General features: G+C 32.8%; 1 protein-coding gene and 1 pseudogene across 3 annotated transcripts; both read right to left on the bottom strand.

The window, feature by feature from the left end:
- Positions 1 to 44898: 44898 nt before the first annotated feature.
- Positions 44899 to 97188, bottom strand: LOC143076040 (uncharacterized). 3 transcript variants are annotated; one of them, XM_076251660.1, is made up of 15 exons: positions 97059 to 97188; positions 95204 to 95304; positions 94590 to 94775; positions 91954 to 92016; positions 87410 to 87601; positions 84652 to 84852; positions 78954 to 79013; positions 75704 to 75751; positions 72234 to 72302; positions 61171 to 61218; positions 59094 to 59162; positions 58483 to 58551; positions 56887 to 56970; positions 55368 to 55421; positions 44899 to 46671 (listed from the first exon to the last, which is right to left on the bottom strand). In XM_076251660.1, exons 2-15 carry the CDS (start codon positions 95295 to 95297, stop codon positions 45365 to 45367), a joined length of 2544 nt encoding a protein of 847 aa, XP_076107775.1. In that variant the 5' UTR covers positions 95298 to 95304; positions 97059 to 97188; the 3' UTR covers positions 44899 to 45364. The 3 variants fall into 3 exon arrangements, with proteins under 3 accessions (XP_076107775.1, XP_076107777.1, XP_076107776.1); XM_076251662.1 differs by lacking the exon at positions 59094 to 59162; XM_076251661.1 differs by lacking the exon at positions 78954 to 79013.
- A 38171-nt stretch (positions 97189 to 135359) lies between these two features.
- Positions 135360 to 136584, bottom strand: LOC143074074 (uncharacterized; annotated as a pseudogene).
- Between the last annotated feature and the right edge of the window lie 7595 nt (positions 136585 to 144179).

Raw genomic sequence — 144179 nt, 5'->3', positions numbered from 1 at the left:
ACAACATCGCCACGTGTGGGAACAACATTTGCCGTAGGGAACTGTACAGAAAGACTGCTGCCACCACCCATAATGGACCAAAATGAGAAATTGAGTATGTTGTTGTCAGCTTCCGGTGCACTTTCCCACCTGGGCATTTTCAGGAATAAAAGGGTCTGGGACAAGCTTTCAATCCCACTAGGTGTGGGAAAAAACTTTGCCGTAGGAAACTGTACAGAAAGACTGAAAAACGAGCCCATACCCATAACTGTATAGGTACCTCAGACTTTGGATGGCCAGTGCAGTCTTCAGGTGCACTTTCCCACCCAGGGATTGATACGAGTTGAAGATATGGATGAAAGCTATCAACCTAACCACCTGCGGTCAAGAACTTTGCCGTAGGGGGGGGGGTGGCAGTAAAGCCACTGCTGCCACTGCTGCCACCAACCGTAATGGACAAAAATGAGAAATTAGCTTTCAATCTAACCACCTGCGGTCAACAACTTTGCCGAAGGGGGATGGGAGTAAAGGGACTGCTGCCACCACCCATGATGGACCAAAATGAGAAATTGAGTATGTTGTTGTCAGCTTCCGGTGCACTTTCCCACCTGGGCATTTTCAGGAATAAAAGGGTCTGGGACAAAGTTCTTGACCGCAGGTGGTTAGATTGATAGCTTTCAAAGCTTGTCCCAGACCCTTTTATTCATGAAAATGTCCGGGTGGGAAAGTGCACCGGGAGCTGACAACCCAATACCCAATTTCTCATTTTTGTCCATTACGGTTGGTGGCAGCAGTGGCTTTACTGCCACCCCCCCCCCCTACGGCAAAGTTCTTGACCGCAGGTGGTTAGGTTGATAGCTTTCATCCATATCTTCAACTCGTATCAATTCCAGGGTGGGAAAGTGCACCTGAAGACTTCACTGTCTATCCAAAGTCTGAGGTACCTATACAGTAATGGGTATGGGCTCATGTTTTCACTCTTTCTGTACAGTTCCCTACGGCAAAGTTTTTACCCACACCTATAGCTAGTGGGATTGAAAGCTTGTCCCAGACCCTTTTATTCAGCAAAATGTCCGGGTGGGAAAGTGCACCGAAAGCTGACAACCCAATACCCAATTTCTCATTTTGGTCCATTACGGTTGGTATATATACGATTTAATCTGCACGTCTCTGGTGACCCTAATTAACCCGAACAAAGTAGGAGATTGGGTTAAAGGGTCATCCAGAGCGTGCAGATTAAATCGTATATACCGATTTGATTGGCCAATAACTGTTTTAACACTTGACGCCATCAATTTACGTGAAAATTTTGGAAATTTGTGGATAATAATCCGCAATCAGCGGCTCCTATGAAAGTTTCTTGTAGGGTAAAGAAAGGGGTAAATACGCTTTTATGAAGTTAAAGATTGGTAAGTGTTAATTTTAAATTTTTTTTTTTTATATTTAGGCTTCTTCCATAATTGAAATATTATTCAGAGGATTGCAATTCATTGGAATATTTGTTTTATCGTTTTTCTTTAATTTTTCTCAATTTTTATGATAAATAAGTGACGATATTGTGTAGACACCTTTCTATTTCAAAACTATAATATATGTTGCCCCTCTAGATGTCCTTAATTTGTTTTTGTCGTTTGATTGTTGTCTTATTGACGTATAGTTTACATCTCCTACAGTTTAAGTTCCGTTTGGTGTACTTTTTAAATGTGAAAGAAAATGAAAACTGAAAGAGTTATTGAGTACAAATTGCTTGCCTTTCTTTCCTTCAATAATATGCTCAGAGGAAGCCGAACCGAGGAGAGATTAACCTAAATTCAAAATATAAATTAAACTGAAGAAAAAAATGTTTCTCTTTTCAATCTCTAACTCCCCCTCCCCCCTTCAATTTTTTTTCTACTGTATTAATTTTTGGAGACATAAGTCTGATTGATCTACTGCTTATCCCCCTAAAATATTAAGTAAACTGAATAAAAAAAATGTTTCTCTTTTCAATCTTTAATTCCCCTTCCTCTCCAAATTTTGTTTTCTACAGTATTAAGTTTTGAAGACATGTCTCATCTAAGCAAAGTCTGATTGATCTGCTGCTTATCCCGCCTTACATATGATCCTCATCAAATGCAATCGTAGTCACTAAAAAGCCGTGTATACTTTATCTAATTAGTAGTAATAAAATCCATTGAGTATAAAACTAATCCACATCAGATTTAATTCATTTGTATATTCTAAAATACATTCCTTTTTGACAGAAGTTACAAAAAAATAATTTTTATCCGGTTTGACTGTGAAACACTGATTTAATAATTATATTGATGTTATCAAATATTTTATTTTATTCCCCACCCTTTGGCTTAAAATCATATAATGTTTTAGCATAAAATCGTCAAAAATTGTTTTTAGTCTCGCTACACTCGGTGATATCTTTTTAATTTTATGGAATTGCACACCTTCCAAAATCCAGGGTCCGCCCCTAAAGGTAAGAGTACTTTTGAACTGTGCAGTATATCTAAGGTAGTTAATGCACACCTTTACTGTGCATTATCCAGATTATAACACAGTAAGAACAAAAGATTTTACCCATGTCATGTGTTAATAATATAATATGTTTGCTCGAATGTCCGTTTAGAACGTAAAAATATAATTATTAGAAAACAACTTAGACATCGAAGATACTACCCCGATAGAAAGTATAGGATATGGGATATCTTTCAAAGACACAAAATCAGCATGTGTAAAGAAAAACAAAAATGCAAACGAATAAGATTTTTTTTTGCATCATCTCAAAGTCTCAGTGAGGCCTTGAACACAGAGCAAAAAAATGAAAAAAGGAGCATATACCTATTTTATCTTTTTACATATTTCCGGGATAAGGGTACCGATATATTAAATGCAATTGTAATAGAAATTTTTCAAAAGTACAACCTATATGAATATATACATACACGCATGTTTTTTTAAGAGAGGTGAAAACATCCGAAAGCATCGCAGTTACTGCACGCTTGTCGCTGTATCACAAGTTTTCCATGCATAACATAGTCCGGGATAAGAGTACCGAAATATGATTTTTCAGACTGATAAGAAAAAAAATAGCAGTGTTAATGTGCAGTTCAAAGCGCATTTACTTTATTTATAAGATGCTAGCAGTTATAAGTATACCAGAAACTTTGCACTTCGCGCATTTCAAAAGTCATCATTTTAGGGGGACAATCTTGAAAAGAAGCCATCTGATTATTAAGGTGGAAATGGTAAATATGAAGAAATTGTTATTCTGAGCAGTGGTATGATTGCCAATTGAGACAGCCATCTTCTAAAAGTCATAAGTGGTTGTATTTGCAGATTGCCTATTAATTTCCATCTATCATAAAGTTATGAACGCTTACATTTGTTGGCCGAAAATTTATTTCCCCTTTTGACCACAACTGTTTCCTGTACTTTGTATTTGTTTTGGCCAGGCCAGGGTTTTATTTTTCTAAATCTTTTTGCACCCCCCCCCCCCTTTCCCAAAAAATCAAATGATTGTCTCATTACAGATGAAAATGACAAAAACAAATTACCTTAGACTTTTAAGATACTAGTCTATTGAAGAAATACAATTACTTTAGATTTGACTGTTCATTTATATCTATTTATTTTAAGTTGATTAAATATTAGAAATGCCCTTCTGTGTTGACAATTAGTCAATACATGCAATACTAAAACATGATTACATTTTATGGATAAGAGTAAACGCGTTTCAGTTTAAGAGTAATAAGTTGCAGTTGTGTCCCTTTCCATGAAATTAAATATTTTAATGTATTCTCCCTTTGCAAATAAAATTATTTCAATATTAGTGCATTATTCAAAATAATCGAAATACTATTTACCGATAAATACTTATTAAGTAACTGTAATTTAATTAAAAAGAAATTCATAAAAAAATTTGCCTTGTAGAAAAAATATCACAGAATATGTTTGTTCCCTGGTTAAGGGTAATTGGATAAAGATAAATTTCTGGGTTAAGGGTATGACAAACGTAAGCCTACGATCTATGAATTAGTAGATGTGTATAATTGACAATGAAAAAATGTCTGTTAAAAAACAAAACAGATTAAGATTTGGCACTACAAAAACTGTAACACAAGGTTACCAGACTCAAGCTAGCGACCAATCCTAGCGACCAATCAAGCTAGCGACCAATTCTAGCGACCACTAAAGAACACAATGAGATTCAACTTGTCAAAGAATCATAATGTGGTATATGAGAAAACCACAAAACTACATAATGAAACAACGTTCTGTTAAAAATAAAATATGGCTACCAATACGGTTTATATTGTTTTTTACCTTTAAATAACTAGAGATATCCATCATATCAAGTCAGAAGGTACACTACAACATCAATGCCGTCTGTAGCCTAATGTACTGACTAGTTTGCTTGCTAAATGTCTGCATTAATATAAATCAGTAAAGGGAGAACGTCCCAGAAAATCGTAAAAAGTCAAAATATCGTAATACAATAGAAAAACAAAGGAGATAGGGTATCTTTAATCAGCAAATGCACAGCGCAAAATACACAAAAAGCAAAGGAACAATCTTTTTAGCGACGATTTTTATTGCCCTACATAAACACATACTTCATGTTATTATATATGTATTCATAGAATGGAAAGTGCGCTCCTCTACGTATTTTACTCTATAGAGAAGGGCATATACTATATTTCGAGGCCTTCTTTACGTTTTCTCAGTTTTCCAAACTCTTAACCGAGATGGTAAACAAAAATCAAGGATTGCAAATAAACTATTAAAACGGATAGTACATCCCCCAATCACATAATAGTTATATACACGTAATTTACGGATACGAAATGAGAATAAAAAGTAAACGAATTAAATTAGAAAAAAAACCAACAGTGTTTGTCTATGATGATTTGCTCGCATAATTATTTTCCATATTCAGAGAACCGTAAATAATTTTAAAAAGAAAATATTTTAATAAACATGTGTACCTAGTTTCAACTTGATCTGACTGCAATGTCGTCTTTAAATCTAATACAGTATAAATGGATGGATACACGGAAAAACGAACGAACGAACAAACCTACAGATCAGATACGGTCTTTACTGTTGTAGGCGTAGCAAAGAATAACTATTTAATGTGAGTTGACTTAAAACTCGTTCCTGTGTAAATTGTATAAGCTTTCAAATAAACGAAATAAGAAATATCTTATGTTCGAAAGAATTACTATATACTGGCTTTCTATACATCCTCAAATGGTCCGAGTACACAGTTCTCGTCCTTTGATTTTTCGTTGTCCACGAATATAGTCCTTAGTGTGGACAGTGTTTTAGTTGCCATTTTTTTTATACTCCTTCCAAATGTATTTCTTCCAGTTTTATGCCTCAAATAGCAAGTTAGGGGATAAAATCACACTGTAAAAAAAAATTGGGTCATGAATTTTACAGTAAGTAGTGATTTGGTCCGGTTTAATTAGAAAAGGTTAAACAATAGCACATCGGAAGCTTTCAAAAGATTTAAGGACACCCTTAACATAAAATTGTCAATTTGGAGTTAGAGCCATTTTTTCTTTAATATTTGGATGTTAGTGAGAAAGTGTAGGTGGGATTCAACTCCAAGAAGGTTTTAACCCCCAAAAAATCATTTCATCTCTGATTTATTACCTTATATTTGAGCCATGTCCGGTGGCGTACTTTACCGTATGGAGCTTGCGAGGCTTGCCGAAAGAATGTACGTTGGACACGAAAAAAAACAACATCGCCACGTGTGGGAACAACATTTGCCGTAGGGAACTGTACAGAAAGACTGCTGCCACCACCCATAATGGACCAAAATGAGAAATTGAGTATGTTGTTGTCAGCTTCCGGTGCACTTTCCCACCTGGGCATTTTCAGGAATAAAAGGGTCTGGGACAAGCTTTCAATCCCACTAGGTGTGGGAAAAAACTTTGCCGTAGGAAACTGTACAGAAAGACTGAAAAACGAGCCCATATCCATAACTGTATAGGTACCTCAGACTTTGGATGGCCAGTGCAGTCTTCAGGTGCACTTTCCCACCCAGGGATTGATACGAGTTGAAGATATGTATAATAGCTTTCAATCTAACCACCTGCGGTCAACAACTTTGCCGAAGGGGGATGGGAGTAAAGGGACTGCTGCCATCACCCATGATGGACCAAAATGAGAAATTGAGTATGTTGTTGTCAGCTTCCGGTGCACTTTCCCACCTGGGCATTTTCAGGAATAAAAGGGTCTGGGACAAAGTTCTTGACCGCAGGTGGTTAGATTGATAGCTTTCAAAGCTTGTCCCAGACCCTTTTATTCATGAAAATGTCCGGGTGGGAAAGTGCACCGGGAGCTGACAACCCAATACCCAATTTCTCATTTTTGTCCATTACGGTTGGTGGCAGCAGTGGCTTTACTGCCCCCCCCCCCTACGGCAAAGTTCTTGACCGCAGGTGGTTAGGTTGATAGCTTTCATCCATATCTTCAACTCGTATCAATTCCAGGGTGGGAAAGTGCACCTGAAGACTTCACTGTCTATCCAAAGTCTGAGGTACCTATACAGTAATGGGTATGGGCTCATGTTTTCACTCTTTCTGTACAGTTCCCTACGGCAAAGTTTTTACCCACACCTATAGCTAGTGGGATTGAAAGCTTGTCCCAGACCCTTTTATTCAGCAAAATGTCCGGGTGGGAAAGTGCACCGAAAGCTGACAACCCAATACCCAATTTCTCATTTTGGTCCATTACGGTTGGATCTGCACGTCTCTGGTGACCCTAATTAACCCGAACGAAGTAGGAGTTTGGGTTAAAGGGTCATCCAGAGCGTGCAGATTAAATCGTATATACCGATTTGATTGGCCAATAACTGTTTTAACACTTGACGCCATCAATTTACGTGAAAATTTTGGAAATTTGTGGATAATAATCCGCAATCAGCGGCTCCTATGAAAGTTTCTTGTAGGGTAAAGAAAGGGGTAAATACGCTTTTATGAAGTTAAAGATTGGAAAGTGTTAATTTTAAATTTTTTTTTTTTATATTTAGGCTTCTTCCATAATTGAAATATTATTCAGAGGATTGCAATTCATTGGAATATTTGTTTTATCGTTTCTCTTTAATTTTTCTCAATTTTTATGATAAATAAGTGACGATATTGTGTAGACACCTTTCTATTTCAAAACTATAATATATGTTGCCCTCTAGATGTCCTTAATTTGTTTTTGTCGTTTGATTGTTGTCTTATTGGCGTATAGTTTACATCTCCTACAGTTTTAGTTCCGTTTGGTGTACTTTCTAAATGTGAAAGAAAATGAAAACTGAAAGAGTTATTGAGTATAAATTGCTTGCCTTTCTTTCCTTCAATAATATGCTCAGAGGAAGCCGAACCGAGGAGAGATTAACCTAAATTCAAAATATAAATTAAACTGAAGAAAAAAATGTTTCTCTTTTCAATCTCTAACTCCCCCTCCCCCCTTCAATTTTTTTTCTACTGTATTAATTTTTGGAGACATAAGTCTGATTGATCTACTGCTTATCCCCCTAAAATATTAAGTAAACTGAATAAAAAAAATCTTTCTCTTTTCAATCTTTAATTCCCCCCTCCTCTCCAAATTTTGTTTTCTACAGTATTAATATTTGAAGACATGTCTCATCTAAGCAAAGTCTGATTGATCTGCTGCTTATCCCGCCTTACATATGATCCTCATCAAATGCAATCGTAGTCACTAAAAAGCCGTGTATACTTTATCTAATTAGTAGTAATAAAATCCATTGAGTATAAAACTAATCCACATCAGATTTAATTTATTTGTATATTCTAAAATACATTGATTTCCTTTTTGACAGAAGTTACAAAAAAATAATTTTTATCCGGTTAGACTGTGAAACACTGATTTAATAATTATATTGATGTTATCAAATATTTTATTTTATTCCCCACCCTTTGCCTTAAAAACATATCATGTTTTAGCATAAAATCGTCAAAAATTGTTTTTAGTCTCGCTACACTCGGTGATATCTTTTTAATTTTATGGAATTGCACACCTTCCAAAATCCAGGGTCCGCCCCTAAAGGTAAGAGTACTTTTGAACTGTGCAGTATATCTAAGGTAGTTACCTTTACTGTGCATTATCCAGATTATAACACAGTAAGAACAAAGGATTTTACCCATGTCATGTGTTAATAATATATTATGTTTGCTCGAATGTCCGTTTAGAACGTAAAAATATTCAAATATGTATGATGTGAGCACCTTGAAAAGAATATGATTATTAGAAAACAACTTAGACATCGAAGATACTACCCTGATAGAAAGTATAGGATATGGGATATCTTTCAAAGACACAAAATCAGCATGTGTAAAGAAAAACAAAAATGCAAAGAAATAAGATTTTTTTTTGCATCATCTCAAAGTCTCAGTGAGGCCTTGAACACAGAGCAAAAAAAATGAAAAAAGGAGCATATACCTCTTTTATCTTTTTACATATTTCCGGGATAAGGGTACCGATATATTAAATGCAATTGTAATCGAAATTTTTCAAAAGTACAACCTATATGAATATATACATACAAGAATGTTTTTTTAAGAGAGGTGAAAACATCCGAAAGCATCGCAGTTACTGCACGCTTGTCGCTGTATCACAAGTTTTCCATGCATAACATAGTCCGGGATAAGAGTACCGAAATATGATTTTTCAGACTGATAAGGAAAAAAAAATAGCAGTGTTAATGTGCAGTTCAAAGCGCATTTACTTTATTTATAAGATGCTAGCAGTTATAAGTATACCAGAAACTTTGCACTTCGCGCATTTCAAAAGTCATCATTTTAGGGGGACAATCTTGAAAGGAGTCATTCAAAGAAGCCATCTGATTATTAAGGTGGAAATGGTAAATAAGAAGAAATTGCTATTCTGAGCAGTGGTATGATTGCCAATTGAGACAGCCATCTTCTAAAAGTCATAAGTGGTTGTATTTGCAGATTGCCTATTCATTTCCATCTATCATAAAGTTATGAACGCTTACATTTGTTGGCCGAAAATTTATTTCCCCTTTTGACCACAACTGTTTCCTGTACTTTGTATTTGTTTTGGCCAGGCCAGGGTTTTATTTTTCTAAATCTTTTTGCACCCCCCCCCTTTTCCCAAAAAATCAAATGATTGTCTCATTACAGATGAAAATGACAAAAACAAATTACCTTCGACTTTTAAGATACTAATCTATTGAAGAAATGCAATTACTTTGGATTTGAGTGTTCATTTATATCTATTTATTTTAAGTTGATTAAATATTAGAAATGCCCTTCTGTGTTGACAATTAGTCAATACATGCAATACTAAAACATGATTAGATTTTATGGATAAGAGTAAACGCGTTTCAGTTTAAGAGTAATAAGTTGCAGTTGTGTCCCTTTCCATGAAATTAAATATTTTAATGTATTCTCCCTTTGCAAATAAAATTATTTCAATATTAGTGCATTATTCAAAATAATCGAAATACTATTTACCGATAAATACTTATTAAGTAACTGTAATTTAATTAAAAAGAAATTCATAAAAAATTTGCCTTGTAGAAAAAATATCACAGAATATGTTTGTTCTCTGGTTAGGGGTAATTGGATAAAGGTAAATTTCTGGGTTAAGAGTATGACAAACGTAAGCCTACGATCTATGAATGAGTAGATGTGTATAATTGACAATGAAAAAATGTCTGTGAAAAACAATACAGATTACGATATGGCACTACAAAAACTAACACAAGGTTTCAGAGAAATAAAATGAAATTAGTTTTGATTCCTGAAAACTTAAATGTATAATCTATTCATATTTCGAGTTTCATTAACCATTCATACAATAATATAACTATATAAGAAATGAGGAATGAGACAAAGAGACAACCCGACCAAAGAGCAAAAGACAACTGAAGGACACAAATGGGTCTTCACCACACTAGAAAATCACATGCAACATGCAAAATTAAACAAAAATATCTCATGACAAGCAATAAAAATAGGTCACAGTGATCCTATTTTTCCTTAAACATTACTATTATTTAAGCTCTATCGTTTACCAAAGTTTAATGGGTATGTCAGTATTACGGCTGCAACAAAATTAACCTTAATGTAAAACTTTACTAAGTCTCACAAGGTTGAAATGAAATGTATGTCAAATTGATAATCCTATGTCCTTTAGTTGCCTATTATACTAACTGATATCTATTTGCTTACAAAGGTTTTTAACATGCCTTTATTTACTGTACATTAACGCAAAACTTCCCCGAAATCAAGACAGACGTAAAAGTGTTACATTCGTCTCGTGCATGATTGCCGTTCAACCCTGTCAAAAATATTAATTTAACTCAAATGACGCATATAATTTATGTTAACGTTTCAGTTCTATAAGACTTTTCCTCAATTTTATTGTAGAGTACTTTGCATGTGAGCAGTATACAATATTTTTGTCCACTTCAGTGTTTTACATAACTATGATTATGATTGAATAGTGTTGTTTGATGTACGTCCAGTGGCAAATATTTTACACATGTTAAGGATGAAAGTATGATAATAACATTTGTACGAAATGATATTGGAAAGGTGTTGCTATAAAAGACGTGAAAATACAGTCAGTATTTTGTTCCTTTACTTATTCTAATATACGTGTACTGTCTTACATTTTCTGAACCATATTTTTTCTATGTAGGTCACTTGGTCAGATGTCGAGATATTTGCCTGATCATTGCAGCTGAAAATTGTAATCCAGTGTTAATTGAACAAAGAAGATGGAGGACAGGCTGTCAGTTTTGACTTATTTTTACCTTCCTAAAAATTTGTAAACAACATCAAAACAGTTAAGATATATTTTATATGTTTAAAAATATAAGCAAGGCATTGAGTCATGGCGTAAATCATAAAAGGCAAATACAGTAGTTGTAAATATAAGATACTCTACTACTTACTTCACATGATTCTTTTTTTCTGAACTTATTCTCTTTTATGATGTTCGCTCTCTTGTTTTTATGCCCCATTTATGGGCATTTTGTTTTCTGGTCTGTGCGTCCGTCCGTTTGTCCGCATGTCCCGCTTCAGGTAAACGTTTTTGGTCGAGGTAGTGTTTGATGAAGTTGAAGTCCAATCTGCTTAAAACTTAGTACACATGTTCCGTATGATATGATATTTTTCATTTTAATGCCAAATTAAAGTTTTTACCCCATATTCACGGTCCACTGAACATAGAAAATGAAAGTGCAGATGGAGCATCCGTGTACTTGGGACACATTCTTGTTTTTATCTATTTTGTCAGATAGTCGGAATCCTCTTTTTTTTTTACCCTGGTAGTGCCAATACAAATTTTACCGCAACTTTTCTTTTAAAATTTTATTACTGTACAAATAGTTTGAAAAGCTATATTTTTGTTTTATTTTGTTGTTTTTTTTTGTTTGTTTTTAGCTTTTTAAGTTCCCTTTTACTTAAAAACTATCAATTTAAAACCGTATTTTTTTTTAATAGTTTGTTATTTTTAAACAGAAGAGCGAACATCCTTAATGTTAGAATCAAGCATGTGAAGTCTGGTCTTATTATATTTTTTTGTAACTAATTAAACATCTATATTTCTTTTTTTGTATTTATTGTGTGATTTGGTTGTACTAAACATAAGGCTGAATAGTAATGAAACATTTGTCTTTGTATTCAAATTCAGATTCTCAAGAAATGATATTATATCGTACAAAATAATAATGTGCTGGTAACATGTTCATTGTATACAATTGGATGAGCCGAAAAGAAGGTACTGGACTAGTACATTTTGTATTTACATCTTCAATGTTATTGATAAAATTAAATATCAGAAATTATGTTATAATCATTTTCTTTGTAGTAAAATCATTGAGTTACTGTTTCTAACCAAATGAAAGATGTTTATGTCCCCGCAACTAAAAGTTGGAGGGCATATTGTTTTACCCCTGTCCGTCAGTCTGTCTGTCCGTCCATCCGTCCGTTTGTCCCCTAATGGGTATATAGTTATTCCGCATAACTCCTCTTACATTTTGAATCCTAGAAAGATTTTACTTTGCAGTCTGTCTGTATATATATATTAAAGGTGTGCATGTGGTCATGGTTTTGATTTTTATTAATATTTGCTCTGTTGGGAGATAGTTGAACTTTGTCGTTTATGGAGCATACACGGTTAAATGTTATGGTTCCGGATAACTCCTCCTACAGTTTAAATGCTGGTAGTTTTTACACTGCTGGCTTTTTATACATACATTGAAGATGTGCAAGTGGTCAGGGTTTTAATTTTTATTAAAATTTCAGCGGGGGCATCAACTGTGTCTCCAAGACACAATACTGACATCTCAAAGAAATTCCTACATTGACTTTGTTATAATACAGCTGTTTCAGAGTGGAGTGCGGGGCATCTCTTTATACTGACACGGAGATAGTTATGTTGTTTTTATGTTTTTATATCGGTCTATATTTTGCACTTTACTGACTTTGCTTTCCCGTTTGCTGTGAGTATCAGTGATCAGTTTTTCAACAAACAAAAATCATTCGACTTAAATTGATCATAGGTATACTGAATTGTTCATGACTTTATTACAATCAACTTTAGTCGTAAGTGTTTTGTGTAATATTTATCACAGGATCATGATCAGGACAAAGAGTTTTAGAGTCTTTATTGTCCATCGGCATCCATTTGCTGAACTATTTGACTTTTGAACATCGAAATATTCTTTATGTTGTAAATATATAATAAATGTATATATAATTGTACAAACATTTGAAATTGCGTCACCTAGTATTATTATTTTAGGATCTGAAGCAGTTTTGTAAACAAATTCCCCATGTGACTTTAACTGTATGCAGAAAAAAATATTATTAAACCAAACTGAAGTGTTGATTTATTTGACTATACTTATATATTTCCTATCAAGCCAACTCTATATAGAAAACAAGGCAATACCTACATACAGTTTAAGAACATAAGTTCAAATACTGTGTCACAAAATCTGAGAATAGAATATATATAGAAATGGCAATTCTAGAAGTACTTTTCTCTTTTGTCGAATAGTATTATGCTCAACACTACACATGCATGGAAGCTTGTTGGTTTGATATCCGACTGGGTCAAACAAAATACTTTAAAATTGGTATTTGATGCTTTTCTGCTTAAACACATCGCATTTAAGAACCACGTCTGTTGTTGTGATCGGATAGTCTAACATGTCTTCTTAAAGCATATATAGTGAACTAGCGCGTTAAAAGTAAAGTTATAGTGTTAGTCTAGTACAAAGCAGGGTTGATAACTTCATTACTTTTCCGTCATGTATGTAATATGTGTCACTGGACATGAAACACCAATCCGTTCATACATTATTTAATGACCTGACTTTCTTAGGATGGCCATACAAATTAAAAAAGATAGGTCCAACTTTAATGATTGAACTGTGATTTTTAAACAATGAAGAATGGTATCAACTGATTATTCAAATATATAAAAGTATCAATTGAAAACGCGGGATACATCCATATCGAAATGTGCACAGCCTCAAAAGTTTGTATTTCAATTTGAAGATCCACAGAAAAAATGGTATGGTTGATGTTTAATGTCCAATTGGTGTCTTTAGCCTATCTTTTGTATTTTTTCCTAAAACTTCTGCGGATTTTTTTTTTTTTTTTATCAAAGTCTGAAAAAAGGGAAAGAAAAAAATTCCACATATACATCAATCATCATGATCATAGCAGATGCATATTGAAATATATGTGTGTCTGTGAAGTGTTGACAACTGTATTTACGGTGGATACGATTGTACATTTTAACTGTTTTGATCTGAGCGTCACTGATGAGTCTTATGTAGACGAAACTCGCGTCTTGCGTATTAAATTATAATCCTGGTACCTTTGATAACTATTTACACCACTGGGTCTATGCCACTGCTGGTGGACGTTTCGTCCCCGAGGGTATCACCAGCCCAGTAGTCAGAACTTCGGTGTTGACATGAATATCAATTATATAGTCATTTCTATAAATTTTCTGTTTACAGCACTTTAAATTTTTCGAAAAACTAAGGATTTTCTTACGCCCAGGAGTAGATTACCTTAGCCGTATTTGGCACAACTTTTAGGAATTTTTGGGTCCTCAATGCTCTTCAACTTTGTATTTGTTTGGCATTTTAACTGTTTTGATCTGAGCGTCACTGATGAGTCTTATGTAGACGAAACTCGCGTCTGGCGTATTAAATTATAATCCTGGTACCTTTGATAACTATATACACCACTGGGTCTATGCCACTGCTGGTGGACGTTTCGTCCCCGAGGGTATCACCAGCCCAGTAGTCAGCACTTCGGTGTTGACATGAATATCAATTATATGGTCATTTCTATAAATTTTTTGTTTACAGCACTTTAAATTTTTCGAAAAACTAAGGATTTTCTTACGCCCAGGAGTAGATTACCTTAGCCGTATTTGGCACAACTTTTAGGAATTTTTGGGTCCTCAATGCTCTTCAACTTTGTATTTGTTTGGCATTTTAACTGTTTTGATCTGAGCGTCACTGATGAGTCTTATGTAGACGAAACTCGCGTCTGGCGCATTAAATTATAATCCTGGTACCTTTGATAACTATTGTCCTGCAACAGAACGTTCTGTTCTGGTGATTCGGTCCTGACTGGTGCTGGTGGGTCCTGATTCTGTTCTGGTGGGTTTGTTTACATTGTAAATAGAACGTCAACAAACAACCGTTATGTTGCTTAATTTTTCTCTGATTCGTCATAAGAACCATGTACAGAATATTACAACGAGTCGTGCAAGTTCGCCAAACTAAATTGTCCTGACGACGTGCTGGTGATTAAAAAAACGGGCCTGGTTCTGTGCCTTTACATTTTTATTAAAAAGTGGCAAATATTCACGATCAATGATGCAAAAAATTTGTGTAACTGATAGAAAATATACTTAAGACTTTGCGTACGTTATTGGTGATAATACGACGTTTTGCGTTCTAGTTCGTCTTTATAGCAATTTTTCTAAATTTTGGAATTGATAACTATATAAATGTATATATCAACATGTACGTAATTAAAAGTAGAAATGCAATATGCCTTAAAATCATTACTTTTTCATCTTGTTAACTCAAATGATCCATAAAAACTCTGATTTTTCGCGTGTAGACAAGTAACACCGTACCATTAGACCAGCGTTGATTTGAAGCTATTCGTGTCATTGTTTAAACTTATTGAAAAAAATGTATTCCTAGAACACGCCTGGTAAGCCATCTAATCTCAACCAAATGTTGAGACGGAAAAAAGTATTCTGGCACTTCCTGTTGAGCTTTTCTGGTTCAAAATATTCAAAATAAACACAGGGTAGGTCGACTTTTCGTCAATTTACTGAAAATCAATGCGTTTTTTGTAAAATCGGAGAATGTCATGCCATAGATATTGGAATTACAGTTTGTCTCGTGTATAACACAAATGAATATGATTTAAAATGACATCGTAATGACTTTTCTCCAGCAGGTAAATGTGGCCAGCGCAGTCAGCTATTGATAAAATGACAGTGATATCATTGATAAACTAGCATATATATCAGTAAATTAGTATTTTTCTAAAACATTATAAACATAAAGTTACAGTTTGTTCTTTTTCTTTACTAATATAATTTCATTAAGCTAAATATGTTATAAAGTATGTCATGTTGAGATTTTCTGGTATCGGTTGAGATATTCTGGAACAATGTTGAAATCTTCTGGTGAATGAAATTTTCAACCATAAAAAAAAAGATGTGATATGACTGCCAATGGGACAGCTGTCCACACGAGACCAATATGACACAGACATTAACAACTATAGGTCACCGTACGGCCTTCAACAATGAGCAAAGCCCATACCGCATAGTCAGCAATAAAAGGCCCCGATATGACAATGTAAAACAATTTAAACGAGAAAACTAAAGGCCTATTTATATAAAATATAAAAAAAAAATAACGAAAAACAAATATGATTCAATATGTAACACATAAACAAACGACAACCACTGAATTACAGGCTCCTGACTTGGGACAGGCACATACATAAATAATGTGGATGGGTTAAACATGTTAGCGGGATCCCAACCCTCCCCCTTACCTGGGACAGTGGTATATATAACAGTATAACATAAGAACGAACTATAAAAATCAGTTGAAAAAGGTTTAACTTTTGTTAATCCTTTCGGCGTTCGTTCGAGCTATCTGGTAAGGTTTGACCACAGTTTTTAACAGATATTGCATGCTTAGCATAGACACACACAATTTTTTTTTTAGAATTTAAGTTGACCAGGCCAGAGTTCAAACTAACTATCTACCACAATTTAGCTACGTCGAATCCAGTTTTAAAATTTTTAGAAAGAAAACTGAATTAATATTCAGAAATGGATAATCATTAAATTCATTCATTTCATCAACAGTTATTCTCATTTAAAATAGATAATTGCAAATGAGCTGTACATACAATGAAGATTACCTCTAACTGTCATAATCTGAAGGAGAACTGTTCTAGCGCACAAATGTGGAACTATCTCCTGACACTTTTAAGACAGTTCTAGCTAGAACCGTTCTAACCAAGAACTGATTTGGTCATTGGTAAGTTCTACCTAGAACTGATTTACACAGTTCAACCTGGAACTGATCCTGACAGTTCCATGGCTAAAAAAAATCTACGACTAGAAAAGAACTGCGACCTGATTTCGCCACGAACGCATCACGATTGTTTTGAAAATGTTTAAAGTTGGCTACTCTCAACACTAAGTTGGACGTCACTTATAATACTTATGCTGGGGCGGATCCAGGATTTAAAAAAAGGGGGGGGGGGGTCTAAGCTTTAAAAATCAGCGAGCGGAGCGAGGCTAAACAATTTTGGGACCTTTTTGGGGCTTAAAAACACAAATAAGTCTAATATGCTGTTTTTAAACGGTTCCTTGCGTGGGGCATGTGTATTTTGTAGCTGATGTAACGGTGTAAGGGTTGGACATTTTCGATGCTGTTCTCCCTATCAATTGTCTATCCTAAAAATAAAAGTATGGATTCAAAGCTTTGTAATGTTAAATTTGATGTGGGTCTTGTCAGTAAAATATAGACATGGAAAATTCTCGACGGTTTATTGTTAAGTTAAGTTAAGTTATCTTAACCTCACAGATTTCTTGTAAACGAAATATACGCCGGGCTATTCGATTTAATTCACAATACGACCGACACGAGCTATAAAAGACAAACAAGCAATCTATATCCAAATGTTTGGTTGATACTATGTTTCACCCAACAAAGTTAAGGGAAGTGGGGGTTCCAAATCAACCAAAGGCTGCGAGTGAGTTTGAAACGACAACGAATTTATGAATGATGGTCGACAAATGGAGCCTGACATAAAGGCCACACCATGCAGCAGGTAGGTTGAAGTTGGGTCTTGAAATTTGTTTATCTGCTAAGCAAAACAAACATTCCGGTCAGACCTGCAAACTCCGGCCAAAAACAATACGCCCGTTTTTATTCATCGTGTTCATTTAAGACAGAAAACATGAATCAGGTTAACCGTAAAGAAAGGTAAACTCGAATAGTACAGCGCAACCAGAAAGTGTCAACATTGTGACAGAAAGACTCAACCAATACCTTTATATCTCAACCATTTTTTATTTTTTTATTTTTCTGCTCAGAGTAGGCTTGACAAACAAATATTTGTGCAATTTACAGACGTGGTTATCGTAAAGCCTAAAAAAACACAAATAATTGACATATTTTCTTGCTAAATTATTAATATCATAGCAGTTCTATCGGATTTAAAGAATGTAAACATTATAATCCGTAGGAGAAAAGTGATTGTGACTTCAATTTAAAATATTTTAAACCAAGAAGAGACATATTAGTTACAATTATGATTTATCTATGGCATGACATTCTCCGATTTTATAAAAAAAAGTCATTGATTTTCAGAAAATCGACGAAAATTCGACCTACCCTGTGTTTATTTTCAATATTTTGAACCAGAAAAGCTCAACAGGAAGTGCCAGAATACCTTTTTCTGTTTCAACCATTTGGTTGAGATTAGATGGTTTACCAGGCGTGTAGAAAGAGGAGTCTGGTGTGTTAAAAATGCATGTTTTATTTATGACGTCATCGTTAACTGGACGCGTCTGATAGTCTAGTCAAAATAGCATTTGACCTCAAAAAAATTGCAACAGAATATTTTTTGTTCGCCATCCTTTAGGGACATGCTCTAAAATAAACATACCAAAAGTCTACCAAAATCAACCCATGGGAAAGTTGTCATTTTTATGATATAAGATCGCGCATTTTTTCACGGATTTTACGTTACAGATGGGATGCCGTACACAGACGATTTATCAAAGGGAGACAATATAAGTTTATTCCCGCTATGCATTCAAATATAAAAACAAACCGATGATGTTATAATTATGAATTTGGTAATTATCTATGAATAAAAACTCAAATATATCTATAATTTGTCTATCCTCTGAAGATATATTAACAAAAAGATCTCTATTAGTTGTTTCTGAAAAAGATTTATTTTTTTTCCGTCTGCTATGGGTGGAAAATACGAGAATAAATTCTTATTTCGTTGTTCCAAGATCTTTGTTACATTATATATACATAACACTTGAAAAAAAACAACATTTTTAGACTGTTACACACAATTAAAAATTATAAAAACGTTTTGTAAAAATAAGGAAAAACTACGTCAGATCTTTTTTCTTCTATGGAACGCCTGTTTAACAAAAGAATATCAATATTGAACGTTATTTATTACAATGTGCATATTTCAAGGGATAACAAGAGGTACACTATATTGTATTCGAATAGTTGAGATGTAAAGAAACTTTTCATCAAATAAAGTCTTGTGTCTATGGAACACCGTTTTTACCATAATTGTTACATTTTTTTTATTTAATTCAAAATATACGAGGAACTTTCAATCTTATGAAAACCAGTATACATAATATGTTAAATAAATATTACAGATATATTTCGGTAAAATATCTAAAAACAGTTTTATACTAGCAATCAAACATAAATACCCTAAAATTTGTATGCAATAAATAAAAATAATACGCTAATATTCCTGTAATAATTATTTATTTATTTTCATTTCAGGAAACTTGCTTAAAAGAGGAGAAGTGTGTGATTTGTCAAAACTCAATTTCAAACGAAGACACTGTAGTAGTACTTGGTGAAAAGGGCAGCCAGAGTGTCAATAAAGCAAGTAAAAGCCGTCAAGGCAATGTAGTCACCAGCGCAGGACAGAAGTTACATCAAAATTGTAGAAAATCATATACAAATCCCAAATACATTGCTTTAGCCAATAAAGACATTAATCATGAAACCACTAATGTACCAATACTGCGGTCGAAAGTTGAATTTGACTTTAAAAAGCATTGTTTGTTCTGCGGACAGCTTGCAGATGCGGTCATAGGGAGGAAGAGAAAAAGTGACGTATATCCTGTACGCACATCAGAGTTTCAATGCAAGATTGAAGATATATGTAGACAACGTGAAGATGAATGGGCACTTGAGATTCGTGGAAGATTAGCATTTGTTCAGGATCTCCACGCTGCAGATGCTTTGTACCACCAGACATGCAGTGTAAATTTCCGGACGTTGAAGCAGGTCTACTTCATTAGCATTTTCGCCATCAGCAAAAAAGGCAAAAACACAAGCAGGAAGAAAATCTTCTCTATCAGAGAGTTTTTTGTTTGCGGCAAAATACCTTCAGCAAAATGAAGATGAACAAATAACAGTTGCAGATCTTGTGAAAAAAATGTCAGAACACTGTGGAATTGATGATGCGTATGGTGTACAACATATGAAGAATAAACTACAAGAACATTTTGGAGATAATAATATCTGAAATAAACGGAAAGACAAATGTTGTTACTTTTCGAAACACAGTTCGGTCAATTTTACAGGAGTTTTATGAACAAACAAACACAAATCGTAGTATTGATGAAGAAAAAAAGTCCATTATCCAGGCAGCTGCTAAGATACTTAAATCTGAAATCCTTTCATCAGAAACATCCAACAAGGCACTTTATCCTTCACCTGGTGAACTATCTGCACAAAACAACATGAAGTATGTACCCGAATCCTTACAGACTCTTCTTCAAACTATATTCAGTGGAAAGGATACACGTTTAAAAATCATGTCAATAGGTCAATCTATAGTCCAAGCCGCAGCACCAAGAATGTTTATGTTACCTCTACAACTAGCACTAGGAGTACAGTTACATCATAACTTTTCGTCTAGATTTCTGATTGATACTTTGACTTGTCTATGATTTTGTTCTTCATATACTGAAATTCAAAAATTTGAATGTTGTGCAGCTGCAGAAAAGGGAAATGACATTCCTAATTTTGTTGATGAGAGCTTTTTGCAGTATGTAGCAGACAATGTAGACCACAACTTAGGAACTCTAGATGGAAATAATACTTTCCATGGAATGAGAATTATGACAGCAGTTACCCCAGGGTCTGTCTGTACAAAACCTATTCCGAGAATAGACGTGACGTCAGAGCAAATAGCACTGCTGGTCAAAATCAACATTTCTTACTACAAACCATTAGAATCAAATCAAATGGCATCATGCATTTATAGTAATCTGAGAAAATCAGAAAAATGAACTATAAAGATGTGGACTGTTCATATATGGTCAATTTGTTGTGGAAAGTATCATGGCTTTTGCGTTCTCCTATGCCAGGTTGGTCTGGATATATGCAAATAGTTCAGGAAGGAACAAATCCTGGTAAATCATCATTCGTATTTCTACCTATGAACGACTTAAATCCTAGTGATTTATCTTGCATTTACTCTACTTTAAAATTCATTTGCAAAGAAGCTCACAGATACCAAAAACCACCTGCTGTCACGTTTGATCAGCCTCTGTACTAGAAAGCTTTGTGTATAGTCACAAATGAAAAAACCGAGAGTGACCTTAAACAGATCGTCCTTCGTCTAGGAGGATTTCACACTGAAATGAGCTTCCTTGGAAGTATTGGTCGTCTTATGGGTGGTTCTGGTCTGCATGAAGTATTAGAAACTGTATATGCATCAAATGCGGTAAATCATATGCTAAGTGGCAAAGCAGTATCTAGAGCTGTTCGTGGGTTTATGATGGTGGAAAACGCTCTTCATATACTTCTCATGAAGGAATCATTCAGGGTCAGTTTACCTAGTGCACACGAAACTGATACAGAGGCTGATTCCAGTGAATGCGACGAAATTGTTGAAAAAGCATGCGAGCTATACGACCGATTTGTTGCTGGCGAAGAAACTTCTGAATCTGTCGAACAAAGTTCAATTCTTTCTGAGATAAGTACTAAACTGGAAGCAACAAAAGAGAAATTGTGTAAATCAAGAACATCATTTTGTGGTTGAACTTTTGCCTGCATGACAAACATTCGTAGCAAATTTCTAATAGCTGAACCAACAGGCAACTGGGATCTTCACTTAAGTAGCATACAAGAAATGTTACCGTTCTTTGTAGTAGCTGGTACAATCTATATGCCAAATCGGCCTACGTTTATTTGTCAATGATGCAAAGACTTGAAATTGAACACCCAGAAGTCTATAGACATTTTAAAGCAGGGCACCATGTACTTAGGAGGACAGACCGTTTTTGGAGTGCTTTCTACAAATCTGACAATAGAACAAATATTGATGAGAAGTGTCAAATCTTCTGGAGGTCTAACCAGGGGCAAAGGAATGGGTGAATCACAACGAGCCCAATGGTTACTATCTATGCCAGCTTGTGCAGACTACAACAGTGCCATGCAAGATCTCACTGGTGTTGGATATTGTACTAGTGATCAGCACAAAGAAGCTACTCGTGCAAGGAAAGAACGAGACAGGGTGGACACTCTTGCGATTCTTGAGTACCTTACTGAAAGAAATCCTTTTACTAATGATGTTTCACTTCGAAATATTGAAACAGGTGTCGAGGCAGAGCCTTATGTTAACGTTGATAAAGCGGAAAGTACTGGAAATAAAACGTTAGAACTGATGAAAGGCCAAAAATTTTTAAATTATAGCTTTAAGAAGTCAAACCAATCAATAACATTGGCAGCAAAATCCAAGTCAAAGTCAGATTCATACTTTCTAAATACTGATATAGATCCACAATTGATGTTCCAACGCCTGACCACAGCAGCAAATGGTCTCTTTGAAAACACATCTGAGGTACTAAAAAGTATTCCAGTATGAATTGTCTAGCGTTCCTTCTTCTATATTTGATTGCAACCGACTACCTCGAGAGGCATGCAAGTCAAAATTAGCTGATGCGATATGGTCAGTGTGGAAGTGGTTGCATACATGAAATAGATGGTGAAGGTTTGCAGTATGTCCTTGATGGTGGATCACTATTACAACGACTTCCTTTGACACATGGGGATTCATTTGGAGACATTACGCAAATGTATGTTGATCATGTAATCAGAAAATACAAAGACCCTGTAATTGTTTTTGACAGTTATCCAGAACTTCCTTCAATTAAAGATATAACACATTTGCGTAGAACAAAAGGCATCATTTCTCTGAACATCAATTTCACCTCTTCTATGCCTTGCAAAACTAAAAAGGAACTGTTCATGTCAAACAGTCATAACAAATCAACAAAAAAATAAAAATATGGAATATACAACAGACTAGAGGATTTCTTGGGGAGGATGTCTGTTTTTTATTGCCCTTTTTACATTCTTTAACAGGTTGTGACTCGACATCTAGGCTTTTTGGAATAGGCAAAGGACTTGCATTAAAAAAACTAAACCAAGAATATCTGAAAACGCAAGGCAAATTTTTCATGGATAACAAATCAATTAAAGCTGATATTATCAAAGCGGGAGAAGAAGCACTCACGTGTTTATATGGAGGACTTCCTCTTGAAGGACTTAACATTCTTCGCTGGAGGAAATTTACATCCAGAGTAATAACAGGAAACACATCAGTTCAGGTAAAAAGTTTACCACCAACATCCAATTCAGGGAAATTTCAGTCTAAGAGTTTATCATCAGTGCCAAAAATGGATGTCAGAAGAAGTAGACATGGATCCTACAGACTATGGTTGGGAAATCAAACGTGGAAAACTGTGTCCAATTTTGATGGACCTTCCTCCTGCACCAGATAAACTTCTCAACATTATAAGATGTAACTGCAAACAAAATTGTGACACCAAACGATGTGTCTGCAGAAAAAATGGTCTTCAGTGTTCATTAGGATGCGGTGAATGTCTTGGTTTGAATTGTTCTAATTATGTTCCCATTGCTGAATCTAACTTTACTGATGAATAGATATTTGTTGTTTACAAAAAAACGATGGAATAATCTAAAAAGAAATGTTTCCTTGTATTTTGACATATACTTTTTACTTAACAAACCTTTTTGTGAATTATACTTTTTACCCTCATTATGGTCAATAAATCTTTGATTTTCGCTTAAAATCGCTTCTAGGTTAATATGGTAAGAATAAAAGCATTGTACTGTTTCAAAAAAAAAAAAGAAATGTAAATTGCTTTTCTCTAAATTTTTAATTGATTTCTATAAAACTATGAATTTTATCAGAATTTTCCAGTTTTCGACGATTTTTGGCAAATTTTGTCTTTTTTCACCCAAAATCAGTAATTTTCATAATTGTTTTATAGTGAATTTTGTTTTATCTGATTATTATTAGATTAATATTTGCATTTTTCTATTTTGGAGTGATTTAAAAACAGTTAAAACTTGAACAGTGTGTTTTTCCAGTTTTTTACGATTTTTGAATGATTTTGGTATATTTTACCCAAAATCATCATTTGTCCAATAAAAAATTGCTGAATAGTTTTGAAATGATGATAGTAAAGGTTTTTGTCTTTTTTTGAAACATTAAATGAACTTCTATCACCATTTTTGTATTTTTCCTGTCTGTTTTTATAATCAATTCGTGCTTTGTGAATCTCAAATTCCAACAGAAATCTGATGTTTTCACCTAAAATTTCATGTTGGTAAAAAAAAACACCCATTTTTTTTAATAATTTAATAAACACTGTACCTACTGTTATAAAACTTTTGGTTTGCAATGATTATCTCACAGAATAAATGTTTTACCAGCTTTTCCCAGTTTTTCGTTATTTTTGACAAATTTTGTCATTTTTCACCCTAAATATCCATGTTCTCACTCAGATATCTTGGTAGACTTTTAGTATGTTATAAAGAAAGCCTGTTAGAATTGAAAAATACAAAAAATAATTCTGTTGCAATTTTTTTGAGGTAGGCCACATTTTTCATCTATTCTCACTAGACTATGACCAGGACGAAAATTTCACTTTGTTTTGTGGCCAAGCCGAGGATAGTAAAATAATGTGGATATGGAGAAGTTAAGAGTGATATTAAAAAGAAATTCAAATATGTTATTTTCGATATTATTCCGGCGTTTGCAGTCTATTCTACAATCTGAATTTTAATTAAACACGACAAGATATTTTTAAGTGTACGAAAAAAAATATGTGGAAGTTTCAAGGGAAAATATTCAAAAGAAAATAAACGCGAACTTTTTGTTTGTGTCTAGCCAAATGTCACAAACGCCGTTTTATATTTTTGTTACAAGTATGATAAGTCATATAATACAGTTTTGGAGGGGTGGAACTTCTAATTTGTAATAGCACAAAAAATACTATACAACAGGAAAATTTACATTTCAGGGATTTATTTGAACCCGTTTTTGACTACATGTCGAAGTATTTTAAAACGACACAGTCAGCCACTACTTTTGTCTAGTCATAATTTCCCATCATGCTTTTTTACTCGTTTTAACGGTACGTTCTGTATAACTTGACATGCAGTGCCTAACGTCGCAAATATCTCATGCAAAACCATAACTTTTTTTAATAATATTTTTTTTGGATACAATTATTACCATTGGAAGTTGTTAAGGCAAGTTATTTGTGAAAATTTTAAATATTCGTTTAGAGAAATTTTTGGCAGGTAGACATATTATTAAACCGGAACAAATTGTTTTCTGTAATGGCAAGCGTACCAGTGATCATCATTTAGTTTTGAAAACTCTTATAGAAAAGTACACTCAACAAGGTAATAAAAAAATCTTTACATGCTTTGTTGACCTACGAAGAGCCTTTGATACTGTTAGTCATGATAGACTTAATTTTTTATAAACTGAGAAATATTGGAGTCAGTGATTTATTTTATAACACTCTAAAAGATATGTCTAATAATATTGAACTTTGTGTAAAGGTAGACAAATATTCTATGACTGAAAACTTTACATCTAACATAGGAGTCAAACAAGGGGATAATTTGAGTCCCACTTTATTTAAAATATTTATAAATGATATTCTTGACTCTTTCGATGAGACCTGTAAACTTGCTATTTTAAATTTCTTACAGCTTAATTGCTTATTGTATGCAGATGACTTAGTATTGATGTCAGAAACAGCTGATGGTCTACAGAGGTGTATTGATAAACTATATAATTACTGTGATAAATGGGGGCTCAAAATAAATATAAAGAAAACTAAATCAGTAGTATTGAATAAAAACAGAAAAACTAGATGAACAAATATTTAATGTTAATAATATACCTATTGAAAGGGCTAGGGTCTATAAATATTTAGGAATTTATGTAAGTGCAAGTGGAAGCTTTACAGAGGCTAAAGAAGATTTATATTAAAGGGGATTGAAAGCTTTATCTAAATATAAAAACAAGTTTTAACTTATATAAACCTAAAATTAACACACTTTCACATATATTTGATCATACTGTGAAACCTGTGTTGTTATATGGGAGTGAAATATGGGGATCTTAAGTAATAGATAAACTAAATAAAAATGAACATAATCTATTTAAACTATGCAAGGACATGAAACAATACAAGAAAGTATTCATGTCAAATTCTGTACATTTTCTATGGGTTTAGGTAAAAAAATCAACAAATATAGCTGTACTGGGTGAAATAGGAAGATATCCCTTATTTCTTGAAGTAATTATGCCCCACCTACGATAGTAGAGGGGCATTATGTTTTCTGGTCTGTGCCTCCGTTCGTTCGTTCGTCCGTCTGTGTGTCCATCTGTGCGTCCGTCTGTGCGTCCGTTCGCTTCAGGTTAAAGTTTTTGGTCAAGGTAGTTTTTGAAGAAGTTGAAGTCCAATCAACTTGAAACTTAGTACACATGTTCCCCATGATATGATCTTTCTAATTTTAATGCCAAATTACAGTTTTGACCCCAATTTCATGGTCCACTGAACATAGAAAATGATAGTGCGAAGTTCAGGTTAAAGTTTTTGGTCAAGGTAGTTTTTGATGAAGTTAAATTAAATTAAATCAACTTGAAACTTAGTACACATGTTCCCTACGATATGATTTTTCTAATTTTAATTCCAAATTAAAGTTTTGACCCCAATTTTCACGGTCCACTGAACATAGAAAATGATAGTGCGAGTGGGGCATCAGTGTACTATGGACACATTCTTGTTTTAAATATGTTTAGATATTATAAATATATATTAAAGTCTGATGCTATCCTTCTCTCTGAAGCCCTGAATGTCTCTAGATCACTAAATAGTTTGGTATAGTTGTATTGCTATTCTTATGAAATATCTTGATATAGATCCAAGAAATGAGAAATATGAGGTAAAAAGCACAAAAAAATAAGTAATATCAAATGTACATGTAGTTACACTTTAGAATTTGCATTTTAGAATGTAAATATTCAAGTTTTGATAAGAAAATTTTAGTCAAAATAATCAAATGGATCAACTAGTATTATCACAACAATAAGATGATAAAAGAAAACCCCAATATTTTCTTTTGCATGTAATGAGATAAAAAAATGCTTATTTTGAATATACATTGTAAATGCATGTAAGTGATGGGTGTTTCAGAAAAAAACATATTAGTGTCATGATGAAAGGTAGAAATATCTGTATATATATTTTTTGAGGTGATTTATTATGTTAAAGTTAGTTTTACAGAATACTTGTAAGATTCAGTTAATTTTTAGTTATACAGAACACTTGTAATATTCATTTTAACAATGAAAAGAGTTATTTCCCTTAGACTGTTGTATTTTTAGCAGTCATGGATAATAGTAAAAAAAAATAATGTATTTTGGAACTATGATTATTGTTTAATCTATCATGTTTATAGAAACATTAACCAAACTGTGTAATTATAATAGAAGGTTTTCAGGCTAACAAAAAGGTTTATTATACAATTGACAATAGCAAATATTAAAAAATGAACAGAATTCATAAAAAATTGTCAATTTCCTCATGGAATGTACATGGCCTTGGGGATAAAATGAAAGACCCAATGTTTCTGGATTTTTTAAATAAAGATATAAATATACTGTTAGAAACCTGGAAGGGGTGGGGGGTCAGAAGATTTTAAAATTGAAGGCTATAACATTATCTCTAAAGTACGCAAGAAAACAAAAAAAGCCAAAAGACATAGTGGAGGCATTATAGTCATGATTAAAAAACAATTTTACAAGGGGATTACTTATCTAAAAGATGCTACGTCATCCCAGAATAGATTATGGTTAAAGCTTGACAAGTATTTCTTTGGACTTAAACAAGATTTATATCTTTGTGCTGTTTATATTCCCCCTTTTTCATCAGCACATTATGATAGTGACTTGGAAAATCTTGAAAATGAAATTGGTTCATTTTCTATTGAAGGACAAATTATTTTAATAGGGGATTTTAATTCTAGGACTGCAATGAAAGCAGATTACATAGAAAATGACTCAGATGAAATAAATAATTTTGATGGTATTGACCTTCTTCCAGAGAGCTATATAACTGATATTGATATCAGAAGAGTAAACCAAGATAGCACTTTGAATACATTGGGGAATAAATTACTTGAATTATGTTCGTCCTCAAGGCTTCGTATACTTAATGGTCGTTTTTTGGGAGATTCCCTGGGATATTTTACTTATATGTGTAATACTGGGTTCAGTACAGTTGATTATGCTATTGCAAGTGAGAGTCTCCTGTCTGAGGTAAAATACTTTAAAACAAATGACTTTACATATTTATCAGATCATGTTCAAATAAACTTATATATGAATTGTTCTATTATATCAGATACATGTATGAAGAAATGTTTAGATGAGAAGAGATGGCATTTGATAAAATCATACAAATGGACAGAATTGTCATCTTCAAAATTAATTGATGTTCTATCAACAGAAAATGTTAAAAAGGAAATTTTAGATTTAGAGATGGAACATTTTGATAGCAATAAACTAGGTGTTGATGGTGCAACTGAAAAACTAACCAAAATTTTACAAACTATTGCAGAAAATACATGTAAAGTCATATCTAAACCAACAAAAAAGAAAAAGAAAAAAATTAAACAAGTATGGTCAGATAATGTAGTATATGAAACAAAAAGACAAATAAACTATTTAGGAAATAAAATCAAGAATAACTTAAATGACAAAAGTTTAAAATCTAAATATTTTGAATTATGTAAAAAACTAAAAAAAATTATTAAACAGAAAAAATATGAATATCACCAAAAACTTTATAAATCACTTTCAGATAATTTAAAAAATAATCCAAAAGAATACTGGAATGTTCTAAAGGCAATAAAAAAGAAACCAAATATTGAAGAAGATATTCCTGAAATTTTAATGAAAATAAAATCATAAAACATTTTCAGGATCAGGGTACACCAGCCTCATATGATAAATCCTTTGTAAATAAACTGGAACGTGAACTAAACATTATAGAAGATAATATTGAATTGAATATGGAAACTGATGCACCAATTACATTTGCTGAAGTAAAACTGGTCATTTCAAACCTTAAAGTAAACAAATCAGCAGGTCCAGATAGAATTGTGAATGAAATACTCAAACACTCACAACCTGTGATAATTAATTCTATTGTAAAAGTTTTTAATTTGATTTTAAAGACAGGTAATTATCCAGATTCTTGGAAATTATCTTTCATGATCCCTTTACATAAAAAAGGTGACAAGTTAGACCCTAATAATTATAGAGGCATTTCTCTTATAAGTAATCTACCAAAAACTTTTAATGCCATATTAAATAATAGGCTAATCAAGATTGTTGACAAACAATTAAGTGATTGTCAGTTTGGTTTCAGAGAAAATCACAGAACAGCTGATAGCATCTTTTTATTAAAGTCCTTGATTAATAAATATTTACATAAAGAGAAAAAAAAGATTTATGCCTGCTTCATAGATCTGAAAAAAGGCTTTTGATTCAGTATGGAGAACTGCTTTACTTTATAAATTATGTAAAATGGGAGTTGGCAAGTCTTTTTATAGAGTTATAAAACAACAATACTTAAATACTAAATCATCTTTAAAATATAAAGATTATGTATCAGAATATTTTAATATTGCTAGAGGGGTTAAACAGGGAGACACACTAAGTCCCACTTTATTTAATGTCTTTATAAATGATATTGTAAAAAATTTTTAGGGAAATGATTCAAGTCCCCTTAAGCTTATAAATAGTAAGGTAGGATGCCTTCTTTTTGCGGATGATCTTTTAATCCTGTCAGAATCAAAAGAGGGTCTACAAAACAGTTTAAATAACGTTAAATTATATTGTAACAAATGGCAACTCTCTTTGAATACAAACAAAACTAAATCCATGATTTTTAGTCAGTCAAAACATAAAAGTGAAACATCACATATTTACTATGAGAATAAAGCCATAGAGAGTGTAACAGAATATTCATTTTTGGGAATGTTGATAAAATGTAATGGAAATTTATCACAAAGTACTTTAGAGCTGACAAAAAAAGCAAAAAAAGTATTTTTTGCAATAAAATCATATACTAAATCATTGAATAATCTACCTATAAAAGTAGCAAATAATCTTTTTGATTTTTTAGTAAAACCAATTATGACCTATAATTCAGAAGTAACATATTTGGATACATATATTTCTTTTCATCGAGCCAAAAGCAGAGCCTTAACTTCAGGAAAAGAAATTAATCAACTTGATTTTATAGACAAAACCCCCATAGAAAATATGCATCTTAAATTTTGTAAATCTACTCTAGGGATAAGAAAAAATGCATCCAATTTAGGAGCAAGAGTTGAATTAGGAAGATTGCCTATAGAATGTTTTATTAAAACACAAACCCTGTTATATTTAGCTAGACTATATAATAATAATATTAATCCATTGTTAAAGGAAGCTTTTTCTCTAGCACAGTCTCTAGATTTGACAGGAACTTACTCATGGTATACATATGCTAAAAATATTGTTAAAGAGACTAACGTTGACCTTAATATTCTCTCTACTTGTAAGGACATAAAAGATGTAAATAAAATAAAAAACGATATAAAGTTAAAAATGAAAAATAGATATGAAGATTTAATTCAAAATAAATTTCAAAACATCGATGATAAAAGTAAATTTTTTCTCTATAAAAAACTTAAAAAAGATTACAAACTAGAATATTATCTAAATACATCTAATTTTCAGATAAGGAGATTAATCACTAAATTTAGAATAAGTGATCACTCCCTCTTGATTGAAAAGGGGAGATACATTGTATTTTAAAATCCCAAGAGAGGAACGTCTTTGCCATACATGTAAAATACTAGAGGATGAGAAACATTTTTTACTATATTGTGAGTATAATAAAACTCTAAGAAATGACTTTTTTCATCACATATGTACAGAAAATAATAACTTTAATAATTTAAATGAAGAAGAAAAAATTCATTATCTACTAAATCCATCATCGCCTTTACAAACAAATAAGTTAGGATCCTTCTTGAAAAAGTCATTAGAACTGAGGGCAGGGGACTCTTAACAACTTGTTGATATTTTGTATGTTTAATATGTATGTATATATGTTTATTGTGTTTATTGTATTAATATATGTTGGTCACAAACTGTAAAGTTTATATGACAATAAAATATTTGATTTGATTTGATTTGTTAAAAATTCAAAGATGGATTTAAAATCACTAATATATCGGAAATTAAAACAGAAATGTCCCAGGTTAGGGGAAGGGTTGGGATCCTGCTAACATGTTTAACCCCGCCCCATTATTTATGTATGTGCCTGTCCAAAGTCAGGAACTTTGTAATTCAGTGGTTGTCGTTTGTTAATGTGTTACTTATTTGTTTTTCGTTCATTTTTTTTAATATAAATAAGGCCGTTAGTTTTCTCGTTTGAATTGTTTTACATTGTCTTATCGGGGCCTTTTATAGCTGACTATGCGGTATGGGCTTTGCTCATTGTTGAAGGCCGTATGGTGACGTATAGTTGTTAATGTCTGTATCATTTTGGTCTCTTGTGGACAGTTGTCTCATTGGCAATTATACCACATCTTCTTTTTTATATTGTATTTGGAAATCTGAACTTTACACTGATAGACAAAATAAACAGCATGGAAATAAACTAAGAACTTACAGATTATTTAAAGAAAATATTTATATGGAAAAATACTTATTAATTTTAAAAGAGGATGAAAGGCGACTGCTCACTAAGTTCAGAGTCAGTGCACATAAATTAGAAATTGAAAGAGGCAGATATGTGGGGGCTTCGAGTGGAGGATAGAATATGTAAAAGAGGGACGAAAGATACCATAGGGACAGTCAAACTCATATAAATCTAAAACAAACTGACAACGCCATGGCTAAAATGAAAAAGACAAACAAACAACAGCACACATGACACAACATAAAAAACTAAAGAATAAACAACACGAACCCCACCAAAAAACTAGGGGTGATCATTATGTAACACTGAAGTTGAGGATGAAATTTATTTTCTTCTTCAGTGTCCTGTTTTAGAAAATAAAAGATCTGAATATATAAATTACTTAAATAAGGTTAACAAAAACTTTAAAAGCCTCCGAAATAAATCAAAACTAATATAGTTAATGTCATCTGAGGATAATGTTATAATTAAAAAAGTAAGTTTATTATTGTGTACTTTATTCAAAGAGAGAAAATCAATTCTAGATACAGTTTAGTCACCGGTAGTTTGTCCATTTTTTATTATATTGTAAAACTATATATATATTATTTCTGCAGAAATCAGTTTGTTGAAAAATACTTCACTTTGTTTAATTGTTAAATAATCAATGTAATCAATATGTAATCACTTGTATGAAATTGAACTTAACTGTACTGCTCAAATTATTGGGCGTCAGAATTGACAATAACAAACTTTGTTTTGTAATGTATTGTATATATATATGCGCCTGTCCCAAGTCAGGAGCCTGTAATTCAGTGGTTGTCGTTTGTTGATGTGTTGTATATTTGTTTTTCGGTCATTTTTTTGTACATAAATTAGGCCGTTAGTTTTCTCGTTTGAATTGTTTTATATTTGTCATTTAATGGCCTTTTATAGCGGACTATGCGCATGATTGTTGAAGGCCATACGTTGACCTATAGTTGTCAATTTCTGTGTCATTTTGTCTCTTATGGAGAGTTGTCTCATTGCAATTTGTAATCATACCACATCGTCTTTTTCATATTCATAAAGTGGGATCGATTTATGCATGCATCAGTATCCACGAAAAATTGAGATGCCGTTCTGTTCCGCCATGGTGTCTTCCCGATTGTCCCACTTTTTGAAATTACAGGTAAAAAGGTAATGAAATTTTGTGGGACAATCGGGAATATGTTTGTGGGACAATTGGGAAGTTTAAATGTGGGACAATTGGGAACTGTTTTTATAATGATTAATTTGTTTTTATAGCGTGGTGCAGTTAATCAAAGGTTACTAATCAATGTAACTTATAAAATATGAACAAAATAAGAACAAATAATATTTACATATTTTATTTTGCTCATAGTAGGTACAATGGAAGTATAATATAATATAATATGAAGATACATATTTTTTTTAATTATTTTTTATTGGCTTTGAACTCGCAGTCAGTACTGCGAGTACTCTCAGATCTGTACTTAGTGTCTTTGTTGTGGTGTTGTCCCAAGCCAGGAGCCTGTAAGTCAGTGGTTGTCGTTTGTAGCCGTGTAACATATTTGTTTTTCGTTCATTATTTTGTACATGAATTATGCCATTAGTTTTCTCGTTTAACATTAGTCTTTTTGGGGCCTTTTGTAGCTATGTGGTATGGGAGATGCTCGTTGTTGAAGGCCGTATGGTGACCTATAGTTGTTAATTTCTGTGTCATTTGCTTTCTTTGGGAGAGTTGTCTCATTGACAATCATACCACATCTTCTTATTTCTTATGGAAGTCTGGCTCTTCTTTATAAATGGTGAAGAGTCCTGTTAACTGCAAAAACAATGGGAAAATTGGAAAAATAATCTTTAATAGTGATTCTTGGAAAGGCTGATCTGGAAAAATTCTAGACAGCAGCAAATTTAGAGAAAATAGATATGGGTACAAGAAATGATTTTACCAGAAGCATGTGCATCCCATATAAAAAAAAATCTTTCAAATTTCTCAAATATGTATTTTTTCAATCAATTATAACAAAGAAGTTGAAATAATAAGATTAGTGTTCTAAAAAAAGAGAAAATTCCAAAATTGACAAATTGACAGAATGGTCAATTTGACACAAAAAAGCAATAAAATTTTATAAAACTTTCTTTATATTAACACCTACTTCTAGTCTTTTTTTTTTTTTTTAAGTTAGATCTATTCAGATTGGTCCACTCTATCTTTATTGAAAGTATGAAAAAAAATGAAGTTTAATTGTGAAACTGTGATTTTTTTCATGATAATAGCCCCAAAATGGATAACATTTGATGAAAACTGAGAAAATCATCAGAATTGGGTACTTTCAAATGGCTGTAGCAAAAATAAGTGGACCACCATATGATTTTCGTCACCAATTATTTTTCTAGAGTCATATATAAACCCAAAAATCAGGTTCAGAAAAAAAGTTTAATTCAAGACCTTAAAAGATCTATTTGATAAATCAGAAATATTATATTTTTTTAATCAAAAGTGTATCAATCTAATGATTTAAAAAACATTTTTTTATACTTTTATAAAATTAATATTAAATGTGCAATAATTAATTCTTGTTTATTTAGCAAAACAAACAACAAGTTACCTTGTTTATCTAAGAACATTTTACTACATAAAATAATGTGGGACTATCAGAACTTTTCATGTGGGACAATCAGAACTCTAAAATTTTAAAAAGTGGGACAATCGGGAATAAACCTTTGCCATATTGGAAAATACATGTATACGAAAACCAATCATAGTGACTAAAGTTATTTTCCCTGTTTCTAGTACCATATTCGTGGACATGGAATTATGAAATTTCGTTCCAGTTTTACATGTGGTCTTTTAATTATAAATTAACTGCTAACTAAACTGTGAATTTTTCGAATTGATAAGGTTTTTCAACCCAAAGGAATAGATTATCTTAGCTATATTTAACAAAACTTTTAGAAATTCTTCATCGCTCTTCAACTTCGTACTTGGCCTTTTTTTAAACTTTTTTTTTATTCAATAGTAACTTATGAGTCTTTTTTTTTATAGACGAAACGTCCGTCTGGAGAACACAGTTTGAATGCTGGTATCTACAATGAGTTTATTTAATATCAAGTTGATAATATTTGAAATATTTTTTCACCTTAAAGTTGGTAACGCATCTCTTTTTTGTCAATTGAGTATATTTCTACTTTAAAAAATGTGTAATGGCTCTCCTACAAACATAAACAATAAAAAAAAAAGATAATGTCTCGTACCAGTCAAAGTTTAACACCTGTAAAAAACATTTTTTACTAAAAAAAAATAAAAATCAAATTGCTGTGTACATCCTGAACATACGAACATAATAGAGACGCTTACATTCCATATGCAGCGTTCTGGGAGATTGACAGGTAATAGGCAAGATAGACTCTTAACAATTTGTTACTGAGAGCCGTGGTGTAGTGGTTAGATCATCGGACTACTAACACAAAGGTCCTGGTTCGTTCCCTGCTCCGGGGATAAAATTTCAGGGCCTAAATTTTCGACTCTCCCTTGAAACCATTTGCGAGTATGGTCTTGAGGAAGTGATGATAGTCCGTCGGAAGGAGACGATAAATGGCTGACCCGTGTAAGGAGAGAGCCATATCTCTTGCACGTAAAAGACACTCTTGTTCATTTAAAAAAGAGCAGGCGTATGCCGCTACAAGGAAACACTCGCACCCGCAAAGTGGTCAGGGATTATTATAAGTTGCAATAACTTGTTTCCCAATCCGCTAATAAATAGATATATTTAAACTAACAATTTGTAAGAAAGGCCTGTCAGGCATTCCTCTCTTTAATTATCTTTTTTGAATGACAAATAAAATCTCATCCCAGCAATTTCATTACATTTTTGCAACTGAAGGTTCAGCAGAAAATAAACAAAACCATAAAGTTCTGTCTGCCAGCATTTGAACCTACGGAAATCATTTATTTTTTAGCCAAAACAAATATTCCAACATTAATTATTTTGACTTCACACACTACAAGGCGTTTACAGACGCAATTTCTTGTTAATTATCCAGACAAAACAAGAGGCTCTCAAGAGCCTGAATCGCTCACCTTAATTTTTTTGGTTAAATCTCTCATCAATGATTATTTTGGCTTTTCAATTTATTTAAATGTTCTTTGAATCGTCCTATTTTCTTCAAAAGCAAAAAAAAAAAATCATTTTCTCCTATGTTCTATTTTAGCCAGAGGAGCTATGTTTCTGACATACAAGGAAATGAAATATAAAATTTATACTAGATACTCTGAAACTCATTTAGCCTAAGTTTGGCTGAAATTGATACAGCAGTTTCAAAGGAGAAGATTTTTTAAAGTAAGTCAACATGATGAACAAATTGTGAAAAAATTCTTTAAAGGGCAATAACTCCTTAAGGGGTCAATTGACAATTTTGGTCAAATTGACTTATTTGTAGATCTTACTTTGCTTAACATTTTTGCTATTAACAGTTTATCTGTATCTATAATAATATTCAAGATAATAACCAAAAACTGCAAAATTTCTTTAAAATCATCAATTCAGGGGCATTATACCTGAAAAACCAGTTACCCAATTCGGCTGAAAATTTCAGGACAGGTAGACCTTGACCTAATAAATACTTTAACTTCTTGTCTTATTTGCTCTAAATGCTGGAGTTTTTGAGATATAAGCCAAAAACTGCATTTTACCCTGTGTTCTATTTTTAGCCATGACGGCTATGTTTTTTGACGAAATAAAAAATAAAGCACAAACTTTATTTTATACACCCTACTGATCATTCAGTTGAAGTTTGGTTGAATTTGGTTTAGTAGTTTTAGAGGAGAAGATTTTTTAAAGTTAGCAAATATGATGAACAAATTGTGAAAAATTGTCATTAAAGGACAATAACCCCTTAAGGGGTCAATTGACAATTTTGGTCATATTAACTTATTTGTAGATCTTACTTTGCTGATCATTTTTGCTGGTTACAGTTTATCTTTATCTATAATAATATTCAAGATAATGACCAAAAACTGCAAAATTTCCTTAAAATTACCAATTAAGTGGCAGCAACCCAACAATGGTTTGTTTGATTCATCTGAAAATTTCAGGGCTGATAGATCTTGACCTAATGAACATTTTTACCCCATGTCAGATTTGCTCTAAATGCTTTCGTTTTTGAGATATAAGCCAAAAACTGCATTTGACCCCTATGTTCTATTTTAAGTAACGGCGGCCATGTTTTTTGACGGATCAAAAATCAAAGCACACACTTTGTGCAGGATAATCTAAGGAACAATCATGCTAAGTTTCATCCAAATCCATTCAGTAGTTTCAGAGGAGAAGATTTTTTAAAGTCAGCAAATGTGATGAACAAATTGTGAAAAATTGTCATTAAAGGACAATAACCCCTTAAGGGGTCAATTGACAATTTTGGTCATATTAACTTATTTGTAGATCTTACTTTGCTGATCATTTTTGCTGTTTACAGTTTATCTTTATCTATAATAATATTCAAGATAATGACCAAAAACTGCAAAATTTCCTTAAAATTACCAATTAAGTGGCAGCAACCCAACAATGGTTTGTTTGATTCATCTGAAAATTTCAGGGCTGATAGATCTTGAACTAATGAACATTTTTACCCCATGTCAGATTTGCTCTAAATGCTTTCGTTTTTGAGATATAAGCCAAAAACTGCATTTGACCCTTATGTTCTATTTTAAGTAACGGCGGCCATGTTTTTTGACGGATCAAAAATCGAAGCACACACTTTGTGCAGGATAATCTAAGAAACAATCATGCTAAGTTTCATTCAAATCCATTCAGTAGTTTCAGAGGAGAAGATGTTTGAAAAATTGTTAACGACGACAGACGACGACGTCGACGACGACGGACGCCAAGTGATGAGAAAAGCTCACATGGCCTTTTAGGCCAGGTGAGCTAAAAATTGCTTTGAAATAAAAAGTTTCGTCACTCATTCTTAATGTAAAAAAAACAACCAAATTTTGTTCATGATTGATGTGGTTCTCGATGTAACAATTTCAGATAAAACACGTTGATTAATTCAATCATGTGGTCAGACAGGTAGTGCTTTATCAAAATATTTCATGTGAGTATTTATAAATTGATAACCCTTAATGTAAGGCAGGATATATCGAAAGCTAGTTATACAAAATGTGTATTGGCAGAAATTTTGCTCAGTACGCTTCTCAAATAAGAGGACACAGAAGGTTACCATTGTTAACCATTCGCTTGAGGTGGTTGGGTTTTTGTTTTTGCCAAGGCAAAATATATCGAAGCTAGTTATACCAAATGTGTATGGGGAGAAATTTTGCCCAATCCACTCTCCAAAATAAGAGGACACAGTAGTTTACCATTATAATCCATTCGTTTGATGTGTTTGAGCTATTGATTTTGCCATTTGATTAGGGATTGTCCATTTTCAATTTTCCTTGGAGTTCGGCATTTTTTTATTCTACTTTTTACCGATGTTTTCTCATATATCCACTAAGAAGATACAAACCAATTAAACACATACTTATAAAGGAATTGCAAGTGTATCAAAAGAGGCAGTTGGTGCATCGATAGGATAAGAATCTACTGGCATGCATGCATCAACCTCCATAAAAATCCATAATGAATGCGTCAAATTTTAAGTTTGGAATAAGAAACAAGTTTTTAAGTTACAGGCCAGACGCATATTCTTGTATCTAAATAAATAAGCATGAAAGCATGTCGCTATTGAGTTGAAACATACACATATCGTAACGATCAATCCATTCTTAATTGAGAGTGTAAAACGTTAAAAAAGCCGATCAGTTGGTTTACTCTTTCTCTGTTGGAGTATTGTTTGTGTCAGAAGCACATCTCAGATTCTCAGTTAATGAAGTTTGTATAACGTGAATGAATGTTACACTTAATAAATTTGGTGAGTAGGAAGTGCTGGAAGCAAGTTAACTCGTACCACGGAAAACTCGTACCACGTTAACTCGTACCAAAAAAGTTAACTCGTACCAACGTAAACTCGTACCACTGGGAAGTCGTACCATTCATGTTTTTTTTTTTGTGAACTTCATAAAAATAAAGTTGCATTACTTGAACTTATACTGGATTTTAAGGAAAGCTTAGACAAAAATACGAATGTTTTTATAAGCTTTACCAAATTTTCCTCCGAAACACTCACACAAAGTAAACAACCAGTGTTCAATAAATAGCTGAACACCATGTGATATGTGACAAAAAGAGACCGCAACCAGTATATGGTCAACTTTGCATAAGGGAGATGGAACCAATTTGGTTTTTAGATTATTTATAAATTCATCATTGGAGAATTCAATAAAGTCTGCTGTTAATCATGTGCAAGACGTCGAAGCACTGATACTGATGTTATGCACGAGTGTAACGTATAAAGAAAGATATATGTTACTACTTAGCAATGAGGAGTTTGCAATTGGAAACCAAATATTATCGTGTGTGTAATTGATTGTTGTTTTGACTCTAACATATATGCCAATGTCAATAACATAAATATGCGATAGAGACCTTTTAGTTACGATTGTCTCCCTACTCTAAAGTTCACTGGGTTATAGTTACTGAAAAGGGGTGTTGAGTTATATATTTTGCCAGATTTTCTTTTGTTTTTGAGAAGGTACTGTAAAAATTCTGCGTTATATGAATACTCAAACAAGTCTGTGTTATCAAGTCGACCAACAGAGGTGCACAGTTACTTTGAATGTCCGATTTTTGTTTAAATATCTATTCTACAAACATATTGTCGATAGACAAAAGATCAGTATTTTTTTGATTCTTTGCGTTTTAGACTTATAATAGTTATAAAAAAGTCCAGCATTTTGAAATATGTTAATATGTTCCTATTATTCATATGACTCTTGACGTGGCTTGGTAATTATGCATCCAGTGTTTGGGGTTTTGGCTTACGGAGTATCAGATGCAGTTGGCCTAGCAATACGAATCGGACACTAATTGTTTTTTTACAGAGACATATCTGGTTTTATTAGGTATTTATAGTGTTCAATAAAAGCTTTCATGCTTATTTACGGAAGCGTATTAGGGACATAGAAAAAATAAAATTGGCAGTGAACTTTTTTTTCAAAGTCGAAATTTTGACTTTTCAAATCTCGAAATTTTGACTTTAACTTGAAATTTTGACTTTTCAAATCCCGAAATTTTGACATAAACTTGAAATTTTGACTTTCAAAAATCTTGAAATTTCGACTTTTTGAAAAGTCGAAATATTGACTTTTTTGAAATTCGAAATTTTGACTTATTAAAAGTCGATATTTTTACTTTAAACTCGAAATTTCGACTTTTTTAAACTCAAAATTTCGACTTTTATAAAACTCAAAATTTCGACTTATTTTAAACTCGAAATTTCAACTTATTTTAAATTCAAAATTTCGACTTTTTGTAAACTCAAAATTTCGACTTTTTTAAAACTCGAAATTTTGACTTATTTTAAACTCGAAATTTCACCTTTTTTTAAATTCAAAATTTCGACTTTTTGTAAACTCAAAATTTCGACTTTTTTAAAACTCGAAATTTTGACTTATTTTAAACTCGAAATTTCAACTTATTTTAAACTCGAAATTTCAACTTATTTTAAACTCAAAATTTCGATTTTTTTTACAATCGAAATTTCGACTTTGACCTCTTTTAAAACTTTGATGTTAGTATTCAAACACAGTTATTACAATTTTAGAAGGAGTAGACATGGACGCAAATTATTAGAGCGTCATCAACACATTTTGGCAATTTATATTTTGAAATAGGTTTTGTTCCATGTTTTAGTTCCCACGACTCTGTCATAGAATCGTCATATCTGAGAACATATAGCATCGCAGTTTCAAAGGCCTGTTTGGTTTCCCAATAGCAAGTCACTGACTTTGTCTTGTTTAAACAATGGTAAATCAAGTAGCCAAAAATGCCATGCATATTCAGAACGACAAATGAGCAGCTCGGTTTTCTAGTTTTGGAATTTTGAAATACATAAATGGTTCTTTTTTCTGGAATATTGATTAAACTCTACAAGTTGACATTCTTATGACACAACTATTAACCCTTGTCTTTATATATCAGACTGTTGAATAAAAATAAGTCGTAACATGGGTGTATCGGAATAACGGGGTTGTCTTGATACACATATCTGAAGTCCAGACTTGAAATATGTATTTGAACGTGAAACATATTTTATTTCTATCTAAAATAACCTCTTTAAAATGGTTTAGTTTATTAAAATGTGCTTATTAAGTTGATGATGTATATGGCTCTCCCTCCGCTTGCTGATATAAATGACTGTGAATGTGGTAATCGCAAACGTATAAATACTTAGGAAATTTCGAAATTTTGAGTTTAAAACAAGTCGAAATTTTGAGTTTAAAACAAGTCGAAATTTTGAGTTTAAAACAAGTCGAAATTTTGAGTTTAAAACAAGTCGAAATTTTGAGTTAAAAAGAAGTCGAAATTTCAAGTTTAGAAAAAAACGATATTTCCAGTTTTAAAAAAGGTCGAAATTTTGAGTTTAAGTCGAAATTTCGACTTTTTATTAAGGCAAAATTTCGAATTCTAAAAAAGTCAAAATTTCGACTCTTTGAAAAGTCGAAATTTCAAGATTTTAGAAAGTCAAAATTTCAAGATAAGAAAAGTTAAAATTTCGAGTTAAAGTCGAAATTTTAAGATTTGAAATGTCAAAATTTCGACTTTGAAAAAAAAGTTCACTACTACTTTTATTTTTTCTATGTCCCTAATACGCTTCCGTACTTATTTATTTACTTAGTAAATTTAACTTAATTTGTACTTTATCGGTAAAGTGTGTATGATTTTAAAAACCTATCCAAAAAATGAAGACGTCTTTGTCAGATCATTTAACAAATCATATTTGTTTGGGTGTTCACCCGATCTTGTCAATGTAACGGAACTATAAAATGCAGACATACAAGTTGGAAGTTTAGCGAACTATACAACCAGGTATAACCCATCTTTTCCAATGCCTGTACCAAGCCAGGAATTCGATAGTTGTTTCCTTTCTCTCCGTTGGTAAAACTGTTTTACCGATTATAATTTGTTAAGTTTTGTGGATATTTTAAAATTAATTTAAAAAAAAGTTCGGTATTTCTGTTATTTTTTTTCTCTTAAACCTGTGCATTTATTAAAGGACGGATATCCAATTGGAAGTAGAAGTGTCCATATTAAGTTCTTTAATAGAAAAAGTTTTGTTATGCTACGAGTATGCTATGCTGTACGATTTTCATTTACTACTGTTACCTTTCAATATCCAGATGCTCCGCAGGTCGCAGCATTATACGACCGCATAGATCGAACCATAAACAGTTGGGGAAAGTATGGACATACCATTCAAGGTTGATACAGCTCAGAATTTGCATTGTGATTAGATAGTTGACACAGCATAGGTTTCTGTCACAGAATGAATGTAATCTAATGAGCTTAAATTTTGTTTTGCTTTTGAGCAATACACTTTGCTGTGGAATATTAATCCCCTAAAAAAATATTTGAAGACACTGCTAGTAGTCTGTTGTTATTTATGTATTATTGTCATTTTGTTTATTTTCTTTGGTTACATCTTCTGACATCAGACTCGGATTTCTCTTGAACTGAATTTTAATGTGCGTATTGTTATGCGTTTACTTTACTACATTGGTTAGAGGTATAGGGGGAGGGTTGAGATCTCACAAACATGTTTAACCCCACCGCATTTTTTGCGCCTGTCCCAAGTCAGGAGCCTCTGGCCTTTGTTAGTCTTGCATTATTTTAATTTTAGTTTCTTGTGTACAATTTGGAAATTAGTACGGCGTTCATTATCACTGGACTAGTTTATATTTGTTTAGGGGCCAGCTGAAGGACGCCTCCGGGTGCGGGAATTTCTCGCTACATTGAAGACCTGTTGGTGACCCTCTGCTGTTGTTTTTTATTTGGTCGGGTTGTTGTCTCTTTGACACATTCCCCATTTCCATTCTCAATTTTATTTTCTTTTTAATTTCTATAATCTGAAATGGGAAAAATTGTACCCCCCCTAAATTCTTATCCCCCAATTTTTTTTCACCTCCCCTTTCCCTTATTTCAAAAATAATCTCAAACTCAATTCAAATTTCTATTGGAGTTTGCAACAATAACTTCTCATTTAAATATATTATAAAATATTAAAATATAAATGAGATACAATCGTGGTTAAAAATTAATAAAATTGAGAATGGAAATGGGGAATGTGTCAAAGAGACAACAACCCGCCCGAATAAAAAACAACAGCAGAGGGTCACCAACAGGTCTTCAATGTAGCGAGAAATTCCCGCACCCGGAGGCGTCCTTCAGCTGGCCCCTAAACAAATATATAATAGTCCAGTGATAATGAACGCCATACTAATTTCCAAATTGTACACAAGAAACTAAAATTAAAATAATACAAGACTAACAAAGGCCAGAGGCTCCTGACTTGGGACAGGCGCAAAAATGCGGCGGGGTTAAACATGTTTGTGAGATCTCAACCCTCCCCCTATACCTCTAACCAATGTAGTAAAGTAAACGCATAACAATACGCACAATAAAATTCAGTTCAAGAGAAATCCGAGTCTGATGTCAGAAGATGTAACCAAAGAAAATAAACAAAATGACAATAATACATAAATAACAACAGACTACTAGCAGTTAACTGACATGCCAGCTCCAGACTTCAACTAAACTGACTGAAAGATTATGATTTCATCATATGAACATCAGGCACAATCCTTCCCGTTAGGGGTTTAGTATCATACCATCATAACATATATGAGAAGAACATAACCCGTGTCATGCCAACAACTGTTTTTAGAATAAATGTGTTTAGTTCCGATGCAAAGACCTTATCAATGACTCAATATTAACGCCAAAATATGCAATCTTTAATGACTTGACAACAGTATCGTAATTATATCCCTTCTTAATAAGTCTATTCAAAGGTTTTGTAAGTTTCTGAGGTGAATACTGACACCTTTGTGCTTTATAAAGAATATTACCATAAGAATTGGATGTGAAATACCTGAACGTATTAAAAGTCTGCATGTTGAGCTATATTTACGAATAATGTCTTTATACCGATGATAAAATTTAGTAAATGTTTTGACTAGTTTGTGATATCGAAAACCCTGGTGTAATAATTTTTCAGTAATACATAAATTTCTCTCGTTAAAATCTAAAACATTGTTACATACACGAGCGAATCGTACAAGTTGAGATAGAACGTCACCATCTAAAAACGGATAATTAACGATAGGAAATGAAAAATCATCCCTTTTATCATAAATTTTAGTATTCAGCTTTCCATTAGTGATATAGATATCAAGATCGAGAAAAGGGCAGTGGTCATTGTTAGTATTAGCTTTATTTAAAGTAAGTTCAACAGGATAAATTTCATTAATATACATACTGAAGTCGTCATTATTGAGAGCCAAAATATCATCCAAATATCTAAAAGTATTATTAAATTTGTTTATCAGATGTTGTTTCGATGGGTCTTTGCTTATTTTTGTCATAAATTGTAACTCATAACAATACAAAAACAGGTCCGCAATAAGTGGTGCACAGTTAGTCCCCATTGGAATTCCGATAATCTGACGATATACGGAATCCCCAAAGCGAACAAAAATGTTATCTAGTAAAAATTCAAGGGCATATATAGTATCAAAGCATGTCCAATTAACATAGTTTTTTTGTTTATTGCTACTAAAAAATGACCTAAAAGAGTTTGAACATATATATTCACATTCTGATTTTTTGAATGCCCATTTAATTAGGTGTGTGAATTTTTTCTTAATGAGAATGTGAGGCAATGTGGTATACAGGGTAGAAAAATCAAAACTTTGAACAGATTCAAAATGTTTATTAGTAGTAACTTCTAAAAATAAATTTACAGCAATCATCTGAATTCAATCATAATTTCTTAAAACATAATTTTCCAAGCAGTGTTAGGGAGATAATCAAACATATGATATAAAACAGTATTCTTTAAATGAATTGGATTACCTCCCTTACATTGGTTTTTAATTGTCTCAATTGTCCTTTAACCAGAAAAAAACCCTTTTTTGCACCTAATTGCTATAAGATTTAAGCCATAACCCTCCATGATCACCCCTTTGTAGTCTGGAAACTTGTAGTATAACTTCAGAGATTTTTATTTACTTAAACACAAGTTATTGACTCGAAACTACACAAATGTCTATATGGGCCTCTTTTTGGCCTCTATTTCCTAAACTTTTTTGAACATAACCCCCAAAATCAATCCCAACCTTTCTTTTGTGGTATTGAACCTTCTTGTTAAATTTCATAGAGATCCATTCACTTAAACTAAAGTTATTGTCCGGCCACCAAATGTGCTTTCGGACGACGCAGTCGATGACGATTTGACAAAATCGTGGATATAGTGGCTTAGTCTTTAAATATAGACAGACACGCATAACTTTTTAGTTGCATTGTGTTTACCAGTGATTGTTATCAATAATTATCTTCAATTCGGATAAACCATCGCATTTTAATTTTACCAACGCAATTTGGAGTCTTTTTTTTTATTCAACTTTCGTCACACTTAGATATATGACGCCGGTTAGTTTTCTTTTAGTAGAAATAGTCTGAAAAAGTGTCATACATACATACATGTAGGTGATAAGTTACAAAGAAAGAATTAAATGGCAATTGATAACAATGAAAAAAGATATGCATAGACACATCAATTAGTTCACTGTGTCATCAATATCGTTTGAGAAATAACACCAAATGTGAATAATTGTACACTGAAACTTTAAACGTTTCGTTAGGACAGCATGTATTTTTCGTTCTTATTTCCTTTTTATATATATACATGAAGACTAATGTACAATGAGACGTCTTGTTCTGATTACATTTCTTTGTTTTTATTTCGGTAGCCAAATTTCTTAATTTCTACATTTAGTTTTGTTAAGCTACATAACACGACACAATTTTCCTTTTTTTGTCAGTTGTTTTTCCATCTCCTTCGACTTTTTTCTCATTTGTTCTAGATACATGCGATGATCAGAAAAGACTTTATCCATTTGAGAATGTAGCTCGTTTTCTTCTCTCTGTAATTCTTTTTGGATGGTCATATTTTGACTGTTTCCTTCCTCGTTCATTTTCTTCGCAATTTCTTGAAGTTTTTCATCGATTGATTTCATTTCCTCAACTGCTGAATTCATTTGATCGTAAAAGTCAGTGGTTTTCAATGCGAACATTCGCTGATTCTGTTTCGTTTTAGTTTCTTTTACTATCTCTATAAAACCTTCCTTAACTTTTTCATAATCATCTTCTGCTTCTTCCTTCTCTCTTTCTATCTCATTTAACAGGATATTTGCTTTGTAAATTTCGTTATAAAGGTCTTCAATTTCTTCCGAATCCGGTGTAAGAGTATTTCTTTCATCTCCATCTTTTTTAAAAGACAATTTGGAATTTTTCATTCTTTTCTTTTGTTCCTCAAGCTTGTGTTTACGTTCTGCTTGCATGTTAAATTCTTCTTGTTTTTGTTTCTTTATTTCTCTATTTATGTCAACTTGTTTTCCGTACACTTGTTCAATTTGCTCAATTTCTTTTAAATTTTCGATTTCTATCTGTTTTCGTGATTCATGCACACTTATTTTAGCGTCTTTAAACATATTGTTTGAAAAGCACATGCTCTGATTTTGGTTGACGACATCGTCGATCAAATTTAGTAATTTATTAACCATTTCCTCTTTTTTCCCCGCTGTAGCTGAATTGTTTAGAGCGAAATAACGCCCGTGACATTTCTCTATGTACCCTGTCAATGGCGAGCCCGATTCTTTTATATAATCTTCAATAGTATCATTTTGATTTTCTAATTCATCCACTCTAGTAAATAGAATAATCGAAAAAGCTGCCATTTCTTTTCCAAATATATCAAATAACTGGTCAAGGGATTCGATTTCTTCTGCAGTAAATCTACCAATCTGGAGCACAAGTAAAAATACATGTGGTCCTGGAAAAGTCATATGAACACAATTAAGGATATTTTCTTCAATTTCTGTAGGTGATAATTTGGTATCGAATAATCCGGGAGTATCAACTACAATGATTTTGCGATCATCAATTTCGATTTCACCACGTTGGCACTCTTTAGTAACAGACAAGCCTGCCACTTTCGATTTGAAAAAATTCTTTCCAAGTATAGCATTACCAGTTGCACTCTTACCCGATCCTGTTTTTCCAACCATTACAATTCTTAGCTGATTGAAGATGTCTAAAATTTACAAACATATGTTAATAAAAAGGAACTTAATGTCTTGATAATACGACCATAGAGTGCAAAATGACCTCATCAAGAAACCATTTATTTACGAAGCATTAAAAAGAGAATCCTGAAATTAATGTTATAGCAAAACATAGTCAAATGGAAACCAGATATCATTTTATTATACAAAAGACGTGCAAGCAGTTATATGCTGCTTGCGACAGTGGATATGTCTAACGTACATATCATAATAGCACACAACTGCATGTTAGTGATCAATGATTATATTATGCAAATACGAAAACTGCAGGTGATAATTTCAAAAATTTAACATTTAACTTTTCTTCATTATAACTTTATTTACTGTTTAAAACTGTAAAGAAACTGAAAATATTCTTTTTCTAATTGTCGATCTAGTAAGTACCTTTAGAGTTACTACGAACATTCTATGAAATGTATAAATCACACATGTACCTCTCTAGTCCGAGATTACTCTGACGTGCAACGGCTGTTTTTCCAGACAAGCTGTGGCCCTGTGACGTCAGAGCTAGTCCCATATCAAAAAGTTGATATTTGTCCGTCTTAAAAGATGCGCCACTTCGTCGCTTCTTGTGCCGAAAAACGGCCGCGGAATAATATAAATCGGGTGTCAATTTGTTCATTTTTAATTTTTCTCTTCATTGATGTAAGTTTCATCTTCCTGCCACCCTTTAATTTTTCATATTTAGACAGTTTTTACAGTGACCTATCGATTTAGACATATTTACTTTTATTTTCAAATGGACGTCAACTTACGAGAGAATTCGCGACCTGGAGATGCAAATATGCAAATATTTATGTTTTTTTTCACCTCCTATATATAGGAGATCGATATTAACCATTAAGTAGCCAACCACGATTTTTCACCTCCTTTATAGGAGATTGGTATTAAACATTTTATAGCCAACCATGATAATAATCGGAAGCTCTCAGACATTTACATTACTTGCATCGTAAATGAACGAGGTGTTAGATTATATATTCATATTTACCAAGGGTCATTTGCATAAATCAGCTCCCATAATCCATTGTGCCTTACTTTTTTTTCTCGTTGATCGAATGACAATCTTTCAAAAATAAAAGTTAAAATGCCAGAATCGATGGGTGACTGTGAAAACTCTCTAAATATGAGAGAATAAAGGGTGACAGGTAAATAAAACTTATATAAATGAAGAGATAAAATGAAAAATGAACAAATTGATATCATATTTATATAATTCCAATGCCGTTAATTGGCACCAGAAGCGACGAAGCGGCGCATCTATTTTCGACGGGCAAATATCCACTTTGTGATATGGGATGAGCTCTGACGTCCCATTGTCCCAGCGTGCCTGGCAAAACAGCCGTTGGACGTCAGACTAATCTCGGCTTGTACTACTCTTCATATATTGTTAGTATTGAAAAGACGAAAAAAAACTTTCTTAAAGAGTCCTTTCTGGACTTACAAAAAAGCGTATTTAAAAGGTTATCAAAATTTAGCATAGAAAATAACGCAAAACTTCTTTATCATACAAACTAATAGTAAACAAAACAAAGGTACCAGGATTATAATTTAATACGCCAGACGAGCGTTTCGTCTTCATAAGACATATCAGTGACACTCAGATAAACACAGTTGTTCAGTCAAACAAGTACAAAGTTGAAGAGCATTTAGGACCCAAAATTCCAAAAAGTTGTGCCAAACACGACTAAAGTAATGTACTCCTGGGATATGAAAATCTTTAGTTATTCGAAACAAATCAAAAGTTTTGTAACAGGAAATTTATAAAAATACCATATAATTGATATTCATGTCAACACTGAAGTGCTAACGACTGGGCTGGTGATACCCTTTTTAATTTTATTTTTCAAAACATGCATCTTTGAAAATGTGACTCAGTCTATCTTATTTTAGCCAATATTATCTTTTTGATTTATTTGTTTGTACATAAAACTGAACTCTTCATATATCAACATGATGATATTCCAGTGTAATAGCTTCAGTAATGACATCCATGTCCAAAGTCTTTTTGGAATAAACGATCTTGTCAATGATATATCTTATGTGGATAGTAATGATTTCTATATATTTATCAAAAAATGCATTTTCAGATATAGATCTAGAATTAGAAATTTGTGAGTTCCAAAGAACAAATTAGTATATTTGTCTTCTAGGTGATTTTAATAGTAGAACATCGAGTTTACAAGATTTTAATGTTATAGTAGACACATATGATTTTAGCACATAATTTAATTGATATTAATTGTGTTGTCAAATCGTACACTTTTGCCTAACCGGTTACTCGTATAATCGTTCGACCGATTAACCGGTTAACCGGTAGTCTAAGTTAATGTGTGAAGGCCAATAGTACCCTACACATCGATAAAAGAAGATGTGGTATGAGTGTCAATGTGACACCATTCCATCCTAGTCATATATTTACGTTTTTATAATACGATGAATTGAAGTTTGGCCTTTGGTTTTATAAGGCTTGTCTGTGAAGATTCCTGAGGAAGTTTGACTTTTAATAATCAAATACACAGTATCAACAATGGCGTTTGTACTAACTTCAAATTAAAAAATAAAAAAAACCGTCTTGATCTCGTAGAATTAAATATGTCTGAAACCGATGATTTTTCTTTTTTGTCTTGTTGTCTCCTAAAATAATGTAAGGTGTTTCAATTAAAATCGATTAATCCTGATATTCGTACCATCAAGTATTATACATTGATTACATTCACGTTGGTTTGCTTTTTACAGTTTTTGAGTTAGCATTTAGTTTAAAAGTATGACAAATATATGCACGACGGAGATTGCACATTCAGATGTAGGTCTACACAATATAAGATAAAAAATGAAATAATGAAGTAAATCGTAAAATGTACGTCGGAGGACATTTGAGCGCATTGATAGGACATTTTAACGAAAAAAATAGGTAGCTTGAGCGCCAAAGTAGAAATCCATTTGAGCGCCCATTTTAGAAAAAATTAAAAAAGTCAAAGCCCATTTAAGCGAAATATTTTTAACCCTTTTTAGTAAATAAATAATATATAATAAATTAAAAAATGTTTAATAGACTCAATACAGCACAATATAAAACAATATAAAACATGTCCATTAAAATACAGCACTAATAGACTCAAGACAGCACAACATAAAACGATATAAAACTTTTCAATTAAAATACAGCACTAAAAGTCCAAAAGGTCAAATCAAATGTTAAAAGTCTGTTCTAGCCTGGAATTTAATACCTAGAGAACGTACGTAAAGGGGCTCTAGATATACCCCCTGTATAATACTGTTCATAGAATTGCATTATGAACTGCTCTTTATCTTGTCTCGATTGTGGTGCACATTCCTCTATACTTCGTATATTTATATATGTTGTTTGTTTTTTTCTTTGTTCGTTTCAACAACTTCCACGATGAAATTATCAACAACTTAAACATTAAGTATTAGATAAAATACAAAGGTAACAAAGAAACAGGCCGGTAACAAGCGTTGCCGGATAGTTTGTCTGCACGAGTAGTCAGGTCAAGTGCAGAAAAACTATTCGGCTGGTTGTAACCGGCCTGTTTTTTTTTGTTACTTTTGTTTTTTTATCTGACTTGTACGACGTTTCAAGAAAGTAATAATACTTTTAGCAAGACTAAACATTTGAGACACTTAGATAGCCATAAAGCAGTAAATGTTAGTTATAGTATAAAAACATTTTTTTTTCATTTCCCTTCCACCGAGATTTTTTCAAGAAAAAAATTTCAAGAAAAAAAAATCAGGAATCTAATAATTTGATAAAAAAAGGAACCGTTTCAAGTAAAAGATAAATGTTGTACGCATTTAAGACTTTTTAAAATGCAACTTCGTAAAAAAGTAATACATTTGTATATTAAAGAAATATTTTAGTGGTAATTTAAGATAACGTTTGATTTTTTGATGAACGTAACGGAAAGCGGTGAGGGGGAAAAGGGGGGGGGGGTGGCTAATTCATTTTAAGATAAACAGGCTTTGATCTTTATTTTTGATGAAAAAATGCAGGATGTGCCATTCCATCCCCCCCCCCCCCCCCCCCCCCCCCCGCGCATTCCCCTTAAAAAAAATCGTAAAAATCGCGCGTTTGTTGCCAAATACATGAATTTAATATTCAGTGGTGGGGGTCGCGGGGGTTGGAACAACCCTTTTTTGGACGATCAATGCATTTAAATTGGGACATAAAGTTGGACACCCACCACCCCCCCCCCCCCCCCCCCCCGACCTGTTTTGTCCTGGATTTGGACCTGGATCCGCCACTGATATAAATTCGATATAAACAATAAAAATGTATCAAAAGAATGAATTTCCTACTTCATTAGTGAATGAAATGTTTATAAAAAAATGGATTTTGTCTTAATATTATATATATTCAGGCATATACTTTGATTTTTTTTTTTAATTCATGCTCGTCTCTAGATCTGCAACTTTTGATCGCAGCTTACCGCCCAAAATTGATGACATAAGTTGAATGCTTTTCTTCTAGATTTGCTGCTTATTTGGACGTGTATTACATGAACACTTTTTGTTTATAGGATAAATCATGCATTGGTGAGTTGATAGGGATTTTATCTTTTGATATTAGATTTGCTTTTTATTTACTTATGTCCTGTCTTATTTTTATTAAATTATACACGTCAGTATCATCATTTCTTGACTATCAGCATTGTCCAAAATACTATTCATGTCCATATATTGAAGAAAACATGTATTGACCGAATATTTTGCTTCATAAAGGGGGCGATATGTTCTTTTTTTTAGTATATTAACTATTTACTTTTCAACGCCATCACCTAAATGTTTTTGTTTAAATTACTGAGCACTATTAACGGTATTCGGAAAATCAGGAATCATGCAAAACATTAATTTGTCATTTGCTTGACCATAATAAATTTTTTCTCATAAAATTTGGGATCAAAATATCGATTTTTATTAGGAGAAAACCATACCCCTTTTGAAGTTAAATGTCTAATCCCTTAGTGTACTAATATGAATAGTATTAAACTGGAAATATTTGGAAAAAGATATTGATGCGAATGTAAATATTTTGTTCAATAAAAAGACAGGAAATAAGTCGGTGAACCAAAAAGTTCAAATCTAATTGAAAGTTAATGTGCCCATGAACTCACTGATCATGCACGAGTGATTCTATTCATAAAAAGTGTCCGTGTAACAACTAAAAAGAGTCCGTGTAACACCCGTTTATGTACTGTTTTTCTATAGCTCTGCGGGGGGCAAAGTCGTACAAACCAATATAAATTACTGTTCATGGAATATATAGTAAGGTGAGCATTATTCAACCAGGTACATTTTCGCTAAAATGGACTAACGAAAATTCAGGTGAGCAGATTAGTCCGGCGTTTAAATGGGATCTAATGTCGGCGCTCAAATGTCTCCTAGTACTTTTCTTTTTTCGCTCAAATGGTCTGCGCCCAAAATTTAATCGTATTACTGATTAAAAATTACTGTTAAAAAACATGAAACTAATTATGTTTCCTTAAGATCTTGCCGCGAGCTGAGAGACAAGTTCTAATTAATTTTATATTTTTTGATTAACAATATCAATCAATGTACTGGACAATTGATCTGTCAAATTAATTACCACGACGACAATTTACAAAGAAAACACAACAATTTAATGATTTCAATACAAGTTTATATCAAATCTATTAAGATTTAAAAAAAAGTCCGGTTAACCGGTTAGCGTTTTTGGTATTCGGTCGTTCGGACGATTAATCGTTGACAAAACTAGATATTAATGAATTTAGTAAATAAATGTAAATATCTTAGACAAATTGGGTATCCAAAGGAAACGACACAGTACTGATTTAAGTGTTAACGTTTCTCGTTTTTTTATATAGATTAGACCGTTGGTTTTCCCGTTTGAATGGTTTTACACTAGGAATTTATGGGGCCCTTTATAGCTTGTTGTTCGGTGTGAGCCAAGGCTCCGTGTTAAAGGCCGTACATTGACCTATAATGGTTTATTTTTTTTTAAATTGTTATTTGGATGGAGAGTTGTCTCATTGGCACACACACCACATCTTCCTATATCTATGGTGGAATTTTTATATAATTTTGTAAGAATAACAACATGTATATTAAGAATTGTCGGATGGAAAATGATGAAAAGATTAAACTACGAGCAAGAATACAAGTGTCGTTAATTATGCAATAAGTATTGCAGATGTATTGTATTTAGTAGAAACTATTGATGTGGTACCTTTTAGCAATTTATATTCTGATATTCATTGTCCACTTGAATAAGTACTCAATATTAGTAATTCTAATCAATCAAATAAAATTGAGAATGAAAATGGGGAATGTGTCAAATAAACTCATCATAGATACCAGGACTAAATTTAGTTTATACGCAAGACGCACATTTCGTCTTCAAAAGACTCATCAGTGACGCTCGAATCCAAAAAAGTTAAAAAGGCCAAATAAAGTACCTATTTGAAGAGCATTGAGGACCAACATTCCTAAAAGTTTTGCCAAATACAGCTAAGGTAAGAGACAACAACCCGACCATAGAAAAAACAACCAACAGGTCTTCAATGTAGCGAGAATTCCCGCACACGGAGGCGTCCTTCAGCTGGCCCCTAAATAAATATATACTAGTTCAGTGATAAAGAACGCCGTACTAATTTCCAAATTGTACACAAGAAACTAGAATTAAAATAAAACAAGACTAACAAAGGCCAAAGGCTCCTGACTTGGGACAGGCCACAAATGCGGCGGGGTTAAACATGTTTATGAGATCTCAACCCTCCCCTATCCCGCTAGCCAATGTAGAAAAGTAAACGCATAACAATACGCACAGTAAAATTCAGTTCAAGAGAAGTCCGAGTCTGATGTCAGAAGATGTAACCAAAAAATATAAACAAAATGACAATAATACATAAATATTAACAGACTACTAGCAGTTAACTGACATGCCAGATCCAGACTTCAATTAAACTGATTGAAAGATTATGATTTAATCATATGAATATCAGGCACAATCCTTCCCGTTTTGGGTTTAGTAGCAAACTATCATAACATATATGAGAAGAACACAACCCGTGTCAAATGTATATATAAATGTAGAATCTGGTGAAAATAGTACATATATTTGAAAATGGAATGAATATAAAGACATTATTGACAAAGAAAGTCTATCGAAATTGTTATCTTGTATTATGACAAAAACTAAAAATGTTTAAAATGTTGACAAAAATACTTTTAAAATGAAATCGTAAATGAAATGAGATATGTTTTACTCAATTTGATAAAAATAATTTGAGGAGCTTGTACAGAAAACTTATGGGTATTATTTAACGAATAACGGGAAATGTCATCATCGTGATTGGTTTAACACAGAATGTTGCCGGGTAAGGAGGGCGTTTAGAAACTCAAAAAGGTTATATAAACGACATGGTTCACGCATATTTAAGGAACTTATGAGACGTATTGAGAAAATCCATATGAAAAACCCATTGATAAAAGTATTAGATCTTTAATGTTGATTAAGTTATTAAGATTACAGCACAATGTTGACTGCTGTACCCCTTTTTTGACATTTTTACCTATTATGTGTGTATGTTTTTTTACGCATTTTTGTCATTCAAATGGGATCAGATGCGCCTGTCATACAAGTGAGAAGTTTAGTTAGCTATAAAACCAGGTTCAATCCACCATTTTCGACATAAGAAAATGCCTGTACCAAGTTAGGAATATGACAGTAGTGATCTATTCGTTTGATATGTTTGAGCTTTTGATTTTGGCGTTTCGAATTTTAGTCGGAGTTAAGTACTATTGTGATTTTACTTTTTACGTTCAAAAATGAAAAAGATGCGATAAAAAAACAAAAATATTTTGAAAAACTATCAATCGAGGTAGACGAAGAAAAATACAATTCATTTATACATTATGCAGACATAGATACGGTAGTCACCACTTGCCGATTGAGTCTGGACGGTGGCAAGGTTTACCGAAAGAAGAAAGAATCTGCCGTCTCCGTGACTCAAACGACATTGGTGACGAGTACTATTACATTATGCATTGTGGAACATTTAAGTCGGAAATAAAGAATGTTTTACCGATATACTGTTGGTCAAACCCTAATATCTTTAAATTTGATCAACTTTTTAACTCATCAAATATTGTTATATTAGAAAAACTATGTTAATTTATCAAAGTTAAACATGTGAAAGTCAGTCCTTCACGTTGATTTCATTGTATTAATTGTTCACACATGCATGCAATAATTGTACCTTATCGTTATATATATGTATGTTCGCTATAACTATGTTATTGTAGTTTTATGAGAGATAAAATATTCGTCTTCGTATTTGTATTAAAATCCTATGCTTAAGAATACGATATGTCAGTCAAAAGTTATGAAGGTCACTGCAATAAATAAATACAAGTGTTTTCAGATAACCCCTTTTTCTCGGGCTGTAGTAATACATATACATTTTTCTTGAAACAGTATTTTGACCACGGTTCAAGCAATACACTTTCTTTACAAATTTGGCTATACATTTGTCAGTACATGTCAAATTTTTAAGAATTTAAAAAGAGATTTCAGAAAATAGTCGAGGAACTTATGTTGTATTAATTGATATTTGTATTTGTCATTGTACTTTATTGTATTTAATTTAATTCATACTCTCACCTATGTCTTCATAAATAGGTTCTTCAGAAATATCTTTTGATACATTGGCATAGTCTGAAATAATAAAATACTTTAAACAAATGTGTAGAAATGAACTTAGTACACCAAGGGATGACGTTGATAATTTCATGCAAAATCAGATTAAAAGTCGCAATGGAAGGTTATGTTTTGTAAAAGATATTGTTTTGATTGTAGATATTAATATTTTTTTCTCTGTAAAAAATATAATATCATAAATATCGAACTCCAGTGAAAAATTAAGTCGGAAAGTTCCCTTTCAAGTTGCAAAATTAAAAACTCATTCACTTCAAACGAATGGAAAACAATTTTCATATTCCTAATTTGGTACATTTCCTCATTCCTTATGTAGGGAATGTTTCATTTAACATGGTTTTATAGCTAACTAAACATATCACTTGTAAACCAGGTTCAAACCACCATTTTTTCTTACAAATATCCTGTACCAAGTCGGAAATATGGCAGTTGTTATCTAATAGTTCGTTTCTATGTATGTTTCATTGTCGTTTGTTTTTGTTGAGCTTCAGTGTTCTGTTGTTTAGTTGTTTCCTTTAATAATTTATATCTTTACTACCATTGCCTTTATGTAGATACCCTTATGATGATTTTGGACAAGTTGGTTAAATTTGTCTCGGTACTTTCAGAAGAAAATATTTGTGTAAAAGATTACAAATATTTACAAAAATGTACTCCTTTCTGTGTACAGTTTATCTCTATCTATTAAAATAGATCATAACCAAAAACTGAAAAAAAACCTTTAAAATTACCAATACAGGGGCAGCAACTCAATAGTCAGCACTTCGGTGTTGGCATGAATATCAATCATATATAGTCATTTTATTTTCCTGTTACAAAACTTTGAATTTTTCGAAAAAAATAGGACTTTCTTATCACATGAACATGAAGAATAGATAACCTAAACCGTATTTGGCACAACTTTTTTAAATTTTGGTCCTTAATGCTCGTCAATTTTGTACTTGTTTGGCTTCATAATTATTTTGATGTGAGCGTCACTGATGAGTCTTATGTAGACGAAACGCGCGTCTGGTGTATTTAATTATAATGCTGGTACCTTTGATATCTATTGTCTGAAAATTTCAGTGCAGATAGATCTTAACCTGATGACCAGTTTTACTTGGTAAAGCTTTGCTCTAAATACTTTAGTTTTTAGAGATATAAGACAAAAAATATGTCATCGGACTCATGTTTTACTCTACATACCCTATGATGATTGTTTTTTACGTTTGGTTAAATTTGATACGACGGACGACGGCGCAAAGTGATGAGAATAGCTCAGTTGGGTTTAATTCATTTTTATGTTTTGAAGTTAAGTTTTCATTCAACTAAAGGGGCCAGTTGTAGCCCGCTTCCGGGTGCATTTTTCTCTCTCGCTGTGTTGAACATGTTGAAGACCCATTAGTGGCCTTGTGTTGTTTTTTGCACTTTGATTGGGTAGTTTTGACACATCCTCGATTTCCATTCTCAATTTTAAAACTTGTACCTTCATAAGTCTTGGTATTTAAATTCGTGTAAGCGTAATCGTAATCCGTTTGTTTACCAGACTGCTTATCATAAAATGCCGGTGCTGAAAAAAATATATAGAAAATAGGAGATTTGAAAGGTTTAAGGTTGATAGGACGCTAGGTAATAAAAGTATAACAACACAATTCGATACAAGAAGTGTAGAAACGTATATAGTTATGCAATGCTGCTACTTGATACAAACATGGTTGCTCGACAAGTTAAAGATGTTATTAAAACATGTAAAACGACATTACAAAGAGAGATATTTTCAAAAGAGAGTGTTAATTTGTCTAGCAACAGGCCACATTCAATCTGTTTAAAACGCATAGTGCAGAAGCTTGGCACAATCTCTCATCAGTGTTGACTGACTAATGACCTCTTTAGAAAATACGTAGACTACTCAGTCGCTAAGGCCTTTCGGCCATAAGTTGATGTATCATTAATGTAAAAACACATAATCAATTATATATCACTGGTCACCAGTGATTATGACACATGTACAATTTTAAGAGCCATCTTTTTAATTTTACTATTTTCAAACGCTGGTCCCTAGTCTATTTATAAACAGTACATACAAATGATTTGTAAAACAGTACACCTTTTCATGAGTGAGATGTTTAACTGAAGATTTGAGGAATCCTCTTCTAGCAATGAAATAACTTGAAAAATTGTTAGCAATTATAGGTGAATGCAACATTTAAAGAAACAAAAACTGTCTCTATACTAAGGATCACCCCAGTTTGAGTTTCTTTGTTGTGCATGCTTTCCTTTGTTCTGTAACATTTTGGCGGGAATGCCAAATCCACGATAAAACTTATAATTAATTATACGGAAAAGACTATCTATCAAAATTCACGTAGAAAAAATCCAGTGTATATGCTGGGATTCGAACTCAAGACCGTTAGCATATCAAGCCACGACACATTCCACTACACCAGGACGACTGGATACGAACTATCAGTAATTTAACATACTTAAAGGAAGCAAGATATTTTATAAGTGGGGCGAGTTGGCAGACCTGTATTCAGTGGGGTTTAAATCCTTTTCGTTAATAAGTCAGTTGTCAGACTGATTGTTTAATTTGATTTTACACTTTTTCAAATTGGGGCGAGTAGGTAAACAAGAGTGGGGCATTTTTTTTATAAAGTGGCGATATAGTGTGGGCCGGTTGGACAGTGGGGCGAGTTGACATTATTTGATATCTACTCATCGTATAAGGGGGTCATTAAGGGTATACATCATGTAGTAATATATAAAGTATATTATAATGCTTGTGTGGCATTCTAAACTAGATTTTATAAATCGTAAATGGTTTTTCGTCTAATCTAAAACAGCTGGGATGTAAAATAGTTATCCCATTCGGACTTGGTGTGTCAGTGTAAGATCACCCTCTGGCCTCCGGCCATCGGGGGGATCTTACACTGACACACCAAGTCCTCGTGGTATAACTATTAATTATTTGCTCGTCCCTGCACTGTTCAAGTTATACACATATCCTTAAACTGGCATAATGGTGTGATTAAACGAATTACTTTTTTTTTGCGTATTGTATAAAATAAAGTATAACTAATACCTAAGTAAGTGTCATCGTAATCGTAGTCCGATGATGTATCTAACTGTTTATCAGGTGAACCAGTTTTGTCTGAAAATAATTTAGAAAAGTAAGGTAGATAATAGACGATAAGTGGTTTAAAAGGTTGAAACATAAAAATTTATAAAACACAACGACTCGATGCAGTACCGTCTATAAAGCTGCAATATCTCGACATACCACACACACAATTATTGTCGGGATGACTGATGGAATGCTTAAATTGCCATTAAAAAAAGAGTTGTGTATGTAAAACGGACAGTAGTTTTGCCTTGCAACAGACAACCTTCAAAATCCATAACGATATGTGAAAAGGAAACTTTTGAGGAAGAAAAGGAAAAAAATAATAAATTATACGGAAAAGACTATCTATCAAAATTCACGTAGAAAAAATCCAGTGTATATGCTGGGATTCGAACTCAAGACCTTTAGCATATCAAGCCACGACACATTCCACTACAACAGGACGACTGGATACGAACTATCAGTAATTTAACATACTTAAAGGAAGCAAGATATTTTTATAAGTGGGGCGAGTTGGCAGACCTGTATTCAGTGTATTCGTATTGTATAAAATAAAGTATAACTAATACCTAAGTAAGTGTCATCGTAATCGTAGTCCGATGATGTATCTAACTGTTTATCATGTGAACCAGTTATGACTGAAAATAATTTAGAAAAGTAAGGTAGATAATAGACGATAAGTGGTTTAAAAGGTTGAAACATAAAAATTTATAAAACACAACGACTCGATGCAGTATCGTCTATAAAGCTGCAATATCTCGACATACCACACATACAATTATTGTCGGGATGACTGATGGAATGCTTAAATTGCCATTAAAAAAAGAGTTGTGTATGTAAAACGGACAGTAGTTTTGCCTTGCAACAGACAACCTTCAAAATCCATAACGATATGTTAAAAGGAAACTTGACCATACTCTTTCAAGTGGAACACCTCGGGTTTCACAAGTGGAAAAACTGAATGCATTGAGTTTGATAAATGCCGTCAAGATTTCGTTTCCCAACATGGAATATTTGTACCTGAAATGAATATGAACGTCTTGCACATTCTTTCGTATCTTAGATTTTGACATCACCGACTTTGACCCCTCTCAGAATAGTACGTGACATTACAATCAGGTTAGGTATTTATTATCGTCATTAGTAAACCAAATGTGAACAGAAATGTCGTTTTGATCCTCAAAATTTTCAAAAGATACAGATATGAATTACTAATTCGTGCTGCTCGAACACATTTAGTATGGTTTTAGTATTGTTCAGATACATCACTTGTAGTAAATTAAGAAATGATCAGTCTGTATTTGGACAATTGTCTGAAACCCCACTGAACAGTTTGATTGTAATACAATTTTCGGAACAACTTTAATTTGGTGGTTGTCGTTTGTTGATGTGATTCATATTTGTTTTCCGTTCACTTTTTGAATATAAATTCGGCCGTTAGTCTTCTCGTTTGAATGTTTTACAATTGTTATTTCGGGGCCTTTTATAGCCTTTTGTAGCTGACTATGATGTATGGGCTTTGCTCATTGTTGAAGGCCGTATAGTAACTTATAGTTGTTAATTTCTGTGTCATTTGGTATCTTGTGGAGAGTTGTCTCATTGGCAATAATACCACATCATCTTTTTAATATTGACGACAGGAAAACTTACAATCTACTAATAAGTCTATTAAGATTGGAGTCGAACGCACATTGCCAAAGCGTGAATAGCGTTAGTAATCACTGAAACTACAACTTTGACCATTCAACCACTGATGTCATTCGAGATGACTGCGATGCTGACAAATCGCATAGACGCACGTCTATCAAATTGAAAACACTGATAAATAAAGTTAAATTCGCATCAAGGAAAGATATATTAACGACGTGGGACATGCTTTTACATGGATAAGGTAGAAAATATTAGTAATAGAAAACGTAAAAATGAATTGTAAAACCCAGAACTTGATTTACTGGAGCTACTTTTGCAATCAATTATGACATGTACATTACAATCGAGTGCAAACACATCTAGGGAATTTCAAATGGTTAATATTAATATAAATTTCAATACTGAGATTCATTAGGTGTAAACAGACACAATTCATCACACACAACAGTGCAAATATGGGTTACCTAAAGGGGGACTAATTGAAATCAAAATCATCTGGACTTAAGTGCGTTAAATCCAAAACACTAACAATCATAGGGCCTAAATCCCTTATTACATAATTAAACTTAACGTACACGTGCTTAGATAACATACATGTTATTGTTCTTATTCAGTGGATTTTGGAGTATCAAAATAGCATCGTTTATAAAATTGCAGTTGGAATTGTTCTCTCACAAACTGATCAACTGGTATAATATTTAAACAAATTGTTTAAGTGAAAGATTATCGAATGAAGTGTGTGCTGTGAAATAAAAAGTACTAGTAGTACATACACCCAGCTTAAGTGAGTTGATGTCTTTTTCGTGAATTTAAAACAATATATTATGAGTATCTTAAATACAGGGTCTAACACAAGTTAGACCATCCTCATTTGTCATTTACCGACCACACATGGAGCCTCATGACCAATTTACTCAATATAAATCCACTGGACAAAAAAGCACAGACACAAATTCATTTAATATCTAAGATGTATACTGTATAATTTTTACATACTTTTAGAAGTACTATTATTTCGTTGGGGAAGTGGTGGCGGTGCATCACCTGAAACAACGTTGAATTTTAATTTGCCATGTGAGAAAAATATAAATATAAATTGATATACATAAATTAAATTTAATCTTGCATGGTTGGGTCTATTTTCGTAGACGCGCTTGGGAATTTCAGGAATAGAATGTTTGTTAAAGCGTATATTTAAAAAAACTTGTTTTAATTTTTACGAGGATTTTGAAAAGCCAAAGTAGCGTATTGAAAAGCCCAATATTTACATATACTATTATAATATTGGCTTTTGATTGATTTGTGTGAAATATAATAACCAAATTTCAATAACATATACTACACACTATCTATCTATTGCATTTCAGGAACTGTTTTTAGCAACCGCTATATCCCCTGGCTAGAAATTTATAAAACAATTTGAAATTAAAAATGTATTCAATATAGCATTGGAACCACAATTTCACAATAAACATAACACAAATTCAACACAATGTTCATCAACACTAATATATATATATATATCCCCTGAAAAATAAAAATAAAACAAGCTTGTCAAATAATCTCAAAACTAAATTGTGACTTATATTTCCAATGTTATTCACATTTTTTGGAACGGTTTTGATAAAATTTATGGTAACTGGACAATTTACAACATTAACATTCGTTTGATTTTGCCATTTGATAATGGACTCTCTGTTTTCAGTATTTTTGTGATATTTTTTAAGCCTAGTATATATTTATGGTGTCAGATGAGTTTAGTTGAGAATGCAGCTAATAGTACGGCGGCTTTGTGAAAAATTGTGCACATCTTGCTACAAGCATGAAATTTGGCATAGAACTTCCTCAACTATTTCACTTTTATTTCAGATAGGGAGGCATTTGAAAAAAATGTCGCACTTCCGGTAAAATCCAAAATGGCGGACTTCATACTTAAATCAGCCCAATATCGAAGGCTAGTATGTGAAAAGGTGTTATAATCATGCTACTATCATAATATTTGGTACACACCTTTGTTTTTTACTACTTTTGGATATATTATATAGATTAGATGTCTTGAAAAACCCTACTTCCGGTAAAATCTAATATGGTGGACATTGTACTAAAATAAGCTTATGTTTTAGGGAGGGTAATTGAAATATATCTAAACATATTGCTACTATCATTACATTGTGCAGGAACCATTTATTTGGTGCTTCTTATGGATACAATGTATAAGACATATTTCTTTAAAACCCTTACTTCCGGTAATATCCAAAATGACGGACATAGAAATATCAATTTCTTTTTTTATATATTCAACTTTTTTTCAAAATGTAAAGAAAATATTGTTTTTTGTGCTGGCTTTAAGTTATCCTCAAAACCACTTATTCTATTCTGCTGTAAATGTTTAAAAACAAAGTTATCACTTCCGGTAAAAAAAAATTAATCTGGCGTAAATTTCAAAGATGAGTCCTCAATCCATATCTTCGATGTAGAGTTTTGGATAGATTGATTAAAACAAAATAAAATTGCTTAAGTACTAAACATTTTTAAAACTGCTACTACAATTCGGCTAAAAAGACATGTTCATTCACGATCAACACCTCATGCACACAAGGCAGTCTACGGGAGACATGATTTTTCACATCATCCTTTCTTACATCCACATGTACAAGCTTCTGACAAAATAATGAGGCCTCGGAAAGAGTTTTTTAAAAGGGATACTCTTTGTCCCTTCGCCATCCATTATCACCTGGACTTGGTAGCATAAGAGCCAATTCCAAGCTCGTCCCCCTAAATACCTGCCTTAGTATATTGCACGTTTTACATGCTGGAAAAGACTAGATAGAGTTGAGGGAATAGCCTCAATTAGCCTTCGCTTTTGCGCAAATAGTTATTTTCTTGCTTCGTTAACCATGTTAACCCAATCTGTTAAATTTGTGGTGCGATCTTATAGTAAAACCCCGGTGATTTAGGTTGACCAGTCATCATTCTTTATGTTAAAGTCACATTTTCAAATGCCATCAATGTCTCACACGCAGTCTTTTTTCTTTTCAAGCAAAGATAGAACTGTATCACAACTGGTAAAGGCATGGATCACAATAAGTGTGTGTGATCACTCATTGCCTAGTGCACTTGGAAGGTCATTAATAGATATTAATTCAAAGTGTTTTACCCTCCCAAACACAATCCATAGTTCGTATACCCCTATGTTACGGAGAAGCGAAACAGTAATGACAGCATCATCAGTAACGACTGTTCGAATCATGACTCGTTTAAGTTCGTGTTTCACTGCATCAGATACATGCACCATGATTCTATTGTCTGCCTCTTAATGTGAACATTGTGCTAAACTTGAAATACATAACGTGGTGGATAAGATAGAATATCCTGAACATTTGTTGCTACAACTACCATACGCATCCGAGAATTCATCCACTCGTGTTACAGTTTCAAGGTACTTTATTGAGGTAAGGACATAACACCCAATCAGCATACTCGTTAGCCCGCAAATACATGTTTATTCACAATCGGAGAGTTGATTTTCCACATTTACAAAGACTGGTATTGTTTCTTACATCCATAATGTACAAGCTCCTGATAAGATGAAGAGGCCTCACTAAGAGTTCATAAGGGTTCCCATGGATCATATTTGTTCTTTCGCCATTCATAAGCGTATGGACTAGTTAGGATAGGAACCAATTCCACGCTTGTTACTCATTCATAGCCGCCATGGTATATTGCACGCTTTACATGCTGAAAAAGGCTAGACCGAGTCGTGGGAATAGCCTCAATAAGTCTTTCCTCTCCCAAAAACGCATGTTTTCTTGCTTTGAACTCATTCTAAATGCTTAAGTCACATTTTCAAACGCCATCCATGTCACCAACGCAGTTCCTTTTCTAGCAAACGTGTAATCTCTCAATGCCTAGTGCATTTGGAAGGTCATGTATAGCTATATATCTAAAGTTTTTCCCATTTCAAATGCAAACCAAAGTTCGTCTGCCCCTATGTCACGGAATAGCGAAACAGCTATGACATCAGTATCGACTGTTCGATGGTGCTAATAGTTATCAAAGGTAACAGGATTATAATAATACTAATGCTAAACTTGAAACATCATCAAGTGGTGGATAACACTGAACATCCTGAGCATTTGTTGCTACAACTATCTTTTCCTCAACATTTTATTGAGCAAGCTGCTGTGAATGAAAACTAAAAATGTCTTTCTTATTGTCGTCATCTCTCAGAACACTTTGCCAATTTTGAGGAATTTGTTTTGACCCTGGATTCGTCTGTGTATTCTCTTTCCCCAAAATGTAGCTCTTGCTTCTTGTAGCAGCCTTCAAACTACCAGTATTGTCTATGTACGCATCCGAGACTACATCCACTATTGTTTCAAGGTGTTTCCTAACATGCTAACGAGTATGCTGATTATTATGTCCTTACCTTAATAAAATACCTTGAAACTGTAACAAGAGTGGATAAAATTTTTGATGAGTATGGTAGTTGCAGCAACAAATGCTCAGGATTTTCAGTGTAACAGTTATCCACCATGTGATGTATTTCAAGTTTAGCACCATGTTCACATTAAGAGGCTGACACTAGAATCATGGTGCATGTGTCTGATGCAGTGAAACGCGAACTTAAACGAGTCATGATTCGAACAGGCTGCTAAAACAATGATTCGAACAGTCGTTACTGATGATGCTGTCATTACTGTTTTTATTCTAAAAACAGTTGTTGGCATGACACGGGTTATGTTCTTCTCATATATGTTATGATGGTATGATACTAAACCCCTAACGGGAAGGATTGTGCCTGATGTTCATATGATGAAATCATAATCTTTCAGTCAGTTTAATTGAAGTCTGGAGCTGGCATGTCAGTTAACTGCTAGTAGTCTGTTGTTATTTATGTATTATTATCATTTTGTTTATTTTCTTTGGTTACATCTTCTGACATCAGACTTGGATTTCTCTTGAACTGAATTTTAATGTGCGTATTGTTATGCGTTTACTTTACTACATTGGTTAGAGGTATAGGGGGAGGGTTGAGATCTCACAAACATGTTTAACCCCGCCGCATTTTTGCGCCTGTCCCAAGTCAGGAGCCTCTGGCCTTTGTTAGTCTTGTATTATTTTAATTTTAGTTTCTTGTGTACAATTTGGAAATTAGTATGGCGTTCATTATCACTGGACTAGTATATATTTGTTTAGGGGCCAGCTGAAGGACGCCTCCGGGTGCGGGAATTTCTCGCTACATTGAAGACCTGTTGGTGACCCTCTGCTGTTGTTTTTTATTTGGTCGGGTTGTTGTCTCTTTGACACATTCCCCATTTCCATTCTCAATTTTATTCGCTATTCCGTGACATAGGGGTAGACGAACTATGGATTGTGTTTGGGAAGGCAAAACACTTTGGATTACTATCTATCAATGGTCTTTCAAATGCACTAGGCAATAAGTTATCACACACACTTATTGTGATCAATGCCTTTACCGGTTGTGATACGGTTCTCTCTTTGCTTGGAAAGAAAAAAGACTGCGTGGGAGTCATTGATTGCATTTAAAGATGTGACTTTAACATAAAGAATGATGATTGATCAACGGAAATTCCCGGTTTTACTATAAGATCGCACAGACTTATCAGATGGGGCTAATATGGTTAACGAAGCAAGAAAATAACTATTTGCACAAAAGGGAAGGCTAATTGAGGCTATTTCCTCAACTTGGTCTACTCTTTTCCAGCATGTAAAACGTGCAATATACTAGGGAAGGTGTTTAGGGGACGAGCATTGGATTGGCTCTTATGCTACCCAGTCCAGGCGATAATGGATGGTGAAGGGACAAAGAGGATCCCTTTTAAAAAACTCTTTCTGAGGCCTCATCATTTTGTCAAAAGCTTGTACATTGTGAAGGTAAGAAAGGATGTCTCGGTCGTTGTTAATGTGGAAAATCGGGTCTCCAGTGCACTGCTTTGTGTGCATGTTGTAAGGACTGTGAATAAACATGTATTTTTGGCCAAATAGTTGTAATTTTAAAAATGTTTTAGTATTATACTGATTTTTTTTAATCAATCTATCCAAAACTCTTCATCAAAGAAATGTATTGAGTACTCATCTTTGAAATTAAGCCACATTTTTTACCAGAAGTGTCAACTTTGTATTTAAACATTTACAACAGAATAGAATTAGGGATTTTGAGGATAACTTAAAGCCAAAATATTAATGACCAGCACAAAAAACTACATTTTCTTTACATTTTGAAAAAAAGTTGAATATTTAAATAATGAATTGATATTTCTATGTCCGTCATTTGGAATATTACCGGAAGTAGGGGTTTTAAAGACAGATTTTTTATACATTGTATCCATTAGAATCACCAAAGAAAGGTTCCTGCACAATGTAATGATAGTAGCAATACGTTTAAACACATTTCAATTACCCTCCCTAAAAAATATGCATATTTTAGTACAATGTCCGCCATGTTGGAATTTACAGGAAGAAGGATATTTGCAGACATCTAAACAATATAATATTTAAAAGCAGAACAGAACAAATATTTGTACCAAATATTATGGTTGTAGCATGATAATAACACCTTATCAAATACTAGCCGTTGATATTGGGCTGATTTAAGTATGAAGTCCGCCATTTTGGAATTTACCGGAGGTGAGACATTTTTTTCAAATGCCTCCCTATCTGATATAAAAGAGTAATAGTTGAGGAAGGTCTATGCCAAATTTCATGCTTGTAGCAGGATGTGCACAATTCGTCTGAAATATGCTTGTAGCCGCCGGACTATAATATTTGTTTATATACAAATTGTATATAAATCAACTTTATAAATTTTGAAAATTACACTTTTGTTTTTTTAAACCAAGAATTTAATATAATGATGATAATGATGATAATAGAACTTCCATAGCAATCCTTGATAACCCTTTCAAAACGGAAATGAGTTCCAAAGTTACAATCAAGATTTACTCAATTTAATTTTAATAATGTTTGACAAAATTTAAGTCACGGCAAACAAGACGCACTTTAATAAGGTTTATTTTCCTCAGTACATGTGTGTTTTACAGGTAAATGGAACGCCCTATTTTTCTTAAACTCGTATATTACTTCAAAAGGCCTTGCGATTTCAGTTAAACAGGAAGTTGGAATTTGAATGAATGTTATTTTGAATTTAATACTCTCTGATCAGGTGTAATCTTTTTAATGAGTTTACCCAAAGCAAGAGGTACTTCTTTATACTTCACCCTCAGCAAAAGAACAATTTTATTGATTTCTTTGATTTTTATATATATTGAATGCCAAATTATCGAAATAGATACATTTCTAAATTAAGGTTGAATAATTTCAGTGATTTTGTTGGCTGTTGTTACCTCATTAACAAGATATTTATATAACTATTGTATGTTATCATGAAACCTACGTAATTTTATTTAATAGAATTAAGGGAAGGTAAGTTAAAAAAAAAAAAAAAAAAAAACCACACATGCCAAAGAAGAAGCATCTTAATAAGGTTTAATTACCCGCGGTATAGGTGTAATTTGTAGGTAAAAGAAAATATTTTTCTTCACAACACTCTAAAAAGTTATCAAAGGTACCAGGATTATAATTTAGTACGCCAGACACGCGTTTCGTCTTCATAAGACTCATCAGTGACGCTCATATCAAATTAGTTATAAAGCCAAACAAGTACAAAGTTGAAGAGCATTGAGGATCCAAAATTCCAAAAAGGTGTGTCAAATACTGCTAAGGTAATCTTTGCCTGGGATATGAAAATCCTTAGTTTTTCGAAAAAAATAAAGTTTTGTTAACAGGAAGTTTATAAAAATGACCACATAATTAATATTCCTGTCAACACCGAAGTGCTGACTACTGTGCTGATGATACCCTCTGGTAGGAAACGTCCACCAGCAATGGCATCTACCCAGTGGTGAAAAAAGTTATCAAAGGTACCAGGATTATGATTTAGTACGCCAGACGCGCGGTTCGTCTAGATGTAACTCATCAGTGACGCTCATATCAAACTAGTTATAAAGCCAAACAAGTACAAAGTTGAAGAGAATGGAGGATCCGAAATTCCAAAAAGATGTGCCAAATACGGCTAAGGTAATCTATGCCTGGGATAAAAAAAATCCTTAGTTTTTCGAGAAAAAAAAATGATTTGTTAACACATTTGTAACAGGAAATTTATAAAAATGACCACATAATTGATATTCATGTCAACACCGAAGTGCTGACAACTGTGCTGAAGATACTCTAGGACACGAAACGAAAACGAAAAAAAAAATAAATTAAGTTATTACATAAGATAGTTTGATTTAAGTATCTCTATTTGACGAATCTGAGAATCATGTAAAGATCTAAAAATCTGTTTCTATATATATCTTTATTTTGTTGTGGCTTTTGTCATGTCAGTTAAAAAGAAATCTAATTTAACAGTTAAATTTAAAAAAAAAGTAGAGGTTATTTGGTCAAGTATTGTTCAATCCTTTGGTCGAGTATTGTTTCGACTGAAAAAAATAGGTCATGTACAGGTCGGGAATGGGTTGACTGTTTCAACCTTGTGAAGGAATAGTTCAGACTATTTTCAATGGCAACGATAAGGGTCAAGTACACATCATCACAGTCGAGTATGGTTACGACTTGGGTCGATTAGAATTCAGACCAATTCAGACTGATCGAGTAAAAAGTTAGTAAAGCCAAATACATTTATAGGTTATTTAAGACTTTTACTGTTTTGTAGTGATATTCAATTGAATATGGTATGAAAGTTTCCACTTATTTCATTGTTATGTTTTTTATTTCAATAACTATTATGTAAGTTATAATACTTGTTGATCCTTTGCACCTGTGATTTTTCGATTTTACAAGAAATACTAAAGTTAAGCGGGTAACAATTTTATATTAGTGTTGACTTGTCGTTATAAACTACTTAGACCACTCGGCAACCCAGGCCCTTCGGAATTATTGAGATGTTGATGTCTTTCTGTTAGTCATAAGTTATTGTATCATTGATGTAAAACATTATCTTTTATACATATCACTTGAAACTAGTGATTATGACACTTTTACAATTTTAAGAGCAATCTCTTTAATTTTACTATTTTTAAACTCTGGTCCCCAATATATTTATAAACAAATAATTTATAAAAGGCAGTGTCTGCGCGTACCCGCATGTGGGCACGAATAGTCAAATTGCCGTTCTAGGCTGCACGTACCCACATCCGGTTTTCTATTAAAATGCCATCGGATCGGGAATGAAACGTGAAATATATACGGAAATTATCGATAATATGGGGATTTCGTGTAGAAAGAGTGAAGAGTATGAAAAATAATATTTTCAAATTGTATTTATTAAATAATGATACATAATTAACATTGCAAATTTAAATGCACAATGATGTAAAATGAAACTGTACAGTCCCTGTAAAAGAAAAACATGATAGAAATTAATACTATTATAAAATTTAAATGAAAATTTAAAGAATAACATTTTAATAATTTAAAAATATACCGATATGATATTTTAAAATAATCTTTTAGTAAAATGTAAAACAGAAACTGAAATTTTAAAATATATAAAACTACTAAAATCAAAGCTTGAGTTTATAAAAATTAAAGAAGCAAGTAATAAATCAATTTAAACCAATTATAACAGATTCATGTAACTGACTAGTTAAGATTTCGAACAAATTTTACATATCCAATATGATTGTTTTGGCACAGATTTCAACCCTGCACATTTCAAATGTTGCCAGTCTAGACAACAATCACATGCCAACGAGTCCTGATCGTGTAGGTTTTTTTTACAGTTTATACATATCCAGTCGCATGTTTCCCTTCTTTCCGTGATCTTAACTTTTAGTTGTTTCCAAGCTTCAGTGGTAAAATATTTTTTAATGTTGCTAATGTCCTACATTTGATTGATGCGTCTTAGGCTTGTGTATATTGTGCAGGTCTTTTAGAGTCACTACTTTCCCAGTTGACGATAGATCATATTGGAGGAGTTTTTTATTTGCCTTCATTTTAAGCATGTTTTTGACACCTTCTAGTGTATGGTCATCTAGTTTCCTTTGTCTAGGCAGATGCTCAAATAGACATTTATTGATCTCATGATTGTGAGAACAGTGTGATTCCCTCACAATCAGGTTTTGCCCATCTTTAGTTACACCAAGTTTAATGTGGAAAGGACATTCCATTTGGAAAGTACTGAAATTAGACATATCCTTAATATCAAGAACGATTTACAATACAAAAACTAGAAATAATCGACATAAAAAAAAACTGAAAAGAAACGCGGCAAATTCGATTAAAAACTACAATTTAAAACAAATACCTTGTATTCGGCCTTTTTCCTGTCGAATTTGTTTGGAATTTTTCCCACCATGAATGCAGGAAAAATTTATTCTGTTATACTTTAAATCTTCTTTAATTTTTGTGCTCCCGGTTCTTTTTGTATGAAATTTAACGCCTGATAGTTCTGTACAAATCTTTCTAATTCATTATAAGTCTGAAATGTCTTCCCCACAGTTATAATATCACTCTCTTCCATTTTAAGAATATTTACTAACTGAGAAAAAACTGTTCATTTGCCTATATATATATATGTATATTTATAAAAATTCTGAGTAGTTTTAACCAATTTATTCACTAATTGCAACAAATTCCGTATATATTTCACGTTTCATTCCCGATCCGACGGCATTTTATTATAAAACCGGATGTGGGTACGTGCAGCCTAGAAAGGCAATTTGACTATTCGTACCCACATGCGGGTATGCGCAGACACTGCCTTTATAAAACAATACACCTTTTTTCCTGAGTAAGACGTTTAACAGAAAATTTGAAGAATCCTCTTCTAACGATGAAATCATTTGAATAATTGATAGCAATTATAAGTTATAAATAAAATTGTATGATAAAGGAACAAATATCGTACTATACTTTTATTTGTTCGCTCTATGCTGTTAAAGCTATATAAATACTTAAAACAGGCATATTGGTGTTATTTACCGAGCGTGCAAGGGCTGTGTAGCCAGTCAATGTCGTTTACAACTCTATTTGTTTGTTGTTGGTGTGATTTCACTAATGCCTTATTTTTTGTTTTAAATAAACTACTTATATATATTTTATTTCGTTTGAAATTGGGGTTTCCCGTTTGCTATTTGTAGTAAATATTTATAGATGGGAACTAGTATAACTAGTTCTGCAACAGAATGTACTATTTTATAGAGTTTGATGTTAGGTGCATAACGCACGAGGAAAGTTTTTGCGGTTTCTATGGGTGAGGGTTAATGGTACTGTATAAAGTTTGAAATTTCAATGTGGTAGTATCGAAGGTTCTCGCAGTTGCGTCGACTTGAAGTTGGTCATATTGGTATAGTGACAGTTGCTGCTATGTTTATTGTACGTACAGGCGTTGGAGGTATTAACCGAGGAAAAAGAAAAGTTACGAAAGAGAAACAATCTTATATGTCATGTATTTATATGTGGTTTGAATCGAAAAAAATATGTACAATAAAGTTAAATAAAATCGCAAGAGAAAATAACATTTACTCTATTGCTCGTACTCTATTTAGCCTTTTAAACATTTTTTGATTGGAGCGTCACTGGTGAGTATTTTGTAGACGAAACGCGCATCTGGCGTAAATATAAATTTGTAATCCTGGTATCTTTGATGAGTTTATTTGCAACCACTGGGTCGATGCCACTGCTGTTGGAGATTTATTTCCCCGAGGGTATCACCAGCCCAGTAGTCAGCACTTCTGTGTTGACTGGAGTTATCATTGATATGTTCATAATTATAAATTAACTGTTAACAAAACTTTAAATGTTTGAAAAACTAAGGCTTTTCTACTTCAGGAATAGATTACCTTAGCTGTAGACGAAACGCGCGTCTGGCGTAAATATATTTTTTTTAATCCTGGTATTTATGATGAGTTCATATGTTACTGCGAGCAACTAATCCTATATCAGTGTTTGTTTTGTTTATAGCCTATTGAATTTAGAAATTAAATACTTAAATAGGACGAGCAGAGCGAGGGAGAATTTAAACCATGTTATACCTTTGTAAATCTCCTGGGTCTCGTAATCCGATGATTTATCTAACTGTTTAACATGTGCATCAATTGTGTCTGAAAAATAATTTTTAATAAGGAAAAGTACGGAAGATGATAAAATACAAGTCGTGCTAAAGGATATAAACATACAAATGAATAAAACACAACGACACAATACAAAACCGTCTACAGAGCAGCAACATCTCGACAAAACACACACACAATTCTTGAATGGATGACTGAAGGAATGCTTAGATTGCCATTAAACAAAGTTGTGTTCTTAAAACTAACAGCAGTTTTACCACGATTTGTTAAAAGGGAACTGAAGCTCCCTTTTTCAAATAAAATACATCCGAGTTTCACTTTGAAATTTACGCTTGTGATTAAGTTGAATGCATTGATTTTGATAAATTCCATCAATATTTGGTTGCTCAACATGGAATATGTGTATCTCAGATGAACGTCTTGCACATTCTTTCGTTTTTAAGATTTTGACATCACCAACTTTGACTTCTCTCAGAATTTTACGTGACATTACAATCAGAATAGGTATCTGTTATAGTCATTAGTGAACCTAATGTTAACTGAAATGTCGTTTTGATTGTCAAAGCTGACAAAAGACTAAAAAACTAATTACTAACAAGTGTTCTCGAACGTATTTAGTATGGTTCAACCAATTCACTTGTAGTTAATTAAGATATGATCAGCCTGTATTTGAACAATGTTCTGAAAACATACGTAGCTGTTGGAAAACAATACAAATGTCGGAACAACTCTGACTTTCAAGTGAGAAAATATGAAAACCAATCTAAAACTCATGCAAGAAAACTTACAATCTATTTTTGCAATCAATTATATGACAAGTACATGACATCTAGGAAGTTTATAATGGTTAATATTTAATTAAATGTCAATCCTGGAGAAAAAAAAACCTATTACTATGCTTATGTAGTGGGCTTTGGAGTTTCACAATAGCAATGGCTACAACAGTTTACAAAATTGCAGTTTGAATCTTCTCCTACAAACTGATCAACTGGTATTTTAACAAATTGTTTTAGTGAAAAGTTGTAAGTATGGAGTGAGTGTTGAGAATTAAAAAGTAATACTAACCATCCACCGCTAGCTAGTTCACGTCCTTGTCATGAATTTTAAACAATATAATGCCTTACTATGATATGAGTCACTGATTTAGAAGGTCTTACAAATTACTAAACAAAGCGTCACTGATCAGTCGTTTTGTAGACGAAACGCACGTCTGGTGCAAATACTAAATTTCAATTATGGTATCTATGATGAGTTTATTTACAACCACTGGGTCGATGGCACAGCTGGTGGAATTTTTATTACCGGACGGTATCACCAGCCCAGTAGTCAGCACCTCTGTGTTGACATGAATTATCATTGATATGGTCATAATTATAAATTAACTGTTTACTAAACTTTGACCCCGCCACATTATTTATGTATGTGCCTGTCCCATGTCAGGAGCCTGTAATTCAGTGGTTGTCGTTTGTTTATGTGTTACATATTTGTTTTTCGTTCATTTTTTTTTTATAAAAGTAAGGCCGTTAGTTTTCTCGTTTTAATTGTTTTACATTGTCTTATTAGGGCCTTTTATAGCTGACTATGTGGTATGGGCTTTGCTCATTGCTGAAGGCCGTACGGTGACCTATAGTTGTTTATGTCTGTGTCATTTTGGTCTCTTGTGGACAGTTGTCTCATTGGCAATCATACCACATCTTCTTTTTTATATTTGAATATTTTTTGAAATACTCAGGCTTTTCTACCTCAGGAATAGATTACCTAGGAAGAAGTTTTTGGCAAAACTTTAAGGATTTTTTGGTTCTGAATGCTCTTCAACTTCCTACTTTATTTGGCTTTTTAAAAAAAATTAATAGAGCGCCACTGATGAGTCTTTTGAAGACGAATTTCGCATCTGGCGCAAATACTAAATTTCAATGCTGGTATTTATAATTAGTTTATTTATAATAGACGCCTCCTCAGGTGTCATTTACCGACCATGGCGCCACATGAAAAAGTTACTCTGGCCACACACACCGACATTGCAAACATACACAGGTGATTGTGGACAATAGAAATCGTATACGATTCATACTCAGTGGTTTTTCTAGGCCAAAAGATTGATGCTGAACAAACTAAATGACTGCCTTCAACATGTTTAATTGGAACAGGTTTTGAATGAGATTTTTCATAGGATTTTGTCATTTTAGCTGATAAAACACGTTGTTGTCTCATCGTTACAACATATTAGCGTAAAAACATAGAACTGGAAAAGGGAACTACAAATACAAAGCGAACACACTTAAAGGGAATTATAATACCAATATGAATTATCATTGATATGGTAATATCAATTTATCAACTGTTTACAAAATTTAGAAATGTTTAAAATTCTAAGGAGTTTTGTTTACGCCATGCAAAATATCTTATCTGTAAAACAACCCTTTAAAAGTTTATGGTTTTCAATGCTCAGTAGCTTTTTAAATTATTTGACATTTTATATATACTTAAATATTTTGATTCAAGCGTCACTGATGAGTCTCTTGTCAGGTCATTAAAGATTGTATATTTTGGCTTTAATATTGATTAACTCATAGGGTCTTCGCACAGGAATTAAACATATTGATTCCAAAACCAGTTGTTGGCATGATACGGGTTATGTTCTCCTCATATATTTTATGATGGTATAATACTAAACCCCTAACGAGAGGGATTGTGCTTTATATTCATATGATGAAGACATAATCTTTCAATCAGTTTAATTGAGATCTGGAGCTGGCATATAATTAACTGCTAGTAGTCCTTTGTTAATTTATGTATTATTGTCATTTTGTTTAGTTTATTTTTTTTAACCTATTCTGACATCGGACTCAGATTTCTCTTTAACTGAGTTTTACTATGCGTATTGTTGTGCATTTGTTTTTTCTACACTGGATAGAGGTATAGGGAGAGAGTTGAGATCTAAAAAAAACATGTTTAACCCCACAGCATTTTTGCGACTGCCCCAAGTCAGGAGACTCTGGCCTTTGTTAGTCTTGTATGATTTTTAAAGTTTATTTTTTTTTTATAATTCGGAGTTTAGTATGACGTCCACTATCACTGAACCAGTAACATATTTGTTAAGGGCCAGCTGAAGTACTCCTCCGGGTGAGGGAATTCTCGCTGCATTGAAGACCCATTGGTGGCCTTCGGCTGTTGTATGCTCTATGGTTGAGTTGTTGTCTCTTTGACACATTCCCCATGTCCATTTTCAATCTTATCTCTTGTTCATGAAACGCAAATACTATTTTGAATTATACCAATGTCAACAGTATTTCAACGACAATCTTTATGAACTATCACTAGCGTGTTAACCAAAGAAAGTAATGGAGGGTCCATATAAATCTACCGGACAAATATAATCACAGACACAAATTCATTTATCTAAAATATTTACTATATAATTTCTTACATACTTTTAGCAGTAACATAATTTCGTTCTGGAAGTGGTGGCGGTGTATCACCTAAAACAACATGGATTGTTTTACCACAGGAGAAAAAATAAACATAAAGTAATATACGTGAATTGAAACTAATCTATTGCATGTTGGGTCGTTTTTTCGTAGACGTGTGTAGGAATTTCAGGAATATAATGTGTGTTAAAGTATATAATACACATCTACTTGTTATTTATAAGTACATGTTTGAAAATTTAAGGAGCGTATTGAATAGCCCAATATATACGTCTAATATTTTGGCTATTGATTGAGTTGTGTGAAATGTACGAATTGAATTCATATATATCATATTCAAATGATTATGATATGAAAGTTTTCCACTTATTGCATTGCAGTGGTTTTTTCCCAATAACTGTGTTGCAAGTTAATACACAAGAGAATCATGGTGTAGTGGTAAGCGCATCGGACTACTAACATAAAGGTTCCTGATTCGATCCCTGCTCCAAAAGAGAAAATGTCAGGGACTTAATTTTCGACTTTTCTTTTACACTATTTCCGAGTATGGTCTTGAGAAACGATGATAGTCGGAAGGGGACGATAAATAGCTGACCCTGGTTGAGGTTCCATTAAAATCAAAATATAGGACACTGCATTAACATCAAAACTTTGCCTGTATTTTTCAGCATAAAAGTCCTGAATTATGGTAACATATATGTTCATTTAAACATACTTAACATATACACATTGTTCAAATTGTAAATAAACTTGAAATGTCTGTGTTATAGTAAAACCAGTTTTGGGGGTGAACACTAAATTTTCCACCAAATCTGGAGGCCTGTGAGATGACTTAATTTGTTTAAAATTGGTATGAACGAATACTGTTACATGTAATGCAGTACATCGTATTTGTTCAGATTGTTTGGAAAATTTAGTGTTCACCCCAAAAACACAGACATTTCAAGTTAATTTACAATTTGCACAATGTGTATATGTTATAAGTATGTTTAAATGAACATATGTTACCATAGTTTAGGACTTTATTCATTTTATGTTGAGAAATACAGGCAAAGTTTAGATGTTTCTGTAGTGTCCTATATTTTGACTTTAGTGGAACCTAAAGAGAGTGCAATATATCTTGCAATAAAAAGACAACCTTGTACATGTTGTAGATTTGGAAAAAAAAACCCAGGAAAATGCCGCTACAAGGCAGATCTTGCACCTGCAAAGTGGAAGGGATTAATGCAAAGTGCGATAACTTGATTCCCAATCCACTTTAAATAGATATGTTTATACTAAACTAAGTACTTGTTGATCCTTTGCACCTGAGCTTTTATTATTTTATAAGGAACACTAGTAAGGTTTTCGAGCAATATACTTTTTTATATGAATAAGTAATAATTTTGCTGCATTTGCTAGGTTCTTGCTCCTGGGCTTACATTTGACTTATAACAAACGCTTTTAATAAATCGGTCTAATAATTTTGTACTCCGGGCGAACGTTTGGTCTACGCACGACTTATCTGGGGCGCTCAAATCAAAACACTTGAAATCCATATCAATTAAAGGAGGTTGAAGATCATCAGCAAGTAGAGTGAACGTTCGTATCCATGACATTTCATCTCGGATAAGAAGTGCTGACTATAGTCATGTGGCATTGATACAACGTAATACGAGTGAACAACGCAGTTTCTATAATCATATGCAGTCTTTTTATCTTGTAAAAGTTCGAAATGTGTATGGCGTTCTTTGTTACCAAAAGAATAAACACATGTTTAAATTAATCTAACATTTCCATTGGATGTGCTTATATAAAATTAAATGTTAAGAGAAAGTTGTTTTTATTTGTCAAGTTTTCAGTACTCAATATATGTACATTAAATATTCGTGAAATATCAAAATCATTCAAAAAAAGTTTTTCTATCGACAAGAGTAGATAGCCTGAGAAATGTAACACCTGAATAACGTTATTGCAACAAATTGGAGATACACATTTGAAACATTAAATACCAGGATTCCCGGGATTATATGAGTTTGACTGTCCCTTTGGTGTCTTTCGACCCTCTTTCATGCAATACAAAGTTAAGTTTTTGTTCTCCCGTCAGGGCTCGTTTCCCATGTCAGGTAAACTATGACATTGCAGTCGAAATTACATAAATGATGAAATAGCTAGATATAAAGTAATGTGTATTTTTTTTTTAAATCTATTGAAAATATATAGAGATAAATTAAAAGAGATGATTTATTTTTATCTGAATTCAAAATTATGGATAGGAAAAATACTCAACTTTTAAAGTATATATTTTTCTTCAGTGGTCATTGACCATAACAATATTGATTTGCAGTCTAAGGTATTAAAATGTTGACAGTGCTCGTGAACTTGTGTAAACAATAAATCCCGAAAGGTATATATATAATGAATAGTTTATTAAAAAAACAAAACTCGTCTTCCATATCATTATGAGAAAAAAATACGTCTTTTTTTCTGTGAACTTTCTATAAACGAGAAAAATATTTTTTTATAAAGTAACAAAAAAGAAAAAAAAAGAATAAAGTAATATATTTCATGAGTGGGAAATAACGCGTTTGGTACCTTTGCCCAGTAGTCAGCACTTCGGTGTTGACATGAATATCAACTATATGGTTATTTTTATAAATTTCCTGTTTACAAAATGTTTTCGAAAAACTAAGGATTTTCATATCCCAGGCATAGATTATCTTAGCCGTATTTGACACAACGTTTTGGAATTTTGGGTTGATTGGCTTTTTAACTTTATTGATATGAGCGTCAATGATGAGTCTTATGTAGACGAAATGTGTGTGGCGTTTTAATTACAATCCTGGTACCTTTGATAACTACTATGGAAACACAAAAAGCGAAAAAAACAAATACAACAGACAGCAACAAACGAGAACCACTAATATCCCAAATTCCAGACTGAGCACGTGCACATACAAAATCGGCGGAGGGGGTGGGGGGGGGTATACCTTTTTACGAGTGTTCCATTTCCCGTCCGCTAACCTGGTACAGTTAAGTAAAAATATAAAGTTAGAAGTAGAAATACTAAGTAAGGGAAGGACATTATATGCTGAATCTTTATGTTAAGTAGTATTAGTGGTCCAGCTCAAAAAGATCAAAATTAGTATGACTTAATTTGAATTTATTATCTAAAAGAAATTCACTAAGCCATAACTGTGATCTCGTTCAGCAAAGTTGACGTAAAACGCCTCACATATGTTGTCATCATTAAAATTATTTAATCGTAATTTACCTTCCTTCGAAATATGTTCACTCCTTGCATCAAATCTGTTGTGTGCAATATGTGCTTGAGCTGCAGTTTTTTAAAACAAAATAAAGTGACAGTTAATGTAAAGCATAATACATTGTTATTTTTATTTATTAATTTATAACTGTAAGGAGAATAGAGAAGTCAGTTCACACTATCAGTATAAATTAACTGTTTCATTATAATATATGATATGAAAAACACTTAGCTGCGTTCAAGGCGCTTTCCGCAACAACGTTCAAATTAAAAATGGTAGGTTTTTTTTTATATTGATTAGCAACCTGTTGTGTCATCAAATGAAGCAAGAAGTTTTGTCAGGAGTTAGAACTTTAGTATTTAATGTTAACAATTCAATTAGTATGCATTATGTACATAACGTTTCAGTGTCAGTAATTGGAACATTTCCTCTAGGTTTAAATTTCATGCGTTGAAACTTTGAACACATTATTTTCATGTAACATTTTTTACTGTTTTGAATCAATGGTTAATTACTTAATTGTGGATAATTAAAAAAAAAAACAAAAAAAAAAACCATTTTTTTTTTATCTTCAATTAGATTCATAAATCAAAAGCATATAACCTTTTTCAACAGTGACATGACATAACAATTGTCTGGCCGATTTGTCATCCTCTTTAAAAGTGACTGCTTTTATATGACAGCAACCCTGTGGCTGTCTACATATTATGTGTTATCGTATTCAAGATCATTCATATTTTTGGAGTACATCATGACATCAACATACATATGATAGTAAGTAGATCATGGACAGCCATGCGAAAATTAGTATGATATCTTACATGTTGATGAAAATCCTTTTTTTTTATATATATATAATAGATTTAATTACCAAAATGTATAAATCTACTTGATAATTCACAGAGAAACGTGAGAAATTCAGTAAGTTGATAGAGGCTCTCTGTAATGATTTAGAATACCAGCTATTGGAAGTGTTCAGCAACTGATCACTACACATGCAGAAAATATATAGGCTAATCGATGAGTACCTCAACGTTCTGAAGATGAACGATGGCTAGTCTTGGGGACATGGAGACGGGTAACCGTCTATCAGACAATTGATTATCCACAGCGAACGAAATGGTCACGGAAACACTACCTGAGCATCGCCTCGCCATAACAAAGGCTACATCCAACAAAACGAAGAGCAACAAACAATATATGTCTAGCGTGCTAAAGCAAAAGCTGCTAAATCAAAAATATTTTTTGCCGAAAAACAGACCTGATCTCTCAAGGAGAGGCAATTTTAGAGGAACGGCTCTGTACAGATTAACAAAAGTCAATTCATAAAATGGAAGGAGAAGCCTACACAGAAAGACCATAACGAAACTAAAGACCGAACACCGGGAAAGAACACATGGAATATTAAGAACAAATTTAAGCTAAAAAAACAACATGAAGCCGTCCTCATAAGAAAGCGACTAAATCTAAAAAAAAAAACAAAACAAGACGGACAAAGCTATTCGGTAGAACTTTGAAGACCGAAAGTATTTCATAAGTACTTTTCAGAAGACACCGTATTAGAGTTTTGCTCCACACCAGATGAATGATTAATTTTTCATAATAAGTTGACAAGTTGAAACATAGAAAAACTGTTTCTAATGTTTATTTCAAGTACTGGTTATTTATTCCTCCTTAAACCTTAACGAAACTAAAGACCGAACACCGGGAAAGAACACATGGAATATTAAGAACAAATTTAAGCTAAAAACAACATGAAGCCGTACTCATAAGAAAGCAACTAAATCTAAAAAAAAAAAAAAAAAACAAGACGGACAAAGCTATTCGGTAGAACTTTGAAGACCGAAAGTATTTCATAAGTACTTTTCAGAAGACACCGTATTAGAGTTTTGCTCCACACCAGATGAATGATTAATTTTTCATAATAAGTTGACAAGTTGAAACATAGAAAAACTGTTTCTAATGTTTATTTCAAGTACTGGTTATTTATTCCTCCTTAAACCTTAACGAAACTAAAGACCGAACACCGGGAAAGAACACATGGAATATTAAGAACAAATTTAAGCTAAAAACAACATGAAGCCGTACTCATAAGAAAGCAACTAAATCTAAAAAAAAAAAAAAAAAACAAGACGGACAAAGCTATTCGGTAGAACTTTGAAGACCGAAAGTATTTCATAAGTACTTTTCAGAAGACACCGTATTAGAGTTTTGCTCCACACCAGATGAATGATTAATTTTTCATAATAAGTTGACAAGTTGAAACATAGAAAAACTGTTTCTAATGTTTATTTCAAGTACTGGTTATTTATCCCTACTTAAACCTAACAACTTTGTTTACCTATTTTATTTATATGGTTAGAAAAGTGGTATAATATAAAGATAAAAACATGTGGTAGGATGCTAATGAGACTATTTTTTTTTCTCTCGTGACAGTGTAAGTTGAGGTACTTGTTTCCTTCAAAATTTAAGCTAAATATTTCACATATGCCACTTTAAAACATGGGGATGTAAGTAACTTATGTAACAGTCTACAAAATGCCAAGTTACTGTCTGAAGTACAATAATTTGTTTCTAATACGGACAGACAGGTACAAAGTCATTACATGCACTTCACATGGATTCAACAGTGACGTGTAAACGTTGAATAATGAAATGATTTCTAGGTGAAATACCACCACTGATTTCCCCTATTAGTTTTTGTTAAATTTGCACTTTTCGAAAAAAATGTGCAGAATTCATTTTTGTTGCAAATAAAGAAATACTTGGCATGATTAAAGATTTATCCTGTCCAGTACCATATAAAAAAATTCACATAACATTTCATTGCAAATAGGAAAATAACCTTCACTGGAAGTTAACCAGTAAAATTTCTCCCCTTATTTAACCTGTGTACAAGTTTTACGAACTATGTAACCTCAAGTTTACAAAATATTCTATTGAAACCCCAAATAAAAAACATGGTGCTTTGAAATACCCAAGACATATGTTCATGAACCAGAAATGTGTTACTAGAATAAAATTTAGGATTAATTACCTACAACTGTCAAATTCAAGGACTATTTTTTCTACCTATTTTCATATACAACTGGATGTGACGTACCATGATTTGGTGGTTTTACACCTAAAGAAGACATTATTGTTTAATAAACAGAAAGTGACTTTTTCCTTTGTAATACTGTTTTTTTCAAGCATTTTTGTCACGTTTTCTCATAATCAGTTCAATAGAAAAATCTAGTATAATGAAGACGAAATCTACAGCGATTCGAGCAAAATTTCTTCGACAAATCCAAACCAAGCTGCATCATGATAGAATATAGTGTGGACCAAATAAATGATCAAATATTTCTCTCATCTGCCTACAAACAGTTGGAAAGGATACACGAGATAATTTAAGAAAGATAGATACCACTAATGGACTTCTTTGTCTTCTTATAAGGTCTCTTTTGGTCATTTTATACCTCTCATTTTCTTATAAATTTCAACTGTTTATGCCAATAAAAAAATGATGGGGTAACTTGCACTCATTTATCATAGAAATGTTATAAAAAGATTAGTAATTGAAGTATTCAAGCAGAATGAACAATTCATAAAACAGTTTACTGTCTCCAAGGAGGTTTCAATAAGTCCTTACATAAAAATTAAATTTACGCCGTGTTCCAGAGATGGACACAAAAGGCTTCTCTTTTAGTGAATAATTTGTTGTTACAGCATTAAAAATGATTTCTTTTATTTATAACTATATATTTATTAAAGTATTTCCTAGGGAAATGTTCTATCATAGCAGAATACAAGAAATAAGGAGAATAAGATACACAAAACACTAAGCATGACTTGTTCTGTCAACTAAATATTCATTGTAGAGTCCTATTTCAAGGAAATTTTCCCATAAAATGTGTTTTGGAGACTCAATCCACTCAGAATATTTAATTTTTGTAATATTTCACTTAAAAAGCAAGAAATTTTTACTCATGAGAGTACTCACAAGGTGAAATGTGCATGAACAGCTTCCCATATTAGGTGTAATACTAACATTGAATTTCCCCTATTAGTTTTTTTTTCTAAATTTGGAGTAGGTTCAGTAAGACCACTTTTTGGCCCCAAAATATAGCAGTTTTACAAAATTGTTTAAAAATAAAATATAAGTTATTTTTTGGAAAGTATAATGCCTCTGCTACATAAATATGGGCTGTGTTTTGCATTAAGATGCACATATATCGAGTACTTGCATCATTAAGTCATGCTAAATTACTGAAATCTTCACAATTTCAGCATTTTAGTTAAATTTTAGACGGTTTCCGTCTTAAACGGAAGTGGCCGCATTCGTGTTCATTCTTGATATTGAAATGTAAGTTGTGTTTAATGATAATACATAACATATATCAAGGTCGAGGATGAACACGGATGCGGCCACTTTCATTTTTAACAAAAACCATCTGAAAAGTGACAGTTTTTGGCATGTTTGACAGATTTCTCATATTTAAGCTAGAATCGGAGCGTTTTTAATGAGTGAATCAGTTAAAATCTTTCACAAAAAATAATTGAATCAATTAAAATAGACATTTAAGTGTTTAAAAAGTGTTCAAAGTCATTCGTCAGATAAACTTGAAATTTGAGGCTAAAACCGGCCCTTACCGGACCTTCTCCTTTGCACTTTTCAAAAAAATGTGCAGAATTTATCTTTGATTCAAATAAAGAAATGCATGGCATCGGTGAAGATTTATCCTGTCCAGTACCATAGAAAAAAATTCACATAACATTTCATTGCATAATAGAAAATAATAAACACTGGAAGTTAACCAATCACAATTCTCCTCTTATTTAACCTGTGTACAAGTTTTAGTAACCATGTAATCTCAAGTTTACAAAATATTCTATAGAAACCCCAAATAAAAAGAAATAAATAATGGTGCTTTGAAATACCCAAGACAGATGTTTATACTGCACTCATTCTATTTGAGCAATCAAAATGCGTTGACTGTATATTTCTATGTCATATACAGTCACTATCCCGATATCACTTTTCCTCATGAATCATGTGAATATTTATATAGAAGTTGCCGAAACTATATTTAATTATTCATACGACCTCTTCAACCTGTTCTGGTTTCCAATGTATACAACGACTCAAACTTATTTCTTTTACAATTTTTGGGATAATATATTTCACTTGTTAATACTTTTAGTTTGAAACCTATAAATCATTATGTTTTATGCGTATTATTGATATTCGTTCACCATCAATTGCGGGCTGCAACGGAAAATGTTCTTTTCATGGTGTTGTATATTTCTCCACCTGAGACCTTTTTAAAGGGGTATTTTCCCCAATATTAACGATATAAGGATACGGGCCGAAACGGGGGAAAAGCTCGGCAGAGCCTCGCATATCCCCGTTTCTTAGCCTCATCCTTATATCGTTGATATGTCAAGTCAATGTACTATTATTGTTTATTTATGAAACAAAAATGTGTTACTACAATAAAATGTAGGATTAATTACCTACAACTGTCAAATTCAAGGGAATATTTTTTTTCAACCTATTTTCGTATACAACCGGATGTGACGTACCATGAATTGGTGGTATTGCACCTTCTACACAAGGGTTACTGGTAAACAAAGATAACATATTAAAGTAAACAATCCATCCCTTTCTGGAAAATACCTTAAATGTTATATTATTGGGCAAATGTCTTTATATGTGTGTACCTGCAATACTTTCCTGATCATCTGTTCTTTCAACAATGTAGTCGGGAATCCATCCTTCCGAATTACCATGTCCAACCCAGATCCAATTGCCATCACTTGTTACATGTATATGTTCCACAACATCACCTTTTTTGACATTAAGATTATCCGTGTCGTAATCGGATTTGCTTTTGAAGGCTTGTTTCACTTTGTACGTTTTTCCTTTAATAAACGTGTATAGAATATAATTTTTCTATATTATTTTCTGTTAACATGTAAAAAAATTTCAATTTAGTAATCTTTTTTCTTTATCTAACAAATCCGATCTTTAATTAGGACGCCTCTTTTTTTTTTTTAAATCTAAGGTGAACGGATTTAAAAGGAAATCAAATTGTATTTACAAAGTCAAGTTATAATTAGAAAACTACATTTTGACATGCATTGTTTAACACCTTGTTTTTGTGTTTTTCACACTTCCTCTTCTTGTCGTTAGTATGAGGAATAAGTCATCAATAACAATAAGAAAGGCATTAAAATGAAAAAAAATCAATACATAAGTTAAGCCAGCATTCTCAATTTCAATGTAAACTGTCAGTCTTTTGCATTTACCAAGAAAAATGGTCCAGTTTTTGTTTTTCTCTGAATTTGTCGTAAAATCCTAAACAGGAATACGATTTGTTTCAAATCTAAATATAATTTCTCAATAAAGGAGCATAAAATTTCAAAAAAAAAATATATTTGACTACTGAAAATATAACGACATGCTTTAAAAAAAATAAAAGGATAATTTGTACCATTTCACTCTCAACTTGTTCGATATTCTACAGCTACATTGAACTTTAAGATCGAGTTTTCACTTTTGTTTTCTTATGGTTATATATAATTTTATATTCATTAAGTTTGATTGAGAAACACGTTACCGTTAAAGCCATCAAATTAAAAGCTTTATGGTAGGACGATTCCCTTTCTCGCTTATGTTCATAACATTTGGTGCGAGAAATTCCATAAAACTGGTAACTCTTTTTCGGGCCTCAATCATGAAGAGAGTGACATGGTTTTGCAACTTGATAAGTTAAACATAGATATCGTCGAATATTTTTTTCATTGCATCACGTAGCTGTTCATTAGTAAAACAATAGAAAATTATTGTCATATTTTTATTTATAAAAGAAATAAGTGTGGCTGTTTGATAATTTGAAAAACAGGTTTTTTCCTCTATCGCAGGTAACATATGCCTAGATTGATTGATACATGCAGTTCTGTCAAGTAAAACAGTGCAATGATATTAAGAGCGTTATTAAAAAATATTCGACGAAAACATTCAGTACTCTTAAACATAGTGTTTGAGATAACCATTTAACTGTTATGATTCGAGCACCACTGACGCGCTTATGGCGTAACAAATGATAAGCATTATATATTCGGTGAATTGTATTATGCATCATCGAATGTTAAATACTTGTCATAGTCTAGCTTGTATTTACGAATAAAACACACTTTTCAACCGTGCATGAATACAGAACACCATACATGTTTAAAAACTGTTTGTTCTTTTCTAACTGAGATTTCATAGCAGAATATTCACAGATATTTAGTTGGAAAAGAAACAAGAAATCGGTCTGTAAATCCTAACCGAACATTTAAGTCTACTGTGCCCCCCCCCCACCAAAAAAAACCCAAAATATATAAGTATGGAGAGTTGTCTCATCAGCACTCATACCACACCTTCGTATATCTATCAGGATAAGACATGATAATTGCATATATGTAATATGTCTGCGACTAGGGGTCCTACGGATGTGAACCGAATCGAAAAATCGAACTCAAACTGTCAATGATCACAATACACATAAACAAACTGTCTCTTTAATTTCTACAGGACTTGGGTAATAAAAGAAATCCATACTTATTTTGGGTGTGTATCGGGAACGGTAACAGATAACTTGAAGTTAAATGGCATAAGAAATCATCTGTAATTTATAAAGTCACATAGGTTGTTATAGTCGAAACATTTTAGTCTGACACAATAACTTTGGTCTTAAAGGGGCATTATCTATCATGATGTGAACTGATTTGACTCATATTCTTATATTTGATTTTTAACATATTTTCAAATTATAAAAAGTCAAATTAAACAATTTATTATGCATGTTATTTTATAAGAATTTTTTGTCTATATGGTAGTCTAGACGTTATTTAATTAACCATTGAGGTGACATCTGAAGACTGTCGACGATGATATAAAAACATAGATATTTTTTGTAGATCTACAAAAAATCAATTGCACATGTTTACTATCTATTGATGTCTATATTGATATCTAATTTCATTCAAATAGGGTCAAAATATGTTTATCCCCGTTTTTAACTCCACACTACAGGAATTTTTGTGGATCATATTTTTCTCATTACAATAATACATTGTTATTAAAACTGATGACATATTAGAGCGAAATAAAGGTTTCCTTACATGAAAAGTCTTGTATATATGTTTACAGTATGTAACGTTTGGTGTGAAACGGCATTAATCAAGATATAGCTCAGCATATTTTGTCAACAGGGTTTTTCAGACGGCACATATGAAGTAGAAGTTGTAAATGACGTTGTGTTAGACAACAAGTTCGAACCAATCAAATTATAGTCGGATCATTACGTTTCGATACTAGGTTTGACTTAGATTAGTACAGATAAAAATGAGCGGTTCAGAATTTTGAACAAGTAATATGCATTTTGATTTCTTTTCTTCCATCATTGTAACATCATTAACATTAATGTATTACTTTTAACTGTGCTCATTTCTGTAGGTTGAACAAGGTTAGCTTGAATCCATCCTTCGGTATCATCATGCTCTACCCAATGCCAACCTTCTCGACTGTCTACTAGTTTGACAACATCTCCTTTTTTAACATTCAGATTGTCTGTGTCGTAATCAGATTCACTGATAAAATCACATAACACCTTTAATAATGTTCCTGTAAGATACAAGATTTTTCATATTTCAATTTTGAAATTATTTACCATCTTCAGATTGATCTTTTCGTATAAATTTATACTAAAGTATCTATAATTATATGGTTGTTTAAAAAATAAATGGCCGCCACGAAATCGCAAAAAAGCAATGCTTAAAAGTGTCGTTAAAAACCATAAATCAAAATCTATATAAAAAAAACCCGATGTAAACCTACTTTATTGAACGAATACTAACGATAGCTTATATAACAATTGGTCATGATGATATTCATCAAATCTTCTCAACACTGTCTTCATGTGTAAACTTACCGGTACGATATATGCGATAGGTAACAGAGATCAAATTATACATATTTGACTGCTACTTGTTAACCTGTTAAATAGATATAGGAAGATGTGGTGTGAGTGCCAATGAGACAACTCTCCATCCAATTACCATTTGAAAAAGTAAACCATTATAGGTCAATGTACGGCCTTCAACACGGAGCCTTCCTTGGCTCACACCGAACAACAAGCTATAAAGGGCCCAAAAATTACTAGTGTAAAACCATTCAAACGGGAAAACAACGGTCTAATCCATATACAAAAATACAGTTTTGTGAAGCGGTGTTTGCCTTTGCGTCGCCTTTTTATCTTTTTCGAATTATGCGTTTTGATTTCGCACCTTGGTACATTTATTTTTTTATCATTCAATAATGTTAAACGTAGTAGACTTTTTCAAACACGGTAGTCATAAATTTTAGTTAATTGTTCAATCAATCGACTTATGATTTTGTACATGTTGTATGTGCCTTTATTATCTTTCCCGTTTCGAATAGAAGGTGACAACGCAAAGGCAAAAGAAAAACTACTTCATATAAAAACTAAAGACAACGAAACACAAACCTCATGAAAACTGGGGGTTGCTCAAAAGGGTAAGGGTAACTTTTATCTTGTAAAATATGATAAAAAATTTATCAAAGCTTGTTCTACATAGGACAGCACCATTAAGGTGTCAAATTACAATTTTAGTCATGTAACTTATTAGTTGATCATATTTGGCTGAACATTATTGCCGTTTACGTATTATGTCTAGCTATATCAATAATGAAGATAATAACCAAGAACTGCAAAATTCTTTAAAACTGTCAATTCAGGGGCAGCAACTCAACAACGGGTTGTCTGAATCGTCTATACATTTCAGGGCAGATATATCTGTTGAGAGTATCGCGGGAACATAACGTTCCAACTATTGAACATGTCTATTGTCGACGTCGTATGGTCAGTGACGTCGCCTTGGGCGGATATACGTACTTGTATATTAAATGTAATGGCTGAACAGTTTTTGTAATATCGTTGCCTGAACTATCATCTATATTTATGGTGCCCTGACCAATGGATCTCGTAAAATTGAAATCAGTCCGATCGGGGAACAGGAGCGCTGTTACCAGATTTTTCCGAAGATTAGATGAATTATATTTTCGACGAACAACACTCGAAAAAATAGTGCAAAAACAAACATTGTTTGAGGACTTAAACTAACAAATTCTAAAGTTAACAAAACCGGAAAATGTGGAAAATGAGATAATAGATTCAGATGAATATTCAGTGAATAATTATGTAAACGAAGATTCGCCACATACGTTAGTTCATTCAAAATGTCCAAACACCGCAGTCCTGTCATATTGAATCAGATACAACAACCCACACATTAAATCCAGAAACTATACCGTTTGTTCAAACGCACAACATAGCCAAGCCACACAACGCACAATCGTTTGAGAACTCGTCTGTACAAGCCAGTCACACGTTCAACACACAGCAAAGTACGTTTTCGTCAGCAGGTAGTCACCGCCTACCCAAACTTCCAATATTCGCAGGCAACATCTTAGAATGACAAACTTTCTGGGACTCATATGAGTCGGCCGTACACCTTAACTTGCCACTTACAAATGTACAAAAATTCAATTACTTGAAAGCACAACTAGAACATGAAACACTAGATTCTCCAGCAGGGTTCGCACTAACAAATGTAAACTACGATGAAGCCGTAAATCTATTTAAAGAGGGGCTCGGTCAACAAGACAAAATTATAAATGCATACATGCAGGCAGTATTAGAAATCACTTCGCCTAGAAATTAACTAACAACCATACGAAATTTTTACGATAAAATGGAAGGTTACGTCAGGGGATTAGAAGCTTTGTGTCAGACAAAAGAAACATATGGTACTCTACTTGTTCCAATTATTATGAAGAAATTACCCGGGGAAGTCAGACAATATTTCGCGTGAGAACATAGAATAAAAACTTGGGTTTTACGGGACCTTCGTAAAGAATTTTAGAGGAGATCAATATAATTGACGCAGGACAAGATATAGAGTCGACAAATCATTTACCCACAACATCGTCTTTCTTTGCCAGATCGAAATCGACAAAGTCCAAATCTTTCAAGAATATTGAGACAAGACCTTGTGTACGTGTTTTGTCATGAAATACACGTACCTACCCAGTACAGTAATATAACCGACACGGAATCCCACATGAACGTAGTAAAACGAGATAATTTATGCTTTAACTGCCTTGGTAACCACAGACGTAACGAATGTAGATCTGAGAATATATGTAGATATTGTAATAGTAAACACCATAAAAGTTTATGTTATGCCCACAAATCAACGACATAAAGCCAGGAAATGAATTAAGCAACAGAAACAGGGGTAATAGCTCTACACATACGAATTTCCGCGAAAAAGATTACCAGAGCAGCAACCCGTCAAAAACGCAATCTTCGAATTCGACAAACGTTCACTTCGTAAATGATATTCATGATACGGAACAAGATGCTACCGTTTTGTACACTCAATCGGCCGAATCAAGATCAAATATACTTTTGAAAACCGCTGTAGCTCAAGTAATGTCAGATCAGCTCTACATCGACACAAATATTTTCACTTTGATGAAGGAAAGCAAATATCGTATTTAACGCAGGACGTAGCAAATAAACTTAACTTACAGATAGAGGGAACAGAAATTACACAGTTATCGGCATTTGAAAGTAAAAGAACACTTAAGAAAGTCAACAGTCTACCTGAAAACCGATGCAGGACACGTATTGCCAATCAAACTACTGATAGTACCTTTCATCGCTATGCCAACTACAAAATCAAATGAGTAACATTGATACGAAGTATGAATATTTACGTGGTTGAAAGTTAGCGCACACAATGACACAGCAAGATTCATTCGAGATATCGTTGCTAGTAGGCGCAGATCACTACTGGGACATTGTAGAAGACCATATAGTACGTGGAAACGGTCCGACCGCCGTGAAATCAAAGATCGGATATTTGCTTTCAGGACCTACATACGGTAAGGAGATCAACACATCAAATAATAGCATGCTCAATGTTTTCAATTCACACGTTGCTGTCGATACAATCTAGAAAGAATTCAGAATTTGGAGTCTATTGGAATCAATAGTTAGGAGATCGAAGAAGATAATGCATATATTAAAGTCTATCCAGACAGTTTAATTCAGTTGGTTACACGTGAAAATAAAGATGTCGCTAGGTTACCATGGAAACAAGACACTCATGAATTACCTTTAAATCTAACCGTTACGAAGAAAAATACAGAAAACGTCACGACAAGACTCATTAAAACCCCAGATATGTTGAGGCAATACGAACACGTTATTCAAGAACAGGAACGTTGACAATTCATAGAAAAGATGAATAAAACAACAGAAACTTTATAAAACAAACTACCTTACAATATTGATCATGCAGTACAGAAGGAACCGAACATCACCACTAACAGAACTGTTTACGACTCCAGAAAAAGGAAAAGATGGAAATTTGGATATCTTACGCCGTTACGTTAATTTTATGGGACAACCGGTAATAATGAACAATTCAGTAGTAAATACATCACAAACAGAACATTCCGTGAAGACATAGTCCGTCAGACCATACAGAATTGGATACATCAGTGATGTTAGAGACAAACACTAACAATTACACGTTAAGCGCAAAGTTGGATTAATTTTTATTTCATGAGTGACTTTAATTGAATTAAATCGCTAAAAATAATTTCCGTTTTGATATAATTTGCTCAGTATTTCAAAGAAAAACACAACGCGAGAGACAATTTCAAAGTGATATTATTTATTGATGATAAGATTATCGGGGGAACATAACGTTGCAACTATTGTACATGTCTATTGTCGACGTCGTATGGTCAGTGACGTCGACAAATAAAGGTACAAGTAGAATGTCTAATACGTGGTCGACGACGACAAGTAATGAGAAAAGCTCATTTGACCTTTTAATTGGTCCAGGTGAGTTGGAAGTTATGTTAGTACAATTGCTAACCTGTTGACGAGCTATTGGCTCCTTTTTTTGCAGCTTGGGCCTCATCAGCTTTAATGGATACCTCTGAAAAAAAGTCTTCAATAAAAATACTTTATATCTTTATTGTTTATATGTTTAAATTATACTAGTATCATAGATTTAAGGATAAATGATTTTTTTAGCTAAACGCGAGTTTTGTCTACAAGAGACTCATCAGTGACATTCAAATTCAAATGTAAACAAGGCCCGAGAAAGTAAGAAGTAAAAGAGCATTGAATGTTATAATCGCACTTATTGAGATCGTCCCCGATTTTTAGTTGAATTCGTGAATTTTTGCTACTAAGTCTTTAGTTTTCTATGCTGTGTTTGGTGTACTGTTGTTTGTCCTGTCGTCTGTTTTTCGTTTTTAATTTTTTTACCATGACATTGTCATTTTGTATTTGAAATCCTGGTATGAGTTTGAATATCCGTTTGCTACCCTTAGACTACTCTTTTTTTATCGCTAAAATACATAACTGTCACAAATCATTGACACAAGGCTTGTACTTTTGTATTTAAGATATGAAATATCTGTGTAATAGATGATATATGGCTTCATTTTTTTCTGTAATCGCAACCCCGTATTTGTTTCGTGAATTTTGACAGTACCGAATACGAATGATTAATGAATTGTAACATTCGTTAAAAACACGGTGGACGTTCGCTTCTCAGTTTTATAATAACAAGCTTTTCATAACATTTTTATATATTGATAAGGGATTAATATAGAAACCAATATATAGGTCCGTAACTGTGATTGTTTTCGAGATATAAGCCATTGAAATTTTGGCGGGTAAAAGTTCTCTCTTGTTTTTCCATTGCTTTATCAATGCCAAGTAATTTTTCAAAAATTATTAAAAAATAACAAAGATTTTATAAGACTTTTACAGACGGCTTATAATCATATATGTAAACGATTTAAAAAAAGAAAAATGGGGGTTAGTTGGCAAAATTTGTTTATGACATTCCAATGAATAAAACCAGAGGATTCCGAAAATCTGATAGAAATTCCAAAACATGACAAGCATCTTTTAAATTTGTCTGTTTTTATGACATAAAAAACCCTGTCTAACTAGGTTATTAATGTTCTTTCTGTAGTAATGTTGGAAATGCTTTATTTCAATAATGGTAAGAGTAATTTTTACATACTTATTCAAAAATACAAGCTTAATTGTGTCAGAATTGATGATGAATGACAATGTATTCTAGGAAAACATGGTTCAGTTTTCAATAGAGTTTTGTTTTGTAGAAACATTCAGTAACTGCAGCGAGTATCCTTTGATTGATATGTGTTTGTTTCAATTTTCCTTATTTTAGTTGTTTTTGTGCTTAGTAAGGATCCAAATGTTACGTGCATTGTTATACCACTCACTCTTGTGTCACCATTTGCCTTTAATTGTAGTTGATCTATAAATCTCGTTAATCGATCGAAAGACAAATCAAGGTTATAAACAGACCTGGTACCGCGATATAGCAGGCGTCTCCTAACATGAATGTATATTGGAATTTACAATCACTAGAAAAAAAACCACCAGGACTTTATAGATAAATTTACAGATTTAGTCAACTATACTTGTATATAATGAGTTGAATGACCGACATATCGAATCCCAATCTATGATGGTTATCGTAAACTAGAGGCTCTCAAGAGCCTTTGTCGCTCACCGAACTCTTCTTGGGTTTTTGAAACAGCACAAAAAAAAAATCATAACTGATACTTAAAAAAATGATCGAGGCCAAATTTGGTTCAATATTGCATTCCATTCTGTGGTTCTCTAAAAGAAAACATTTGTATTATTTCTCATAGGGTCCATGTTAAAGTTAGTCCCCGCTGGCAGCCATCTTGGATGATTAATCGACTACAAAGTTACAACACTTGAATGGGACCTCAAAAGGAACATGTATGCTATTTTTGATTTGATTCCATTCAGTTGTTCTCTAGAAGAAGACTTTTGTATGCATTTCCAATATGGTCATATGTTAAACATAGCCCCATGCTGGTGGCCATCTTGGATGCATAGGGTTTAGGGTCCTATGCTAAACTAAATCCCCCGCTTGCGACCATCTTGGACGATGGATAGGCTTCAAATTAACAACACTTGGTCAACACCTCATAAGGAACATTCATGCTATGTTTGGTTTAATTCCATTCAGTGGTTCTCTAATAGAATATATTTGTATATATTTATCATAGGGTCCTATGTCAAATTAAGTTCCCCGCTGGCGGCCATCTTGGATGATGGATCGGCTACAAAGTAACAAAACTTAGTCAAAACCTCATAAGGAACATTTAGGTCATGTTTGGTTCCAATCTATTCAGTGGTTCTCTAGAAGAAGTTCAAAATGTAAAAAGTGAACGCCGACGACGACGACGGACAACGGACGCCAAGTGATGAGAATAACTCACTTGGCCCTTCGGGTCAGGTTAGCTTAACATGTGTCGTGTCAATTTAGGTGGTTTTACTTCATAACTTAGATGGAGCAGTTTATTGTTTTGCAAAGAACACGCTCATGTACAAGCGTAAGTTATTATTAACTGAGATATGTTAATATCATACGACGGATCCTTAGAGTATAGTAAAACTGAAGAATAGAAAGCTGACATTTGGAAAACATACCTTTAGATTTTCTTGTTCTTACGACATGCAATTTCGGAAACCATCCCCATTCTTTATTTCTGAAGCCACACCACCAATCACTGTTATTCTTTTTGGCTACACGTATAATTTCACCATGTTGTAATAAAAGCTGTGTTGTAGGTCCTCCGTCGCAGAAAGCGTCAAAAGCTTTAACAACTTTCCATCCTTAAACAAATTAAGTAAAAGTAAAAACTTATCGCAAACGAACAGTATTTTCCTTTAAAGTTCAATTTAAGACCCAATTGTGTCATATAGTTCTGTAAGTACTTATGGATTATTTGCTATCTATATTCATTTTCTATAATGATTTATCTTTCGTAGTATTTTGGTGATTATTAACATCATATCTTTATACAAGTAATAGTTTTCATTCACACAAATAATATCTGTGACCAGAAAGAATTAAAAATCAAAATTTTATAAAAAGTAAAATCACAAAATACCGAACTTAGAGGAAAATCAATTCGGAAAGTCAATAATCACATGGCAAAATCAAATAACAAAACACATAAAAAAACGAATGGACACAGTAATGCTGAGTGAGTTATAACTTCAAAAATTGTCCACAGATCTGCGAGGAAACATGAATTTACCTTCAACCTTTTTGCAATCCCTATCGTTCTGGCATTCTGTACATTCTACATCGCTCTCTTGATTATGGCAATAACAAACGGCGCATACCCACATCGTTATTCTACATAAATATACAATTTCATAATATATAATCATCGATTAACGTTACACGAAAACAGATATGTATATACATGTATGATATGAACACAATTGTTGTTTGAGATATACAGAAGCAGACCACAACAAATTTGACAGTGAGTTTTTGGTTTCACTAGGTGTGACACGAAATAGATTCACCTGCTAGAACTTTATATTATAATTCTAAATATACATATCTTATCAATATTTATCGCTTTGTTTTGCCCCTGATATCCAGGAAAACATTTAAAGAGTAGATATTTGGTCACATAACTGTCGAAAACTATTTATACCCTTCTGTCACTGTAGCTGATCAATGTGTGTGCCCCGACTACGATAGCGATGTTGTATTTTGGTCGGTATTTTCCCTGTCCGTCCAAAATTCAAATCGTATGTTTGTCCGTTCCATATAGGTTCAATTTGCAAATACATTTAAATTCACATCATATTTAAATGTAAAATACACTTTCAATATGATGTGAAATAATGTGCAAAATAAACGTTTTTGCACCCAAATATACGAATTTATGGATTTTACGAGCTTTTCTCTTGTTACATGGTTATTAAAACCTTCTTACATGAATTTATAACTGTCTGAATGGTAGTAAGTACGGTTAAACGATAACATACGTATGTCGAAATTTTTAATTTCTTTGTAGAAAAAATATAGTGTCCAAAAAATTAAAATTAAAACAGCACTTCATTCATTTCGTTCGTCGGGGAATCAGGAGAGCTAAAAGCCGAATATATGAAAGCCAATAATGTATAAATGGAATATCAAAATAAGTTGAAGAAAGCCCTGACAAAAATACCATAAATAATAGCCATAAAAATTTAAGGTCAATTGTGCCGAGTTTCACAATCATTTCTTATTTATCAACGAACAGTTTCGTAAAAGGTTAGTTATACATCATGTTAGAACGGAAGTACTGTATACCGAGCTGATGATACCAACGAGCTTAGAGTCCACCAGCTGCGGTATCAACCCATTGCTGTAAAAAAAATAATATCGAACACTTTATAGGTTTCATGCATGCGTCTGAAGCAGCGAATTTTGGATTAACCTTCATCAGAAACGCTCAAAGACGAACATAGTGTTTATACGAGGCTAAGGGTTTCAGGGGCTATTTATTCCCTCGAATTTTGGAAAAGAATCAAATAAGTACCATAAATCGAACACCATCCCAATCCCTTAAAGCTGTTGTAAAACTTATGTTTTACGAAGGGATCAGCAGTTTGTGGGAAACGTTACATTTAAAAGTACCAGTTAATCTTCATTTCTATGTTATTTCGTGATAAATTGTTTTCGAAAAAAATATTCAAAACATCTAATAGGCATGTAAAACTTGCTAAACTTATTGTATATCTTGGCGAAAATTAAATAAAAAGACAACCACCGACCTACGGTATGAAAACTGAAAAACCTAGTTAATTAATTCTGAAGTCGAGTGAATTTTGAGGGATTCGAACTCACAACATCAGTGTTGTCTGGTTAGTGGTACAGTAGTTTGACTACTTGAATCTCTCGACCACTGAAGCCCTAACACTACTGTTAATGTCATGCATAGTATATTGTAATGAATAACATAATACATGGAGTTTATAATATATCAACACTAAAAAAACAATGAAAAAGAATATATCAAATGCTTTTTTACCCTTCATAACAATCTAATGGCTAACAATTTGAGATAAAAGTGACTGAACAATATATGGACATTTTTTCTATAGACTTACCTGTAGGGAACTCGATGGTAACTGTTTTATTCGGATTACTTTTAATGATTTCGTTCTTATCAAAATGGCGTCTTTTGTCAACAAGAGAAACGAAAAACCTTGCAAGTCAGCTCTATATTATTAAATAACAAAATTGTCGTTTCATTGAAGTGCACACATCCGCATTCGTACTTGTATTGATTAAAAATATAGACAGTTTAAACTACCTGTACTCCAGTACATTAACAGATTATGCAGAAATATATATATCAATTTCGTTCTATTGTTGGTCGGTATTTAAATCCTAATTTGGGAGTATAGTAAGTATTGGCGTACATTTTTTTCTAACATAATATGTTAAAAATTCAGTAGGATCAGATCGTAATTTTTGTAAAAAAAACACCAACATAAGTCCTCCTTTTTATAGTTATATATACGAGAACATGATAAATTGATTGGCTACAAATGCACTAACACTGGATTTATCGCGTCGGGAAAATGATATAAATTGGAACTGTAAAATTATAGAAGGGAACGCAAACATCTTCTCTATTGATACTATATGATTAGATGTAATGTTCTAATGAGCTAATACGATATATTTTAGCTTCGCTCTCACCCCAAATGGAATTTACTGACCCCATAAATATGATAAATATTGTATCAGGTCTACAGCACATTGTGTAACAAATTGACTTACCAACTATCATGCTATATTTTTTACTAGAGGAATATAAACAGAGATCAAGTGTTCAATATTAGGAACTTATGTACATTGGACCATACAAAAACAAATGCTAACAATAACAACTTGTAAGCTTTCAATGTGTATTATGAATTGTTTTCAATCGTTCATCATTAATTTATTAGTCTTTTTTATGTTTTCCCTCAACACTGTTGTGTCTACAAAGAAAAGTACCATCACTACTTTCTGTGTATTGAAATAAACCATGACAGCTAACACCATATGAGATAAACACGGTCTCCATGCGGTTGATTTTAACAAATCATATTGATAGAAATGTATAGCAGGTACGTATACGAAATCATCAATATTTGAACTGTAAATCATACCATCACAGATATGAAGATAAATATTCCGTTTAAACATTTTTAGCGAAAGTAACAATAGTATATCTAATTAATCATAACCCAAGGAACTACACAAATTCGAAAATAAAACATCTTATTTTACATAAATCTTTTCGACTCATTGGACTTCCACAGAAAAGCGCATAATTTGAAAAAAATAATGTACCAAAGCTAGATTCACAATAAATGGAGAAAGTGGGCAAATTGAAAGATTCGGAGATCATACAGTGAGACGTGTGAACATTATTATTTGAATGACTTAGACAAAATATCGATCTACAAGGAATATGTATCAGTCAAAGTCCATAAAAACTGAAAACCTAAATGCCTGACTGTATCCACCAACTCAACAACTGGAAAATATGTCATATTTCAGACTTGGTCAAGCCATTTTCCAAGGAAAAAGATGTGTCAAACCAGATATTAGAGCTAGCTGAACCTCCCTATTGTACGATGGTTATAAATACAAATATAGTTCCGTTTTAGTGACAAATTTTTGGAGCAACCCAAAACAGACAGAAATCAGCTGGTTTTTGTGGGACAACTCCGTGTATAAATATCTTCTAACAATGTCCTGTGGTGCATGTCAGTCGCATTTGTATTTAAATCTAGTTCGATTCTAATACAAAAATTTGCATTTGCTGCACCCCTTCGAGGCACTTAGCGTTTAAGAGAAGAGTTAAATGTTTTACAGCAGATTGTTTCCTTATTGAAGTAGCTTGCTAAAATATGGTAAAACATGTCAGTCTAGTACAAAGCAGATTTCATACATTTTATATCCTAAATATGTATGTATAAATTCCTTTCCACATCCACTCATGTTTTTGTTAGATGTATTTATTTTTGTATCCTTCTGATGAGTTAAGCCTTTTTCAACTAATTGAGTTTGTTCTTATGTTGTACTGTTACACCACTGTCCGAGTTTAGGGGAGTGTTTGGTGCCAATAAACTAGATAAGTGTGTAAATCAGTGGTTGTCGTTTGTTGCTGTGCAACATATTTGTTTTTCGTTCATTGTTTTGTAAATGAATATATAGATATAGGAAGATGTGGTGTGAGTGCCAATGAGACAACTCTCCATACAAATAACAATTTAAAAAGTAAACCATTATAGGTTAAAGTACGGCCTTCAACACGGAGCCTTGGCTCACACCGAACAACAAGCTATAAAGGGCCCCAAAATTACTAGTGTAAAACCATTCAAACGGGAAAACCAACGGTCTAATCTATATAAACAAAACGAGAAACGAGAAACACGTATATATTACATAAACAAACGACAACTACTGTACATCAGATTCCTGACTTAGGACAGGTGCAAACATTTGCAGCGGGATTAAACGTTTTAATGGATCCAAACCTTCTCCCTTTTTCTGTCCGTTAATTTTCTCGATTGAATAGTTTTACATTTTCATTAATTTTTTTCCCCTAGCTGACTATATGCCGTATGGGGTAAACTCATTGTATCAGGTCGTACAGTGACCTATAATTGTTAAGTTCTGTGTCATTTTGGTCTATTGTTGAGAGTTGTCTCATTGGCAATCATACCTAATCTTTTATTATGTCTGCTGTTTGATGTACCCCAAAATCAATTATTGAATCTAAAAGTTGAACTGATCTGAACTAAGACTTGCTTGTACATGTTGTATTTGGAATACAAATTTTGTATGATATGGCCACTACATAATGTTTTTAATTTTAGTTTTTTGGAGTCCTGTTTTATTTTATAAGTTAGAGTCACTATGGTTGAAACAACCATTGAGGAAAAATGTGCCTAGCAAATTGTTTAAAAAGGAATCAAGAAGAAAACCATATGATTTGCAATATTTGAACCAATCGTTATAAACAATCAATGTTAATACGGCTTTTAAGACGGCGCCTTATGTCACATTCTTATATTTAAATCATTATATGTCATGATACAACTATGTTGCTTAAATTAACTGTAAACTTTTAAAAACTAAGGCTTTTCTAACTCAGGAATAGATTACCTTAGCTGTATTTGGCAAAACTTTTAGGAATTTTTTGTCCTCATTGCTCTTCAACTTCGTACTTTATTTGGCCTTTTATAACATTTTTGATTCGAGCGTCACTGATGAGTCTTTTGTAGACGAAACGTAAATATTAAATTTTATTCCTGGTATCTATGATGAGTTTATTTGCAACATACTTGGTACGTAAAGAGGACGTGTTTTCCACAACAAAATTGGGTTCCCAGTTGATACGATATTCCATGACATGACGCGTGCCTTAGTTGTTAATGTTGTTCATTTAGTATTTAAATTTTTCAATGTTTGTGTTGTTTATTACGGTGACATTCTCGTCTAAATAATGTCATGAAAACCTTGTTTGAATTTTAATATTTCCCATTCGATCAATTTCAGTGTTAGAAAAATTTACATAAGAATTTGTTGATGACTTAGGTTAGGATGAGGATCAATTAACAATCTGCACCTCATAGATCCCAGTGAACTTGAAATCAAAAATTACTAGTGGTACAAGAAAGACTGTTTCATACCTTGATCTGTTTCTCGCTTTTGACACTTAAATATATGAAAACGGAATGAGCTCAACTTGTTTCCCTTTGCTTAGCAGTAACATACACTCTGCCTCGTCGTATGGTGTTTACGTATTTCAATTGATACATTATGCAATTGTGCATGTTCACACTATACGGACTTCATAATTATACAAGTGTGAGCTATTTACACAGAAACAGCTCCAACAGCAAAATGAGGAGGAAAGATTAAATATGACTGTAAATTCTATGACCGCCGTAACGAATTGGCTGATCTAAACGATATACCTGTGTCAAAACTAACTATCGACATTTTAACCACGTCTTATATTGATGTTTACCATCTACTTTGTCTGCATGCTTCGTACCGAATATGACTATATACAGAAAGTGAATTCGCTTTGATATACGACGTTTCTCGGTATGAATACATCCAACATTCATATATTTAGTTCTGATGTTTCTTTTGAAAGTTCAGTTTGATGTTGTATTATGTCTTATCCTACGATTTTAACGGTACATTTCACACATGTCTTATTTGTCAGTATAGTCATGTGTACTTCTATTTTGCATGAATATAGTATTGTACAGAAATGACAATCAAAACCAAGAAGTAAACTAAGACTCATAAAACCAAAAGACATTTACATTAACAGTTACAAATAATAAATAAGAAACAACACGAACTCCATTAAAAACCGGGAGATTGTAACACAGTGATGACTGCTGTACCCATATTTTGACTACTTTATTTATTATGTCTGTTTTATTCACACATCTTTATAAATATGACGGAATTTAATAGGACTGTCGTAAAAGTGAGATGTTTAGCGCTATACAACCAGGTTCAATCCACCATTTCCAACATTTGAAAATGCCTGTACCAAGTCAGGAATATGACAGTTGTTGTCCATTCGTTTGATGTGTTTTGTCATTTGAAAATGCCTTGTGATTAGGGACTTTCCGATTGAATTTTCCTCGGAGTTCAGTATTTTTGTGATTTTACTTTAAGCTGAAAATAGATATCATTGTTGTTGCAAGATTGTACAATAGAGCATACATATGCAAAATAAAAGGAAATATAGATAATAATGAGTTGTTTATAGACATCAACTTTCTTTTAGTTGACACATTACATTTTCTCCATAGTTGTCTCTGTTCGTTAGATGTGTAATTTCTATTTCCACATATAGAATGTATTGTTCTGTTAATACCTTTTTGTTTAAGCCAGTCGATCTGAATTTGTCTAAAGGACTACGAGACACTTATTTTTTTTTTAATACAGCATAAAACAGATGATAAACAACGAGATGTTGAACGGGACACTTTTTCAGAATGGGTCAAACAATCAGGTCTCTGAACAAACGTCGCATTTATAAGTTGAAACAAGAATGTGTCCTCAGTACACGAATGCCCCACTCGCACTATCATTTTCTATGTTCAGTGGACCGTGAAATTGGGGTAAAATCTCTAATTTGGCATTAAAATTAGAAAGATCATATCATAGGGAACATGTGTACTAAGTTTGAAGTTGATTGGACTTCAACTTCATCAAAAACTACCTTGACCAAAAACTTTAACCTGAAGCGGGACAGACGGACGAACGAACAGACGGACGGACAAACGGACGCACAGACCAGAAAACATGATGCCCCTCTACTATCGTAGGTGGGGCATAAAAACTATGTGAATGATCGACCAAAGTCCGTTTTCAGAGACAAAGTGGCTGTGAAATGTCTATCATCGCATCATGATAAGTATGTTACGGGGGACTTACATTGTATGTATTGGATACCCAAGCTTCACCAAATTCCGTACAAACAACGGTATATTGGCGGTTGTTTTGTATGTCTCACTCATGAATTGTCCATTAGATTGACTTAAATTATGTCCGCAGTGAAAGAGGGTCTTTAGAAATACTGTGAAACTGTTTTATTGCATAGTGATATTAATTATATCTGTGTTCTTAAAAATTCTAAAGATCTGGCTAAATTTAAATCTCGCTCTTTTTCTGAAATCAGTTCTATCAAAACTTTTAATTTTTCAATTCTGAATACCACCATCCCCAATGTGAAATTGAAAAATCGCCTAAACGAAATAATCCACAATGCCTTTCAACATAAAAAAATACGGTATAATTTTATAACTTTGGAATACCATATAGAAGGGTGCCCAATCAAGAAATATTATCGACTTGCCTTAACGGAATAATACACGGCTATATGTTATATCATTGGAAAGAGGAGAACAAGCGTCATCGATTTTTCAATTTCAAAATTTCAAATGTTTGTACTCTATTCGAAACAAGTAGGATCTAAAGATGGTTTTTGGATCTTAACTTTAATAATTTGTCGAAAACTAAATGTGTTTTTTTACGTCTTTTAATAGTAAGGTGTTCGTCAATTTCTAGTTTGCATTTCTGTATAAATTGACAATGCATTTTCCCATAGGAACTCCCTTTACGCCAAAAACTGTACCACTTTAACTATGAAGTTATGAAAGATATCATATCCAAGAATGGAAAGTTCATATGTACTACTATTCTTTTAAAGGGTCAACATATAGGGCTGGGCGGCATATTTTGAAAGTTTATATGCACCTAACTTCTAAGTGTTTAAACTATCACTAAATTTCTTAACTACCCCTGCTTCGACTGTAGGGTTACCACAGATTTCAAAATAAACAATAATTATATTCACATGTATATTTACTAGTAACATTTCTAAGTTATGTCTCTATTAGATGCAACCTACAGATAAGAACTTGGAACCAGTGTGTAAACAAATTATCTATGAATATTCTTAATCTCCCCGAAAGAGGCGTGGTTTGAGAAACAGATGTATTTACAAAGTGCAACCTCTAGGTAAATATCCAATTTCTGTTATGGAGTATGCATATATGATAGAGTATATAGTATAATTTGTTTCGAAATTTGTGTAACATTAACGTTAAACTTGGTTGAATATAAAGCTCTGTATATAGCTTCGCTTTACAGAAGTAAAATTAACTGCAAACGGAGAAAAAGGGGGGTTAAAGTTATAAAATAAAACGTCTATTAGAAACAGGTAAAACACCGCATCCTACATATACAGATGACTAAATGAGCAACAATTGGCTATAATGTTTACAAGTTTTCAAAACATATATTAAGGGAGAGGGTTATGTACAGCAGCGATGTATTTTACAAACAATTGCAAACACAAAAGGCGTAAAATACCATGGGGACATTAAAATCTTGAAGACATGGTGACATCAGTATGACAGAAAACAAAAAATGACGAGAGAAAGAACAAGTACATAAAGAAAATTATGATCGAAGCTTATATTGGCTACTATGATATATGGTCTCTTGTTATTTGAAAGCCCAACAACCTTCAAGATTTTAAAAACAGTGCGTTTACCGATCCCAAACAGGGTTGTCGTTGTATCGCATCCTGTTACAGCATGTGCAGCTGGTAGAATGTTACACATGATAGACCCAAGACTTTTACATTTCATGGACAGGTAAATAGCGGCGCAAATCTTGTGTGCAGGTTATAGTGCCTGTTTGAAACCATAGCTCATGTGTATGCTGCATGGAGGCGAAGTAATGAACGCTTTAAATCAGTACATCTGTATCTGGTGACTTTATTATAATCCTTTAATCGATTCCTTCACTCACACCAAACACTTTGACTGCATGAATAGCATGTAAAAGCATGCGAGTATCCGCTCGCTCGTGTGTACAAAACAATTCAACAAATCTAAATACTCCTTCTAAGCATATTTTCGTAACGGAAATAGGGTCAGTGGAAGTACCACCTAGATAACTGACTTTCTCATGTGTCATTGCAACGGTTGGTCTATTGTGATGCTGAATAGGTTCCATTAATATAGGCCGCAGAACTAGAAATCAAAGGCACAATATAGACGGCTTCCTCCACCTCAATTTTATACTTATACTCCGAATTTGACATACACGGTCAACTCACTACCAGAATCTATTACAAACGAGACAATTTAAATCTAAAAGTTTTAATTTCTCCCACCTCAGTAGCAATATGCCATCTTCACCTGCTTATGGGATATACATTTCCCATCTTATAAGCCAGCTTTTACTCAGACTTCGTCGTTACCAGCGTCTGAGCAGAAAGTTGATGAACCAGGAGTATGTCAAAGATTGTCTCGGAAGGTTACAAGACCTTGTTGAAAAATATTCCGTATCAACATCACAATTAATACACGATGGTCTTGAAGTATAGATTCTGCGTACTAAGGTTGCTTATCATTTCAAACGAGTAATACGGTTCTTTAATTTGTCTATTAATATTACTGTTAGGTCTGTTTTTGGGGATATCTTTTAACGTGGCTCTGTACTTATGCATCCAGACATTGAGTTGTTTGTTTGATCTTTCATTTTTGCTTTGTCCGTGCGACTTTTATTGTGTTTCTTTGATACATGTGACGTAATTATATTTAACACCCCGCTATTATGTTATTCTATTATAATTTTTATATTCCGGGCTTTCATATTAGCAAATGCCTTTGTCTATATTTATTATTGTGTTCTTTAAAACACAATGACGTGGCTCTTTTTGAGAAGAAATACACAATAAGCATATAGACAAGCGGCAAGAAAGAAATGTTCGTGCACTTCTAATTTACATTCTGCTGAAGGTATGCCTAAAAGAAATATAATAGACTATATTGTTTCATACTTTGAACGATTAATTTTTTTTATATATCTACCTGTGTGACGTTTACATTCTGACGTCAAACGCGCAATTCTACGTCAGAGTCAATGTTTAAGTATAATAAACTTTACGACAAGGATAAGGCCCGTTTTTGGCCCCCCTATTTTTCATTTTTCAAATTCTGTTTTGGAAAGCTACTTATTATGTTCAAACATTCCCTGAGGTTTGAAGTTTGTTTGGATGAACTTCAAAACCACTAATTTTCGCAACTGGGTGAGGTGAGTGGGGTAAACTTTCTATTATTATTCAAATATTGAAATTTTTATTCATTTTGCAGGTGATTTTACAACATTTTTTTAGTGCCTGCGCCAACGTGACACAGGATTTTGTTTTTTAATTCCAATGTCATAAGAATTGTTTTGCTGTCTATATCGCCATATTTTTTTCCGGGTCACGCACGCTATTTAATTATAAGAAACAAAGGGCAAAAATCGAGATTTTTCCTTCTTTTGACGTTTTTGATGCCCTTTTAACCCCTAACCTCGCCCGTTTGTGGAAACAATAATTGTTTTGAAGTTCATTCAAACATACTTCAAACCTAAGGAAATATTTCAACGTGATAAGTAGCTTTCCAAATCAAAATATAGAAAATGAGAAAAAAGGGCGGGGGGGAGGGGGGGGGGCAAAAACAGGCCTTCTCGTACCTTGTCCTTTGTGTATTCTTGTCTTGAATTTAGCTGATATACTTGGTCTATTTGCCATTTTGTGCTTCTTTGATCTTTTTAGTGATTAAGATTATAACACAATGGTGACTGCTGTATCCCTATTTTTTACATTTTTACCTATTATGTCTGTTTGCTTTGTTCACGCATTGTTTTCAATGTAATTCTAGTAATAGTTATACACCGAGGGAAAGGTGTGTCTGGCCGGAGAGGTTTCTTATCCAGACACGGCGTATCTCGAGGTGTATAACTAACTTACATCCCAGTCTAAACTCTATATTGTTAACATTGATTATTAAATTAAAAAAAAAACAAAACGATAGCATGTATTTTATTAACAATATCAAACCATGATTTATAAGATTTTTTATTATTACATGAAACCCCACTAGTAACCTTTTTGGGGTTATATTCGTTCAAACTTTGACAAGTGAGTATATTTTACCAATGTCAAGGTTGTTTTGCATATTCCTATTTAATATATGGGTTAATATGGATCAGCAGGTCAAGGTTGACCGTATCGTGTATTCATATTAAAAACAAAACATACGTCATGCTTCTTGTATGCAGTTGTCAATATGGAAGGGTATGAGACTGGCGACATTTTTTGGCAAGTGTTGGATTTGGTAGAAGAGACCAAAGATTAACCCAAAGTACTTACCTGCATCAGTTTAATAAAGATAATCTTAACTATATTTTTTATCTTACGGTTTGATAGAAAAAAAGCCCCCCTTTTCTCGAGAATAAATAAACATTCATATTCGGACCTACAAAGGGATAAGTGTGTCTGCAATAGAAACCCGACAACCAGACACGCTCAGCACACAAAGATACATGTTTAATATTTCGTAACTCTCTTTTGGGGACAGGGGCTGACCCAGCTTGAGTTCCAACTCAGCGGAAAGGGATGGGGTTCCAATAAGTCAAATACATTGATATTTTAAATCGGGTCCAACCCGCGGAACCCCTACCCCGGATAAGTCACTGAATAACGAGTGATAGGGTGGTCCGAGAGTTAGGATACCCCTTTGAAAAAAAGAAAAGATCAATGCTTCAGAATAGAGACATATGACTGGGATAAAACAAAATATTACTTTCAGCAAAGGAGTAATTAAAGGATTATTTTTGTATTCAAAATAGATGCTTAATTTGTTTTTCGCTATTGGAATTTTCAAAAGTGTTTTTTTAATATGTTGAAACAGTTTGTAGTGAACACTATTAGTAATTTTTTATGTTCATGCTATTTAAAGAATAATCAATTTCTATTGTTACGAATAACAATGAACCTTGTTCGCGGGATGTAGAAGCAAGGTTTTCCAGAAACCCCGCTCGTCACAGCCTGTGGTCAAAAACCATTGTTATTCGTAACAATAGACCTATTCAATTTACACGAGTTTCAAGAATAGAAACTATGAAGTATAACAATAGAACTGGGGTGTAATTTCATTGTAACCTACTGGGTACTTCAGACCCATCACCGATGTTACAGTTAGAGCGTACTTGTGTCAAGTGAATGTAAGTATAGTTTCCGGTTGTGGTAGATGTCATGTTCGTGCTGCATAGTCTTTAGTTTTCCATGTTGTGTCATGTGAACTATTATTTGTCTGTGTGTTTTTTTTCATTTATAGCCATGGCGTTATCAGTTTATTTTCGATTTATGAGTTTGACTGTCCCTCTGGTATCTTACGCCCCACTTTTATTTTGTTTTTATTGAGCTGAATGTTGACGGTTGTAAATTTGTCTTATAAATTAACATCGACCGTCGTGTAGGTCTCTCTATTAATTATTGGCGACACGCGGTCTATAAGTTAGTTCCAACTCTGTGGCTCTTCGAAAACGGTAGCGCTTATCATCTCTGCATTAGTAAACAAATCATGAGGGTCTGTGCGGATTCGAAGAGCTATTGAAAATCTACCGATATAATTGGATGTATAATTTTTACTTCATTTAAAAAAAAAAGAATAACCGTAACTCCATTTGAGATAGTCACTTTGGTTTCAAAATATTAGAAATTTTATGAAGTGTTTTTTGCCATAACTGATTTAACACATTTGAACATGTTATTTATGATGACAGATAACCATATTTGAAGGTCAAATATTTTTACATCCAGTAAATAAAGCTGAACTCTTAAACACTCATTTTTCAAATATTAATAAAATTGACGTTGAGCCTGTACTTCCAAATATTGTACCAGACCCACTATTCAAAATGGAGGAAATAATTATTACAGAAGAAGAAGTTCTTGATCAATTAAAAAACCTAAACTGGTCCTGATGGTGTTTCACCTAGAATTTTGGAAGAAATTAAATATGGTATTGTAAAGCCACTTACTTTGTTATTCAATTTTTCACTGAAACTTAAAAGGGTTCCATGTGCATGGAAACGTTCCCATGTCACTCCTATTTTTAAGGGAAAGGGAAGTTGTCATTATCCAGTTAATTACCGACCTATTTCCCTTACAAGTATCATATCCAAAATTATGGAGAAAATTTTATTCAAGCATTTGTTTAATTACATGAAAGATCACAATTTATTATGTAAATTTCAATCTGGTTTCCAACCAGGTGATAGCACATTAAATCAACTAGCAGAAATACTATTATTTCTAATCTTGATCAAGGAAAAGATATTCGCTTTATTTTTTGTGATATTTCCAAAGCTTTTGACAAAGTTTGGCATGATGGTTTACTATATAAATTGAAAGCTTTTCGGTATCCATAGTAATTTAGTTGATTGGTTTGGAGATTACCTACTAGGTAATTCATCTCAAAAAGGTATCAGTGCTGGGGTACCCCAAGGCTAGATACTGGTTCCATTCCCTTTTTTTTTTAAACTTGTATTAATGAAATTGTGGAACATACGAGTAATCATATTAGATTATTGGCAGATGACACCTCTTTATATGCCATTATTGATAATAAATATGATACGGTTTCTTGGTCTTTGACTGATGATCTTGTGAGGATTTTAATTAAAAAACATGGGCTGAAAACTAGGCTGTAACCTTTAATCCCTCCAAAAACAGAAACCCTTTTATTTTCTAGAAAAGGTATCAATCCTCCTGCTTTATACTTTGGCATTGGTGGGGACCAAATAAAAGAAGTTGAAAGTCACTGTCACGTCACCTAGGTCTCAACTTTGAGAGCAAGGCTAATTGGAAATAACATATAAATGCAATTTATAAAAAAGCTTGTTCTAGATTACATTTATTAAGACAAGTAAAACATAGTTTGGATCGAAATGTACTTATTACAATTTTAACAGCATGTATTCGCCCTATTTAGAATATGCAAACATTATATGGAATAATTGTACTTTACAAGAAGCTAACTTATTAGAAAGTGTTCAAATTGTAGCTGCTCGTATTATTACTGGTCTCCGACATACAACTTCTCTTAAAAGTTTTACACTGAAATAGGTCTTGAAAAATTATTAGACAGAAGGAAGAAGCATAAACTTACTACATTTTATAAAATAAAAAATGGATTTTCTCCAAGTTGTATGATAGATTTATTAGAACCTTGTCTTCTCACACCTTCTGATTACAATCTTGGGAGATACTCTCAAAAGTTTCATACCATCTGTTGTTAAACTCTGGAATGAATTAGTCTACTAATGCTAAAAATGTATTTTTCCATTAACCAGTTCAAAACTGTACTTTAAGTTTGTTTTATTAAATCAGGAAAATCAAAACAAGTCTCATGATGTCTTCCCCCACATTAACATGATATTACATCAGATAAATAAATATATATTATGTATGACAAAATATCAAATCAAGGTTAAATGAATAAAATTACAGAGATTTAAAGCCTAATTGTACTTGATAAAATATATAAACCAAAGATTCCACCTAAATATTTTGTTCAGGTATAAGAAAATTTAATATTATTCATTGTCAATTACGAAACGATGCAAGTAATTTAAATTCTCACTTGTTTCATTTTTATAGAAGAACCTTCCTGTCCTAAATGTTTATATAAATGTGAAGACAATCAACATTGATTGTCCATCATATACTTTTAACAGGATCACACTCCTTGATAAACTGCCTGCTTATGGAGTTGATATTGATTTAAAATTAATACTATGTGGTGATCAATCTATGAGTATTGAAGACAATGGGCATATAGTTAAGGCTGTTCATGAATACATAAAAAACGCAGAGAGATTTGTATAATGAAATTAACTTTTACTTTGTATGTCTGTATTGTATTTTATATTTAAACTCCTAGACCAGAACCAGCTGAAAAATAATTAAAATTGAAACAAAAGTTAAAAATCAAACGACAGTATATTGAAATTAATATTATTTAAGCTAAAAAAACTAATAAATGCACCTTTATTTCTATATTATTCATATATTCAATTTGTATATCTTTAATTTCTTAAATCTACTTTTTCTTCTTCTTCTTATTAACATTCTAAATTTCTTTTTATATTATTATGATTCTTTAATGTATTAGTATGGTTATTACTCGCTGTCGTTATTCTTCAGGTTTAATAATTTAGTAAAAATAAGTACATGATATCAAACATGTTGTTTGAAATATGAGTTATTGAATTTATTATTTTAAATAGCTAACTGGAGACAATTTAATTTAATGTGAGACCTCGAAATCAATGTTGGAGTTTATTAACTAGAATACTAAAACTTTTTTTATCTATAATATGTTTTTTCTTATTTTTCTGATTATCATTAGTCAGCTAAGGGGTATTTTTGAAAAATTAATTTGTTTTGTCATTATGTTTGTGTATCTGTTGCTTTGTTTGAAGGTAATATATTGTACTTTGTTTTGTGGAGAGGGCTTACATAGGCTATGCCTGTTGCCCAATCCAATTCAATTTATTTGAATAAAATATTGTTTAAACTAAGTTAACCATATGAAACCTGTTGCGTTATCACCGTTGATGTGTTTGAGCTTGACGACGGACTTTCCGTTTTGAGTTTTCATTGGAGGTCTGTATTTAAATTATTTTACCTTATATTTTATTTTTATTATGATAGACTTTTCATTTTCAAATGATTTAATCTAATTCATTAAATATATATGAGTTTTTACCCTGAGATGAGTTTTTCGTGCAAATAACAATTTCCTGCTTACGATTCTCAACTGTTGAGTTGTTATTCACGTGTGTACTCAAATTTTAAAAGCATATTCTGTCAAAGGTTTTGAGGTATCTAGATTTTTTTGTCAAGTTACGAGTTTTTTTCTGTTTCCGATTACTTTGCGAATCTCGTATGGCAATAAACGGTGTCATATGTTTTCAGATGTAGTAAAAATCTTTGTCTGATAAAAATTTAGAAATGGAAGCTGACATGTTTTTATGTGTCCGTATGTAATCGCCTCCATCCATGCTACCAGAGCTATTCCCCTAGTCTGTAATACATGAAATTAAATAAAAATTGCTCAACAGGTAAGTCTGATCAAATGTGTTCTTACGTCTTTTAAAGCGACTTCGAATATGGTTAAAATTTGTCACGTTGTGGTGGTGATGTTGTTCCAAATATAGAAACCGAAAAACACGCTACAATGTACGTGCAATCTAATCCGATGAAATATGGATTATACGTAAACATATGTCTCTTTGTTCAATTTCTTTATATAACCATACCAATAATTTGCCCTTGTTTTTATGAAATTATATATCCCGGATTGATGGTACTTCGTGCACTTAAGAACATTTTTTTTTATTTAATTTTTCTGAAATTTAACTTTGTTTTTTTATTACCGTGTATTGTCAAGCTTGGTTACTCATAATTATTTCTCAGTCACTAAATGTACGATGTTGTTTCATACTGGAGCTGCTGATCCGGGTTTTCCATTCAAATTCTAATGGCGTTAAAACAACGTGACACATCGAGTCGGTATACCCAATCAAATTGTTCTATGGTCAATTAGGTAATTTTTTAGTCTAAGGCAATTATATTATTGGTTTGTATGATAGTTCTTTGAAACTGTTTGCAATGAATTGAGGTTAGTCAAACCCAGATGCATTTTCTTTGTGAAATGAGAATAATAATGAGTCAGAAAATGATTTTTATTTACCAATTATTCCATACCTTTTTCACACAACACACGCATGAAACTGTCATCACTTTTTATAACTCACTTTTGTACAATAAATAAGACGCAACTATCGCTCACACTTCTCAATATCACCTGCTCTGGAACAAACTTCTTACAAACACAACTCTTCCCATCCTCTCTTATTTCAGACTTGCTCTCACTATCTATTGCAAACTCACTTCTATATTTACCTACTCCAATCGTTCCTGGCTTCTGTGAATTACTCTTGCTACATGAAATTGCCTGTACCAAGTCAGGAATATGACAGTTCTTGTCCATTCGTTTTTTATGCGTTTTGTTATTTGATTTTGCCATGTGATTATGGACTTCCCGAATTGATTTTCCCCTTAGCTCAGTATTTTTGTGATTTTTTTTCTTCTCTTGCTGTCTCTTCCTATCCACCATTTTCGACATTTGAACATACCTGTACCAAGTCAGGAATATGACAGTTCTTGTCCATTCGTTTTTGATGAGTTTTGTCATTTGGTTTTGCCATGTGATTAGGAACTTTCCGATTTGTTTTTCCTCTGAGTTCAGTATTTTTGTGATTTTACTTTTTACATCCCACCGATCTATTCTGGCCCTTCTTACTACTTTCTGCTCAGCTTTTATTCACACTATTACAACTTGCTTTCTCTCTAGGATTCTTGTTAACATGCTCTATCCCCCTCTCGAACAAATCATCCTCTGTCAGACTTTCCACTTGTAATTCTTCTAAACACATTCCTATTTTCATGGCTACCACTTTCTTTACATACAAACCACTCTTGCTCCCTTTCGCTCTTCCAACAACATCACTATCTATCATTTTACCATTCACTCTCACATTACTTTCATTCTCCTAATATCATTTACAACACTCCTAGCTACCTCCGCACCAATCTCTCCTTTACTTAGAACACCCTAATTCTCGTTATCACTCACACCAATGTCATTCTCATTCTCTCTCAACTACCGCACTATTGACAGCTTCTACAGTCCATACAATGTCACTAATTAAGGCTTCTGATTGTGTCAGTGGTAAGTCATTGATTATATCTTTTGTGAACGGATAAATTTTACTGTTTATATGTCTTACTAGCTGTTGTTCCCTGTTTTAAGTTAATTTTCATTGCACATTCCACTATTTGATTTGGTTGTAATTCCTGATTTTCTCATCTCAGTTGGACATTTTTTCCCGTAAAAATAATAAGATAGTGTAAGGTGCTTGCTATTTCAAGATTTTTTGGTTGGCGTTACATGAAACAGATAGTTGTGACCTTGAAAAGTTTGCTAACAAAAAGGTGGATGGCGGGACTGGGTTTGTCTCTCAATACTATTCTAGACCTCTTGATAATTGTTTTGAAAAGAATTTATAAAGGATAATGGCACTTTAATGGTTTCTTACGTCGTAACTACAATCCCCTTCCCATGAATGTGACCTACCAAAATAGACTATATACCGGATTTGTAATTACATGGGCAACACGATGGGTGCCACATGTGGAACAGGATCTGCTTACCCTTCCGGAGTACCTGAGATTACCCCAAGTTTTTGGTTGGGTTGATGTTACTCAGTCTTTAGTTTTCTATGTTGTTTCTTGTGTATTAGTATTTGTCTGTTTGTCAGTTTGTTAATGTCTTTTTCATTTTAAGCCATGGCGTTGTCAGTTTATGAGATTTATGAGTTTGACTGTTCCTTATGGTATCTTTCGCTCCTCTTTTTTTAAATGAAATAATTATATTCATTTTTAAACATACATTGTACATTCCTTTATAAGAAATCTCATTTTTAGTAAAGGAGTAGATTTCAAGTGAAGCTGGCATACTTGTACGCTGTAAAATTGAAGCGACATTAGAACGGAGTTTATTCACGAACTGACATTATGGACAAGTTTAGACAAACGTAGAATACAACAAATTAAAAAAAATCTGTCGTTAATAAATAAGACCCAGCAATCACGCGATACAACTTCCATAGATTTAATTCATTTAAGGTGTACGACTCCTTCTGTGGCCTGAATTATGATGTTTCCAAACTGCAATAGTATTAAAACAGCCAAGATAATGAATAATAGAGATGGACCATTTTGTACATTTAGCAAGGTGAAACTTCGTGCAAAGCATACTTATTTATAGTTTCATGGCATTTAATAAAAAAAAAAAGAAGAGAATTTGGTAAAAATAAAATCATGAATTTTGTAGAAAATCCACAGACTTTAATACAGAGATTTTTGTTATAAAATTTGAAACATAGTTTACTCGTTTGTTTTTATATGATCAACTAGCTTTCATTGGTTACAAAAAGTCCTAAACAACAGTAAATTCCAAAACACCAGGTGCCGAGTCGCTAAAGTCGAGCGCACCCTAGAAGGTTTACTTGAATTGGTCCATATTTATTTATCCCAATATCTAAATTTATAAACTTGTTTTAAGTAAAGCATGGCTAGCACTACATGCAATAATTCTCTATCTATCAAGTACCGAATTGCCGAATATGAGAGTACAAGGGAAAGGCTGTGGATTTTTTATATGTGTAGCATCGTAGAAACACAAGGGTACATAATCGATAAAAAAATCCTCGCAATTGTCCACAAACAAGATTATCGTAGCTTAAATTATAATACTTCACAGTTTAGCGTTCTTCAACAATTAATTGTATAGGTTTCAAGATTTACTCCTTGTGAACATTCATTTACAATCGGATTTATGAGATTGACTGTCTCTCTGGTATCTTTCGACCCTCTTTTATGATTATTTTGATCTTTGTTGAAATATGCAGTCTTTAAAAACATCACTTGAACTGGCTCTTAAACACAACCACATTTTTATGACAGGACACTCACAACAGCACCTCAAAACTTGTAAAATCGTTTTAGTGTGCCTTCAACATTAAGATATTACCCGTCTGCCTTTAATGTTTTTGTTTTCTTGGCTTCAAATTTTGGCCTATTGTACCAGAAGCCGACGAAAACCTCAAGTAATAAATAATGTGGTGCCGCTAGTGTACACTTGGAAGAACCAGTCCACATTTCATATATATCGTACCTTATATAACTTCTGAACGAATGACGGATTTTCTTCCACTTCCGTTAACCATTATTCTACACGATTATTGTATGATGTCTGCTAAACTGATATATTTATCAGAAATCAACAGATTATCTCAGGTATTCTGTTTAATACACAGAGCCTGGAGATTAAGATCATGGATTTCCTCATTCAGAATTTTGATTTGATGTTATAAGTTGTCTTGTTTGATGTTTTCAGGATTTTGGACTTTCATATAATCATTGTATTTAGATTTAGAATACACAGGTTTATTTCAGAAAGTTAATCTGCAGGAACGATTTTTATCAATAAGACTGACAATTTGTCTGTACTGATGGATGATAAAATCTACTGTATCATTGTTCTCTGTTGATAATGAGATAGATCGGTCTCTTTTTTTTATAGTAAGGTTGCAGGTGGCTGCCAAAACATGTAAGTGAATGTCGCCATAGTCTATTTCAGATTTTAGATTTTTCTGCAGCCAATACATATAAGTGATTGTCACCATAGTCTATTTCAGATTTTAGATTTTTCTGCAGCCAATACATATAAGTGATTGTCACCATAGTCTATTTCAGATTTTAAGATTTTTCTGCAGCCAATTTTTGTCATTCTTGGAAGGATGCACTAGGTTTAAACCGAAATACTATAGTTGTATGTATAATGTTATCAGGGAGCAGCTCACGCTTTAGTCTGGCTCCTTTACTCTCAGCTAGTAATACTGACGTCTCCTTTTTATACCATGAATTAAAAGCTGTTGTCCTAATATATATTTTCTAAATTTATTTGATGTGATAGATAATTTGAAGTTTATTCAAAGACAGTGGTGCCAAAATATCTGCATAGACTTTTAAGTGATCCGCCATATTTGATTTCTAAAACGATAAATGTGTGTAAAATTAAAAAGTTGAATGAGTCACTTGAATATTAAAAAAACACACAACAGCACACCAATATAAATGTTAATAAAAGCATCTAGGTTTTATTATAAACAGGAGGGCAGACAACTGTAGCCAATGCTCACTCCATGATGCGTGGACAAGCAAATTTACAAGGACATAATATACGATAAAAACACATTTCTTTGTGTTCCACCAATATATGCTGAAAGGAAAACTCCCCTCCACAAATGTCACATTTTAATTTCCCCTTGTGCTTCCTCCTGATAATCATGTGTTACACCTGGCTTGGCTCTCTTGTGGACCACAGATTCATGTCTTCTTTTACTATCTTTAGATGGCAATGTCTTGTCACAGTAGGTGCACATTGCGTCTAGTGTGCTTTCTGGTACCATGTGTACATGAAAGGTCAGCTGTGGACGTTGAGTTCATGATCTCTATCACACTGCAGCAATAGAGGCGTGTCCTATCAATCTAAAACATAGATTAAAGTCTTCAAACATGCACACAAGATAAAGCCATTTCCATTATCAATTTATGCTCAAGTGAATGTTGTATTTTTCAACACAAAGATATGATTGCACTTCCCCTCACTCATTCACGATGTCCTCAATCAGAACTGATCAACACACGCATGAAATGATGAAAATTGACAGTTTTAGATTTATTAAGACATTTATCAACTTCAGATAGCGTGCGTACCCGCAGCCTCTAACGACACACATTCCCGTTGACGAAAAAAAAAACTAAATTTGAACGTGTAGGTCTGTTAATAAAACCATCTCAAAATTTAAAAAGTGAAATCACAAAAATACTGAACTCCGAGGAAAATTCAAAACAAAAAGTCACTAATCAAATTGTTAAATCAAAAGCTTAAACACACCAAACTAATAAATATCGGCAATTGCTCGTGAGACGATTTATTTTGTCACACAACAGTAAAAGAGGGGCGAAAGATACAGTCAAAATCATAGATTAAAAATAAACTGACATGACAATGGCTAAGAAAGAAAAGAAACTACAATAATAGAACACAAGACACAAGATAGAAAACTAAAGACTAAGCGAACCCCACCAAAAACTGGGAGTGATCTCAGTTGCTCCGGAAGAGTAGGTAGATCCTGCTCCACATGTGGCACCCGTTGGTTGCTTACGTGATGACTATAAACTCATCATAGATACCAGGACTAAATTTAGTATATACGTAAGACGCGCGTTTCGTCTACAAAAGACTCATCAGTGACGCTCGAATCCAAAAAAGTTAAAAAGGCCAAATAAAGTACGAAGTTGAAGAGCATTGAGGACCAAAATTCTTAAAAGTTTTGCCAAATACAGCTTAGGTAATAAACCAGATAAAAAGTCTTAATTCGGTAGGTCATATTCCGGAAAAGGGAAGGGATTGTAGATACGACATAGAAACATATACGATATCATCTTGTGAAACGGTTATTGTATAACGGTAAACCAACTCGTGATGGCGTCCATGACATTTACGATGGGAAGATCTCAACTTCACCGAAACTCTGGTTTATTAGCTTCATTGTGAGTAGGATACCTTGAAAATGATACACGAGTCTCTTCGTTAAAGTGATTACCACAGCAAAGCAGTCCCTGATTTTCAATATTTTGATCAGTTGAATCATAAAATTGCGGTTTAGAAATGTACATTACTTTCGAAGCGGTGGCAATTACTCCACTCAAGCATAACTGGAAAATACTGTCACGGTTTTCATTGCAGAACCGTTTGTATATTACAAGCCGTGCTTGTTGATTTCTTTTTTTTAATTTGCGCTTAATTAAAGTCCGCAAATAAAGAATATATAGTCTAATACATTTATCTCTTTTATATCTAAAATATTACAGATTGATTTTTTTCAATATGGATGAATATTTGTATAGAAAACGGAAATTTATGCATTAACATATAGTTTTGAAGAAAAATCTATGTAGTTGCAATTAGAGATTTAATGATTTTAAGACAAATTTTAAAAGGATATTCGCCAATTTTATAAGCTTTCCATACAAATGTTGTCCCATTTTGAAAGAATTCAATCAGTAATATTTCAAATGATAAATGAGATCAATGCACAATATAACATTTTTCAACAGAAGTTGTCTTAAATATTTGGTCCTTACATAACTTGTCTTTAGTATGATCGCATTAATGCATTTTTCATCTGGGAGAAATATTCATGTGAAACACTCTGTATTTTTAATCCCATCTGAAAAAGATAGTTTTTCTTGTGCTTTCAGTCCAGAAATATGGTAACAGAAGCCGACAGATGTATTGTATTATTGCATGTGTCACTAGACAAAGAAAAATAAACTAATTTTGTAATTTGATTGTACCAGATGCGCATTTGGACAATAAGCGTCTTTAGTGAGGCCAAAATATCCCTAATACAAATTTTTAAGAGATAAATTAAAAAGGACGAAAATGGAAACCGGTTGGGGTAACCGTACTTAAAAAATGTCTTCTTGGTGCATGCATCTACACAAACCAAGGTTTTACTAGGGTAATTAAAGTATTGTTCCCTTGTCATTTCTTGTTCCAGTAGTAAACTCTTTCTTGTGTGGCATCCATAAAGATGACCAGGTAAAACAAACTGGGCAACTTAGGGTTTCCAACCGGCAAAAAGAACTTGGATCAAAGCGGGGCCTATGCTTGGATGTTCAAGAAGTGCACAGCAACATCCGGTCAGACTCTATAGTCGATAGCTCGTGTAGAGTATTATCATTTCATTTTTACCACCAAAAAAACCACAAGGATGACCGGAGAGTCGATATTTGGTCACTTTTTGGTGTTGAGATGGCAGAAAAACCTTACCGAAGTCTGTCGTCAGTTTGAATGTGCTGGATGTACAAGTACACAGACACGTCAAGTCCGATTGGTATATTAAATTCTACCTCTTGTGTTTGTGGAGTGATACAACTCTTTGAGGTCCGTAGGTGATCTGTACCAAAAATATTATCAATCCCTATCCACATCTCTTCATCTTTCAGTGGTAATTTAAATCCCTATGTATATCATCTGTGATGTGTCCAGTCTGTTTTATGTTGCGATTTATGGTTTTGCACCTTTATTGTAAAAAACCTTTTAAAAGCTTATTTTAAACATTAATGACCTTGGAATGATATTTTTGTTGCAATTAAAATGTTGTTATTGAAAGAAATGGTGTCTTATAATTTTCTCTATATTTTTTCTATCTCGCGAACATGTACACAAGTTTTGCCACAAAACGATCTGCCAGTTTGGCAAAGGATTATAATTTCATATTCATTTACTTGGTTTATACAAAATAATAAACAGATTTCTCATCACCAGATATGTGGATACATCTCCCTGAATTGACTGCCTTGCAGGCTCAACAAGTTTTCATGACTTCATGTTTTGTTTACATTTTCTTATATGATTGCGGGCGACAATATTGTACCATAAAATTTTGGATGAGATAACATCTCAAACAATATATATACATTCTCGTACAGTCAAATTATGTTTTAATGCACGTTGTTTAACCAAACATAAGTATTTATGTGCTAAAATGCTCCATCTATTTTGAACATATGTGTAAATAACTGAGCACATTCAATTATTTACACTTCAACATTAGCCTTTACTTTCTAAAATCAATAAAACAAAAACAAGTTTGGATACTGAATGGCGCAGTGACCACCTCTTAAATTTTATTTCTTATACAAAATGTATCTGATCTGCATGTTTAGTCCATCAAACTAAAATAATAAAAGTCCCATCAAAAACACAAAATGTCAGAATATTGGACAATATGTTCTGCAACAAAATAATCTACAAAATAAATACAACACATTTAAATACTGTTCTACATAAAACTTGAATACAAATATTTGGTATACAAAAAAAAAAATGAAAATAAACTTCTACCTATATATATATATGACGTGCGCGTATGTGGTCACTACCCAGTCCTCGATAACTAAAAACCCGTGCAATTTACTTTTATACTGACCGCCAAACCGGTTAACGGCAATAGTATACAACTTATACAAAATCTCCCTTATAAAATTAATGCGCAACCATTCAAATACCTTCCGCATACCGCACATAAATTCATTTATGTTTTAATGCACGTTGTTTAACCACACATAAAGTATTTATGTGATAAAATGCTCCATCTATTTTGAACATATGTGTAAATAACTGAGCACATCCAATTATTTACACTTCAACATCAGCCTTTACTTTCTAAAATCAATAAAACAAAAACAAGTTTGGATACTGAATGGCGCAGTGACCACCTCGACGCACAAAGAAAGTAGACAGAAATATACAAGTAACTAAATTCCAAGATTTTTAGAAACTGATAAAAGCTTTGTAAATTTTCTGACACACATCCGTCTTTGGCTCTATCTGATTTCCAGCGACCGTGCATTTTAAATAATCTATCAGATATACCATTCTGAGCGGCGGTTGTTGCCCCTCCAGCTCTGAAGCTATGTAAACCAAAATCAGTTATACTACAGCCAAAATCAGCTAATGCCATAGATACGATTTCTCTTGTTCTAGTGTACGACAGACATATATTTTTCATTCTTAATGAAAATACATTACGACTCTTAAAAAACGAGATCGATCTAAAAATATACATTACGGACTTTATATCTATATTGGCTACATCTAAATAGTTTGAAAGTAAAGCAACAGGACATTGTGGACTTTCTAGCTTTGATATGAAAACATGGTTGCCTTTTCTATAACAATCTGTTTTGCTCCTTTCGACAAAAATATCTATATAACCATCACAAAAACATATATGTTTGGCTTTAATGTTATATAATTCATTAAAACGTAAAAAAACAGTATAAGCTAAAGAACAGATTGTAAGTAAACGTAAATCTTTGAGTGTGCTATTGGAACTATTATATCTAGCAAACAATTTAATCATAATACCAGGTGTCACAGGTTCCTTTTTGTTAATAGGTCTAGAAAGTGTTCTTCTTGCTGACTCAACTATTGAAGAAATTAAATCTGAGTTGCAAGGGTTTTTTACACCAGCTAAATTGTGTGCCCATCTGATACTATAAAATGCAGACTCAATTAAACTAAAATAATTTGCAGATTCTATTAAATTTTGCAGATAAAGACCAACATAAATGTCTTTGCATGGTAAAATACAAGTTATTTCACGATACTTTTCTGTCCATTTGGCAAATCTTTTAAAACCACCACTATATTTGTCTACTGTAGATTTAGCTCTAGCATCAGTTACAGTTGTTGGCAAATTATTTAAAAGCAGACGAAGCTCAGAATGTGCCACCTTTTCATTTTCTGACCAGAATCCAGTAGAAAATATTTTCTGTAATCAAATAAACACTCCAATAAAAAAATGAATAATATAATCAATACATACCGTTATGATTTCTATATGGTCCTGTGACCAACACTACAAAATGCAAATAGGTAACACATCTTAGAAGATGTACGTCCAGTGACACTTACACATATGGTCCAGTGACCTCTAAACACATACATGGTCCAGCAACCTTGAAGGCAGAGTACATAAAAAACACCTAGTGGTGCAACATCTTTATCCACAATCTGTAAATAATAAACAGCATATTAATTCATCTGAGAAGCATCCAAACGAACATTTCCTATAACTGGGGTAAAAGAAATTATTTTACCACAAAATTTCGCAAGCAATCTTATTTTCACTTTGTGAGGCTGTTCTAAAATGACTCCTGCTAAATCTACAAGATTTGCCACTTTCTCTGGAAGCAATTGAAATAGACAAAGCTTCAACTCCCATATAAATCCAAGCCAGACTAAATTCTGATCAGGCCTCCAAATACACTTATCTTTATTGGGTACAAATCCAGACAAAATCTCGTCAGAACGATATTCGTCAACGGTTTTCCATCCTGCCTCTGACTTGTCCGCTATACGGATCAGTTTGTTTCTCTTCTTTAGCACCTTTTCAGACTCCTTCAACAACGAAACGGCCTTGGAATATCTCTTATGATGCAAGTTGTCTAAAGCGCAACTAATATTGTCTAAAATGTCTGAATTTAGATCAAACTGCCCCTGATTTCCTTTGTTTCGTAAATTATTCTCGGTCTTCTTGACTTTACGGGCTAAATCCTGAGTAGTGTCAGCGAAATTTCTTTCAATCCCCGACAATTTCTTACCAAAGAAGTTTTGCATAAGCGAAAGCAAATCAGCATTGGGAATCTCCTAATCAGGAACCGCAGCATGTGACGCAACTTCAGGTTGAATATCATTCAATAAGTTGTCTGGCTCAATGTCGGATATGATGAAAATAAACTTCTTCCTATATATATATGACGTGCGCGTATGTGGTCACTACCCAGTCCTCGATAACTAAAAACCCGTTCAATTTACTTTTATACTGACCGCCAAACCGGTTAACGGCAATAGTATACAACTTATATACAAAATCTCCCTTATAAAATTAATGCACAATCTTTCAAATACCTTCCACATACCGCACATAAATTCATTGGTAGAATATTAATATATTGTATAAAATTGTATAGGTTTCCGAGTGTCTTTGGTTTATTGGAATTACACCGTGTGTTAAATTGGATGTTATGTCGTGGTATTAGTTCATTTTGAATACATTTTCATCTTCCACCTTGTAAAGCCGGGTAAACAAATATTTAATGATATTCGTCTCCGATATCTCTATTCGTACATTGTCTTTCACTCCTGTCAATTTTATTCCATCTCCCTTTTTCTATTGGCAATGTATGATTCGATGTTCGGAATTGATATATCTTCGTCATTGATGATGTTGACATGATTTCCGAATTCCAATATTTCTATAAAGAGCCTATAGTTACGTAATTCATTCAGAAGTACTCTGAATAGCTGAAACTGAATTTCAAATTAGTTGAAATTGGTCAATTAATTGAAGTTTGATACTTTTTGGTAACCATTTTGAGAGGTCTGCATTTTGCACATAACATACGTTTTAAAATCTAACATTTTCCAATATACTATGCAATATATCTCTTATAATTTTTGATTAATTAAAATACTTTATATATCAATTGTTTTTTTATTGATAATATTTTGTAGAGACTTAAAAGTAGTTTTACTTTGCATAAAGAGGCGGGGCATTACAACAACGTACGTACTTGTATTGTAATGTACTGAGTATACGAAAAGGAAACGAGCGCTGTATGGAGATGGACGCCGTATTTTTTTTCAAATACAGGTTGAGTTAAAAAGACGTTACTATGATATCAAATTATTCATATTTTCAGGAATAAAATCCAAGAACATATTTTATTTGTAAATATGCATCCCTCATTGAATTCCACTAAAATGAATGACGCCCCTCTGAAAAAACGTTAATGAAAGTTGACAGTGGGAAATGTTTGACACATACATGTATTTTGGATACTCGACATTGATGAATATATTTAAAAAAAAACGCAGTGTAGAAGTGATGAAGTGTAGCTGTTGTTTTATTCTAAGCAAATAAGTTGACAAAGATGAACAAAACATAAGAAGTTATGCCAAGATAGCAAACATGTGTTGTGCCAATGTTGGCATTCCGTTGGCAACATTGTTGGGCCAACGTTGACCCAACAGCAGGCTGCAACAAAGTTTACTATTTGCCAAGAAATGCCAAAGTATTAAGTTGGGAAAATATGTTGAACCAACGTTGGCCCAACAACAGTTTGCCAATAGATTCTACAAACTGCCAACCATATGCCAACATTTAATATAGTGATTTTTTCCTTTTGAACCAACAATCTGCTTACAGTGTGCCAACAAGTTTTTGATTAAGAAATAAGATTTATTACCAACATCAATCAAATAAAGAATAGAACCAGATATATTTAATCTCATGGATATTTGTCCATTTTATAGATATGGAAATGCCTGTAGCAAGTCAGGAATATGATGTGTTTTTAATTTTGCCATATGATAAAGGACTTTCCGAGTTCGGTATCTTTGCTATTTTTTTTCTTTCAAAAATAATATTGTGAAATTTGTTAAAATGCTAGCTAAGATGCTAGCAAGGTTAAAACTCAATTATTTTTCATTTTGGTGTGATTATTTATGCCATGTAGATTGTTTTTTTTTCTCGTATGTTTGTGTCCTCTGAATTTCTAGATCTTGATCATGATTACTGTGTCAAACATGTTAAATGTAAATTTGATATTTTATCAGTTTTGACTCCATCACAAAATTATAAGACAAATATATTGAAACTATTGACACAGAATACTTATAATTTAATGATATTTATATCTACAAGTTAAATCGACGAGATCTTATTAGGCTGTTTTTCAATGTTGTGTTATGTAATTTAATTTTCAATTTCTGTCTGTTTTTCCTGTTCTGCCTGCTGTTTTATTTTCTGTTCGTCTCTTCCTTCCCCTTCTCTGTCCTTAGCAAATCTTAACTAATCTTTCAGTACACTGGCAATATCATTGTAACTTGCATTTGCTGACTGCCCCTGAAAAAAGTTAAAAACTGAAAATTGGCTATATTTTAAATCATTCTTTTTAATGTTTTTTTTAAAACAAATAATAGTGTTTTTTTAAATCAACTAAACAAATAAAAAAAGAGTTTTAAATCGGGAAAGTGCATTTGTAAACAGTCCTATCTTGTAGACCTATAAATGAAAATCAAAAATATTATTTCAACTTACTTCTTATGACGAAAATTATTTTACTGATACCAAAAGCCTTCTGATCACCAAGGCCTGTCCAGTTAAATTCCATAGCTAGATGTGTATAGTACATTCATTAACACTCAACCCCTATGGTTCCAAGATGATTTATCTAAAAATAAACTTTTAAATACATCTTGAAATCTTCCATACATAAGAAGGGTATAATATATAGAAATAGGAACATGTCATAAGATCCTATTTCCATTCTTAATTTTATGTGGTATGAGTGCCAATGAGACAACTCTCCATCCACGTAACAATAATAAAGTAAACCATTATAGGTTAAGGAACGGCCTTCAACACGGAGCCTAAGCTCACACCGAACAGCAAGCTATAAAGGGGCCCAAAAATTACAATTGTAACACTATTTAAACGGGAGAACCAATGGTATAATCTATATAAAAGCGAGAAACACGTATAAACTACACAAACAGACGTTAACAAATGTATATCAGATTCATAACTTAGGACAGGTGCAAACATTTGCAGTTGGATTAAACGTTTTAATGGTACCAACCTCTTGTCTTTTCTGAAACAATATTATTATTAAAATTGTATTTTATCATTGTATGACCTTGACCTTTTACCTGTATATAGGTTAAGCTTCAGTTTTTGTGAATAACATATGAATGCGACACTCTGAACTGTATGACCTTGACCTTTTACCGAAAATAAGGTCAATATCGGGTCAGACATGTGACAGAATTTTTTGGGGTGAAAAATTATAAATTTTTGTTTTTATTATATGACCTTGACCTGTAGCCTCTGTATAGGTCATGCTTCACTTTTTGTTAATAAAATCATCAATGTGACACTCTGATCTGCACGACCTTGACCTTTTACTTAAAACAAGGTCAATATCAGGTCAGACGTGTGACCTTTATAGAAATTTTAGGGGTATTTAATAAAAAAAAAATATTACATTATTAGTTACATGACCTTGACTTTCAAACTCAATATAGGTCAATGTTAGGTCAGATGTTACCTATATAGAGATTTTGGGGGAGCTTGATATAAAATTTCACATTCTGAATTGTATGATCTTGATTTTTTAATTTCAATACAGGTCAATATCAATTGCAGTAAAATCCTTAAATTCAGATTTTTTTTTTTATATTAGTCCAAAATTATACATAAGAAATACACAAAATATATGGTTAAACGTATGTCAACACTGTGAGTTGATTTCACAAATCAATAAACAAGATCGTTCCAAAATGGCAAGAAGCAGAAACAGGATCATAGCTGTGCTATAGCATCGAATGTCCTGCTGTACAATGGCCCAGGTCTATACGGCGGTTATTTTGGACCGAGAAGTTGCAGTATAGTGATAGAATTAAAATTGCAACTTTTGTGTATGTGAACTCTCTTCCATTGGCCTTATTTTATCAATGGACAATAATGATAGGACTATGTGAAAATGCTGGTGCCGTTCGACATTTCAGAGCATTGTTTAAGCTATACTATAGACACCAATGAAGACAGTTTGCATGGAGTGTAGAGAGACAACGCTATGAATATGTAGATGGAACAGAGAAAGTTTTTGGTTGAGTATGTATATAATATTAACACAGCATTTTGTTTCAGTATCATATACTTTAACATTACTTGTTTATGTAGAACAAGAGACGCAAACTATTGAAATTATCGGTAAGAGTGCTAATATGTCTTACTAATATCGCATTGCTATACACTCCGTATAAATACGCCGTTATAAGATATTCAAGCGCAGGATGATCTTATTTTTTTTAAATGATAAAAACTAAACTACTTATTAGTTTCAGAAATGATAGATTAAAAGAATATTTCGGATTTAAATAAGTGAAAGAGAGTTGGGGAAAGTATAGATGTGAATAAACATCCCGTTATAAATAAATGCTTCGTTTAAAACAAAATACCGTATAAATTGCCGTGAACTCAACTTTGAATAGATGTTTATAACCAAGTTGAACTTTATAATTTGCATATCCAAAAATAGTTGTTTATTGGTTATAGTCTCAAGTTTGAGTATTCGGTCACCAGAGTTAACTCACTTAGGATTTTTGGGTACAAATGTTTTCATTTTCGTTTTGATAATGGCTGAAGGAGGAGCGAAAAAAGATAAGACAAAGAAAATTCAAAGTGTTGGTAACTTTATTTATAGGAAATTAGGGGATGATATATCGGTGTCTGATTTCACTAATACTTGGACCTTTTATGGTCTTTTTAGCAAAGATGATAAGTTTGTTAACAATTGGCGAAGGCAAGAAAATCTCCATCTAGCAGAATATGACTGCATAAAATGTAGTAAGCCATGCCTGATAGGTGACCGAAAGGACACACAAGGAAGTCAGAGCTTGAATACTCGGTTTTCACCTATTCGGACTTCAGCAAATCCCATGCAGACTGTAGGGATGTCTTACAATTCATTAGGGGGTATCTTGGAAGAAATTCATTACATCTGTGTTCTGTAAACGCCGGTATATCTTATAATACAACTGCAGTGTTTTTGGCAAAACAGTTGAGACAACTTTTTACTCAATATGTATTCAATAACATGTTCTCGATGACATTTGATGGAGAGGTGGAATTAAATGAGTCACTTTTTGGTAGAAAATGTAAATATCACAAGGGAAAGGACATCGGGTGTAAAGTTTGGATATTTGGAATAGTAGAGAGATCAACCAACCGCTTGATATTGTTATGTTCAGAATGTTTTTACTATTTAGCATATAAAAAGAAGCAATTGGGTTTTAAAGTAGTTAATAAAGACTAATCAAAGACATGGTAGGTTATACCTATTATAAATTATCAAAGTCAAAAACTACAGTTACACTTTTTTATTTATGAAAGAAGACAGCTTTGCTTATGGTGATAAAAGAGCAAACATATCATATACAAGACATTTTTAATAAATTATACAAATCTTAATCAAATTCACGATTTTTAAGGCCAGATAATTCTAAAAATATATAAAAAATGAAGCTGTGGTATGACTGAAAATGAGACAACTGTCCACAAGAGAACAAATGACACAAAAATTAACAACTATAGGTCTCTGTTCCGCTTCAAAAATCGGAACAAAGTCGCACATACAGCTTTAAAAGACCCTGAAATGTCATGTAAAACAATTTAAACAAGAAAACAAATATGTTACACATCAAAAAACAACAACCACTGAATTAAAGGCTCCTGACTTAGACAAGCACATTCAAACAGAATGTGGCGGGGTTAAACATATTAGCAGAAAGGAAAAACTCATCAGGGGTATACAAATAGAAATACATATAACAAAAACACAGAGAGGACATGGCCGGGTGTTCTTATATCCCAACAACAAAAAGGTACTAAATACAGATCTGAGAGAACTTGCAGTTACTGACAGCTAGTTCAAAGTCACTAAAGACATGCACTATCTACTGTCAATTTGTTTTATAGCATGTGAATGATCATGATGGTGTCCATTATTTAAATGACCTGGTTTAACATCATTGTTGTCTATCAATGTAAACTTAAAGAAAAAATATCCTTTGCTAAACTTTATCTAAATGGTTCTTTATAGAGTGTATTTAAAGTTTCTTTTTTTATTTGTTTTGCCAAAAAAATGGCCGCCATGGCTTAAAAAATCAAGAGGCAATATGCAGTTTATAGTTTATATCGTACAAAGTAAAGCATATTTGAGACAATTTGACATTGGGCAAAGGTATTCTCTGCACCCATTAGAAATTTATATAATATTAAAGTTTTAATTAGAAAACTTAACCCATCAAAATATATAAACTTAGTTTTATTTCAGATTTTCCCAATATTCTTGACGAAATAGAGCCAAGAAGTTCTCCCTATATTGAGATCACTGCAGCAGGACATTCCAAAATATAAATCAGCTGGCCGTCTTGTCGAAGATGACGCTCTTTGGTGGACAAGATATGTAGAAGGAATTGAATTGAATGAAAGAAAAGTACCTTCTAATCCTATGCCTAGTATTCTACCTAAATTCCGCGAAGATGCCAGAGCAAGTTCATCAATCATAGACATTTTCCGGAGGGATGCTTTAAATAAGCAAATATTGAAATGACAGCATGTGTCAGTATTAACACTGAGTCGTCAAAGAATATCTTTGTGGACATTGAATATTATATGCTTTCTCATGACATTATAACACTGAATGTTCAAGTCTATCTCCACAAATTAGGCCAAGATGAAATACATGTGTGTTTCCTATATTACATGCTTAAAATGACATTTAGTAGGTTGTAAGGAAAAACATTTTATTTATAATAATTATTTTCTTCTTCTAGATTATGATGGTAAATAACCAATGTCATCTTCATCTCTTAAATAAAGGACTCAATACTAATCCTATTTGAACCAGAAATCATGAATGCATTTAAATATATAAAATATACAACATCAGTATGCATTTTTTTTCTGGTCAGTTCACAACTTTTTGCGGTATTAGGTTGAGCTTAATTTCATTAACTTGGGGCGAGGGGAACGGTCCATGGACTATATGGCCCTGGCCCCTCAGTCATGTTCTATTGACTTTGAAACTTTTTTTTAGTTTACATGTATTAGTTTTTGATTAGATCAGTGGAAGATGAACTGCTAATGTCAAGTCAATGATAATTTTTGGAAGTTTTGTTTCTATGTTAATTACATAGCCCCACCACCTCATCATTCTTCATTGACTGAATCTTTTACTTAATTTACAAGCTAATGATTGTGTTTGGAATTGTTTAAAGGGCACAACGTATGATAAGTCAATGATATGCAGTTGTATTGGCATATCTCATTTCCATGGAGATGGAGTAGTCATGTACCTTCAGTCATGGTTCATCGACCTTGAATATATGCATAACGTGCATGTTAAATAAATTGCTATTTTAATTTTAACATTTTCATTATTAAAATTACAAAAAAGGGAGAAATATCTTTGTGATAACAGTTTATTTAAATCTACACTGAGTTTTTCTTGGTCAAATTCTGTCAATGAAAAATATGTACTAATATAATGAGAGCATGACATTTTCAGAGATTGTTTTTCAATACCTTCATTGATGCTTATTTCATTGAATTAGAAGTTATATTTATTAACTGTATATATTTATGCGACTGTTATGGGTAGGTATTGTTCATACTTTAAAGGATTATATATTTTGATGAATAAAATATGTTTTGTAAACATCTAAAACCCTGAAGGCCAGATTAAAGAACCAACTATGAAATATTTAACAGAGCACTTAAAATGCTGACGCATCTTAGATTTGGGCAAAAGAGATGGTTGGCGGAATATTGGAATAAAATTGAGAATGGAAATGGGGAATGTGCCAAAGAGACAACAACCCGACCATAAAAAAAAAACAACAGCAGAAGGTCACCAACAGGTCTTCAATGTAGCGAGAAATTCCCGCACCCGGAGGCGTCCTTCAGCTGGCCCCTAAACAAATATATACTAGTTCAGTGATAATGAACGCCATACTTATTTCCAAATTGTACACAAGAAACTAAAATTAAAATAATACAAGACTAACAAAGGCCAGAGGCTCCTGACTTGGGACAGGTGCAAAAATGCGGCGGGGTTAAACATGTTTGTGAGATCTCAACCCCCCAAAACCATAGCCAATGTAGAAAAGTAAACGCATAACAATACGCACATTAAAATTCAGTTCAAGAGAAGTCCGAGTTTGATGTCAAAAAATGTAACCAAAGAGAATAAACAAAATGACAATAATACATAAATAACAACAGACTACTAGCAGTTAACTGACATGCCAGCTCAAGACTTCAATTAAACTGACTGAAAGATTATGATTTCATCATATGAACATCAGGCACAATCCTTCCCGTTAGGGGTTCAGTATCATACCATCATAACATATATGAAAAGAACATAACCCGTGTCATGCCAACAACTGTTTTTTTTTAATAAATGTGTTTAGTTCCGATACAAAGACCCTATAAGTGAATCAAAATTAACGCCAAAATATGCAATCTTTAATGACCTGACAATCGTATCGTAACTATATCCCTTCTTAATAAGTCTATTCAAAGGTTTTGTTAGTTTTTGAGGTGAATACTGGCACCTTTGTACTTTATAAAGAATATTTCCATATAAAATTGGATGTGAAATACCTGAACGTATAAGAAGTCTGCATGTTGAGCTATATTTACGAATGATGTCCTTATACCGATGATAAAATTTAGAAAATGTTTTGACTAGTTTGTGATATCGAAAACCCTGGTGTAATAATTTTTCAGTAATACATAAATTTATCTCGTTAAAATCTAAAACATTGTTACATACACGAGCGAATCGTACAAGTTGAGATATATAAACACCGTAAGATGGTGACAAGGGAACGTCACCATCTAAAAATGGATAATTAACGATAGGACATGAAAAATTATCTCTTTTATCATAAATTTTAGTATTCAGCTTTCCGTTAGTGATATAGATATCAAGATCGAGGAAAGGGCAGTGGTCATTGTTAGTATTAGCTTTATTTAAAGTAAGTTCAACAGGATAAATTTCTTTAAAATACATACTGAAGTCGTCATTATTGAGAGCCAAAATATCATCCAAATATCTAAAAGTATTATTAAATTTGTTTATCAGATGTTGTTTCGATGGGTCTTTGCTTATTTTTGTCATAAATTGTAACTCATAGCAATACAAAAAACAGGTCCGCAATAAGTGGTGCACAGTTAGTCCCCATTGGAATTCCGATAATCTGACGATATACGGAATCCCCAAAGCGAACAAAAATGTTATCTAGTAAAAATTCAAGGGCATATATAGTATCAAAGCATGTCCAATTGACATAGTTTTTTTTGTTTATTGCTAGTAAAAAATGATATACCTGCTTTAGCATTGGTTTAATTGTTAAATAGAAAGTTTACTGTATTTCGATTTTAATAATATGTGATTTATAGTGAAAGATGTGCATTTTGTTATCTTGTAAGTTCATTCAAACATCCTCTAGGAGGTAGTTGCTACCAAATTTTATTGTAATGATTGATGTTGTTAATCATGAAGTTGTGTCAGACTAATTTGATATGCTGTCGAAATGTTCATTATAATTCTTTTTGAAAATTATGTGTCAACCCGATGGAATGAATTATAAAATCAGGACAGTAAGACCCATGGACACACTCCTTTTCTGTAAGAGCAAATTATTCAAAACACTATTTTTAAAATAGCCTCTATCATATGCTAACTGTGCATGTAAAAATGTTATGTAATATTAATTGAGGATGAATTGCTGTATGCATTTTATTGTTGAGTACATACATGATATATATTATAAATAGTGTTATTCAAAAATATGTATAAATATTTATTGAATTGTTTAAGTTTAGAAAGTTAATAGTTTCTTTTTAATTGTGGTTAATAATGTTTTCATTTTGTCATCTTGATTCTGTGACTTCTTGGATATGGAATTTCTAAATTCAAGGGGGGGGGGGGATCTACGTCATCACGCAGGGTGTCGGCGATTGAAATTGGACCACCATCTTGTCGCTTCAAGGTAAGAATTTTACTTATTATGCCAGTTATATGAGAGTAATGATTATACAAAATAGTCCACCAAAGACTATATAAAGTAGGAAAATAAATGAGCCATCGCTCAATATTATTGTTAATCTCAATTTTGCAAACACTTCGATACAAGTTTTAGGAATTAGGTTAAACATGCAGGATATCGGCAAAAAATTTCATAACTACATCTTGATTATCAAGAACCGCCTTATTTATCAACAAATGAACATGTCCGAATTCTTTATTGTACTCGGTAAAATACGTGTTACTCACAAATATCCGTCATTATGGTCGAAAAACGTCATATTTTTTAAAATGGAAAAAGGATGTCGGCAACACATCGAATATCGAAGGATGTCGGGGACACACTAATATATTAACAATGTAATTGTCCTTTGATTTTATCAACCATTATAAAGATACGATAAAAACAAGATTAGTGTCCCTTGCTTGCTTCCATTTCATTCACTCAATTTCAGGATTCAATATTTGTACATATTCGAAAAAAAAAGTTTTAGAAGGTGAAACTCAGATATCGTTTCAGTTAGGCCAGGAGTTCCACAGGGGTCGATTATTAGACCAAGTCTTTTTGATATAGTTACACTTTTCCTCAAATCTTGTATATCTTCGATCATAATATATCACCATTTATAACCAGATTAAAAAAACAATCTTATTTAACTACACTTTGTTCAACCACACATTAGAATACGTTACATCAACTAAATATTAATAATTTGATATAAACGTTCATAATTTAATCGAAATCCTTTGATTAACTTTTTATGAAATGACCTCTGATTATTATTTTTATTTTAGAAATGTCACCATCTTATGAACCCCAGCTATGCAAACACTGTGGCAAACTGTTCACAAACAAATCAACGTTACGGCAGCATGAACTGATGCACCAAAATGAAGGCCCATACGAATGTTCACTAAAAAAAATGCAGTTTTAAATCATTTAGTAAGGCAAACCATGAAAGACATACCAGAAGTCATTCAGAAAAAAGACCATTCGAATGCACTACATGCGGAAAATGTTTTAAAGGAAAGCCTGAATTAAAAAAACATGAAAACAGAGAAAATAATAAAAAATTTCAGTGCTCATATTGTGACAAATTATTTGAAGAAAAGAAGCAACTAAAGGATCATCTGGGAATACATAGTGGTGTTAAAGACCATAGATGTACTGTTTGCAACAAAAATTTCCGTTTTCGCAGTAATCTAAACAGACACAAAAAGACTCATGACGTCAAAGAGGAATATTCATGTTCAATATGCGGTAAACTTTACAATAGGAAGGACAATTTAAAACAACACCAGGTCGTCCATAACAGAGGAATACCATGTACTCAATGTGAAAAGATATTCAATTCAAAGAGGTATTTAGACGCTCACATGAAAAGAAAACACCAGTTATAGACAAATGAAATTAATATTCATGACAATCTTGGTTTTTTTTTTAAATTTCTTATATCATGTTTTGTTTTCCTTTCTACATTATAATGACCAAAAGAGGTTTTGATAACATTATATTATCTCTGTGAAAACTTGTTATTTTTTGTATCTTTTATGTTGTTAGCATTGGAATAAAAATGCCTAACACAAACGTTTTGTAGTATTGTTTATCCGACATGTCTCATATCCACCATTATACAGACGAAAATTTTGAATTTATTCTTCAATTTTTAAGTCGGAGTTTCGCCTTTATTTTGTGTGTGTGTTTGTGTAAGCTTTTTTGTTTTTATGTGTACTTTTTTGGTTATTGTGTATTGTTGGTGCAATGCATTGCAACTGATGTTTCTTGTAAACAAGTATATTCTTCTAAATACCAAAATACAAATGTAACTAGATATAAAAAAAAAACTAAAGTAAATAGCTATACAAATGTGAAACTACATTTGTAAAAACGAACAAGCAGATATTTACCAAATATATTGTTTTTAATCATCATTACTTTTCCATGTCATACTTTTTGGAAAATTTACATCCAATAAATGATCAAACACCACATAACAAATTATGCATTTCATATTAGTTTATTAAGGTGTCAACATTAACAATCAACTTCATCAATCGTAAAAGCCAACAAATAACATTATTAACAGATAAATATATCACCATTTATAACGTATTTATCCAAAAATAACAATAAAACAAACTAGTTTAGTTGTCAGATTAGTACATGCAATTAATAGATTGTTACTCGTTTGGTATTCCCATTTTACGTGTCGGTAACAGTTTTGATTCGTGAACTCTTGCTCTCCAACTGAACACCAAGTCTACCCTTCTGAACAGCATTTCTCCTTAAAGATACAGTTCCAAGACGCTGTTTACCAGAAGCACGTGTTCGTGGCTTTGTAAAAAAAAAAATGATCCCTGCAATATAAGTGCTTTGTGAATATACGGTAAAAACTGGATTGAAAATAACTATCATTAATATCGTATCCTTTTGAGTCAGGAATATAGCAGCTGTAAATCAGACAGTCGGTTTCTGTGTGTGATAGCTTTTGCCTTTTTCGTAATTCTGTTTTTTTGCTGTTTCTTGTGGTTGGTGTGTTCCCCTCGGTTTTGGTTTAGGTTTGTTTCATTGATTTGTTCACTCTTTATCGAAAATTGACTTTTTTAACAGCAGTATATTATGGTTGCCTATATTTGATTCCATTTTTATCCACTTAGTTTTATTATGTGTGCACTTAGTTGAGAAATAATTTACAAAAGCTCATCATTTATAAAAATGTCGTTTTGCTTATACGTATGATTGAGCTTGCAATTCCAGTGAATTGAAAAGAAATATATACTTCTAAATACCCAAATACATATGTTACTAGATAGCAAAAATTTATCTAATTAGCTTTACTTATGTGGAATTACCTATTTAAAAACGAAAGCATGCAGGTATTTACCAAACAATGTTTAAGTTGTTATTTCTTTCCATGTCATTATTCCAACAAAATTGACATACAATATACACCACATAACAAATTATGCAAACGTCATTTCAGAACGAAAACCATAGATCATTTTCAGTTGTCTGAGTTCGCTTTATATCGTGTAAAATAAAAATAAATGATATAATTTTACCTTGGCTTGATCACATGAATTACAACTTTTGATTGTTGTCTTGTCTGCAATTCATCACCGACATAAGTCTTGTCTGCAATTCATCACCGACATAAGTCTTGTCTGCATGGTCGTTTTCCACTAGATTGTATACAATTGATCTAGACGTTCGGTAAGTGAAGGTCCTTTCTGTATCTAGCCTGATATGCATCTGTTCCAAACTTTTCCCAATAAAATGTGAAAATTCAGCTGCAGTTAAAGTGCCTTTTGTTCCTCCTTTATCTTGATTGGTCACCTCAGCAAAAAATGTTTCCCTCCCCCATCATGCTAGAGAAAGCGCGAACATTGTATGTCCCTCTTTTTGCGAGGGAGTACAAAATGGCTTTATTGTCAATACTAGCAACAAGAGCTTCCCATAGTTGCAAAGGCAACCCTTTTATATACATTGTTGGTGGAGGAAAGCGCCGAAATTGACATTGTCCAAAAGACGTTCTCGAAGCGCAATGCGCATATGTATTCTATCTAATGCCGAAATACCAGATTCATCTTCCGCTTTCCACCAACGTCGTACTGCATGACAAAACGATGCAGCATCCATATCACCATTGTCTCTCATAGTATTCTCCACGTCCGAGCAAAAGTGAGTAACTGGGAACACTCATTGGATCGACTATATCTTCGATCATAATTGGAGTTATCAATGTTTTTTTACTTCTTTCTACCTTGACCCATGGTTCATTGGTCATGTGTTCCATCCCTCCTTTACGCCGCGTTCTCGTCAATAAATGTGAGGAGTCCACACATCGAATGTCCAGCTGTTCTCTCTCCTTGCTGTAATCTGGTATGTAAAACCAGTATTCAGGGAATTTAGACGTTGAAACTTTCAAATCATGTTTGAGTCTTGACGAGTCTTTCCAATCAGACAGTTTATCTTGCCACACATACTCTGCGCACATTATGTTAAGGGCATGCTTTGATACTTTTTCCCCAGATAAAACCAGTTTAGCTTGATCTTTTAATGACTTTACATTATACAGTTTTGCTTTCTTCTTGATCATATGACTTTTTTGTATGCTTGTAACCAAGCCAATGACATCAAAAATCGCTTTCAATTTCTCATCTTTTCCAATACTAAGCTTTGCATTTGTGAGCTTTTTATGTTTAAAGAACTTTAAAAATATTTTAATGTCACAATCTCTTAAATTCTCCATTTTCTCTGCCTCTTTTGTTGCTGTGAGGATAAATTCACAGTCTCTAGTGTCCATATTCCTTTTGCATTCGCCTGTTTGTCTGATTTGAGGGAGCACAATAATGATTCGGCATCATGAAAAGTTAATTTGTAACTGTATGTTGCTATATCGTCTTCTGTTGTACTGATTGATCTCGACCCTGTTTCACCAGTAATGTTTGGAGTGAACAAGTTTGTAATAGTTTGTGATTTTAAAAAATACGACGTTTTTCGACCATAATGACGGATATTTGTGAGTAACACGTATTTTCCCGAGTACAATACAGAATTCGGACATGTTCATTTGTTGATAAATGAGGCGGTTCTTGATAATCAAGATGTTGTTATGAAAATTTTTGCCGATATCCTGCATGTTTGACCTAATTCTTAAAACTTGTATCGAAGTGTTTGCAAAATTGAGATAACCAATAATATTGAGCGATGACTCATTTATTTTCCTATCATAACTCTCATATAACTGGCATAATAAGTAAAATTCTTACCTTGAAGCGACAAGATAATGGTCCAATTTCAATCTCCGACACCCTGCATGATGACGTAGATCCCCCTTGAAATTACTGTTTCCAAAATGATTTTTCCTAAAAGTGTATGATGCATATTTTGTTAAGAGAAATTATACATCTTATATAACAAATTGAAAGTAAGAATCAAAATCTCAGCTTTGTAGTCATACCTTTGAATTATTTGTATAGTCTGCATTTACTATGTTCATTTTAAATTAATAGAACTGTTCAATTCTACACCTCATCAAACTTTATAATTTAAGATATTTAATTTCTGCCACTTTGAAATCATGAAACATGTCGATTACAGGTATTTAGCCCAAATAATCTTGTTTCAAATGGGTACTTGTTCTAAAATGAAAAGGGAAACTGCAGTTTTTAATATATTCAAGTTATGTTGATTATTCCTCAAGTATTTTTCCTTTTCTTCATTGAATTCTAAAATAAGTAATTCATGATTAATTAATCAACAAGAATCCACAGTACATTGATTAAAATTGAGAATGGAAATGAGGAATGTGTCAAAGAGACAACAACCCGACCATAAAATAGATCACAGCAGAAGGTCACCAACAGGTCTTCAATGCAGCGAGAAATTCCCGCACCTGGAGGAGGCGTCCTTCAGTTGGCCCCTTAACAAATATATATACCAGTTCGGTGATAATAAACGCCATACTAAACTCCACATTATACACAAGAAACTAAAACTAAAAATAATATACGACTAATAAAGGACAGAGGCTCTTTGGGACAGGAACAAAAAAGCGGCGGGGTTAAACATGTTTATTAGATCTCAACCTTCCCCCTATAACTCTAGCCAATGTAGAAAAGTAAACGCATGACAATACACACATTTAAATTCATTTCAAGAGAAGTCCTAGTCTGATGTCAGAAGATGTAACAAAAGAAAATATACAAAATGACAATAATACATAACTAACAACAGACTACTAGCAGTTAACTGACATGCCAGCTCCAGACTTCAATTAAACTGATTGAAAGATTATGTCTTCTTCATATGAATATCAGCCACAATCCTTCCCGTTAGGGGTTTAGTATCATTCCATCATAACATATATGAGAAGAACATTACCCGTGTCATGCCAACAACTGGTTTTTGAATAAATGTGTTTAGTTCCAATACAAAGACCCTACAAGTGAATCAATATTAACGCCAAAATATGCAATCTTTAATGACCTGACAACAGCATCGTAACTGATTGTATACTTGTTCAGGTTTTTGTTTATATTGTTTTGATTTTATTGTATATTCATGTTGAAAGTCTAAATTGATTATAAGTTAATACAACAAGAAATATATGAAGTAATATGGTTGTAAAATTGAGTAAATTGTAAAAACCAAGGATCAACCACAATTCAAAAACTCTTATGTGAAACTTTTATTTATATACAGTCATGAATAAATATTTCTCGCTGAATGAGTGCATTTTTATTCACGAGGTCCATGCCAATATTGAAACCAATATCCGTAAAAATAGATGAGTTTGAAATATGAAATATTCTCAAGGGAAATTTGGAATCATGAAATTTCCTTAGGGAAATTTGGAATCATGAAATTTCCTTAGGGAAGTTTGGAATCACTAAAATTTCCTTTAGGAAAATTTGAATTCATCAAATTTCCTTTAGGAAAAAATGTTTGTTAAAAATTTCCTTAAAGGTTGAGGAAATCGAAGTGGATAGAATTTCCTCACAGGAAATATAATTTTCTCTTGGTAAAAATTATGCAGCAAATTACCTAAGGGAAATCTTTTTCCTGTGAGGAAAAAAAATCCTCTGATGAAATTTGTTAAAAAAGAGGGGCACAACTTTTTCATCAGTGGTGCTAGAGACCATTTTAGGACAAATATTAGGGAGCCTATACCAACCAAGTTATCAACTTCATGTTGACTCCCCCCCCCCCCCCACACACACACAAAAAAATAAAAATTAAGGTGACAACTTTTGCACTCAGCGGAATTGCAAACTTGTCCCGGAGACTTTAAAAGAAATGCTTTGGGACCTTTTTTGAAACAATAGTTAAGATAGTTGATGCTTTGAGAACTTAAAAATTGGCTAGTTCACTTGTTTTTTGTGTATTTCAATGTTTTTAGAAGGCGAATAAAACTTGTCATGTGGAAAATTATATGTCTATACCCGATAGGATTAATATAACCATACCAACTGGTACAGATTTTGATCTCCAAATGTTTAAGGTATCATGGCATCATTTGTTGACTTTAGTTGTTCATTATTCCAATTTGTTTTATGTGATTGCAGACAACTTCTCTTTCACAAAATAGTCTTGTAGGCGATATCGATGTTTTAAGTTTTTGATGCAATTGTTAGAGAGCTTCCGAAGAGTTTTCAAGGATATTGTTAGTTTATTGAATAATGCACATTTATACCCCAATGTGGCTGAAGGCATACATAATCAACAAAATAATACAATACATCTTAAAACAAGAGTGTGTCCTAAGTACGCACTATTATTTTCTATGTTCAGTGGACCGTGAAAATGGGGTAAAATTTCAAATTTGGCATTATTAATTTACAGTTAGAAAGATCGTATCATAAAAAACATGTGTACTAAGTTACAAGTTGATTGGAATTCAAACTTCATCAAAAACTACCTCGATCAAACACTTTAACCTGAAGCGGGACGAACAGACGAACGAACGGACACACAGACCAGAAAAAATAATGCATCACAATTCAAGTCCAGTCATCGTCCATTGACAACGAACTGACTGTGACTACCATTTACTCTATGTCCTTAACCTGTGAAATTGATTGATTGTTGGTTGCTTAACGTCCAGTGGCAAGTATTTCATTAATGTTCAGGACGGGAACAAGTTAACAATAAAAACACTAGGTAGGTTTTGTCATAATAGAGGCCATTCGGGATGATGGTCGGAGAAATTTGGACTGCCACTGGAAAATGAAGGTATATTGAATTGGATAGGAACAGAAATTTTGCCTTGCAACAGGCCACCTACGGACCCCTCAAACAGAGCGTGGTACTCTCTTTACACGAGGCATCGGATTTAACGTGACTGCGAACTTAATACATCCCGCACAGCAAAACGGCACCCCACTTCGGCAAGCGTTTTACTGCCGATCGGGAGATGACCAAGTGACCATATTTCTATTCACAAAAAGTCCTATACAATCCAAAACACCTAGTGTTGAGTCACTAAATTCAAGCGCACCGTAGAAGGTGTACTTGAATTGGTCCATTTTTATATTTATTTTTGGGTTTCTTCAAAATTATTCTGATAAATTGATGTTTTATTATTTAACGTTCACATCAATTTATCAGAATAATTTTGAAGAAACTCACTATAAGATCCAACAAAAACAATAGAATATTGGTAAGGGTTGAATAACTTCTTTCCATCTTCATACTGTTCATTTTGAGTATATAAAACTATGTAACTACAGACTTTTGCCCCCAAATTAACTACCAAAAGTGCGTAAACAATGGTGAAATAAAATCAAGAATTTTGTAGAAAATTCACAGACTTTAGTTTCAAGTTTTTTTTCTTTTAAGTTTTTATTAAATCAGGAAAATCAATATAAGTATAATGATGTCTTCCCCCACATTAACATGATATTACATCACATAAATAAATATATATTATGTATGACAAAATATCAAATCAAGGTTAAATGAATAAAATTACAAAGATTCAAAGCATAATTGTATGTAATGGCATATATTTTTTGTGTCATCAATATTTTGTGGGTTAAGTAAACTAATAATGGTTTCCATAACTTTTTCAGGGCACAGATCTTGTGAATTAAAATTTAGTTTATTAAATAGTTGTTTTCTATAATTTTCAAATTTTTTGCAATAAATATGGAAATGTTTTTCATCTTCTATTTGATTGCAGTTAGAGCATATTCTGTTTTCTCTCTTAATTTTTGGTCTGAAATATCTACCCTTTTCAATCAAAAGAGGGTGGGAACTAATTCTTAATTTTGTAAGATTTCTTGTTATATTAGGAGAACATTTATAAGATAGATAATTTTGCAATTTAAATTCTTCTGAATAGATATTGGCATAGAAATGTAATTAATTGTCTTGTTCAATTGAACGTAATTTTTCTAGATTATGCAAAGTGTTATTAGAATGTTGGTTATTAATATTTTCCTTTAAGTTCTTTAAATTGAGATTATTGTCTGTTAAATTATATTTTTCAATAGAGTTAGAGATAAATTTGTGCCAAGATCTGTGTCCATCAGTATATAATGAATGATCTAATTTATATGTTTCACTAAGCAATCTGTCAGATGGAAGCTGTTTAAGTCGATCATAATATTTAAGGGCTAGGGTTAGTATATGATTCAAAGTAGGTTGTCTTCCTAATTCACACTTTACTGCCATATTTGAACTTCTCTTGTGAACTCCTAAAATATTTTTACAAAATTTATTATGAATTTTTTCAAAAGGTAATTTATCAATATTTGAGTCTTTTATATTGTAGTCACTAATCCATATTTCAGATCCATAAGTACTTATGGGTTTTATAAGAGTATCAAAAAGTTTTAATTTTAGTTTATGATCTATAGTATTGAATCCAAATGTCTTAGAATGCAGAGAAAAAAGTGCCTTTAGGCTTTGTTTGTATAAGTGTTCTGCAGCATGTTTAAAATTTCCATTAAAGTAAATGATAATACCCAGGTATTTATATTTCTCAACAATTTCAATTTCTTTGTTATCATAAAAAAATTTAAATTTTTTAAAATCTTTTTTACCTTTACTGAAGATCATAATTTTTGTTTTATTTAAATTGACATTTAGCTTCCATCTATCACAGTATGTTTTTAGAGAATTTAAACAGGATTGAAGACCTTCTTTGCTTTCAGATAGTAACAGTAAATCGTCAGCATATAATAAGCAATTCATTCTAGTGTCTATAAAAGAGGGACGAAAGATACCAAAGGGACAGTCAAACTCATAAATCTAAAACAAACTGACAACGCCATGGCTAAAAATAAAAATGACAAACAGAAAAACAATAGTACACACGACACAACATAGAAAACTAAAGAATAAACAACACGAACCCCACCAAAAACTAGGGGTGATCTCAGGTGCTCCGGAAGGGTAAGCAGATCCTGCTCCACATGTGGCACCCGTCGTGTTGCTTAAGTGATTACAAATCCGGTAAATAGTCTAATTCGGTAGGTCATATTCATGAAAGGGAAGGGGATTGTAGTTACGACGTAAGGAACATATCCGATATCATTTGTGAAACGGTTATTCCATAACGGTCAACCAACTCGTGATGGCGTCCGTAAAATTTACGAAGGGATGATTTCAACTTCACCATTTGGAACTCTTGGTTTAATAGCTTCCTTGTGAGCAGCAAACCTCTATCAAGAAAATCATGATAGGAAATGCAAGCACGGGAATATCGTATCAATTGGGAGATATATACCCCGTATGCAGGTGCTGCTGGAATGTTGCTACTTAGAAATGGAAAGTTCACAATTGGAAAGCTGAAATCATCTCTTTTGTCGTAAAGTTTTGTTTTCAACCGACAAGCTGCACCGGAAAACATGATTCTTGGGGAAAAATTGAATCAATGTCATTGACATATATATTAAATAAGAGGGGGCTTAAGCCATCACCTTGTCGCACACCTTTTCCTAATTTAGATGGCTCAGTAATAGTGTTATCTTTTTTTACAACAAATTTTGCATTATTATACATATGGTGAAGTAATTGGAAAAAATGTCCTTTTACTCCCAGTTTTAAAAGTTTTTCAAATAATCCATCATGCCAAATTGAATCAAATGCCTTGGAAAAATCTACAAAACAGGCATATATCTGTTTTTTATTTTTAAAGATATATTTGTTTAGTATTGTCTTTATTGTAAATATATGATCAGTTGTACGGTAATCTGGTCTGAAAACAGCTTGAAATTTGTTATATAGATTATGATCATCTAGGTATCCATTAAGTCTAGTTTGTAATAAGGAAGTGAAAAGTTTTCCGAAGCAGCTTGTTAGACCTAGGCATCTGTAATTATCACAACAATTAATATCACCATTTTTATGTATAAATGTGGTACATGAGATATTCCAGCAATCTGGAAATACACCCGATGACAAAATCCTATTAAATAAATTGACAAAGGAAGGTAATAACTTATTTTTACCATATTTTATAAATTCGTTAGGAATCAGATCAATGCCTGGTTGTTTATTGTTTTTTAACTTATGAATACCTTTACGGACCTCTCCACAAGTAAAGGGAAAATCTAGAGGGCCTGTATCTGAAAAATCTTGAGCTGTAGGTATAAAATTGGGGTTTTCATGTTTATCTGCTGCATATAAATCTTTCATATATTTGTGCCAATCAGAGATACTAATTGGATTAGTTTTAACAGTATTATTTTTTAATTTATCAATAGTTTCCCAAAACAATTTTGGATTATTTTCATGTAGAGTATCAAGTTTTGCAACTAAATTGTTGACAAACTTTTGTCTTGCTAGTTTCAAAGATTTGTTATATTCTTTGCGAAGTCTATGAAAATTACTTTGTATATATGCATTATTTGGATACTGTTGCATTTTCTTGCCTAAATTGCGAAGTTCTTTTTTCATAATAAAACAATTACCATTATACCAGTTATGCTTCTTTTTCTTTTTTTTCTTTTTGAATAATTTGAATTTAAAAGATTTCTTTGCAGCTTTAATCATGATATTAGTTAAATGTTCAGTTAAAGTATTAATATCTTTTTCTGGATCATTGACTTGGAGGAGAAAAGATTGAATATCTTTCTCTTCATCATTTTCTAGCAGAGATATGTATTCATTTTTTCCATCTTCAACACAAAATTTTCCTGGGATTGGAAAAGTAAAATTGTAATCTTGTTTGGAGTTATTGTTTAGATAATTAAAAGTTTTCAGACTAAACCATACAATGCAATGATCTGATAGTTCATTAGGGGGAAGTACATGTAGAAAAGGAAAAATATTTACAATGTCTTCACTGACAATAACATAATCTATATTACTTCTACCATTTGGACAAAAATAGGTAAAGTTACCTAGGGAGTCACCCATCGCTCTGCCATTAAGAATTCTCATTTTTGA

This window comes from Mytilus galloprovincialis, chromosome 5, assembly GCF_965363235.1.
Source record: "Mytilus galloprovincialis chromosome 5, xbMytGall1.hap1.1, whole genome shotgun sequence".
Classification (NCBI taxonomy): domain Eukaryota; kingdom Metazoa; phylum Mollusca; class Bivalvia; order Mytilida; family Mytilidae; genus Mytilus; species Mytilus galloprovincialis.
The sequence above is the reverse complement of the archived record's forward strand: the minus strand, read 5'-3'. Positions and strand labels throughout refer to the sequence as shown.

Coding starts and splice junctions, on each gene's coding strand:
- LOC143076040 (XM_076251660.1), bottom strand. CDS start 95,297: ATGTGGGTATGCGCCGTTTGTTATTGCCATAATCAAGAGAGCGATGTA. Junction 75,752..78,953: donor TGAACATATTTCGAAGGAAG/GTAAATTACGAT, acceptor ATGTTGTTTTAG/GTGATACACCGCCACCACTT. Junction 72,303..75,703: donor AAATTATGTTACTGCTAAAA/GTATGTAAGAAA, acceptor ATTATTTTTCAG/ACACAATTGATGCACATGTT.